The sequence below is a fragment of the Tauraco erythrolophus genome, chromosome 4 (genome assembly GCF_009769465.1).
Source record: "Tauraco erythrolophus isolate bTauEry1 chromosome 4, bTauEry1.pri, whole genome shotgun sequence".
Taxonomy (NCBI): domain Eukaryota; kingdom Metazoa; phylum Chordata; class Aves; order Musophagiformes; family Musophagidae; genus Tauraco; species Tauraco erythrolophus.
Window position 1 is genome coordinate 44,074,168 of NC_141468.1, and position 121,309 is coordinate 44,195,476.

The 121,309-nt window shown below is 40.1% G+C and overlaps 1 protein-coding gene across 8 annotated transcripts; it reads right to left on the minus strand.

Annotated features, from left to right (window-relative positions):
* Nucleotides 1-1,478: 1,478 nt before the first annotated feature.
* Nucleotides 1,479-112,605, minus strand: KCNC2 (potassium voltage-gated channel subfamily C member 2). Of its 8 annotated transcripts, XM_086609937.1 has the most exons (6): nt 112,445-112,605; nt 111,976-112,360; nt 10,056-11,009; nt 10,000-10,009; nt 7,509-7,676; nt 3,441-3,577 (listed from the first exon to the last, which is right to left on the minus strand). In XM_086609937.1, the coding sequence occupies exons 1-6, from the start codon at nt 112,603-112,605 to the stop codon at nt 3,441-3,443; spliced, it is 1,815 nt and encodes a 604-aa protein (XP_086466063.1). The 8 variants fall into 8 exon arrangements, with proteins under 8 accessions (XP_086466061.1, XP_086466066.1, XP_086466068.1 ...); XM_086609935.1 differs by lacking the exons at nt 3,441-3,577; nt 10,000-10,009 and adding an exon at nt 1,479-1,588 and having other exon boundaries at nt 10,079-11,009; nt 111,976-112,605; XM_086609940.1 differs by lacking the exons at nt 3,441-3,577; nt 10,000-10,009 and adding an exon at nt 2,671-2,732 and having other exon boundaries at nt 10,079-11,009; nt 111,976-112,605.
* Between the last annotated feature and the right edge of the window lie 8,704 nt (nt 112,606-121,309).

A 121,309-nucleotide genomic window follows, 5' to 3' on the forward strand; every position in this document is an offset into this window, starting at 1 on the left:
CTTTTGTAGTATGCCACTATAATACATTTTCCAAAACTTGAACACCTCTCGATCATGTTTTCTGGAATCTTTCTTACATTCCAGCACTTTTTCCAAAGTACTGCGGTAACAGCCTCTCAGATCATGCGTACGGCTGTACTAGCTCACTCATCCCTCTTAAACACTCCACTCATCTATTTGGAGATTTCACTGGTTGCCCAAAATACGGTATTGGATTAGGAGTTTTAAGCAACCATTTATCACCTCCTTTTTAGGTTGACTTCACACCAGGATGCAATAAAACTAACAAGAACAAAGATTTTAAATTGTTTTAGAAGCCAGCTCATGCTAGTCTTTGAATTAGCTCCTTGTGTATTAGCTCCAGGAAACCAGTCTGAGAATTGGGATGACCAGTGGCAGGCAGGGGACCGGTACAGCTAAAGAAAGCGCATGAGCCACTTCAGAAGATATGTTCCAAGCTCCTCCCCGGGTCTTTCACCTTTTATTCTCCAATTCAGGTATTACATTTCCACTGGTTTCCACCAGGATTGTGCATGCACCTTGACATGTTCACAGAAGTTCCACAATACAGAGTTTCACAAGTGGGACAGGTCCCTGCAATCGGGACATCAGGGTGACAAAACAGATTCTGGAGAATTTCGCACTGAATAGGATGGAGAGAACATAATTACCACATCTTAGCACTACAATGCCTCATAAACATAGAATAGACTAGATCCATTTACCACAAAAATCACAGAAAGTAACCGATCAAAGAATATCTCTTTTATGTAAAATATACATTTGTAGCATATAACTTTAATACAACTTTTATTCTTATTGATGTTGGATTTACAACACTGAATTAAAGTAAAATAAAATAAAATAAAAAAAACCAAAATAGTCTTGCTGCCAGAATTTTATTTCTTACAATACTTAATAGTTTGAGGTAACAATGAAAGAAGACTGTGTGCTGTGAACAAAGTCAGTGATGTTTGTCTGCAGTCACATTTCTGTTATCAAAGTAAAAAGTAAACTTAAGACTTGCAATGTCCACTACAACTCATACAAATATAGGTCATGGCAAACTGAGAAAGCAAGGACTTATGCAAACCTACTCTGTTCATATTTGTGACCTTTGCAAAATATATCATTATTATGACAGAAGTCAAGACAGATGTAGTTACATCACTATCATTATTAAGTGTGTGTCTTTGTATGATCCACAGCACAACTTACTGCAGGAACCAGGAAGAATACACACAGGGGTGTGGGTCTTTGCATGGAGCCTTAGCAATGATGACTTGAATTCAGCTTTCCTTGATATAGATAAAAACTGATATTCCATGCATACGCGTTTTATTTACAGTTGACTCATCAACAGTGACTAGGCACCCCTTCTTCTGGCAGCAGTACTTATGAGCAGTCTTTAATCTTCTTTAACGAGCTCTACTTCCCATGTAAAGCCTCAGTGACCTCCTCAAGGCGTGAGTTGTTTATCAGGGCCCATTCAGCAGCAGCAGTCTCTTTCCAGTACAGTCCTTGGTATGGCTAAATTCCATTGTCCCTTTTTCAGCAGTCAAAAATCCATGATAAATTCTGTACAACACTGTAGTTAATATAACAGCAGCACCAGATATTATATTAATTCCTTTGCTAAAAGCTGTTTGCTATTATCTCTCTATTGACAATATTTTACCAAAACTAAATCAATGTACATCTCTAAATATAAGAAATGTATACTTTGATAAATACATTATTGTAAAAGAATTCTGACATGCAGGTCATGCTATTGAGCTAGGCTATATACAGAAGAACATGTTACATGGTCAACAGTAAGTTATATTTCTTTTCCTAACAAAAAAGAAAACCATGACAATCAGGGATTATTCAACAATCTCAAGGACCTCTTAAGATTTGGGTTGTTATAATCTTCCCCACGTAGCTCTAAAACTCTGTGGTTTAGGGTAATTTTTCCTCACTAGCCCAGAACATAAAATCCACCATTGCATTTGTCCTGTTGCATAAACAGAGGTTAATATTGAAAGAAAAAGCCACTAGAGGAATACAGTTTCAAAACCGTAATGAATGCTGGTTGCTAGGAGGAAGATTGATGCAATAGGCAACCGGTCAGTACTGCAAAGCTGCTACTAAATCCCACTCGAAAAATCTTCAGAGTGCTCACATGAGTTAGTCTAGACGATACTAACTTGCACTTGAAAAATATATATATTTGTATCTATACGCGTAAGTATAGTCCATATGAAAAAAAAAAAAAGAGAAAAGGAGAAAAATGTCCTTAGTTAACCTTAAAAGAGGGGGGCATTTTAACAGTATCTCTGTGCTTTATGGAGACAGATGGAGAATACAATAGACAAGTTGCAAAACAGACAGACAAACAACATATAGGACAAAGCACCTCAAAAAACATTGACTGAAGAAATTTTTGAAGCTCATGAGCCAGAGGTATAAGGCTGGTCAAAACCCGACTTGAGAACTACTGCCCTCTTACAGTGGTACAAAAAAGCCCCCAATAATCTTCTCAATTTTACTTGGTACTCAGCCTCTGAAAATGTTGAAGAACCCTGGAGTAGAGAAATGACTAGAGTACCAAGCAGCACTTGCTAGCTTAAAATTGCAAGTCTGGATGGTGTTTACCTTTCTTGCATGTTTTGTGCCTTCCCCAAGCCATTAAGAAAGAGATCTGGCTTCTGCTTGCGTGTAACCAGTAATGACAACCTCTTTGCAGTTATCTGTGTGTAAACAACCGGAGACATTCAGAACTCTGATACAGCAATCCAGTACCAAATTAATCACAAAATAAAGCCATTTATAAACAAGTAGATCATTAAAAAATAAAGGAAAAGGTTAAACAAAGAAAAAACAATCCCACATGCAGACCAGTTTATCAGTGCTTTCATTTCAGCAGGATGGTACAATGCAGTAACACATATCCAGAGCCCTCTGTGGTCTCCACGATCAGCAACACTGTTTGTCAGGTGATGGGGACAGGATGGTCCATGCAAATGAGCAGACTCAAGTCACATTGTGTGCGATCAAGACACGATTCCAGACATCTTCAGAATGGATTAGAGTCACAAGTAATGGAGGTTCAATGGAGTGACTGATAATAGTTGGAAGCACATTATTTTAAGTAAATCTCCCTGAAAATAGGCTTATTTATTGAATATACTGGCCAACGGCATCCACTACCTGTCCTTTTATTGCCACAGGAAAGTAGGACAATGTAGTAGATAAAAGGAGAAGCGCTACCTTAGGTAATCTTTAGAAGCCAAGATAAAAATCTTCAGCTAACTACGTGGCATTTCTTACTACTGACAGCTATATCATGCAGGAGTTATACCATATTTGTGGAGCCTATGGTTAAAGCTACATTTGTTTCCCATATGTGGTAAACAGTATTTGAATTAATACTACGTAGCCGATTGATGCCATCTGGTTTACAAGATGGAAGGGATGGGAGACCGAGAGCGCCTTAGAGGACAAGGTGAGCTGTAGGGTGATGTTACTGGAGACAGTCGCAGAGCATTGCCTGTCAAGCCAGCTATGTTGTTTAAGCTTCGAGATTTTTCGTAGCCTTGTATGAGAAAATGCACAGACATCAGTTGAATTCAGCCAAAAAAATAGACAAAGACAAACAATACAATGTAATGTAATCCAAGGAGCTATCTGGGACTCAGAGGGAATCTGCCTGCAAAAGAACTCAATGCTCAGACACACTACTACCAAAATATACTGACAAATAAAATTATTTACAAATTAACACAGCTGTTCTTTCCCAGAAAATTAAGCAGATCATCACACAAGAGGTCTAACCTGCTCTTCCACATCCCACCTTGCACTCAGTGCCGCTCTGTTGGCTTCAGCAGGGTTGCACAGAGTGCAAGATATAGGATCCCAACAGGGTTACTGGGTGAGTTATCTGGCTAAGCATAATCAAAAACCCATTAAGGCAGAGTATAAAAACTGTTAGATTATATAATCTCTGCTAAACCAAATTCCTAATAAAGGATGATTTTCTTTAAACATAAATAAAACAAAAAACAGATAAAATTGCATACAGTATCTACAAATCACTTCTGCAAAGGATTGAATGATACTACAGGAAAGAAACTCCATCTTCAGATATATTAACTCTAAGATTTTGTGTCTAGTATTAAAGTATAATAAGACAGCAGAGTCTGACATATTTGCAAATGCCTTCTGATTGGCAAATTTAAAGCATCATATTTGGGCTCATTCTCCAGCTGACTCAAATGAAATAAATGGTATTAATCCACATAAGCAAATAGTAAATAATTAATCATTAAACGAGGCAATCACATACTACTTCACAATTTGGAGGGAACATTGCACTTGCAGACATTTCTGTCCACATACAGTGTGAGCTCTAGCTACCTACTTTTTTGCTATATATAGATTGTTTTCACCGTGTTGAGGCTATGCTATAAAGCGTTGGAAAAGCATTGCTATTCACTGCCTCACTATCTTCACACTCAAGTTTTTTCAATAGCATCTGAATAATTCTGCTTATGAAGGAAAGGCTCAGCCCGTCCATCTGGAGAGAGATATCAGAGAGGAAATACAATGAGGAGGAGGCCGGACAGGACCTCACTCCTGAAGCATGCAGATAGGTGCTTCACTGGAAGCGCGAGAAGCTCCATCGATTTCAACAGCGCTACCTATTTCCTTGAAGACAAGTATGCGCTTAAGCGTTTGTCAGGTTAAGACATTCAGGCATAAATTGCTTACAGCAAAATACTGAGACTTTTCCCACAGAAACTATAAAATGTCAATGACAATAAAGCTAAACATTACACAGAATGGCACCAGACATTTTTTTCTTACTGAAACAGTTACTGGCTCAAATTCCAAATCTCCAGATAACAGAGAGTTAACAGACAGTTGTTAGTGACTTCAGGAAAAATCGTACCTTAAGTCCTCCTCTAACAACAATTAACATATTTCTTAGCTACTGAGAATTGCATACTGTAAAACTGTACTTAAAGCAAATGTATAACCTCATGTCTGCTAAAACTTTGTACAATGTTATCTCCAGATTGCAAGGGCAGGTTAGACTGTGATGCTTCACAGACTTCTGACACATTTCAAAAACAGCCTCCAGTTTCTGAGTTTCTATTAGTATTTACACAGATTAGAAAGAATCATGTTTGAAAGGGGAATAGAAGCAAAGCACAATGCTAGCATATGTATTTCATCTCCCCTGTAAACATAAAGCTTACCAAAAAAAAATCAAAATCATCAGGTAGCTTTTTTTACACAGAAACTAGAAAGCTACTTTTTAATAATATTTTCCTACTACTTTTCTAATGATAAAAGCAAAGAACTGATAGAGGAAGATGGTAAAGATGATTAAGAAAACAGGAGCTCCTAAAAAATGAAAACCAGATACACAAGATGAATAGAGATAGAGGCATGATCCAAAATCATTGCTTTCCAGGTATATCAGTAGGGTTTGGATCAGCTCTGAATCAGCGTCATCTTGGAGACGGAGATAAGGTACTAATGCAAAAAAACTCAGAATAAATGATCATCAAACACAACCAAGAACCAGCCAAGGAACAAAGTAAACAAGAAGAATGTACCAAAAGAAAGAAAGGGAAAAAATAGAATGAAAAGTAATAGACTTGATGTATGAATTAAGTTCAAGTATTCAAAACCATTTGGATGCTACTTGAAGATGTTTTCTGCTTACGAGCTAACTTCCCTACTCTGTATAAAATAAACTTCAAAACTAGTCCCTAAAGCATTTCAGCCTAGACTAAGGTTAACATCAGAGCCAGTCAAAGAGCACATTTCTCATTGAGAAGTTGTCAGTTCTGAACTCAAGTCCCATTTTTATAGTAAAAGCTATGAAACAATTTTCTCTTGAATCTAGATTTTGAAATGAAATGCTCACGTGGCCTCAGTATAAAATATGTTTTATTGTTATACAAAAATATCTTTAGTAGCTAATGGGCAATATCTTTTATTGTTTTTGATCTGTTCTAACTATTGTTACTGTGAAGTGAACAGCACTCAAATGTTTATACTAACATTTCTAAAAGAAGTCAAGAACCTTATCTTGCAAGATGCCATGGCAACCTGCCTTTTTCAGGTGTTCCTGACCTCCTCAAGAAGACTGGACCCTTACCATTAGAGATATCGTAAATAATCCTAGTTGTTGAGAAGACAGTGATATACACTCAGTAGAAAGCATCCTAAATCTGTGCAAAAACGTGTTTGCAATGAAGCCCCCTTTAATCTAAACATTATATATAGGAGGAATATGTAAAATACAGGAGCATAACGACAATCATACCCTTTACAAATACTATGCACATTGAACTGTGGTTGTATATCTGTCTTCACACATTGAACCTACTGAGCTCATGCTTTTAAAATGTAAAAAGAACATTTGCAGAATAATGCAAGGGATGTCCTTTAGCATCTATGGCTGGCTGGGACAGCCATGTTTGCTGTACATAAAACAAGCTAAAGAAAAAAAAAAAGAGAAGCAGAAAAATCTCAGCCAAAAATGTTTGTCCAGTGCCACATGGCTACTGCAGATGAACACTGAGGTGAACAACTGCACATCAGCACCCAGGAATGTGAAACCTGTTGGAATGATAAAATTCGCCCAGACACCAAAGCAATTCTTATTTAGGGAACTGGCAAGACTGCCACTGGCATTGCTGATTTTGGGTCTACGCCCTGAGGTTAGGTTTCCAGCCACAGCCAGCAGTGGCCTGATGGGACAGACCCTCCCATCAGTCGCGTGGCTGATGACGCAACAACAGAAGGTTTTGCAAACTCTGCCTGGGGAACCCAATACTACTGAACAGTGAAGATTTGAAGAGGCTGAATAACTAGAAAGGCATTTTTAGCACCTTGCAAGATCAAACATCCTTTATTGTAGTTGAATTCTGGTTGGGGTAGACAGTCACCTTTTAGAATTAGTGGTGCACTACAAAGAGGAAGCATTTTGTGGCATTATAAACTCAAACTTTTATTTGAAAGAAATCTAAATAGCATCTCAGATGATATGCTTTGTTGTGTTCAGAACAAAAATGTTGCTTACTTCTGAAATTTCCACCTTTTAAGTGTAATTTGTTCAGCTGTAATTTTCACTAAGTTATTAAGTGCAGATCAAAGTTATTAAATAATTAATTTGTTTTTTTAGAATGACAGATGGTATTGAGGGATGAGTGGTTGGATGAGCAAGGTCTGAATTGCAGGCTTTTCCATTAAAGGTAACAGACAAATGAAGACACAAGTGAAATGAGGGTCCAACATCAAGCACATTTGGTGAAGACTACAGGAGATGAGTGTTTCTAAACGGAAAACAAGAAAAGAATGACTAGGAATAAAAAAAAAAAAAAAAAAAAGATACATTGTGAGTACAGTCTTTCCTCTAAGAGCATTGTGCACAACATTTTACTCTAAGCTTGTTTTTCACAAGCACATTGCTGAGTAATCTTTTATGATCTAATGAAAGAAGTCCATACCTTTCCTGATCCCTCCATCAGTAGCACACGTGTAATCACCTGTTGTCAGTAGGAAACATGTTCCCCCTCTTCTGTTTTTGTCTCTGGTACTAGAGCGTCTGATGGGAGGGAGCCTTTCACCAGGTGAGAGTGGCTGCTCACTTCCTGCACTGTCTTCACCTGATAACACTGGTTAAAGCACCATGCCCATTTACAGACAATAATGAATGAGGAAATGAGACATCACAGAGAGCTTATGCTGAATGTCGGATATTCCCATCACTCAAAAATAGTTATAAGGTAAATCATTAGAAGAAAACAAGATTGCAATTCACCGTTAATCAGCACAAAATGGCAAAACGTATATTTTTTATTCAAGAACAAATGATCTTTTGACTTTCCTGTTCTTTTAAATCTCATATAAAGTTCTACTAAACTAACATGAAATAAGAAATACTCAAATCGAGGCTCAGTTAGTTGCCTATTATGGACTGTAACTTTTAGAATACAGTCAGCCTTGGATATTTCAACAAGTTATCCTCTATTTTAGCTTTTCTTTTTGCTAAACAAGAGGTCATGTTAGTCATTTTTGCTTAGAATATGTTGCTCAGCATATTTTAAAAACAACTCTTCCCCAGGAGGGTTAAATTTTCAATATTTGGCACTAAAATCTGTTTAATAACACACTTAGCTTTCACTTCTATACTTAGCACGCTTGCACTGCTGGTCAACAACTAACCAACAGTAAACGCTGTCTTTGGTCTGTGTAGTTAATTTTATCAAACTGTGAAACTCTTACCTCTCCTGATTTGGCATTTCCAAAGGACTCTTTTTTAAAATGATATACTATTTCAGATTCAGGCCACACTTCAAGAAAAAAACCTCTGCTCAGCACAGCACATAACAGGTAACGGCATGTTATTGACTTCAGTTTTACCTTTGCATTGAAACCTGAGCATGTGTTCTTCTGAGCTAGTAATGCACAGGGCTATATTCGGCCCTGAAATTTTGCACAGATTCCTAGTGACTCTAATAGCATTCTCTACCAGAAATAAAGCTACAGGTCATGATGTGAGCCGTGGCATTACCGAAGAGAAAGTTAACACTTCAAAATGGGTCCTGTTTGCATATCTGCTTTCTCTCTATCTTCAAAGATTATAACGCCTTGTAAATAAAGCTGCAGACACAGGAAAGTGTCTCTTTGTTCTGATCACACTGAGCCTCCTCCATTCCCGAATACCTTTAGTAGGATCTGATGGCATGAAAAAGCTGTTATCACTAATACTTTCAGGATGTTTTCTGAAAGTATCAGTCAAAGCACTGTAAAACTAACTATATTCCTCCCTCACTGTGAGTCCTTTCAAGGTTTCCATCCTCTTAAATATATTTAGGATGTTCAAAAAGCTGTGTTAAACTTTGTCAGTGAACACTCACTCGGAGACTGAAACTGAGTTGCTTTGAACATAAATGCTATTCAGTAACAGAGCAACAGACCAAAGATGGATATTGTTCAGAGATCAATTTTCCAGATTCTTCTTTTTAAAAAATAAATCTCAATTACTAAATGACATCAGTCATGGGTGGTTTTGCTCTTATTATTCTTTAGCAGCTTTCCAACAGGAGTCTAATGACTGGTATGTGAGCTTTGTAATCAGATCGTACTTGGCTTAAGCGTAAACACATTCATGAAACAGAAAAAAATCCTTGCTGCTAAAAAGTTTGTTTTAATTACACTGAGAGATAAAATTTACTCTTTAATTTGAAGAGATATGAAATATGGGGCAGTGGCTTGGAGGAGCAGAGGCTGTCATTTGATATGCATTTTCACAGCAATTGGCACAAAATACTCCTTTTCCATCATTTAGAACTCTAACAAATAAGATAATATAAATCATAAAATTCAACACTAATAACAATGATTTGCTAGGGGCTGTCATTTTCATTTTTCTTGACAAACTTTACAACAGCTATGCTATTATCATTCAATTAATAGTAAATATCATGCAATGTCTCATCTAACACAGACGAAGGAGGTTCTTCTAGCCAGGGAAGCAGAATGTCAAATGGAAAGAAAGCTAGAAAGAGAATTTCTTCTTATTTCCTTTGAGTGCTGGGCTTTTGATGTAAAGCACCTGCTCCTTTTAAATGACTGCTTCTTTGTAGGATCTTGCTTAACAGGCCACGATGTGGCACAGGCAAAGCTGACACAAGAGACAGACACTGAGGCAAAACACCATGGAGTCCAACAGGGTGGGACACGGTGGCTGCTCAAATAGTTACAGTCATGCAGAAAAACAAGAAACATCCATACAACGCAACAAACAACAGGCAAAAGAAAAGGTTGATATCATCAGCAGGAAAGCATTCTCAACAGAGCAAGCCAAAACTGTATAGACCAGCTACATAGAGGTTTGGGAACATTGCTATATCTATTTTGTCCTCTATGAGACTGACACACGCAAACACTGGAGGGGAGAAGGGTGGGAGCTACGTCTTCTCCTGGCAGAAAGACTGGCCGCTTTCTGACCCCTACCAAACGTACTGGTCTATAAAGTGTTTTCAGAGGACATGCATTTCCAGTGGGATCCTACCTGATGATCTGTTGTGCTCCATCATCTGGTTGTCCTTGCCCAGGCAGATGTCCCCCTGTGTGCTATTGCAGGCCATATTCAAGTCCGTCTTGCAGAAAGTGGGCGAGCTGGCTTGAGGAGCAGGAGGGATGTGCTTCTTCCTCTTCCTCGGCAGTTTCTGCTTGGCCATGGCCAGGGAGTAGTACATCCCGAAATTGTTAACTATCACAGGCACAGGCATGGCTATGGTGAGCACCCCTGCCAGCGCGCACAGGGCTCCTACCAGCATGCCTGACCAAGTCCGTGGATACATATCCCCGTACCCTAGGGTGGTCATGGTGACTACAGCCCACCAGAAGCCTATAGGGATATTTTTGAACTGTGTGTGCTCACTGGCTGAGGGGTCATTAGGCTGGGCTCCCACCCGCTCTGCGTAGTAGATCATGGTGGCAAATATCAAAACGCCGAGTGCCAGGAATATTATCAGCAGCAAAAACTCGTTGGTGCTGGCTCGCAGGGTGTGTCCCAGCACCCTGAGCCCCACAAAGTGCCGGGTGAGCTTGAAGATTCGCAAGATCCTGACGAACCTCACCACCCTGAGGAAACCAAGCACATCCTTAGCAGCTTTGGAGGAGAGCCCACTTAGGCCCACTTCTAGGTAAAAGGGCAGGATGGCCACAAAGTCAATGATATTCAAAAGGTTTTTGATGAATTCAAGTTTGTTGGGGGAAAAAACAACGCGTACCAAAAATTCAAATGTAAACCACACCACGCAGACTCCTTCCACGTATGTCAGGGCAGGATCTGTCTCAATTTCATACTGTAGCACAGTTTCTGTCCCGTTGACGACCTGCTCAGTTTTGTTTATAATGGTGTTGAAAGCCTCATGTGTTTCCAGGCAAAAGGTTGTGATCGAGACTAGGATGAAGAATAAAGAGGCAAAGGCGATGAACTGAAACAAAAAGAGGGGAAAGAGACATCAGGACCACACAGGTCTTCACGTTAATATTAACGATGTCAGTGACCGTTATGAATCTCTTACTGATTCATCCCTAAATGTTTCACAAATTCGTATGCACAAAACTTGGCATCTAGGCCAGAGGCGAGTAGCAGATGGCTCCCACGTGTAGGACAGGAGAAAGAGCGGGGAAAGTCTGAGTGATAGGCACTGTGACAGCCTGCAACTCATTCAGAAAGCGGCAACAAATTCTTGCTAAATCATCTGAATTCTGCTCAGTTGTCAAGGTACCTTACCAACAGACCCCATACACACCAATTACAGCAAAACTAAGGCTGCCCACCTCTCACATAGTGGAGAACTGGGCTGACTCTAATGGTCTTAAGACTATTGTTCAGGAACTCACATCTGGTCTGAAGGGCACCTCAGAGGGTCCTAGGAACAGATCCAAACACTGGGTTTCACAGAATCACAGAATGTTAGGGATTGGAAGGGACTTCAAAGGATCATCTAGTCCAATCCCCCTGCCAGAGCAGGACCACCTAGATCACATCACACAAGAATGCATCCAGGCGGGTTTTGAACATCTCCAGAGAAGGAGACTCCACAACCTCTCTGGGCAGCCTGTTCCAGTGTTCTGCTACCCTTACCGTGAAGAAGTTCTTCCTCATGTTTAAGCGGAACCACCTATGTTCCAGCCTATATCCATTTCCCCTTGTTCTATCATTGGATGCCAGTGAGAAGAGCCTGGCTTCATCCTCATGACAGTCACCCTTTCCATATTTATAAACATTAATGAGGTCCCCCCTCAGTCTCCTCTTCTCCAAGCTAAAGAGACCCAGCTCCCTCAGCCTTTTCTCATAAGGGAGATGCTCCACTCCCTTAATCATCTTTGTGGCCCTGCGCTGGACTCTCTCAAGCAGTTCCTTGTCCTTCTTGAACTGAGGGGCCCAAAACTGGACACAATATTCCAGATGCGGCCTCACCACTGCAGAGTAGAGGAGGAGGAGAACCTCTCTTGACCTACTAACCACAGCCCTTCTAATACACCCCAGGATGTCATTGGCCTTCTTGGCCACAAGGGCACATTGCTGGCTCATGGGCATCCTGCTGTCCACCAGGACCCCAGGTCCCTTTCCTCTGTGCTGCTCCCCAAAAGTTCAGTCCCCAACTTGTACTGGTATATGGGGTTGTTCTTACCCAGATGTAAGACTCTACACTTGCCCTTGTTGTATTTCATTAAATTTCTCTCCACCCAACTCTCCAGCCTGTCCAGGTCTCTCTGAATGGCAGCACAGCCTTCAGGTGTGTCAGCCACTCCTCCCAGTTTACTGTCATCAGCAAACTTGCTGACCATGCACTCTATTCCCTCATCCAAGTCATTGATGAATATGTTGAACAATACAGGTCCCAGTACCAACACTTGAGGGACTCCACTGGATGCAGGCATCCAGCTGGACTCTGTCCCATTGACCACTACTCTCTGGCTTCTATCATTCAGCCAGTTCACAATCCACCTCACTACCCGATCATCCAGACCACACTTCCTCAGTTTAGCTGTGAGGATGCTGTGGGAAACTGTGTCAAATGCTTTACTGAAGTCAAGATAGACCACATCCACTGCTCTACCATCATCCACCCACTAGGTGATGTCCTCATAAAAGGCTATCAGGTTTGTCAAGCACGACTTCCCCTTAGTGAAGCCATGTTGACTGCCCCTAATGACTGTCTTATCCTTGATATGCCTAGAGACAGCACCAAGGATAAGTCGTTCCATTATCTTTCCGGGGACGGAGGTGAGGCTGGCCGGTCTATAGTTACCTGGGTCTTCCTTCTTGCCCTTTTTGAAGACCGGAGTGACATTTGCTTTCCTCCAGTCCCCAGGCACCTCTCCCGTTCCCCATGATTTAGCAAAGATGATGGTGGGCAATGACATCCGCCAGCTCCCTCAGCACCCGCGGGTGCATCCCATCAGGACCCAATTTCCTTTGGATTTTCAATGATTCACAAATACAGGATATTTGCTGATAGAAAATGCCTTCTGTGTTACAGGTAGAGCTGGTTGCACAGCCTGTTTATTTCGCAGTCATCTATTACTCATGTTCTTAGGCAGGACTAAAAGTAAACCTAGCAGAACCTCTCTCACTGAGGTGGCACAGCTTTGACAGTGTGCTAGGATCCACAATGCTGCTACCAAAGTTACAAATCCAGTACAATCTGAACAAAGAAGGAAATACAAATTCAGTTCTAGTAGAGGCACGTGAACAGATAAAATGCAGTTGAATAACCTGGAGACAGCCCTCACAGAGGATTGTTAAGTACTTAAAAAAATATTCACAGTCTGATCTTCAACTCAGTCGTCACAATCAAGCATTTAAGAAAATAGAAAATCCAGGACAGGATCTCATAAAAATTAAAACTGAGCCAAACAGCTGGAAGTGGAGATAAACTTTCTCACACCCAGTAAATGAACATCAGCAAATGAAAAGGTCTTTTGAGGGCAGTTGTTCCTTTGCTACAATGGTAAACTTCTTTTAAGTGACTACTTTACCACCACGTTAGCACTCCAATAGCAATGGTGTGGTAGATGAACAAACAATGTGCTTAAATGCATCCCTGAGCCAGGGTTTATAACATGTTATCAATGTGTTTATTATTCTGGATTTTCAACTTAATAGACATTTTGGAGACAGTATTATCCTGGAAAAAACTTGCTGAAGACTTGAAGATTTTTGAAGGTGTTAGGGACCCACAGAGATAAAAAGATGACTAAAGAGGTTTTTGAAAATATATATGCCTATGTGCTTCCTTACATATCTAACAGCTTGAAATCATACCATTGCATGATCTCAAGAAAGAAATACATTTCTTTAAAAATGGCAGCAAATTATTAACGCTTTTGGCTTTGGATTTTTATAATTTTAAGCTGTCACTTGCTAGTAAAAAAAAAAAATATGACAGCGATCCCAGAGCTCGAGGAAGGCTCTTCATCCTTTTTCATATTATTTATTTTAGTAAATAAACTTTATGTATTGCATGTTTCCCTCAATATCACTTACAAATCATTCAGGGAATCACTCTTTCAGTGTTAATCCCCAGCATGAAACTGAGTACCTTAAAGAAGCTCAGCAAGAAGAAAGAAACTTCATACCCTTTACAACCAGCCTACTGGAAAAGGCAGCTTACAGTCCAAGTCCCAGTGGTACAGGCAAGAGAAAACATGGCAACAAGATGCTGGTATGTTACCACACCAAAATCTTGAATCTCACTGAAAAAAAACTAGTTGCAAGGGAGACAGAACAGCAGACATAAGCAAGAATGTCCCCGTTCTGTCACTTTAATCCAGGCTGCAACATTGCAGCAAAACTGTTTTTGTGTACCTCAGGTATCAATCACCAAATTTAATATTAGCACACAGATTTAGTAGTGTGTGCCACAGGAGTTCATTTGGGCTGGTACAATACTGAATGGTTGCATTTTTCTAACACAGAACATCAGTTAGACAACAAAATGTTGTCTCTACAACCAGTAGAGAGAATTGCTTTTCTTCTGAGAAACAAGTTTAAATTTGTAATGCAGGCCTGGCAAATTTATTATATTCAGACTTCAAGATACATCTATCAAAAAAACCCATATATCTACCTGTATCAGAGATCTGCAGCTTGTTTATGGCTTCCTTTCCTCAATCAATGAAGCAAAGTTATTACACCAAGCCCCTCAATTACAAACATTCTAAATCAGTTATCTTTCAGAAAGGACTGACTCAGGGACTGAACTGAACACTTATCATCCAGTCTGAACTTCTAGTCACGAGCTAAGCAAACAGTCTTACACTGTCTGGCTGATTTTTCTGCCTGGACAGGTTTTTCTGCCTTTGCCTTAACTACAAAATTGCTACACGTTCATAGTTCATTTATACCTGGCACCTGACCCCAACGTACACAAAAAAAAAGCCTCAATCTTGTGTGAGACAACTAGAGTCAGCAAATACTACCAGATTTATATAATCTAAGTGAATTAATCTCAGCAGATCTTTGCAATACCTCTCCATAACATGGATAGAGAATTTATGAGACTCTAAGCCACCGGTGGGCTAAGAATGACCCTTGGAATGCTCTTAGAGCATCCTCCAGCATCTTTCTACACAGTGAAGGAGGGAAAAAGCAGACATCTGTGGAGGTTGAGGATCACTGAAGCTAAGTCAGCACTGTAGTTTTCAATCTGGGTGGGAACTTTCAACAGATAAAATATTGGGCAACCTCTAACTTCAACACTTCGGTGATTTCAGGCAACTGTGAATATTTTTTGTCTGAAAAGAACAGAAAATTACTTTCAATCTAACCAAACTGAAATTTATCAACAACTGAGATATAATAAGGATTAAATATGCATTCAACAGTGCACTGAATCTGATATTATGTGAATAACTAGCACCTGTTTCTGGGCTGTATTTCAGAAAGACAGTCCATTCTGGTTCAGACCCTTTCTAAAAAAGTGCCAAATACCAAGGGATTAACTATAGGTAGAACTGCCTGACAGGCTATTTATTACTATTTTTCTCAACATTAACACTGTGAAAGGCCACAAGTGCACTTGGCATTTGCAAAGCAGATGGAAATTTTTAACTGCGCACCTACATTCAATGGCGCTTTATTATCCCTAAAGGAAAACGACATTCGGTTCTTTCCAAAATCCGCTGAGTATCCTACTCCATTATCCTAAAGGCAATCATCTTTCAGAGGTTAAACAAACAAAAGCAAGAAAAAACTATCGATCTGGTGAACAGATTTCTTGATAATTCCGCAATTTCTATTCATAGCAATGTAAGACAATGAGATGCACACTTTTTGCCATGCACACAATAGCACATACATCACCGATTTTGAGCAAAGACACTCATTCCTTTTAGCTCTTAGTGTGTTTTGTTTTAAGGTGGAGACTCAGTGGAATGGCCAAGGCAAGAAGGAACATTTTATCAAAGAAAAATGCTTAGGGATTTACTTTACATTAATAAAGATATTTCCTTAATATTATATTACATAATACTAGGTGACGTGTTGAAAAGACTCTAGCATGTTTTTCAGAAACAGTTGTAATGATAGAAATGAAGTTAAGTCATGTGCTCTCCTCACTTTATGCTATCCTTCTGCTTCATCTCAATTCCATCTTCTCTCATTTCAAAGGTAATGAGCCTCTAAAAACACATAAATTTTTGTTCATGTGCAAATTTCAGACAAAGTCGGTACAGATGCATACTCCTAGATTCTCTGGTGGATGGGACCAACCAAATTCTCTTCCTCTGTCCTGGTAATGTCCACAATAACTGAAGTATCACACATAACTTTTCGGTTTTAAATGAAGCACACAAATCTAAAAGGAGTTAGCCTGATCATTGTTTCAGAAAGGTCACAGGAAGAGACAATTTTTGTTTGAATCATTAGCAATCGTTCACTGTGAGAACTTCTGTAAATTTAGGTTTTGACTAGTTGCAAGACAAATTCAGCCTCGGTATTCAAAAAAGTAGCTCCATTCACCCCGTTTTTAAAATCAAAGATTGTGGGTCAAGCATATGGCTTGAAACACTTCGGAAAAAAAAAAGTTGAAGAAAAATTTTCAAATAAGATCCACATGATCAGGATCCTTTTCTCATTTCTTAAAAGTTTTCTAAAAATTGTTGTTTCTTTTTTGTTTCAATGGATGAGATAAAATTGTCTTTCTTCATTTAGGATTTTGCTTTTTCCCTGAGGAACAACACTTTTGTAAGTGGGAGAATAGCTGTGCAGACACTCCACAGCCACCAAACAAGCATTTTTCAAAACTGAAATTAATACAAATGGAATTAATAGAAAGTTTAGTTCATTTTTGCCAGAAGAGAGCAGTTAAAAGTTATGAAAATGTTCAGTATGGAATACACAGCATGCAGAACATTTCTCATTAAGTAGTTAAAGCTCTCAGTAGGCTACTGGTTCCCTCTTCTCCCATTCTGAAGGTAGTGTACACCCATTTTTGTTCATGTACGTCGGCATCACATTTCAGACAACCTTGGTACAGATGCCAGCTCTCATCTTCTCTAGTCAATGGGCGCACCAGCCAGGCTCTGTTGCTGAGTCCTACTAATGTTCACGGTGAGTGGATTAATCATCTACAACTTGATTTTTAATGAAGCACGTAAATCTAAAGCGAGTGTCAGATGCCCAGAGATAATATGTTGGAAGTAGAAAACTTTATGATTCCTATTTTGCATTCAGTGCCTCACGGGGAACTGAGTTGCTCAGAGTTTAACGCAATTTCAAAAATGACAATAAATTCTAGAACTGCAAATTGAGCACTGTGGATTATCAGAACTTCTGTGCATGCAATGTCACATTTTACTTTGCACATAGCTCCTAAAGTGCCGTAAAGAAATTAACGTCACTTTAGAAATCATGGCTGCAAATGACCTGACAACAGTCTCGTAGGAAAAGACACCTGGTCAGAGACACTGCGATTCACACCCAACTTGGTCGGTCAAGTTTCCTGTCCAACGCAAAACCAGACATGGGGCTGGTTGCACAAATTGATGTCCTGTGACGGAGCCAAGGCCTGACTTCCACCATCCTAAGGTTTATCAGCTTAGACACAGTCCAAATAAAACAGCAACAGAGGTAGAAATTGATCCTCACGCTCAGGTGTGTTATTCGTATTTATGAAATCAAGACATTCTTTGTCTGTTCATCCCGCACCCTTAAAACAGGTTATTTCCACACATTATTTAGCATTCCAAGGTAGACAGCTCACAGTCAGTAAAGAGGTTAATGCACAGTTAATTGTTGGTAGTCACAATCACCCTCACTTCTTGTTTCATATTTAAGTTTTGAATGAAATCTCTCACAACATTTCAGTAATTTCTCAGAAAGAGTCTGTATCCTGTCTGGATACAACTTGTTCTGGGGTTGGATCTCAATACCTCCTCCTTCAACTCCCCTCACTGTGTAATGTATATTTTCTAACCTGAGTATTCAATAGCAGCTTTTAAGTTTCGGTTAGTTCATTTGAGTTTCATTCCAGGGCTTGCCCTTGACACACTTGACTACAGAAAAAGAAAACTATTGAATATTTAATAAGCCCTTGGAAATACAATATTTAATATTCTTCAATGCAAGTACAGAATTGCCTTTAGAGAAAAAAGATTACAATATTGCTTTAAATAAATATCTTCACAGGTACATTATAAGACTTGATACATGCATGTTGCTGGAATTTAAAACAATTTTAAAAAAACAATAATCCTCCCCACCACACTGAGTAGACTAAAAATACAACTATAGGGAGACCGACACAAAAAAAGAGATTGCTTTATTTCTTAAAGAAACCAGCTTTGATGGCTTGCTTGCTATTGAAACCAAAATCCTGCTTTTATCACAAAAGATAAAGAGTTTACTGAACGACTTAACTTTTCCTGATCAAAACAAGAGTGGAGAAGTTTCCATGGTCATGACTGCTTTGCTTTCCCACCAGATCATTTGTGCTAAACAGAACCCTCAAAACAGAGTAACTTTTCTGTTGGATAAAAGAATACTTAGAAGGAAAGCAGTAATTTTTCTTTTAACATACTCATTTTGAAAAATCAATTTCCATACTTTGGAGATTTAAAAATTGCTTCCAGTGACCTCTATTCACATCTGCTAGTTTAAGACTCTTCATAGCTCAGGATAGGGTACGAATTGCTTGAAAAAATACCTGATTCAGTTTCTTCCTCCTACTAACCCTCTGACAACATAAGTAAGCTAATCTATGTATTAAACGCATCCAGTCTCACTGACTGCAAAAATTTAGTCAGATATATTAATTACACAACTGTATTTTAAAATTTCTCTTCATGTGTACTCTAAGACTCATTGATCAACACTATTTCTTAGGCAGTTATAAGCAGTTATACCAAAATGAACTATAACTACCATCATAAACATTATTATCTGATATTGACTGTTTTTCTCTCCCGATTCTGGAAAGAAAAATCTTTGATCCCGTAAATCTTCCATATATTTGTCTCATAATGTTCCTCACAAGCTTTTTCCATTCTTCCAGGAATTCAAATCCCCAGTTACTTTGTGAATCTTCCTAGTTCTGTAGGAGTGAGACTCTGTCAAACAGGGAACAAAGCCAATGTCATGTACTGTTTCCAGTCAATCACAACTAACTTGCAATGCTGATTTTTTAATCTAGTTTTATAGATTTATAGCTTAGTCATATAAAACCAAAGTCTTAAAAAGTGCCATAAAAATTCCAATAAATTTGAGGGATTTGAGTGTTCAGAGAAACTATCACTTGACTATGGATGTTACTTAAGCAGAAGAAACTGTATTTGTAAAGTAGATGTCATGCTTCACTCTAATAGTAGCAACTAACACTGGAATGAAAATCACAGAATTAGATATCACTTCCAGCTTTAAAGAGAGTTGTCTCTGGATTCAGATTTGACAGATTGTCCTCATTTCTGGTTTTAACACAATAGATCTTTCCCTCTATTTAATTTCATCTGGCTATCAAGAGACTGCTAAAATCATAATGTGATCTCAGAATGAGCTCTTGTTATGACCTTAACTCTCTGTATGGTTTAATGTTCTGTGGGGGTGAAATTTAAATATTAATGTTCATTTTACACAAACCCAAATATCTCACCAAACAGATCATCAGTCTCTTCATGACCCTGTTCTTCAAAGTTGATATTCTTCCTCAGCTATAAGCTCCCCTTGGAAAAATTTTCATTTCACAGGAAAAAAAAAAAAAAAAGGAAAAGTCACATATGTTTTTATGGTGTGATGCATTTTCAGTGCATTGTATCTGGGTATACTGAGTAAGCAACTAAATAACATCAGTAGCTACTAACCAAACTGCTGGTATTTGAAATATAAACTCAAGGCAAATATACTACCAGTTTGTTTCAACACTCATAAATCATAATCTCTCACATTATCACTCTCCAAAGATTAAGGAATGGATACAGACACAGCATTTTAAATAAATCTTCAAAGTAAAACCGAAAATATGATACATGCAGTATCAGACACTAAAAAAAGGCCAATATAATGTCTCTGAAAATCTGTAACTCATCCTCCTTTTGGGGGATAAGGCGGAATCTCAGCATTAAACTGTTTTTTAAATGTCTACATAAAGATTTATCAGTCCAGCCTTAGTGTCCTAATTAGGAAACTCTATCCGTTATAATTTCTCAAACATTAAGCCACAGTTGGTAGAGTTCTGGCCAATATTTTAGCTTTCACCCTATGAAAGATGTCTCCTGTTTTCAAATCCCCAGTACAGTTCCTCCTCATTAGTACTCTCTCCTGCTAACATTATTTTGCATTCAGTTCAACGTTTAACATGCTGTTGCTGCTACAGTTCTATGCACAGTAGTATTTTAATGAAAAAAAATCTATATATCAATATACTGTTATTGATACACTGTTTAAGAACAGCCTATAAGTAATATGCTATACATAGATTTATAGCGTGGGAGTATTTACAGCTCAGACTGGCTACCATCTGTACGTAGTAGTGGGAACACAAATGTTCTTTTGCTTGCTCATTCTTTTCCCATTTGTCATAGTTTTAGAAAGCAGTTGTCTTTCATTACCAGCTGGTGCACAAATAAAAAGGTTATGAACGCTGCTTTTCATATTCAGAAATCCAGGTCCACAATTAGGTTGCTCTAACTCAGCTGCCAGGTAAATCAGCAGTCTGACACCAGTTTAACCCAGATACATATCCGACTAAACAAATCTTAGGCACATCTACATATTAATGCAGATCATAAAGAAAACCAGAGTTACAAATTATGCTGTGTTTTAATTGCATTTAAGTGACATATATCTTCCCAAAGGATTCAAAACTGATTTACAAACCCAGTCTGATATAGTCACATGATCTGCTGCACAGCAGGGAAAACCTTGCCTCTGCTGAGCAACTGGAAATATCATAGAATCATAGAATCATTTAGGTTGGAAAGACCTTTAAGATCATCGAGTCCAACTGTAAACCTAACACTGCCCAGTCCACCACTAAACTGTGTCCCTAAGTGCCACATCTCTACATGTCTTTTAAATACCTCCAGAGATGGTGACTCAACCACTTCCCTGGGCAGCCAGTTCCAACGCTTGACAACCCTTTTAGTGAAGAAATTTTTCCTAATATCCCATCTAAACCTCTCCTGGTGCAACTTGAGGCCATTTCCTCTTGTCCTATCTCTTGTTACTTGGGAGAAGAGACCAACACCCACCTTACTACAACCTCCTTTCAGGCAGTTGTAGAGAGCAATAAGGTCTCCCCTGAGCCTCCTTTTCTCCAGGCTAAACAACCCCACTTCCCTCGGCTGCTCCTCATAAGACTTGCACTCCAGACCCTTCACCAGCTTCATTATCCTTCTTTGGACACACTCCAGAATCTCAATGTCTTGTAGTGAGGGGTCCAAAACTGAACACAGTATTTGAGGTGTGGCCTCACCAGTGCCAAGTACAGAGGAACGATCACTTCCCTAGTCCTGCTGGTCACACTACTTCTGATACAAGCCAGATGTGACAGTGGCAGGGCCGCACTTCATGCAGTGGCAGTCCTCAGGACAGGACTGATCTGCTGCCCAGGACATTCCCTTGTAGTCCAACCCTGGCTTCCTTTTGTGCAAGAAAATTACTAATTTCTGAAATGAACAGCAATTTCCCACCAGGGAAATCAAAATCATCTGGCTTTGTTGTCCCATTGAGTGGCTGAGTCAAATATGTCACACCAACACACAACATACATCCCACCGCCTGTTTTTCACTCCTGAAGACTCAGCAGAACTCCCTGAAAAGCAATTATGCTGCCTCAGAAGCTTCCTTTTCCCATCATCTATAATTTAGCAAGCTTGTTTTCCTTGTGATCTTTCTGAGCTGTGACTAGCCCAGCAATGTTTTAGGTTTTACAGCCAGCTGTGCTGATTTTTTTAACTGGACTTGGCATTTATACTCCAGCAATCATTTTTTAAGAAGGCATCAGCAAGGCTTACTTTGACCTTGCTTTATTGAAAAAGTCTGCATGGTTACACGGCCTGATAAGCAAACCACTGCCACTCATTCATTAAACATTGCTATAAATCTATGCACTGAAACAGATAAAGCACTTCCAGTGGTGCAAAAATGCAATGGATGTTCTTCCTGGAGTCAAGCCAAAGGTGAGAAAAAGATGAATTCTCAGTCCATGTTCTGGGTCTGGTACCAGACATTTAGAGACTTCTTGTTACTAAGACAGCATCTTTCAAAAAGAAGCTAAAATTCTCTGGAGGGCTAAAGAAGGCAGATTTTGAAAGACTCATTTCAGCCAATCCAAAGTTTACATGCCGAGTTGAATTAGCCTCTCTGTATGCTTTGTTTCCCTTCCCTAGACTAGCCACTGTTCACACCATCACAGCAGAGATTAGGCTCTGGGACCTGGCAACATGAAATACTACACAAGCAGTATCTTTCCTTCTGCAATTGATTTATCATGAAAAGGCTTCATTTGTCTCAATAGGTCAAAACTGGAAAAAAAAATCTTCAGTATAATACTATTTATTATTAATGGACTTTCACACTCATGCAGACAAATGGAGAAAAGAGAGAAATTTTTAAGAAGATAAATTCATGAAAATTCTATTATACTGTAGTTTGCCTAGTACATAAATCTCATGTCCATTAAAATTACAGAAACATTTTCAGCCCTATCATCTCTGTCTCACTTAAGCACTTAGGCTCATTTATGCCTACTTTTTCTCTCACTCAAAACAAGTCTGATGGCCTAATTTAAAATTAAACTTGGGCAGATTTAGAAAACTTCAAGATTTTGAGGCTTGCCATCCATTAAGATTTGTAATAGAGCCCATCTTAGCTTTCACCAGAGAAGCTTTATAACCAAACCATATAAGCTTTTTTTTTGCCATCCCAAATCTAATCAAAACAAATTGGAATTATTTACAAGTTTTCCGGGCCTGTGTCTTTCCTGTACAACATCAGAAGACTTCTACTGCAAGTGCTGGAATAGAGATTGCTAAACTACTTCTTAAAAATTGAAGGGATGGAGCCATCTCCAAGTCATTCAAACAGAGCCTTCAAACATGATTATCAAGTCTCTTTCAACTGGCAGCTCTTTCTTCTACTAATTAAGCAGCATTGGTTTAATTCTTCATACCTACACCACAGTAATACAATGCAGTTGATATGAACTGGTACCCTTGTTTCATGATTGCAAATGTGTTACAGAAAAGCATAAACACAACGAATAGACTACCTAGACTATAGCATTGCCCAAATCTTAGTTGCTTGGTATGGTAGTTTTAATAATGAGGTTCCAATGCAGCAGGTTTTGTGGTATAATCTAGATTTAATAAAAGCAAATGATGGACCCAGAAACTTCATCCTATAGCTTCTTACGGGAATTGTCACAGTTGCAATCCAGTAGACCAAATCCCTCTGCCATTTGCACTTGCAAAGTAGCCAGTAACAGGAGTATTTTAACTGATTTGTTGTAGAGCACACAGTGCTGAGACTCAGCAGCCTCAAGCTCCCTGGTTCTGACATGAAAAGTCTCTAGGGAATACAGATTTTTTCCCCATGTGTCCATAGCTTGCTCCTTTCTGCATTTCAGACTCCAGTGTGCCACTTGCCCTGGTATTGTCTCTTCTCTGTTCTTCACTCCTTTTCTCAAACCCAGCTCTACTCCTCAGCTTTATGACTAGATGCCAGACTTTCCTCCTCTCTGCTTCTGAGCAACGTGCTCTTACGTGATTTGTATATCCATGTCCTGTATCTCCAATCACTCCTTACTTTCATACGCAGCTTTCTCTCCAGAGCTGATGCACCTCCCCTCTTCCAAGATCCAGCCTCTGTCTTCACTTCACAGGCTGCCCCTGGCTCATTGTCTCAGGCTGTTTGCTCAGCCGGCCCTGCTTTCTTCCTAGTATCAATCTCTGTGTCTTTCCACCTCCCTCCACATTTCTGGAGGATCTTCAAGTCCTTTGTCTCTGACATAAACCACAACCACTTCCCTGTTTCCCATCTCCAAAAGCAACTTTGTCTTCTGCTCCAAAGCTGATACTACCCTATGGTCCCCTGGTCCAGCCACTCTGAGGTATCTTTTCTGCTTCCGCTCACAACTGGATTTTTATGCCAGTATACTCTCCCTGTGTGGTTTCTGTCACTTTTATATTTGAATATCTCAAGGGTACAGATGCCTGCAAACTCACCTGTTTTTTCCAAACAAATTTCTGGTCTAATGAAGGATATTATTTCTTCCTCTAAATTTCTCTTTTTGAGGCTGAAGGTGTCCTCCCCTGCCTCAGCTAGATGCTGGGATAGTGGAAGGGAGAATAGGATAAATGCTGATCTTAATTAAACAAATCTATCATCTAATAAAACAGTTCCTCTTCAGAGGAAGATTTATGCCTTTCTGTAGTCAAATCACTGGATAGTCTATAAAGTAAAAACAGTATCTGAGCTTTAACTTTTTGCAAAGCCAGAAAAGATATGTCCTTGGAATTCTTCCATGATCTTACTGGAGCCTCTGAAAAGTTTTTCAAGGTGTTAAAAATTTTTTTGAGATACCTAAATTGATGAACCATACACCCTAACACTCTGGTACGGCTGAAAGTGATGCACTTGGAGAACAGTTCGAGGTCAGAAGGGCGTTTTTATGAGAGGGGGAAGGGTAAGGCTGTTAAAGCTTCTGTGCATGATGTATGTGAGTATGTTTCAAGCTCACAACACAATCACATAGATCAAAGCTAAATTTAGAGACAGTGAATTATTCATTGCAACAGTAGTCAGCTAGGCTTATCCGGACTCTCAGGAGCTGAGCACATCACTCCAGGCAACGTTAGTTCATACACACACATTGTTTTTTCAGATCTACCTTTTGACTCCATGGTACAAAAAAATTGCATTGCTCAACCAGTTACCCAAAATCTTGATGAAGGTTTTCCTAAATATAGGTAAAAAACCATATGTAGCTTACTTGCAGTTTTTAACACATTAAAATTCCACTTACCCCTATCTCCAGGGATGCAGAAATGACAGTTCAATTGAATTAAGAAAGGAAGTGTAAGAAAGAGAAAAGCCACCAATGCGACAGTTATTAGGATACTCAGAAAACTGTGACGTTCAGATTTCATTCCTGCCCTGTTCAAAGCAGACACTTGAACTGAGATGAAAGATAGTTCAAGTCCCTCTTCCAGATGCTGAGAGAAGTACGTTTAAGCATATGAAAAAGATTACACAAGTTTATGAGAGGGATTATATGACATTGGGCTTGTGATAACAGAGAATTGGACTGAAAGACCCAAGAGGCTCCTCCAGCCCTCTGTCCCCATGAATATTTTCAAATCCAATTTACACATCTATTTAATACACAGATTATGTTCTAAGCTATCGCCATTGCAAGCATTAGCATTGAAGCCGCATACAGCATCATTTCAAATGTATTCCTATTATTTAAAAGCATCCGCATTGCCAATGTTATTTAGCTTAAACATTTTCTTAGAGCTTTATCACCCGTTTGCCCTAGGGACTGACACTAATCCTTATACTCAGGGTTGGGCTAATTAGAACAATGACAAATACCAGTGATGTTGTGCACAGACCATCATCCTGCTGAAGACTTCTTTATCCAAGAGTTTGTTACTGATGAGACAGAGCTTGTGAGCAGCAGAGGGGAACCATATAAGACTTGCCTTGTGATCTCAGGAGAACTTGAGGAATGAATTCCTGCGTCAAACCTATCAGTCCACCATGGCACATGTATCTTCAGAACCAGGCACTGAGATGGACAAAAGCATTCACCCCAATCCATTAGGCTTCAGAAGCAGCCTTCCTAATTTGACAGGGAAAACTACCGTCTCTCCGCTGCACTCTTCCTTTCTATAACAACTACATCTCTTTCAGAGGTGTAACAGTTATTCAGAAAATAATTACCTTTATCCTTTTCCTTATGATTCTAAACCCTGTTTTGTTGGGGTTTTTTAACTTACATTAATAGCTTACTTACGAAAACTCAATAGTAGAATATACACAGTGGACCCATTCCAGGATCTTTTTGATTAAATTCTCCACACAGAGGAGCATGGGAAGAAAAATAAACTTAGTATAAGCATTTGGATGTCTCAGATGGCTAAAATTCACCTGCAGTAAAGCAGCCCATGATATAAATACCGTAATTATCATTTATGTGTCAGAATCAATATGCCATTGAGTTGGTTGGGGCAGTTCTCGCTCCATGCAACTAGGACTTAAAGGGGCATATAAGAAAGCTGGAGAGGGACTTTTGACAAGGGCATATAGCGACAGGACAAGGGGTAATGGCTTTAAACTGAAAGAAGGTAGATCTCAACTAGATCTGAGGAAGAAATTCTTCACTTTGAGGGTGCGAGGCACCAGAACAGGTTGCCCAGAGAAGATGTGGATGCCGAATCCCTGGAAGTGTTCAAGGCCAGGCTGGATGAGGTTTTGAGCAACCTGACGTAGAGGAAGGTGTCCCTAGCCACAGCAGGGGAGTTGGAACTACATGATCTTTGAGGTCCCTTCCAACTCAAATCATTCTGATTCTATGATTTTGAGCTATCTGAAGGAAAATGACTCTTCACTTCTTATAGTTGGGGCTAGTATCTTCACAGCAATCCTCACAGCAATGAAAGGCAAAGTTTGTAGCATGCAGTGGAAACTTTGCATTAAAGGAATGCAATTCTCTAGAGACAGTTCTGTGGTGAAGACCAGAATCAGGAAATCAGGCAGTAAAGGGGTTCTTTGACATGACTTGAGATCGTGCTGCTGCTTACACATACAGTGGGAACTCTGGGGGAATGAATTGCCACCGCTGCCACTACCAGGCAAATTATGTTCATCAGAGACTCTTTATGAATGTAATCTGCAAAAGGAGTGGCACACAATGCTGCACAGGGGCACTTATCACAGTTTCCATTTCCAGTTTAAGGTCTACATGGGATATTTACTACTGGCGCATTCATTTCAAGACTGGTTACATCACTCTGCATACTTCTCTTAAATAAGGAGCCAGTTATTTGTACATGGAATTACAAGCGTTGCTGCTGCTGAAATACACACGTGACATACCTGTGGAGGTCGGTTACTGGTGGTGTTTATGAAGTAGCAAACTGGGCTTTGTGGAACTCTGTGGTTTTTATTTAGGGCTTTGCAGTTTTGATTTGAAGGGTAATAAATTCTCTTTGTTTACATATCACTGACAGTCATACAACATCTTGACAAAATGATGTATGCCAAGAAAAACAACTTTATTTAACAGCATACAAGCAGAGAAGTCTAGTGGCAGGCTCAGCCTTCATTTTCACCTTGTTTCTTCAGCTTTTTCATGAGTTCAGCTACTCACTCTTCCCTTACCATTCTGAAGTTTGAGATGAGGAATACGAAGATAAGCCATTTCATCACAAATTTTCCAGATGGTTTGCTTCTTCAGGGTTTGAATGAAAGCCCGTTGCCCTGGTTTCTAATGAAATTTGTCCTGGTAACTCTTGGGGAAACTGAAAACAAAACCAAAAAGTTAGCAGGATGCTAGTGGTGACTGTGTTCTTTACAGCCTCCTAATTCCTAACAAAAACACTGTTACTCACAAATGCTTCTTAACTCTCTGTCCCTTAAAATGTTCAGAATTATAATAACTGCATTAAAACATCAACCTTTATTCAAACAGCGATTGGTGGTTTGTTTTTTTTGGGGGGAGGCAGCAGGGTTGTTAGACTGAAGCTACTCGGAGAAATGATGCTCACTAAAATAGTCTAATATAAAGTTATCGCTTGCAGCGTGCAGGATGACTCTACCAAGCAAGAGCAAAGACACATTAAAAGACTGCATGTGACAAACCTGGAAGACTGGGGGAAACAGAAACAAACTTGAATGCACCAGAGAGTCCTTTCTGGTTTGTAGCACATGGCAGATAGAGGTCTTTCTGCCCTATTTTAGGAATAAAAGGCTGTTTCTTCCTTCATTAAAGGATATGCTATAATGTAAATGCTATCGTAGCCAGTCAGGTATTTCCCCTGTCCTCAACACATGAACAGCTCAAAAAAATATCATTCATGAGCAGGTTTAGCATGTATGTTATGTTTACCATGTGTGCTATGGTTACAATATATGCTATTTCCTGTTCAAATACAGATTGCTTCATTGTGTTTGACCTGCGGTTTTATAACAGGCACTTTTAGTGCATGTATCTCAGTGCAATTACGAGTTTGGTCCCTATGGAGAGATGGGCAGTGTCAGGTGAGTGTGCTGCAGGATTTGCACAAAGTACCAACGTTGGAAGCTGTTACATCCACTCAACAAGTGGAAGAATGTTGTTACAAAGGGGATTTTTACTCTTGCAAGAAACTATAGTCATCTTATTTCACAATTGTGGTAGTGACTACTGTCTGCAAATCCAGTCCCCCTCTTCATAGAATCATAGAATGGTTAGGGTTAGAAGGGACCTTAAAGATCATCTAGTTACAACGTCCCTGCCATGGGCAGGGACACCTTCCACTACACCAGGTTGCTCAAAGCCTCATCCAGCCTGGCCTTGAACACTTCCAGGGATGGGGCATCCACAACAAATCTGGGCAACCTGTTCCAGTGCCTCACCGCCCTCAATGTAAAATATTTCTTCCTTATATATATAGATCTATATCTTCTCTAGAGGAAAACAATTAAGAGACATTACTTGCTAAACTAAAATTAATAATAAAGAAACTCACCTGTACAGAATATTTTTCATCTACCCAGCTCTAGTACTCCAGAATGATCCATGATGCCATCTGTACTGTGCGGGCTGGCATTTTGGATCCCAGGTGCCTCTAGTGCTTGCTGATCTTGAGCTCAATTCCATCTTACCATGGCAAGGGCAGGCAGCTTCCAGGCCACAACACTGCTCCATACGTCCCAGTGCCAAAAAAAAACGGCTATTTCTAGCTTCCTTGTATACAACAGAGACAAAAATCATTGAACTTCAGATAGAAATAACCTGTCTCGCATATATCAGAGGTTGGTTGCTTCCCAGACCTTCAGACCTCTAATTTCATTGTCATTGCTAGAAAGAAATGAAAAAATCCTATACAGTGAATGACATCCAGTTATAAGTTAGGGTGTTTGAGTAAGTCCATTGTGCTTTGGTTTGTTTTGTTCTCTTGGTCCAAATACGCCCACTTGCACCTGCATCCTTCATGTGAAGTTGAACCCTCAATGCCAGGGCACACTTTCTGCACTGGTACCACATACAGAGATACACAAAGCAGTGTCCGATCACAACCATTAGCAACTCCAGAACATTTGCACATTACTGAGAGCTTTTGGAAGGACCATACAGTGCATAGCACTTTCACCGGCAAATTCTTGTGTGGAGACAAAGCTTCTGCTCAGGACATATGACAGATGCCCTCCCAACCTGCACACTTGCATAAGAATAACACATTTCTAATAATCATAGAATCATAGAATCATAGAATGGTTAGGGTTGGAAGGGACCTCAAAGATCATCTAGTTCCAACCCCCCCTGCCATGGGCAGGGGCACCCTCCACTACACCAGGTTGCGCAAAGCCTCATCTAACCTGGCCTTGAACACTTTCAGGGATGGGGCATCTACAACTTCTTTGGGAAACCTGTTCCACTGCCTCACCACCCTCTGAGGGAAAAGTTTCTTCCTTATATCCAATCTAAATCTGCCCTCTTTCAATTTAAATCCATTGCCCCTTGTCCTATCACTACACACACTTGCAAAAAGTCCCTCTCCAGCTTTCCTGTAGGCCCCCTTTAAGTACTGGAAGGCTGCTAGAAGATCACCCTGGAGCCTTCTCTTCTCCAGGCTCAACAGCCTCAACTCTCTCAGCCTGTCTTCATAGCAGAGGTGTTCCAGCCCCTGGATCATCTTCGTGGCCCTCCTCTGGACCCGCTCCAGCAGCTCCATGTCCTTCTTGTGTTGGGGACTCCAGACCTGAATGCAGTATTCCAGATGGGGTCTCATGACAGCAGAGTAGAGGGGCAGAATCACCTCCCTCGACCTGCTGGCCACGCTTCTTTTGATGCAGCCCAGGATACAGTTGGCTTTCTGGGCTGTCAGCGCACATTGCCGGCTCATGTTGAGCTTTATGCTCAATATCTTCCTTTATGCTGAATGCAGACATTCATATGTTACCCTGTTTATGCAAGATAGTCTTAATACATGAATATGGCAGTTACATCTTTTGAAACTTTCTGTGACAGTGGATCTTCAAAGAACACTGAAAACTGTCAAACTTCTTCATCCCATAAGTCTCAATATATTTTTGGGTGGGAGGACAGAAAGAGGTGTTATATAACCTCTGGAAATATTCCAATTTGAAAAATTGTAAGGTCTGGTCAGCTCCCTTAGTTCTAGCACATTATTTGCATGTTGCTACTTCAATTTCTAAAATAATGCAATCCAAGAGGTGAAAAGCTGCAGTTATTCACAGAAAAACTGTTCATAAAATTTTCATTAGGAATTCTAGACTCTCCAGTAGATAATTTAATTTCTGCTCTCCCCTGTCTCACAAAAGAGGCTACCCATGAAAACAGTCAGTAGCTGGGGGTTAGGATGCTCACAGGAGAGGCGAAAGACCATGTTAAAGTCTCTAAGGAGTCAATGCGTGCCCCAGACTACAGCCTTGGACTGATGTGGAGTCCACTTTTCCTTGCCTTCCAAAGGGTTATGCAACAGACTTCAAATCCCTAAAATCTCATGAAACAAAATCTCTGTTTTCCAGTCAGCCATAACCATGATTTTATCCCAGTTGCTAGTGGATAAGATTTTCTAACTGTAACACCCCAACACACTTTCTCTTTTCCTCTCCATCTCTTCTTTCTGCATCAAGCGCTATCATCTAAAATGACGGACAGGCAGACAATGCACCAGCCTTTTCAAACCCTGCTGGGAAACGCACTTTGAAAGAAAAGTATCGAAACCATCCAAAACCACACACAAAATATAATGGCATGCAATTAATTAACCTGTCAAGAGAAAAGCAGACATTATTGTTCTGATGAGCTTTTTAGATTGTGGGTTGCTTCCTCTTGCCAGGTGCAGCTGCAGTGATAGCAGGGGGGAAAGCTTACAAAAATACTTCACTGCCAACCCAGAATAAAAACTGGCCTTCAGACAAACGGCCTGGCCCCGTGCTCACTGAATACAAGAGCTTCTCTCCAGAAGAAATCAGACAAAGAACGAGACAAAGCAAGAGTAGGTTTTATGTTTCCATTTTACATAGCTGGCACCAACACTCTTGTTTGGTTTTGGGTTGTTTGTTTTGTTTTTGTTTTTTTTTTAAAAAAAAAAAAAGTAAAGAAAAAAGTGGCTGGAGCTCAACCAGAGCCAAATATATGGAGCTTTTCAGGCTCAACCCTGTGAAATACTGAGCACCTCTTGCAGTGGGAACTGGGGATACTTGATAGAGGGAGAGATAAGCAGAATATAGGACTAGGCTGGTTAAGGGCTGTTTGCCCAGGGTCCGTATAGGAAACATATGACTGTGGGAATCTGACAAAGCTCTTTATGGAGCTTTATGGAAAATAAACCCAGCAGAAATCTCAGTTTGTACACACTGTTTCATCTGACACTCTTGGGCATATATCTCCATTTTTGTATGGGATTTATAGCAAACCTTATGTTAGTACTTCCAGAGCTCATGCCTTGCTGTCATAGCTTTCTGTAAATTTTTTCACTTGATTAATGTTTCATCTACTGTTTCTTTGATTATATAACGTCCTAGTGCAGTTCTTACAATTACCCACACTGCCAATTACAGTTTTCTTTTGGACCCAATCTTTAAAAATCATCCGGGATTCCAAATTTTCTCTATGTTACATGGTGTTAAATTGCTACCAAGATTAAGAGGGGTTGTTGAACAGCTGCTGTTACGCAAGTCTCCTTATCCTGAAGCCTTTCTCGTTCATAAGTTCAGTGTATGTTATTCATAAGGTAAATGAGTAGGAAACAGGTAACCCTTCAGGTACATGTAACTGCAGTATCGGGATGGGAGGTTCTTTGAAATAAAAAAAAATATATATGTATTATTCACTTTTTTTGGATATCAGCCATAAAATTTCAGTTGAATCTCAATAGGCATCCTGGACTACAGATACACATTGTAGTCTGGGAACATATTCTAAAAGCTAGGTTCTGAAATTACAGATAGCAAGAAGTTGGGAAGCAGGAAATACAGTTTCTCTTGGAAGACTACCAATATTGAACAGGTTTTGAGAGCACTTTTGTAAAAAACAGGGTTATGGACACTTATGTCCCCAACTGAAACATGTATCAGGCCAGCTGAGATGGAGTTCTGCTCACTGGGTAGAGGCCTATGTTTAAAGGATAAAGAAAGTTTATTCCCCATGTTGCTTGTAGAGAATTCATGAAACACAATGACTACTAGCAGGCTATCAAGTGATATAATGCTTCAGATATTTAGTGATGAGTAACAGTGTGAAAATTAAAGTTTCACAGCTCCATATTCATTAACGGTTTATTTCAAATGTATGAAAAATTATGCTAGATATGATCAGAAAACATACTCAAATGTCTATTACTAAATCCCTTTTCATCTACCACTGGCTAATGATCTCAATACTCAGATGCTGAGCACTTTTAGACAGACCTGTGCACACCACAGAAGGACAGATTGCTGGTATATGAGCAACATTGCTCATTGTCACAAATCCCTGACTGAATTGGATAACCAGAACAGAAAAATAGAAAGTCACTACCTGTACTGGTTAGTTAAAATATTTTTCTTATTTTATTTTACTTATCTGATAATACTACCATGTGAAAACATGACTATATTTGGTTTTTGCAGTTCTCTGTTATTGAAATATGCACATTGCAAGAGGCTAAAAAGGCCACAATGTGACATTGCCATAAATGCATTTGCACATGAGGTTCTTGCACTTTCCAAGGAAAGAACACTGGCTAGGTGGAAAACTTACCTTATGAAAGCAAAATGAGCTAAAATTCTGTGTAAATACAGCCAGATATTAAAAAATCTGGGGTTTTTATTTGGCTGCACAAATGATAATGTATAAAATTAGCTCATACAAGATACGGTCATATGAGATTTACATGTATCAACGAGTATGTTGATGGAGATGATGGAGATCAAAGCCAGTTCATTTGAAAATTTAGGCCCATGAAAGATAATAGAAGGCAATAAAGTAAGCAGCATACAGAGCAAAAGAAGAACGTTTATCACTCAAATGTGCATTTACAAGGCACAATAGGGATGCAGTAGGCTATTAGATATAAGACTTCATGTGGTACGCATGTACTCATCTATGTGACAGAGCAACAACAGCTTGCACAGGCGAAGACCTCTTTCCCTCTCTTCATTCAGTTCCAGACTGCCTGCAATGCTAGCTGATATCAATGACGCTCTTCCAAAAATACAAGCTGGTTGTACTTCTTTGGTGGCTGATCACCGTCATACAAGACCTGATGATGAATGCAACTACACTGGTATAATAACAGAATAACTTAGTATGACTCCGTGGAGTTTCATGCTGTTAAAATTGAGACCAGAAACAAACTCAATGTCATAGGACTGGGGAAATGGCAGAGTGAGCCAAAAAAAGTAACCTAGCCTGGCAACGTCAGACCATCTAACATGGTGACTGTGCAATTCTTCTGAAGTCAATGTGACGACACAGAGGTTTCAATGGGACACGTGCTTAAGAATCTTGCTGACTCAGGAATAAACACATTGATTTTGGTAATGTGATACTGACTCTGTGTCTCCTGTGTGTGTGTAAGCTCATTCAATGTGCACAGACTGCTGCTGCATTGTTCTGCAGCTACTAGGTGTAGTAAATTTATAGAGAAGCAATAAAACAAACTTTGAAACCCATTGTCACATGATCCAAGATTCCGCTCATGACAGGGACCTTAAGATCTTTCTTTTATTCAAAGTAAATCTGGAAAGGGTCATGTAATTTAGAAGTGCCCAACAAATGTATTTATTGCAGGTGTGCAAGATATCCAGACATCCAGAGGTGTTGGTCTTGAATCATTAATTAATATTCTCGTACACGCTTACCTAAGAAGTAAGCTTGAAAGGAAGTTCAAAATGGTGACACCAAGTAAGAAAGCTCCATTTCTCCTGTGTCTTTCCTAAATTTCTCCACAAAGCTCCTGGCACAATAAAAGTGTTTACTAAACTAAATCTGGATGGTATATATGCATCAAGTCATCGGAAACTCTTCCTATACCAAACCAGCCAATCTTAAAGTACTCAGCTGTCACCGTAAACCAGGCACAGATAGACAGATTGGTGTAACGGAGAAGGTCAGTAAAATAATAAAATAAGACCTACTCGGCTCTCCCCAGGGCACTTCTAAGACTACGACACTGCCATTTTTAAGATTACCAGCTGGAACGACTTATGGGAGATGGCAAACATTGTTGCTATTTCCAAACTTTAGTTTCGTAAAGGCAGTCCTAATTTCTAAGAATATTACTAATAATTATACCAAATAACATAGCTGAATACAAAAGAAAAAGTAAACACAGCCTTATTCAACCTCTAGCAATATTCTTATCTTAGATGCAACCCAAGCCGACGAAATGCCAGGAAAAATGCTTTAAATTAATGGCATTCATCTGATTAGAAGCTTCATTTTGATTTTCAGCATGAATTTACTCTAAACCTCAGGCTAGATTTGAGAGCTGCTCATCATATATGTGCTAACTAGCTCACAGAAGAGACAGGAGGAATTGCCAGGTTAGAAGGGAGGGAAAGGAAGACTCATATACTTGATACAGAAAAACAACATTTTTTCACTTGTGTCCTTTTTTTTTTTTTTAAATAATTTACCTGCAAATAGGGTAGTTTGATTTAGTTGAGGCTTGCTGCCAACATGCAGTACTGCAACACTGAAGGAGTACTTCTGCAGAATTTCATCTTTCTTCAGTACATGTAATTCAGACAGTTGGTCTAAGTCATGGATAAAAACACTATATGGCACAGGTTTAAACTTTCTAAATTGTTAATAAGGAGAAAACTCAGAGAAAATGTAATAACCCTTTCCATGTTTTGACTGCTGCAACAGAGATTTACCCACGATCACTGAAAGACAAAATAAATCCCAGGCTTCAAAGGATTTATTTTCTCAACTTGGTAAACTGAGAAAGAAGTAAAGAAGAAGGAAGAATCCATCAGGACCTTCAAAAGCAATGCTAGATATTGGAATGAAACAGAACAATAGGATTCTGTCTACCTGCGGGAACATGTCTAGAAGTAGGAGCTGCAGTGCACCTTCGCATGGGTTAGCCTGGATGTCACCAGCAGTCCATGAGCTCCAGCCCTCAAGTCAAACGGAGCTGTTCTTAGCACTGCAGTGTAGAAACGCACCACAAATAACTGTAATTCATTTTCTTAGAGCTGCCCTTCAGCCAGATGGTTATTTATGATGTTTCACCTGGGAGAAGCATCCTGATTCCTCAAGTAGACAGCCTGGTTGGGGAAAAACAGAGTATGGGCAGAACATTTGCTCTGCTCTGATCATCAGTACCAATTTAACATAATAGCCGTTTACACAGTTTTGTGAGTCAGTCGTGCCTCAGTCAAAACCAAACTTTCCATAAACATCTACCACATCTCACAGAAAGACTAGGATGGGACGTGTAGTTTAGTCTCAGATCACTAACTGTACATACATCAGATCAGAGGCATGTTCCATAGTGCAGGCATGTCCACAGATGGTGAGTTAATACCGAAAATCTGCAAGGAAGGAGCTTATCACAATTACCATAGCTGGAAAACATGAAATGAAACAAGTGTTTCCGTCTGTCAGTGCAACAGCTTTGGGAATTGTTCTTGTGCACTCAGCAACAAAGGACAGAGAGAAAGAGCTGTTGTTCAGAAAATAGGATCCCTCCCTGGCAAATACACACAGTTGAAAATATGCCATTGCTACTGGCTGCTCTGCAACTTCCAAAGCATGCTAGTTCCTCTATTTAGGATGTTTTAAGAGTACATCTAAAGAGAGACCATATTTTCACTAGGAACACTAAAAAAATACATCATCTTATCTTTTAACCTGACCATGCCAGAGGCAATTAATTTGCTTGCTTTCCTAATGAAAAGGTAAACAAACATGATATAAATATTTAATCTGCAATCTTTCCCTCTTGCCAATATGTGGTTGGTTTCTCATAGCAACAACAGCCGTTTCATTGTCAACAACAGGCCACTTGGGCTACTGCGAGCCTGGACTAATTCCACTGAACATAACAGTCCTACATCTGTCCTTCATTGTAGCTGTTCCCCTGGTGCCAGCTGGAAGGCTTTCTCATGGTGGTTCTGCAAGCCAAGGGTCAGCAAACAGTCCTAGTCACAATCCCTCCCACCTCCCCTGGCTCATTGCCCTCGGATGCTTCTCCTACAGGGATGCAGGAATGAGTGGGGACAAACACACAGATAGCTATGTGCCCTCCAGAAAGCATTGAGCAGAAATAGCTCTGTGACAGTGGAAAACTGGGGAACAGAAACCCAAGCTGGTTCAGCAATTCCAGAAGTCAGTCCACATTCAAAGTGGTGTGCCAGGAGCAGCATCTGACCCACCATCATCTCATTGTGATGATATTAAGTCTTTTCTCTTGTAGCTCCTACTGCATTCTCCCTTCAGGCAATCAGTCATGCAAAGTCCCTGATTTCATTCTGCTGATGAATCACGCCATTTATCAGTGCACCGATTTTCTGCACATGACCTTCTCCTTAATATCTAGTTGGCCTTTGTCAAACTCCCAATTAAAGATTCCTCCTTCATCAGTAAACTGTTTATATACCTCTTTTTTAGCATAATAGCACATCAGTCAAGATACCAGCAGCCACTAAAAGCAGGTATCACGCTCCATATTAGGTAGCTGTTTGTTTCTCAAGCTGCCTATAAATTTCACAGCTCAACTAACAATGCAGGAGAGCAGCTAAATGTGAGGATAATTATAACAAACTGAACTATAATAGCTTTTCGTTGCAGTTTATGTTCCAGTGTCTAGAATCCTGGAAATATTACTGATCAAATCACTATTATTGCAAATAATTGCACGTAACACAATGAATTATTCTCTCTTACTATTTGACTGCAAAATAAACTGTCTATATAAATTATCTGGAGCATTCCAGAAGACAAGGATTTAATCAGAAATCAATCAGCATATATGCACTTTGAATTTAATAAGAAGAAACTGTCACTGCAGGTAGAAAATTTCCCAAGTTAGATTTCACCATAGTTACTAGCCCGTTAGAAGAATATGAAATATGATCTTAAAAATCCCTGTGACCAATTGACTACATGTGTCAACTTGCCTTGAAAGATTAACTTAATTATGCAGAAAGGAGGAAACAGAGCTGGTAGGATTTAAAACTCTTTGATGTATATTTCTTAAGTGCTGAGATAGGGTGGTTGAAACCACATATAATGCCATGAAAATGTGCTATTTAATGTAAATGTCATGCACACATCATCTTTGAATGGAAAGTGTTACAAAATCCTTGACCAAGCTGCAAGTTATCTCAAAGAGGTCTTATTAAAAAATGTTTTCTTACATCTTGTTATTGTAGGACTAAAAAAATCTCATCAAAGTTAGTGGGAAATAAGCTTGTGGTGAAAATCTAGCACTTGCTCATTTTTCTGAATCGGCATCTATGCATTTTCTATTTCTTCTTAGCTAATAAACTCCACTTTTCCTGGGTTCCCATGTTCATGAGGCCAAATTCAGATGTCTTAGACACCACATGTGACTTACAGTCCCCAAACCCACCAAAACTATAGTCTAAAAAAGCCTCCTCACTTGTCACCAGAGCTCAGAGGTGCCCAAAACTACCAGCTGACTCCCTAGTGTGTCTTTATAATTTTCTGGGCATCAGAAGAAGTGCATATCCTCCTTACCTGAAACAACCTCATCTGGGGAATTTTAAGGGCTTTGTCTTGTTTAAGCTGAGTAGGGCTCCAGAAAATAGACATTCTCTCACATTTACAGAATTCCTACCTTCTAGCCCTTTTAGCCTCTTTTTATAGTCAACAGAGACAGTGAGGGCAATTTTAAGGGCAATTTATCACTCATCTGAGCTCTAAAGATGTCTCCTTTAGAACCAAACCACAGGACATGAAAGTGAGTATTTGCCTCCGCTGATTATGAAAGGAGACCAGCATGACTGAACTTCTGTGTGGACACCAACATTTAGGCAGACGCCTCCCATCTTCATATCTAAAGCACTCAGGACACTACTACCATTGAAAGAACTTGTAGACACTTCATATACAGAGAGAAGGTTTCATAAGGCAGTAGATTTGACAGTGACAGCAATTCTGGTTAGATCTGTTAGGCTTAATTTACCCTAATTTTGAGGAGAGGGGGAGGAGAGGTACAGATAAAAAATTCACATCATGTGAGGAAAATCTGAAACGTTGAATATGATATTTTACATTGGAGAAAAAATTCAGAGTTTTTGAACGTTTATAGCATTCTAAAATTTCACTCACAAAAAAAAAAAACCTAGACTGCATCACATTCTTTAGATGTCTTTGAATGTCCATTACATTTTTTTACTTTTAAATCAAAATGTTTCTCAAACTCCAAAGCACAACAGAATAGTTTGTGCTTGTTGCATCTCAGGCCTTATGTAGCTGTAAAATGATGTCAAAAGAAAGAATTTTGCTAAGTCAAGCATTAAAGGGAATTGTAATATACAGGGAGATTTTAGAATAATTTTTTTCTGATGTATTGTTTAAGATGGATCAGAAGAAATTTTTATCAAAAGAATAACATTGGAATTTTATCAGGTCATGAAACAAATGTGCCATCTTAATTTGACCTTCAGATGCATTCTATTTGCTTGAATGACTGGCTGCTTACTCTTTCCTATTTAAAAAGCAGATATACAACCTCGGGTAGAAAAACAATCAATCAATAGAAAAACTACACATGAACTTCTATACTAGACTGACAAAGTATTGTAATGAAAAAAAAAATCTTATTTTAAATACAAATTAAGAACTATTTTGCTCTAGGGAAACAATGCAAAGAAAAGTTTAAGAGAAAAACATCTTTATATAGTATGATTTAAAGAGTGTTTATAACCCCAGGGACAACTGACATTTCCTGTTACACCAGCACAACTTTATTTAACGGATGCAAACCTGGATTTGCTTGCTACCATTCAAACTAGACATCATGATTCAGAGAACACGAATTTTGAAGGTCTCCCCAGAGACTTACCAACAAGACTGGCTTTCAGGGAATGATTCCTTCATTGGAAATTCAGAAGGTGTCTTAATGCGCACACTCATGCGTGAAGCCTTTCAGAAGACCTCAGGGCTGATAATGGGATCTTCAGAAGGACAACACACTGCTGAGAGCAAGGGTGACTGCAACACAACAAACTTTCCTCATGGGTCGCAGTGAATTTTTTACAAACATTAGTAAATCATCACGGCACACCTCTTCATCTTTGCATGTTTTAAAAGTTAAGAAATTGACACTGGATGTGGTCAAATTAGTTTACTTACAGGAGGTCAGCATGGTAGTTTCCCTCCTTTCCCACACTGTGGCTCCACAGCTAGGTGTAGTATCCTCACTAGGTGTAGTATCCTCGCTAGTCACCTACGGCACTTTTCAGAAGGACATCTCTAACTTACTAATACTGTCATCACGTTTTCTGGTTCACCCAAACTAAGTTTGATTCAGTTACTCCCACTTGGGCTACTGACTATTGAACTACTAACAAAGCTTAATCCCTCCCTTGTGTTCCCCAGATAAAATGCCACTGAATTCAAAGATAAGAAAATTACTATAGATACAAAGATAAGAAAATTACCATACAATTAACTTGTATGAGAAAAAAAAAAAGCTAAAAGCACTCTTTTTCAAAGAGCCTCTTTATGTTTTCTGCATCATATCAATGCTTAAAAAATACAGTGCTGCTATTAAAATTACTGTGTCTACAACCAGGCTATTCAGGTTGTCATAGAAAAACTCATTCAGAAAAAACATAAAGCACAATACTCTAGTCCTATAAACAACACACTCTTCAATGTTTTTATGAACTGGTTTCACAAAATACATACACATAACTTTGATACACAGAGGCCAACTATGGTAGCACACTGATAATCCCCTTCATAATATTTGATAAATGAATCAATAATAATATTCACAATCAATCTTCTATTTCCTAGGTGTGCTACCATTGTTACATTTTTCTAAGCTAGGTATATTTTACTGTGACAGATTCTGCACTTCTTGTTTCATTTAAGTTGGACTCTATATGGATCTAACAACAGCAAAAATGAACAGATGAATGGAAAAATGTCACCTCTTTAACATACTCACAACGGATGATTATTGTGTTGCTCGGTCAACTCTTCCTATGTAAGAAATAGCAGACTAGTATAAACTAACATGAGCAGATTTATAACAACTGGGTGTAGGCATTAGGTGAAATATTGTCCCTATGGAGTGAAAAATTAATTTTTCAAATTGCTGACCTTCAGAATTGCTGATAACTACATCTATTTATACCTCTAGGTTTACAGCATACAAAAGAGAACTTTAACTTATTGCCTGGCACATGCACCTTTAGACTCTGTATTCTCTTTTTTGTTCTGGAACAAATGAAAGAAAATAATAATAATAATGAAAGTTCAAAATATACCAACGTTGCATTGTAGATAGGTCTTTCAATCTTCAAAACTAAGAAATTATCTGCAATTATGCAGATAATTTCTTAAGCATTTAAATAACAAAATTAAAGTAAAAATCATATATTTTTGACAGCTTTTAAAGGCATTAGTTAATGTTATTCTCTAACATTTAAATATGTTTTTCATGTAATTAAAAACGATCTGTGATATTTTCCTTTTTATTTTTACATCTTCAGTCTACACATACACAGACTGCATCTTCCTATGGAGTTATCAATGCAAGACAAAGAAAAGCAAAACAAAACACAATAAATACTACTTACCCTGAAAGAGGAAAATCAAAGCAAAATTCAGTACCTGATGAACTCTTTTTCCTATTGTTTCAAAAGCAAGAGTACACCATGGAAGAAAGCACTCTGTTTTTTCATTTCATTCAGTCGGTAAGCCTCCCAAGGGGAAAGGATATCTGACTTAAAAACGAATGCCTCGGGAGTTCTCAGAATACTTAAAGTATTTAATTGCTTTACTCTCCTTGTCCTTCATCCCGGATCTTCACGTAGTAAGGTTAAAAAACAGCCCGAGTCTTGACAGGCAGGTTTACGTGTGAGTTAAACTCCTATGTCTTTTATTTCTTGCTTCTCACAGGACAAATGGGGATTAATTATCTGTATCTTTAATGGTGCTAAAATATGCTTAGAAACAATATCTGAAAAAAAATCAGGCAGAAGATAACAGCAAGAATGCTTTTGTTCAGTACTTTTTCTTTTGCAATGTAAAGATGCTTGCTGTAGAGACCTAGAAGTAACTTCATTTTGGGGTCGTATTTTTGTAGTGCAGTGGTCTAACGTCGTTTGGTTTGACTTTGACGCAAGACCCCACCTGTAGTACTGCATTCGGCTCTGGGGACCCCAGCACAAGCAGCATGTGGATCTGCTAGAACGAGTCCAGAGGAGGGCCACAAAGATGATGAGAGGGCTGGAGCACCTCTCCTATGAAGACAGGCTGAGAGAGCTGGGGTTGTTCAGCCTGGAGAAGAGAAGGCTCTGGGGTCATCTTATTGCAGCCTTCCAGTACCTAAAGGGGGCCTACAAGAAAGCTGTACTTTTTACAAGGGCATGTGGTGATAGGACAAGGGGCAATGGCTTTAAACTGAAAGAGGACAGATTTCCATCAGATATAAGGAAGGCATTTTTTACATTGAGGGTGGTGAGGCACTGGAACAGGCTGACCAGAGAACTTGTGGATTGCCCATCCCTGGAAGTGTCCAAGGCCAGGTTGGATGAGGCTTTGAGCAACCTGATCTAGTGGAAGGTGTCCCTGCCCTTGGCAGGGAGTTTGGAACTAGATGATCTTTAAGGTCCCTTCCAACCCAACCCATTCTATCACTTTTAAATTCACTTTCAGATATTGAAAAGTTCTTAAGTTCAGTAGCATTAATTTTCATTTTAACTGTAAAGTAAAATTCCCATACTTTTATTGTAATTCCATTAAATTTCTTTCACTTTCTAGGGAGGCTTTTCTTCACCTCCCTTGTATAGATTGTCTCCACCTGCCTACAAATATTTAACAGTAATCAATACACATTAGAAGGCTAGGTGCCTTCCTTTCTGCAGAACAGAAAATACGCAAACCATATTTCTTGCCCTTTGAGATACTATACACCAAGAAGGCCTTCTGAGCACACTGAATGAACTAAGAAGATCAGAAATGTTCAAGCCTAAAATTTCCCATGAAAAGCTACTACATTTGCAACATCCTTTATTATCCTATTCTTATCTTTCTCAGGGTTTTTGAGGTTGAAGGTGGCATTTCTGACTGACCACCAAAACCAGCAGGGAACCAATGGAAAGGAAGGAATCCATTACACCTCCTATACTACTCATGCAATGCTAAACTAGCATTCCTTCCCTTGTTTTTTCTGCCACCACTCAATAAGAGGGCTGAGGCGTCTCTGTACTTCACTGTCCAAAGCTAAGAAGATGATCAAGAGAAAGCCCTACCTAACCTTCTCAGTCCTTTTCACCTCTGCAGAGAAAAAGGGCAAATTTACTTGCTGTCAGACAACCACCTTCTCCTCACCTTTAGGCACTTCCTTCTTAAAATAAGGGGTTAAAAAAAGGGGGGATAAGTAACTATTTCTCTGACATTCAGGAAATCCTGGGGTTTTATACAGTCCTCTCCAGAACCATGTTCTCCTTGCAGGTCTTCTCAATGAAACAGGGATGGTTGCCAGGTCGGGGAGCTGCAAAGAGTAAAAGGAGGGCAGAGAAGCCAGGAGTAAGGAAAATTGCAGCAAAAGGGACACTCTTGTGGAGCAGCAGGGTCTAACCAACAGTACAAGTCATCCATAAGTGACTGCCATTTACAAAGTTCAAGCAATGAGCAGTCTGGTGGCATGGGGAGTGAAAAGCATATCCTGTCGCGGACCACTGGTATCTCATCTTCAGGAATCACAACCCAAAAGGTCGTTGTGATTCCCCTCGTATATCAGAAGGCTTTATCTCAACTCTTAAGGGTCTCAATCCCAATGGACCCAATCGAAGGCTATCCAACAGAGAGCCTCAACTCACTGCTCTCTCAATCAGAAGGCTATTCAACTGAGAGCTCCAATACACCGCTCTCCGGGAGGTACCGCTCCAGTACCCAGGAGGGAAATGCCCCCACTCCTCTCCGGGGACTCCTACCTCTCCAATCTCCAGGAGGGAACTGCTCCCCTCCACGAGCGGAGTGCCCCGCCTTTAAGCCTCCCATAGGTCACGTGGTCTCCAGCTGACCAACGTGACTCGCAGCACCTGTCTCGACAAGGCACAGGTGCTTCCCATGTAGCAGCCAGGAAACTTCCCCGACAATATCCCATGAAACAAGTACACAGGACATGGGGCACAACTCAGTCCACAAAACACCTACACAAATGCTCGTGCCATGCTATCGTCTGGTCCTCAGAGTATATTACTACAGTTGATTAAGATAATTCAGCAGCAAGGTTTATACACCACAGTGGATGCATAGACATGACATGGGCATGATATCATGACACCAACCGGAATCTCCTACACAGGAGACCATGAAGGTAGGGAGGTCACCATTTTGGGAGCATACATGTCAATATGGCACTGAAACTGAAGAAGTTAGATGGACAACGTAAACGAAAGAAAAATTTAAAAGGAGGCAGGGAAATGTTTCTGCCATTGACTATGAAGGTTACATACAAGATACTGTTTACAGAGAGCTCCAAATGACAACAGATGGTGTTTACACGATTTCAATCCTACTTGACTCTTTTATGGATATATCACTTATCTATTGCTCCATTTGCCACACAAACAAAGAATAAAGGAAGATGTTTAAATACTTGCTTTGATTGTGCATTTTTGGTACTAAAATGATTGCTTTTCATAATTTCATACTTCAGTTGACTCACTATGATACTCATTATGAAATAATAAAACTATGAAATAATGAGTTATACAAAACATACATTTCTGCAACGGTCCCTTAAGACACATGCTTGGGGCTAGACATAAAATCACCTTTCTGTTTAGAAGGCTTTGGCAGAATTATATTTAAAGTTGAATAATTTCTTCTAAATTGTTTGTTAATGCATCAATACTCACAAAACCACAAGGGTTAAAATGGAAATACAGCATACCATTGTGAATATTTAGAAGTACTGGCATGTCTCTATTCTTTCCCCATATCCTCTCTGCAGAAAATTCTATAACGTATATTTGAAGTGACAGTATGTATACCATCATATACTAAATAATTTCAATTTACTATCTGTATATAGATATGCATATATGCTTATTTCATACTTCCAAGAAAACTTGTTATATATGTCCTTGTATAATAATATTTGGAATCCCAGAACAGTTTCCTTTTCTATATGAAACAGTTTTCTCTCTGCCTCTACTGTATTAGGACAGAGCCAACAGTTAAAAGAAGAGAAAACAAAGACAGAAGAAGAAATGCTGCTGGCTAATTTGAAGTTACTGAAGAATATTGACTAGGTTGGACCCATACTTTCAACTACTAATTTCCTATATACCTTCTGCAACACATACAGTCAAAAGCAGTCTTCCTTCCTAGCAACTGATATCGTAACATGTCAAAAAGTCTGAGAATTGATTATGGGTAAGAAAAGAGATAGGAAACTGCACAGTTTTCTTCACCTCCTCCTGACAACATGGGAAGAGCTGAATTCATGGGCCTTCCACTGTGCCTCCAGCAGGGAAGGGCGTATTCGCCATCCCCTCACCTTGGACAAAGGCTCAAAGCCACGGTTTATTTTTAAACACTTTAATAACAGAAGGCTGAAACAACCTTCTGAGGTTTGAACGGGTTGGACCCAGCGTGCACATCTGACAGCACGATAACTAACACTGCCCGCACAGCTAGTAACAGTCAGAGATGCTTTGAAGTAAAGTTGATTGAAGTACGCCAGCCAAGTGCTAGGTGAGTGTTGAAGGCAACCCCTCGAGCTGCAGCTTCTCACTCCTCCTCTGACCAAAGCACCAATGCAGTGAACGGGCTCTGAAGCAGCCATAGCCGAAGCACAGTGACTACTAATTGTGGATAGAAAAAGCCATTACAAGTGCCAGGGGAAGAGGAAAATCTCTGAAGTCTCAGGCATGGGGAGCTGCTAAAGGAGAAACACAAAATAGCTTTAGCCGCAGTATTTCCTCTCATAAAGCACAAAGACAGCAGAAGCTGGTAAACGTAAAATGCGTAACTGCAAGAAAAAAAATGCAGTTTGCACTCGTGCCACTGATAACAACTTGGTTTGCACAAAATACATGACCCTACATATTCTGTAAGCATAGGAAGGCTTGTTAAAACAAAATCTGTACTTAAATCTGTCGGGGGAGCTCCTGGCTACTACAATAGAAAGCACCTGTGCCTTGTTAGGACAGGTGCTGTGAGTCACGTTGGTCAGCCGGAAACCACGTGACTCATGGATGAATAAAGGTGGGGCACTCCCAAGAAGGAGTGGGGCAGTTCCCTCCTGGAGACTGGAGTGATAGGAGCCCCTGGAGAGCAGCATCTTGAAGCTCTCTGTTGGAAGCCTTTAGTTGTGACAAGGACCTTTGGAGTGAGTGTGATAAAGCCTTCTGATATACGAGGAAGATCACAACAACCTTCTGGGTTGTGATCCCCGAAGATTGAGACACCAGTAGTCTGCAACAAAATCTACAAAGAACAGCAATTCAGAGCTAAGGTTCCTCCAAAAATGTCATTCTATAAGGCATTTTCACACCGGTCAACTTCCAGCCAGTTCCCTCTGTAGTGAAAGGAGTGCTATCAAGGAATCACTCTCTCCACTTACTACAGAAGATTCCTCAGAAGACTGTCCTCTGAATTTGGCTGTGTTTTCATGAGAGCCACTGTCGTTCTGACTTAAATTTTCCTAGCTCACGTGCTTTTTAAGTAATTAATTTCCAAAAATATTGGAAATTCACAGCACAGCTGTACGAGGCTTTGTGGCAAAACAGCAAAGGGAGCAACGCAGGAGGGGAAATGATGGGTTGGTGACAAAGCAGGACTACCAACATCACACATATGACTTTGTCTGATGAAACCTTGGCAGTGGTTGGTTAATGAAATGCCTGAATTTAAGCGATGAAGTCTCCTCTCTTCTCCCATCCCACACCTTAGTGTGAGGGCAGCAAATAACACAGCAAGCGTCGGGGCAAAGAGGAGTCGCTGACCCTTTCTCACTGCAGCCAACGTGTACAATTTCTATGGCTTTCCACAGCAACATACATCCTGAAACACCCAGTGAACAACAAAAAACTGAACAGTCATATTTCAGTAATGTTTATTGGAATAACTAACCTGGCACAGAATGATTAGTGCTCCCTGTGCAAAATATTGAGCATGTTACATTCCCTATACTGACAGGGATGCTTAAACACTGTGTTTGCCCCTACAGCAAGGACCTACAGCCAGTGAGAACTAGCAATTGTCAAAAGGTGTAGGATGGAGGAGGGTGCATGAACAAACAAGCATAACCAGACCCTTCTTCCCTCCAGGATGAATGAGATCAGGAGTCATAGAGGTCTTAGTCCTGATTTAGTACAGTGAAAGCATCATTGTCATGCTGCCAGGCTCTAAGCAGAAGAGATAGAAGGACAGAAAGCCACAGACCAAAGCTCTCTGAAAATCACACAGGGTATCACATGGTAATTTACAAAAGACGATTATCTTTCCCACTGCTTCATGCAAGGCACCTTTCCTTAGGTATAGATGTGGGCAGATAATGAACAGCTCCTTTTGGTTTCAGTGCTAGCTGCCAACACTCAACACACTCAAATTGGAGGCCTTCAAATTGGAAACGGACAGCCAAAGCTGGACCTTTTTCACTTTACTTCACACCACTTCCAGCAGCTACAGTATCACCTTAGAGGTTGTTGACTCCCCTTAGCTGCACAAATGGAGATGGAACAGAAGAAAGACTATATTTTTCCTTGCTAATCAAATTCAGTGAGGCCTTAATTTGCATCAAAACAACTTTTCATTGATGAATACAGAGGGAAGATATAACACAGAAACAATCCAGCTCAAACAGCTTATTCCAGCAATGGAAAGTGACAGCATATGCATACATATACATACACATGAGAAATAATAATAGTACATCCCAGCGCACTGCATAGCATAAGAAAGCCAACTGCCCAAGGGATATGTCAAGAATGATTTATTTGTCTAGAAGGCTCCCTTTCCATGTGTCACCGTCTGATTTCTTCAATGGAATACCAAAACTTCAGTGGAAAATCAGCTGTAGCTTCTTTCCCTTATCTTATCTCTTGTCATTTCAAAATAAATAGTCCTTTAAAAGAAATACAGGATCTTTCTCATTAGTTGAAAACGTGGAGGAAGCTGTTTATAATACTTTGCTTATAACTTACATTCATACACACATAAGCAGATAAAATGCTTAGATTCTACTGAAAATATCATATTTTGATCTGAAAAACACATTGCTAATTCAGAAACTAATTGATAACTTTTCTTGTCTCTTCCTGTAGATGTTATCTCATATAACCTTCTGTCTCAGTATTGTCCAGCTTTTGCAATGTGATTGTTTTGCTTCTGTATATCCATTATATTATTTCAAACTAGTCAGTTTTATAGATAATGCACCCATAGACAGTCGTCACAAAGCTACTATCTTCTTATGCTCACAAGCCTACTCTCTTCTTATTGTCTTCTTTTACCTCTTTGTTTCCCACATCCTCCACCTCAACTTCGCTGGAAAGTTTAAAGGAATTGGTATCTACAAGGTAAGAAACTGAAAAAGAGACAATATAAATGACTAGTGGTATCATCGGCCTTCCCCAGTAAGAATTGTCTCTGGAAGAGGATTGTTAGTCAGAACTTTGCCAAAGATTTAGCAACACTGTCTGCCATATGAGCTTATTCAGCGCACAGGAGCAAGCCCAGTGTGAAACAATGCTGCCTCATGCAGTGGCATAACAGCTGAATGGATATAGTGTTTTCAAATCTCCAGTAGTATTAACACTTTAGAAAACAGAATCCCTCTAAAGGCAAAGGTAGTGCTCCTGAAAAGGATTCTAACTGTTCCCACCACTGTGGGACTTCAAGAGTTAGTCTGTCCTTCCCTTTATCTTCCTGTGTTCTGCCTGCCACCAAAACCCTTAATGACACAATCTTGTTTCTCATGCTATTTCTAGACTTACCGAAAATTTGAAAAATTGCAAGTTCTTAAAAGATTTCCAGGTGACTTTTGAAGAACAGTGAGCTTCAACTATGGCCTGGTGAGGTTTTGGAAAAACTAACTAAAACATTATCATGGAAGACTACCTATTACACAAAAATGATGAGATGGGACACCATTATGGTGAAACAGAACAGTTTGCAAGAAGATGAAGTCGATCTCAGCGCAGCCAGTTAAAGTGCTTCTGTTTGAAACACATCGATCAGTAGCATTGAATGGCATAGATGACAAACGTATTAAACAGCTTTGTTTCCATGGATTTTCTTGTTACTGCCAAGGGAAGTGAGGACAGAAATTATACAGACTCATAAAATAACATTGACCACATTTTGACCTAGTCATTAATCTAGATAGATAGAAATGTTCGATACTCGACACAACACAGCATTTTTAAACAGGATGCATTTGGTATTCCTGTTGATCATCTGCCTACGTTGTGCCAGATCCACGAGCAAACTGTTGCTATTCTTCGCTTGACAGCACCAAAATTGCCACCAGAGGAGTCCTTGATCAACAGGCACCAGCAAATCTGGTGAAAGAAGCTGCCGGTGTTGAGCATGTGTCCAAGCCAAAGGAAGGAGCGATAGTGCCGCCCTATGAAGTAAAACAGGTAGACACACATGAGGAGCTACAGCCCAAGTGCCACGCGGTGCGCGCCGGAGGTGTACGCAGTGGCACACGGCACAGCGCAGCCATGTGAGAGTTGGAGAGCTGCCTGATTCCCAGTACATATTTCAAGGCTTTTTCAGCAAGGGAGGAGGTGGGATGTACCAGAAAATATAAAGGCAGAAGAAACCCAGCAAACAGAGGAAGACGCTGTCATGGCAGTATTCAGAGAGGCAGCACAGAGACAGAACTCCTTGAATGTGAAGTGTACTGAAAAGTAGAGGTGGGGATTTCTACATAAGCACCCACACCCCAAGTACTTCTAACCATGCTTTAACAGTATATCTGACACAGTATGATTAGGTAGTGACAGATTTATTTCAGCAGTAACAGTTACTGCCATTCTCCATGCTAAACTGCCGAAAAGAAACTAAAGATATAAACATTCAGTCAGGTTTACTGATAAGCTAGAGTTACGAAGGCTAGAGGATTTCATGTCTAATATGTTTTCAGTTTGCCTACAGAAAATATACTGCATTCATTTATCATCAACCAATTTGCATAAAGGAGAACAAAAGCATAAACAATCATCAAGCATTTTTATTTTCAAAATGCTGCGGCCACAAGCCTCTCTTGCAAATTTCATAACCTGAGTTATTTTCCACTCACATTAGATAAGTGAGACAGGGATGATTATGCATTATACAAATTGCATTAGACAAACCTCTAGAACAAGCTATATGTTCTGAGCTAATGCCTTTTAATCACAGGTCTGCATCAGCAACTAGGAAGTCACCCAGCCAGAGAGGATGACTGGGGTATGTGTCAGGAGACTCAGTCCCCAAAAGTCACCTTGCCTTCCAGACTGCAGTGGCTGAGCTGAAGAGAGTGGGAAAACCTTCCCTGAGTCCCTTAAAAACCTGTGAGTTGCTGAGGCCAGCAGCAATTCATTTCTGCAAGGTTCCTGATGCTCTGCAGCCCCACAACAATCAGCCTGGACTGAGTTTTGCCTCCTCACTCCAAATAACATCTCCAAATAACCTGAAAAGGTTACCTGGAAGTCTGAAAATAAAACAGATGCATTCAGCTCTCTGAAACATGCCTACACCACAGAGAGCACGCCAAGGGCTAGCACTATAAAGGTCCCACAGTTAGGATGTAGTCAGGAACACGTTTGCTTTATTCATAACAAGAACCACAACACCTCACCACGCAAATGTGAAAATCTATGCTGGAGAGAGAAGTAGTTTATGCAGCATTAGTGATGCTTAATAAGCAATTTCTCCCTCTTCTTGAGCTCTTTTTAAGAAGCTTGGGAGAGACATCTGTTCATTTAGTTATTTGACTGCTGCTAAGAAGGCAATAAGGACTTGTAAATACTGCATAATATAAATACTGCAGTCGTCAGTTCCTCTAAATACAGTTATGAATTGCCACCAATTTGGTACAGAAAACTTCAGAACCTACTACTCAACTACCTAAACATCAAGTTCTTTCTCTCCCTAACTACCAGGATTCATTCAAATACAAAGACATATAAACCTAGATTGTTCCCTAAACAATTTCTAGGCTATGATTCATTTTTGTTTGAGGTTTTTTTTAATATATGCTGTCCTTGCATTTAAAAGGGATTTTTATTGCCCTGATAAATATGAAATATTTCACATAAGGAAGAAAAATAAGCCTGTCTGAAAGTGATAATTCTTCAGAAACAAGCAAATATATGAATCTTACAGTTTTACAACCCCTTCTATTACACAGGAAGATGCAAATTAACACGTCATGCTAGCGAAGTATATGTGGAAGTAAAAAGGGGAAACGTTCAATTTTTAAGAGAGCGCTGATAACATTTGTCATATTCAGAAGAAACAAAGTAGAACCCTCCATAAATTATTGAATGGTCATCCTAAATATATGAAATTGAAAGATTCCTATCTTCTGCTATTAACTCAATTGTGGTAGTAGCAAAACTTTCAACTGCAATGAGAGCGGAATTTCGCAAACACTGAAGCGACAGGTCCCTGCCCCAGAGAGTTTCTAACATAATTTGAATCCATGAAATCAGCAATGGCTTAATTGCTTCAAAATTTTAAATGAAGGATATAACTATGTATTTGATGAAAGCATGGAAGAAATTTCTGAATACGCTCAGTGAAAATGCTATTTAATTAATTCATTATAAAAATATAGCTTTGTGTATAGTTATTTCTACTTGCATCAACTTGGATAGCCAACAAGCCTTAATTAGTTGCAATTTTGACAGAGCATGATCTTCAGGGACAGTGGAGTCATTTTACATTACAGCAATTAATCTGTTAGGCCCTGTAGCTGTATGCTTAAAAGGTACATAATATTTATTACTCATGCAGAATGAAAGTACATTGCATAGATTATATGAAAATAAACCAGTTACACAGTAGCTAATTCTTTATATATAAAATAGATCTATACATTAAAATTACATATGTAAATATACATGCATTATAATTTATGTGTTCTAAATATATGTATTATATAGAATTTATATATACATTCACTCATCAATAAGGACAATGATCCTTGCAGGTTCAATCAGCTAACACACACAAAAACGGGAATTTGGGGTCTTCAGGCCCACTCTGCAAACAGATTCCATCAGTTGCCTAGAACTTGTTTACATGACAGCTGGCACTATGGACATTCACATTTCTCCCAGCTACATAAAAGTCAGCTTTCCCTGTAGTCAGGTAAAGCAAGACTCTGCACAGTGCTCTAACAGAGCATTTAACCAACAGGTCCTGCCAACCAGTCACTTCCTTTTCATCCTAAGACCTCACCAATCAAATGATATTAGAACAGTAACTCTGGAAAAATTACTCTTTCCTTTGTTCTTATGGCTGATTCTCCAATTTCTCTAGATGACTGGGCTATTTTATATGGAATCCAAAAAGAAGACAACTAGTGTATGAAGCATTATGCAGGCATAGTAGATGATCAAACAGGCATAGTAAGCATAGACCAAACGTAGACACCTGTGCTGTAGACATCTAAGTCTAGGTTCCCTTCATAGACACTAGAGAGAAATAAGCATTCTTAAGAGGCACAACATCTCAGCCGAAAGTAAAGATTTTCTTCTGGCATTGCAGCCCAGGTGGGTGGGCACGCAATAATGGTCCTGGAACATGTAAACTGTTTGACACACAGAGTTCTACAGAGGAAAGCTGGGAGAAGTGGGAATCTTTGCAGGAGATGTCCTCTTCAGTGTGCGAAAGCTACATAAAGACAAGTACAAAAAGAAGCAGACAAGAGGGAATAAACTGGTGGCTCCAGGGGAAAAACTCAACAGATAAACTTACACCCACAGAAACACTGGAAAGGGCACAATCCAGGTCAAAGCTTGTCTAACTTCATCAGCTGCAGAGGTTCTTCTCTGTCTCCTCAAAGGAAAATGCCATACAAATACCAGTAATCATCAGATGACATACCTACTAGAAGGAACTGAGGATTATATGGATGATAAAGAGAACCAGACGCATTAGTATTTCCTTTCATTTTCTAGTAGATGGACCTTCTGGGGTTTGCTGTGTGTCAGACAGGACCAGATGAGGGCAACAAGAGGGTAATTCCACAACTCTCTGGCCACTAAGTAATAAAGACAGGAACTATTTTGTCTTTTAATTCACTCTCGGGACTACTCTATATTGCCATGACATTTGAGTGATAGGCACTTTGAGTGCTGATATTCACATTAGCTTCTTTACTTTTATGGACTGTGTTGCTAAGAGACACTCATGTGCAAGTTTTACTCCAAGGTTACAACTTTTTTTTTTTACTATTTTGTGAATTTTCTGAGAGTCCTTACTTGCCATGGGTCTTGTGCCACAAACTTCAGTGCTGATCCTGAACTTCTCCAAAGCCCATGAAGTAACTAGCTTTTGTCTGAAAGCTTCTCTGCTTCATATGACTTTAAGGAAAAAAAATTCAATAGACATTTTAATAAAGCATCAGTTTTAAGAATTAATTTACTGAAACTTTTAACTTTATTCCTTTAGTTTGGCCAGTGCAGACAGGAACGTACGCAGACATCGTACATTACAATTCAGGGTAAAATGCTCAAAATCAATAGGTAAGCTTGGAATGGTTTCCACATTCATTTATTAGTCTGCAAATAAATAACTGAATGTCAGTTTTTCTTTTCTTATGCCATACTGAAGAGGGGAAGTACACATGGGAGCTCAGAGAACCAATTTAGTTTCTTGTTGGATACACTGCATGGATGTTTCAAAAAGAAAGAAAATACTTGTTGTTAATACATGGAAGCACTCATGGTCTTGTCTTTTTCCACAGCACATGTTTTATATTGGGGCGAGGGGAAGAAATCAGTTGCTAATTCCTGCAGGATTTTGCCTAGGGAGTAGAAACACTGCCACTAAACTCTGCTAAGATTACTCAGACCCTGTGTATTTTCTTAGTGATTTTTCTCCCTGGCCAATGAATAGTTAGACCCATGGAAACCTCATGTTGCTAATGCCTGCTATCAGGAACATCAATACAACCAAAGCAGACATTTGCATGGGCTATGAGTAAAACTATCAATGTAGTATTTTCCCAAATTGATAGTACATGTTTCTGCTGCATCAATTCCTACGTCTTTTCAGGCTGTCTGACTGGTACTTGGTTTTGCACTAGCACTCCACTCTGAAACATCAATTATTTTTCAAAAGGCCTGAGATTGGATGAGCCTGTAGAGAGAAGGACATAGATGCTAATAAATCCTGAACAAAATAATTCCTAGAAATTTGTCTCTGAAGTGTTTTCTTAGGAACAAAAGTAGCTAAAATGCAAATTATAAAGCCTGCATTCATACATTTTTAACAGGTCTTCTCAATTCAGTATCAACGTTTAGATATTTAGACGCTATAAATCTGTCATGGAATTTACACAGTCTATAGGCTTATGCGAGGGTGAACTAAGTATTCGGCATGGCAGACAGCCTCAGAAACATTAAAATGGTTATTCACACATAACACTTACAGCTCAATAAAATAAAATCTGCAGAAGAGAGTGAGAGTCACAGGTTCTATGTATAGCCCAAGCCTGAGCCTTGGAGCAGAATTCCTGCTAAAAGTAGCACTATCCTGCCAGTCCTTGTTTTCTTATTAGAAAGATTTTCTAGCTAGCAGAAATCCCCAATCATCGTGTGTTTTTGCTTTAAGCTCAGATTTTCTCAGGCAACATCTCACTTTGAGTCTAACTTTAGCCAAGGGTTACCTTTCTTGTGTTCTAGTCAGTCTTAGGTTTGTTACCACAAAGGTTGCAGGCAGCATCTCCCTCCAGCACTTTTTGTCCTTATCAAGCGTACACAATTAACATTTGCTTAAGGGACTTCAAGAGAGCACTCAGTTATCCCCTTTCTCAGCAGACTGCAGTTCAGGTAAATATCAGCCCTCAGAAAAGTTTCATAAAAGTAAATCCTAATTACAAATCTTTTCAGAACGAAAAAAAAATAATCTAGTTTGGTTTATAGGCTTAATAGTGTATTAAAGAAGAATTATTGCCTATCTGATTAAAAGGCTCCTGCATATTAAAGCTGTGGCTGAACTCGGAGCTGGGAGTTTTTCTGAGCTCAGGGGTCCAGGAATTTGTTTTGACTTGTGCTGAAACTGCTGTGGTCAAGATCCATAGAATCATAGAATGGTTAGGGCTGGAAGGGACCTTCAAAGGTCATCTAGTCCAACCCCCCTGCAAGGAACAGGGATATCTCCAACTAGATCAGGTTGCTCAGGGCCTCGTCCAACCTGGCCTTGAATGTCTCCAGGGATGGAGCATCCACCACCTCTCTGGGCAACCTGTTCCAGTGTTCTACCACTCTCATGGTAAAAAATTTTTTCCTAATATCCAACCTGAATCTACCTCCCTCTATTTTAAAACCATTACCCCTTGTCCTATCACAACAGGCCCTCCTGAACAGCCTCTCCCCATCTTTCTTGTAGGCCCCCTTGAGGTACTGGAAGACCGCTATAAGGTCACCCCGGAGCCTCCTCTTCTCCAGGCTGAACAGCCCCAACTCTTTCAGCCTGTCCTCATAGGAAAGGTGCTCCAGTCCTCTTATCATCTTTGTGGCCCTCCCCTGGACCCTCTCCAGCTGGTCCATGTCCTTCTTGTGTTGGGGGCTCCAGAACTGGACGCAATACTCCAAGTGACGGAATGGTTCCCTCTCTCACCCCCAGAACATTTCCCCAAGAGGGAAAGCCAGGCATGCACAGCTGGGAGTCCTGGGAGGATGTGGCAGATCCAGGATTTCTTTAGGGAGAAATTATTCATCCTCAACATAGCCTGAGGCACCCGCCTAGCCAGGAAGAATTATCTAAATCTTGCCCACAGCTGTAATTACCATACTCCCAGGATGCAAAACCTCCCTTTCCTCTGCAGCAGTAGTTTCAGCTTGTCCAGAATCCTAATGTTCATATATTTTAAGAGAGTTTCTTTTTCTCATCAAGGAAAAAAAACTAAAACTGCTGAAAGGTTCTTGCTACAAGAAAAGGCACTAAAAACAAATGAAAAGAAAATTAAGGCTTTTGGTAGTTTTTTTGCAGTTCCCAGATGTACAGTACCACTACAGTTACCTGAGAAGCACCTATGATCCGTAAAACGTTTGTAACATCATACATTATGTGAACAATGCGGTTATACGAGAGCAGAAGAGACAGCTGTCGTGGGTTAGGCCGATTTGGCAACTAAACCCCACGCAGCTCTCCCACCCCAGTAAAATGGAGAGGAGAAAAATATAATAAAAGAGCTGAGGGTCGAGACAGGAACAGAGGAGCACCCACCAACCACGGTCCCGGGCAAAAGAGGCTGTTTTCTTAAAGCAAAACTATTTATTAACAGCTACCTACAAAGAGAAAAGCAAACAAAAATGGTTATTTGAGAGGATAACAAGAAAACAAGGCCAGATCTTAAAAAAAACACCACCACTCCCCCCCTTTGCCTTTTCTTCCCGGCTCTACCTTCTCCCCCCAGCGGCGCAGGGGGGCAGGGAATGGGGGAGTGCAGGTCAGTTCATTCCAAGTTGTTACTGCTGCTTCTCTTAAAGGAAAAGGAGTCCTTACACCATTGTCCCTTGCTCCAGTGGATGCCCTACTCACGGGAAAGCGTGAGGTCCTACCCACTGGGAGGCAATCCTTCCCCAACAGATTGCCCCAAGTGCGGGCTTTACCACAGTCTCGGGTTCTTAGGGAGTCGTAGCCACTCGCTCCGGTGTGGGTCGTCATATCGACCTTAAATGTGTCTCCATACAGACTTCAAACGCGTAAATGCACCTCGGCCTGTGCCCATGGTTCACAATAGCCTCAGGCTCAGGCATCTCCTTTAACAAAGCACCTCCCCATCGGCGGGGGTCATCCCACGGACTCTAGATGCGTACCGTACTCAGGCTCTGGCATCTCTTCTCGACGTGGGTCCTCCACGGGCTGCGAGTGGGTCTCTGCTTGCTCCACCAAGGACCGGTTGCAAGGGGGCTGCTGGCAAGGGGGACTCAGCCGCGGCACACGTTGTCCCGTTCCATCTTCACTGACCTAGTGTCGGTGTGGCCTTTTCTCTCAGATCTCAGTCTTTTCTGGGTGAACTCGGCCTGGTGGGCACCCGGGGAGCACAGCTCTCCCCAAGTTCCCCAAGCAGCTCCGTCGGGGCCATTCCCAGAGGATGGCCCCGGCCTGACACAGGCCGCCGCCTGGCCGGGTGCCACGGAGCGGGGGCCATGCCCCCCTCCCTTCTCCTTGCCCGTGGGCAAAGGCACACCTTTCCAGTTCCTTTGCCCCAACGTAAATAGGGCAATTCGCAGAGGCGCCAATTGGCTCAAGCCCCAAGGGGGATGGGAGTCCGGTCTGATGGGCAGCTTCTGCCCCCCGGACCTCCCCCCCCCCCCATCAAACCATGACAACAGCAAATAAATAGTGTTAAACAAAGACAGAGGGAAGTGCCTGAAGAGCAGGTTAGCAGAGGCTGGAATGACTAGCAGATAATGAAGGATCTAGAAGATAACTAGTGTGTAGAACAGGCAGCTGAGAAGCAACTGGAAAAAGCCCACTTGCTGCAGATAGGCTTCATTTTGAAAGAACAGAGTCTGGACCTCAAGTGGAAAACACGTTGAGTTCTTCCAGCTGAGGAGTCACACAGACAACAGAGTGACTGACCTAGCCTGGAGAGGTCTGCAGATAGGGGTATGCTAGTGGACATGATGGATTTGGGTCAAAGAGCCTGAAGTACCACAACAAGCTCAAATCAAGAGCAAAAGTAGGAAATGAGATACACTAGGTTTATACTTTTTAGAATATAAATCCAGGTAGGGCTAATATATTGCCTTGGCTGTTTGAAAATAGATCTGGTTGCGCATAATACAGGAAAAAAATTCAAGAAGTTGTGACAAACACAAATACTTTTGCCAAACATCATTGTTAATCAGGGATGCCTTCAGGAAAGCAACATGCTGGATGAAGAACCAAGAGTAGAATTATTCTTCTATAGTCTATGGAGAGAGATGGGTATCTCATGAGAGTGATACATCTTATCCTATGGTAACTCTTTTCACTGATTATAGTGCGAGTGCAGAACCCAGCTAAATGTAGACAAATAATGTTTAGATGGAATTCGCCAGGCAAAAAGAATGGTATACTCATCAACCATTTCCACCACCAGTTATCCTAAATCTGTACTACCCTGTCACTCACATATTGCTGCCTGGGATCAGCATTTCAACAGGCTAAGTATAAAGAGTAACACGTTATCAGTGACCTGCATGCAGAACATTAGACAATTTATCCCACTCTAAGAAACCATGTAAAATGAGAAATTAGGAGTTAAAAACCTACAAGAGAAATTTCAGCTTTTCTTAATTATGTTTCTAACCTATGTGTATGTGCATCATCATCATCAGAACACAATACCATTATCATGAAGAGATTTACAAGAGGTTTATGCGTATGATATTTCAATGAACATACCTACCTCTGCCAAATAAACAAATGTAGAGCTTCAGGGATAGCTCCTGAAAGTTGTAATCAGGTCTTAAGGACAGAAGTTGGCTTACTTTGTTTTCTGGGAAGCATGATTAAAATCAGTAAGGTTCTTCAGACTTTTATCTACCTGAGTACACGTTTTCCACTCAAGTACAGACTCTAATACTAAGCTTTTTCATGTCTGGCTTACTGGTTAAGCACAACTAAATCAGGTGCTGTATGGGACTCCATTGGGACCCTACTCAATGTAAGCAAAGGACTTTCTTTGGGAAGTTCTTTCTGGAAGGTTTCATGGGTTTCAGAGGTACCATAAATAATTCAGTGTGTATTCAGTTTATTTCCTAAGATGAATCTTCACCTTGGAGAATCCAGGAGAGCTGGTAACTCTTGCTCAGAGCCAAGTCGCTGGACCTTTAAAAAGCTGGACAAATCCCATTTTCCCAATAAATTAATAGAAACATGGTGAAATCACTGGTCCTCCAGCACAGGCAATTACCCTGTTTATTAAGCTAGGGTCATGGTGTTGTTCAATCCATTAGGAACAAAAAGGAAGAAAGATAATTGAAGTCCAGTTGTCTTTCAAGCTCAGTGTGAATCTTTTATTATAGTTCCAGATGAGTAGGCAAAAGATGTTTTACAAGCCTGACATAAATTGCTAAGAATAATCCCAGTCCCATTCATAAAAAAATGCTTGCATTCTATTTCCAACAGCTGTCACCCAGATATCTGTCTCTCTTAATTTTTGTGTTTAAACAGTGGGGAAAAAAATTACATTTTATGAGAAGGCTGAAGATATTTCCCTGATGGATTTATTCTGAATTTCTCTAGAGAGACATCAAAAAATGTGGTTATAGGCAACCATCTATGAGTTTAGATTATCATTCAGCTAACTTTCTGTGCATGTTCATACTAGATGGTGCATATGGTATTTCAAATATTTCTGCCTGGATAGTCTTCTACAGTTTCATGCAGCACACTATAAAAGCAGTGTGGTTTCACCAACACTTCAGAACGACCATTTTTAAGGACAGGGTATCTACAAAGCATTTTAATTTGCATGATTTTGCCCTTAAGTCATTGTTTTCAAAAGAAATTCAGTGTAAGAAACCATTTGTTACTAGCTAATAGAAACTGTTTCAGTTGGACAAAGACCTTTATGTGCAGACAAAGACCTTTAAGTGCAAAAAATACTTGCTTTTCTTTCAGGAACTACAGCTTTTCAAATTCTGATTTTGAAAAGCCAACTTGAAGTTTCACTTGTTTTGATTCCTCTCCAAACCAAATATCTATGATTTTCAAGTCACTACGAAACAGGACAGAAATAAACATTTTAAAGCTAGGGTTTATGTAATATAATTTATAACAGAAGAATTTTAAAGACATTTGCCTCTTTTGCCCAGTTAGGTTTAAAGATATAAGAAGAAAGTGAATCATTTAGTCCAATTATTTTTTACACAAATGAAACAAACGACCACAGCTCTGAGAGTTGAAGGAATAGAAACAATGAAATATTACACATTTATTAAGCCAGAGAGCTGCATAAACCACTGTCTTTAGCCCATTACTTTCACTGTGAATCTATTCGATTCTGTCTTAGTTGCAGTGAGAAACTTAGCTCTGATAAGACAGCTTTTTGCATCTATTAAGCAATTGCTTTATCTGGCCTGTACACTGAAACAGCTTTTGAAGTTGCAATGTTGATTCTTACAGTTTTCGCAAGCAAAGCTTGTAAGACGTTCATAAAACAAATGGCTAGGGAAAAGCCTCAGATACACTTGATCATTTTTGCCTTTAAAAGCTGACAACGTTGAGACATAGTGAACTATACACACGTAGGAAGGCCTTGTGAAGGACTGAGATAACTGGCTCAAAACCCTAGATCTGACATTCAAAAATCACATCTTCTTTTCTCGTACAAAAATAAAATGATTGGCACAATTCACCCTGATTATCACCATGAGGCTGGGCCAATTCACTGTACTGACTCATTCCTATTCAATACATTGTAAGATGTATGGATCATATAACCCAAAATTCATTCAAAGTTGCTGTCAGGGATGAGGGAGGCTTCCTTTTTCATATAAAGGCAGATTATCAAAAGGTGGAACCAATTTGGTTACTACTTCTTCTTCAAATCTACACAGGGATTTTGTATTCAGAAGGCCTGCACTTTGAAAGGTTGATCATTCCTCTCTCTTATATATTATCTTGCAATCAAGGGCCTCAGGTTCTTGCAGACTTGAAAAGAAATGTTAAAAAAGTTCCCTTCTAGATCTCATATAACTTCCTCCTTTCATCTGCTTTACATATCTGTATTTCTTAGCACAGCAAAACTAGGAACTATAATAAACCATATGTTAGGGATAAAATTTTCAAATATACAGTATTTGCCTAACTCAATAAAAGCTTATAATTTAATTAGAAGATGATTAATCCTGATACTTTCGGTATTTTTCCCTAGATGAAGATCGTATTTGGCTTCAGATTTTTCTCCTTTGTATTTGCTCCCTGAGAGGTTACTCATGGCAAAGACAGTATCTTCCTACTGGCTGATTTTCCACCAGGAAAATATACATAGCATTTCATTTTCTTTTCACTAAGGCAATAAACCCTTAGAGACACTTTAGTAGGTAACATGCATCTCATTAATTCATTATTCACATATTTCAAGCTGTTTGTTTCATTTGCACAGACTGGCTCTTAAATATTTCACCATGGGAGAATAAACATTCTAATCCAGAGTAAATAAAAAACCAACAGTATGCTCAATCTTAATGGGATGGATATTTTAAAACATAAAGTTGTTTTTCAATAGAAAAACTACTTAATTGAAGACAGTTCTATTGAAGAATAATTTCATCCTACCTCACACTCTAATGTGAAATTAAACTACATTTGAATTTCAAAGCCAAACACTTTGTTACAACCACCACAACCAAAATATCTCCAAAGAATTTCAGTTCTCTATTTCCCAAAAAACCAGAACCTCTGGAGAACTCTAAAAGCATTTCCAAGATCAAATAGGTAGGTTTCCCAATAAGCTTTTTGAATTCAAGTAACCAGGATTTCCAGATTTTGCTTAATTTGAAAATCTATGATAATTTCTTTTCTTTAGATAATGCCTGAGAATTATTGTTATTACATATTCCTGGTAGATACTCAAAATTATTTCAGAGTTGGAATAAACTAAGTAGAGACTATCAAAGTGGTCTCTGTTGTATGACCTGAAAATGAGATTCATTTCTAGCTCTTCCACCATTTTTTTAATAAGTTCCTGCTCTGGTACACATAAGCTACTCAATAGTGTGCTTTATGCTCTAGATAAAAAATTAATTAGCATGATAATCAAGTTAATTTAAGTAAGGTAAATTCTCATATTGAAATAAGTTGCAGTTGTTTCCAGCTGGCACATCTACAGGTCTCTAAACCCTTTGCAGCCTTGAATTAGCTTGGCTTTACGTCTTTATCATGCCATTTTACAGACATGGAAACAAAGATATGCAAAAAGGTTAAATGACTTTCTAAAACTTCTGCCAGAGCTGGAAATAAAGATCATGCCTGACTCTGATTTCTTTGCTTTAATTATGAGCCATTTCCTTTTTCCTCTAAAATAGTCTTCATAAATATAAATTTCAGTATTTTCAAAGTATTCTGCCTTATCTCTCATCCACTGTTAACATTCCAGTTCACCACTAGCTTTAGCATTTCTCTGTTTTGGGAGACAGGAAAGAAACAACACAACTATTTCATGAAAAAAAATGAGCCTGTATGTGCAGTAGTCTCATCAAAACCTGACAATTCAGTGATAAAGTCATTGGAAGTAAGTTGGCTCTGTGCAGGGAAAAAGAATAGTTCCTGAGCATAAATTCAAGTATTTTAATATAGCTTGCATTGATAGATTTAACATCACTGTACGTCTTTACTAACTGGTTAGTCAGCAATAGCTAGTGCTAGAAGCAATTAGCACATGTCAAATCTATCAAATTTCACCTGCCACTTATGCCTAAAATCTATTCAGTCACTACAAATTTGTTTAGACTGTTTCACCTTATCATAAAAATCCTTTACAGTAACATTTTTAAGCAATTTATTGCCTTTCACTTTACAGAAAACACTCTAGAAGAAACGTAAATGTCCAAGAGCGCCTATTTGAAGCCATTACATTGAAACTACCTGACTCTATATGGATCAAGACAGTGCAGTACATTCCCTCTTTCTGAGGTAACATTTAATAATGGATTAATTTTATTTTGTTAGAGAAAAGAGATCTCAGTCTTCAGAACACTTCAACACGTGGATTGACAGCATTGAAACCAAAGGCAACGGTTGGTCTGTGTATGAAATGAGGCTGGGTGTTCTCACTGAAAACATAGAAACCAGATTATTATTATTTATTAACAGCAACAATAACAGTAATACAAAGGCTTAATTGCAGCCTCACTAGAGCCTAACTCAGGCAAGGTAAAGGGCGCATTATGTCAGCCATCACAGGACATAGCTGCTTTAACTGCTATGTGTACCTCAGCCTCCATAACACAAAGAAAAAGCTGATACTCATGAACTTCACAGTCCTGATTACTATATTGTCCCCTCACTTCCCACACTCCAGAGAGGGTTTAAACTGTGCTGGGTTTAAACCCATTTGTGTCTGCACTGCACTAGAGTAATTTTGTTGAACTGGAGGACCATGATACATAGAATTAAGACTCCATCCCCACCACTCAGCCTTATGTTTTTGAAGAAATATCTTTATTCCTGTATGAAATCAAATATTTTTAATAAATTTTATTTAAATATTGGCAGACAGGGTACAGTTTAAGTTTATTTTTTCTTTTAGCTATGGCAGCATGTAAAAATGCTACCCACAGACTAAAATACTGGTAAATTATGTACCATATAGGCATTTGAGGCTTGCTTTGACAGACAAGAGAGATCTTTAATAGACAAAGTCATGGTAAAAAAGATACGGATTGTAAAGGCAAAGCAGCAGCAATAAATAAAAAAAAAAAGCCTGCATTTCTATTTGGCTAAAAAGCTCAACACCAATAAACATTATTTAAGAACTTCATTCATACGTACATCATCAAATTTCTTAACTCCTAAAGAAACATCCTGAAGAAATGAAACTGATTGTGCAATTATATGCACTATAATGAACAAGCAGAATGAGCTGAATTTGCATGGGCTGCTTGAACTTTTGCATGCCCTGACTTTTGAAGTGTGCAAGCCTGACTACTTTCTTCTGCAATCACACACAGCAGTAAGTCTGAGCGTCCCTCTAGGCTTTGTGCACCCCTTTGAAGCATTATAGACCTTCTTTGCGCATGGTGCTATTTATAGTTATCTCAGAATGATCTTAGAAATCTCAGTGCATCTCCAACACTGAGAACTGAAAATAAGTAATCTGCAGCTATGCAAAGGTTTTTTTAGAAAAACCTGTTGAGCTCCAACAAATTTCGTCATACAGATCAAGATGACGACAAGAGCTCACCCTTTCACTATTCAGAGCTTATTAGAGTTGCCTGTCAGGTATGAAGTCAGCCTTCCTCTCCAGCTCAGTGTCCATACTGGGTCAACTCTCCTTGAAAAGCATCTGTGAAAATATTCTTGCAAGAGGAGTGTAAAGCTGAAGCAGAGAGCAGATTTCTTAGTAAAGTGTTCCTCATTGTTGATATCTTTAGCTATGTAGAATTTTGCAGTATTTCTTTTGCCTTTTTTCCTTCTGCTAACAAAAACACATTTAAAAAAAAAATGTTTACCACAGGGAGAAAAGGTCATTTCCCTATTTTACCTACACTACTTGAAAAGGTACCAAAAATTTTCACAGTCTAAAGCTCATAATTAAACTCTCTGTATGGTTTCAGAAGACAGGGCAGAAAGTCACCCTTCTCACCTGAAAGGATTTTAGTTCAGCCTACGTGGCTTGTATTAAAGGTTTTCAAACTTTATATAAGATATCACTTATCTGCTCAGGCAGTTTTTACATGCCACTTTAAAGAGGGCTTCATACCACTAGTAATGTGCTTTCCATAGTTGGGAACCCTGACCCTACACTAACAAAGAACGCTGAAAATACTGTTACTTTTCCTGTCTAAAAATAATCCCCTCTTACTTACCATCACAAAATTTATGTTTCTTAAAAATAAAAAAGCTTGATTCTTCAAAGATTTATGTTTGTATATTTGCAAATATTGCATATTCTTCATGTGTATACATAAAATTTGTTATATTTCATGCATATAACTTTCTTCTCGTTTAAGCATAAACCTTTTAAAAATACAGTTCACCTTTGCTAGGGAAAGATATCTGCTTGATAAACATCCCTTTCTGTCCACTGTAAACTAGATCACTATATACTAATATGAAGTGATTTTGACAAAAATATAACCAACTGGAAAAAAGGATTTGTAATGAAAAATAACAGGTGATATAACTGCAGGTTACAGTTATGGGTTTCTTTGATTCTCACTGTGTTCAGAGAAACTATCGTCTTTGCTAAATGAAAAGAAGGCATTACAAAAGGCTGCAACAAAAAAAAACCTGAAATAATTTGAGGCGTTGTTGACCAGAACAAGTAGAAGAGCTAATTATGGAACATGTCTGAGTGAATATATTCTATATTTTGTCTGTCTATTCTATCTTTTTATTTTCTAATTGAAAAATACATATTGTTATTTCTAAGAGGGGGATGAAAAAGCTGTGAGAATGAGAATTGATATGTAACTGACTTACTAGAACTGACTTCCAAAGGAAAGAAAGAAGACAGAAACTCGTCTTTCCAAGTATTCCCATGCTGGCAAACTAAACAAAAATGTCTGATCTACTGACTTTGTCAGCTCAATAGTACATATCATGGCTGAGATGGGCGGAAATGAGAGCAAGCATGCTCATATTTACTCATATTCTTTTTTTTTCTTTCCTTTTTTTCCCCTCCAAATTCCCAAATCTAGAAGGTCTCCAGATGGCAGAGTCACCATCTCTGGTGCAAAGCAAGAACATGAAACCTAGTCAAGTGCATCAATAATTTTTTTCTTTCTGTTGTTCCTTTTCCACATCTACTCTTGCAAAAAGAAATTCTTAATCATACAGAACATCATATGCATTAATGTCAAAATCCAAACTCCAATTTTCTGGATTTTGAGAGGAAAAGACAGAATTCCACCATAGGAATGTTCCATATAGGAACATCCATGGAAACGTACACATGGAGTTTGACACAAAATAGAAGTTTAAATCCAGTTTCCAAGCTACTTGGTGCAAAAGTTCACATAAGTCTGAATATATGAAGCAGAAATACTGCATTTTCTCTCTTAGAATTAAGTAAAAATTCTCTTGTCAAACTGTCCATTAAAGAGTTTAAATATGATAAATTATCGCAACATTATTTTCAAAATGCTATGCACAGCTGAAGAGCAGGGATTTGAATAAAATGTCTGTCTCAGCTTTAATTACAGTGTCATTTCCTCAAAGCTGTAATAAGGTTCATTTCCGCAAAGCAGTTTTCCATTTTTCCCCTTGCTTATTTTTATCTCAGCAGCAAATGCAAGATTAAAAAATTCTTAGAATCAGACCAAATGTGACATGTTACAGAAAGATTTAACAAATCCTATGAGTCAGTTCACAGGTGAAAATTAAGAGGGAAAAGAACAAGAGCCAAACACATAAAATGAACACAAAAGAAGAAGCTGCCCCACTGTGTTGTAACAGTATAAACACGACTGGTTCATTTTAAATACTGGAGAAGTACTGGAAATATAATTTCTTTCCAACTATAAATGTGACAAAATCACTTGGAGTGAAGGTACTTGCATATTTGGCACACAAGGACAGCTAACTACATTAGCAGATGACAAATGGTTCACACATCTATTTCAGCTGTTTCTCCCACCTTTTTATCCTAAATCCCTTGCAAACAGCAAGAGAAAAAGGCTTTGAACAGGCTAGAAATACCTTGGACACTTTATGAAGATCTTACAAAGTCTGAATCATTGTGCTCATGTTTTGGTTGAAGGTTCTCCATGAAGCAGACGAATACAGTGCCAACAAGGAAAAACTGATTGGAGTTTGGCTCTTTTCTCATGTCAAGATAAGAGGACTACATCCCTTGAAATAAACCGAATAATCAAAGACAATACAGAATTTGAGGCAAAGCACGAACTTAAGCCCCAAGCTAGCATGGCTAAAGAGACTGCAAAGCATTGAATCATAGAATGATTTTGCGTTGAAAGGGACCTTAAAGATCATCAAGTTCCCAGTCCCTGCCACAGGCAGGGATATCTTCCATTAGACCAGGTTGCTTAAAGCCTCGTCCAACCTGGCCTTGAACACTGTCAGGGATGGGGCATCCACAACTTCTCGGGGCAACCTGTTGCAGTGTTTCACCACCCTCATTGTAAAAAATAGGCATTACAGTATAAACACAATAGCCATAAATTACTTCAAAATGCATCACACCCAATATGATGGTGTAGATCAGTTAGTGTCAGAGTCAAATCACCAACAGACAAAAATACACATGGCCTTTATGCCTGAAGCTGATTTCTTGAATGTAGAAATGAGTAAAAGAGGATCGCAGAAAGTACAGTGAAAGAAAACACAGCTGACTTCTAGCCTTCTGCTTCCCAGTGAAGGCAGAAGACGGAAAAACTTGATTTTCTAGATGGATTAAGAAGAATCAGAGGAAAGGCTTGGCAGCAAAACATAAATAATGCAGGAGTGAACAGGGAAGACTTCGTGTCACTGTTAAAAACAGAGAGAAGTTTAAGGAGGAATCCAGACTTGAGGAAAAACCTGTAACTGTTTGCTGGTGTGTGGTACGGAACCGACCACAGTGAACAGACTGGAAGTGCAGTGTGTTGATACTGGGAATTACCCAATTGCATGCACCATAAAAAAAATATTCGTTCAGTTCTGTTCCAGAGGGCCAACTCTACCGACCCCGCACTGCTGTCCCTCATACTTCCAAACTCCTTAACACAAAATCTGCAACCTCAGGTAACCGAGACAGCGTAAACTGTAATGGAAAACATTTTTCATTCTGATATGTTGAGTATTTGATGCAGTAAGGCTAAAAACACATTAAAAAATAAAATTACTTTTTCCTGCACCTGTCATCTGGGACATCTGGCCACAAACTGTTCAAATAAAGGTTCTTCCACTGCTTCATAAAATTAAAAAGTGTTAATTTTTTTCTAAAGTACCGTGTGGCACAGTAGCTAATAAACATTATAAAATTGCATGAAACCTCCTACTGGCTAATTTATTACTCCGGGGGGGGCAGAAGAAAAAAGAAAAATCACACAAACCAAATATTTTTATATGGATGGTTATTTTCTACTTATATTTCAGTTTTGACGAAATGCACTATTCATATTTTAAATGGCCTGTGATCAAGAGCAGGATCACAGATACTGCATCACTGTCAACCCAGAGAGGTAAACCTCTAGAGTACATAAAATTTAGCCCTTGCTTGTCTTCTGCCCTGTTCATGCACTGTGCTGCAGCACCGTTGAGGCAGGCATCATCATTCTGCGATAACTCTCTGATTTACAGGACATGAGGAACTTTGGAAAAAAACATGGAAGTTTCAATAATTTTTTTTAATCAGGACTCACAGACTATCAATAATTCTGAATGAAAATTTTGAACTTTACAGCAACATAAAGCATGTGGACAAATCAAATCTCTTTTGCTGTAGGAGCTGTCTCAGCTGGAGATCACTACAGTATTAGTGTATACTGGCCAATGTGGAATATTACCCTGCTAGGTTTAGACTAGTGCTAACTTAGCTGTAACATAAAAATAAGGAAGTAAACTTGCGAAAAAACACCTGAACAGCAAAGAGGTTGTACAGAAATTTGTAACTATCATTAGTTTTTTTTAATATATTTAACTGGAATTTTCTCAAACATAATCTCTTAATAACCGGACAAAAATACTGTATCGTCAATGTTTCCAAACGATGCTACATTACAAGGCAGAAAACAGTTTTGTCGTCCTATTTCACATTAGTCATTACTTTTTTCCTGAAATTCTGGTCACAGTAGTCTTTCATTACTTATTTCCAAGCCTGTTGGCTGCAGAATTTTAGAGCTGTATTATTGGAAGAGCAATAACCAGGTAGTTCAACTTTTCCCGCAAACGTAGCACTGCCATTCACAGGGAACATGATACAAAAGCCACATCAATTGGATGATTAATCATGTGGATCAGCCACATGATACAAAATGCCCCTGACTGCCAGTGCCATGGACTTTTTTCAGCTCTTTGTCCCTGACAATGTACTAAAGAATGTGGTGGTCCAAACCAACATGTATGCCAAGAAATATCAGGAGAGGTTCGGTAGTGACGATGCCTGGATTGACGTCACCTTGACGGAAATGAAGGCCTTCTTAGGCTTGTCATGGTTTGATGTGGAGGGGGTGAGGGTTCTGGTGGCAGGAGAGGGGTTTTGCTCCCTGCGACCTCCCCGGTTTTGGAACCGGGTTAGGCTTAGTTCCGGCCACCAGATCAGACTGCCATCCCCCTCGGGGTTGAGCCAATAGGGCGCCTCTGCAAACTGCCCTATTTAAGTCGGGACAAAGGAACCGGAAAAGGTGCTTTGCCCAGGAGTGAGGAGAGAAGGGAGGAGAACACTGCCCCCGCTCCCTGGCTCCTGGCCGGGCAGCTGCCTGCGTCGGGCTGGCGCTGCCCACGGAGAATGGCGGCGGCGGAGCCGGCTGGGGAACTCGGGGACACCCCACTTCTGGGGTGCCCACTGGGCTGAATTCACCTGGAGAGGACTGAGATCTGAGAGAAACAGCTGCATCGACAGCAGGTCAGTGAGGATGGAGCGGGAGGAGGTGTGCCGGAGCCGAGTTTCCCCTGCGGCTGGTGGTGAGATGGCAGGCAGCCCCCCTGCAACCAGGACGGCCTCGGTGGAGTAGAGACCCACTCGCAGTCCATGGAGGGAAGATGCCTGAGCCTGAGGATGGTCATGTTGGGATGCACGACAAGGTAGAGAGGCATCTGGAGTCTGCGTGACGACCCACGCCGGAGTGAGTGGCTACAACTCCCTAAGTATCCGAGACTGTGGTAAAGCCCACACCGGAGCAATCTGTGGGGAAGGATTGTTTCCAGTGGGCTGGACTCACGCTGGAGAAGTTTGTGGATTTTTCCTCGTGGGTAGGGGATCCACTGGAGCAGGGGAAAAGGGTGTAAGGACTCCTCCTCCTTTAAGAAAGAAGCAGCAGTAACAGCACGGAATGAACTGACTTGCACTCCCCCAGTCCCTGCCCCCTGTGCTGCTGGGGGGAGGAGGTAGAGCCGGGAGGAAAAGGAAAGGGGGGGGGGGGAAGGTGTCGGTTTTAAGATCTGGTTTTGTTAAGTAACCATTAATAAACTGTTTTGCTTTAAGAAAGCCCAGTCTGTTTTGCCCGGGACCATGGTTGGTGGGTGCTCCCTCTGTTCTTGTCTCAACCCTCAGTTCCTTTATTTTTTTTTTTCTCCTCTCTACTTTACTGGAGAAGGAGAGACTGTGTGAGTTTTAGTTGCTGGATCAGCCTAAAACCACGACAAGGCTACATGATATCAACCAGCATCCCCCACTGTGAGTCTGTTCTCGGCATCTGGAGCAGCGGCTTCTACAGCAACAAAAGCATTGCACTTATCATGACACAATCACGGTTTGAGAAGATCCTGAAGTGCTTCCACATTGTGGCCTTCCACTCGAGTCAGACAACGCATGGCCTCTACAAAATCCAGCCTACACGCACAGATTAATTCTTTGCTGCTGAATGTTTATTTGGGAGCACAGCACCAGAAGCAAGGAACGCATGTCGCCCAGCCAAGGCAAACCAATATCATTTGAAAGCAGATCGCTGCCACAAAGGCAAAATTAATAAGTTGAGTCTTTGACAAGACAATCTTTCCGTAGCTCAGCCCAGCCCAGCCCAGAAGTCGATACTCAGCAAAGCTTTTTATTCGGACGGTGCCCATTTCTGACAGACGGCGGTTTACATAATGATGACAAATGTAAGTGAGCAGCTGTCATCAGTGCTCATCATTTATGCATCATGCAGTATTGGCAAACACTCCCATTTTGAAGGGGGAAAAAATATGTTTTTCAAACCACCAAAATCAACACCTAAAATCACACTCCCTGGCATAAAAATAGCAAGAGGAAACAGTAATCACCACAAAGTAGAGACTGGAGAGTTAGAGATATCCTTGGCTATTTCAGAAGCTACCAGAGTGGCTCAGTGCTACCGTTCTTCTCCAAGCTACTTGTTACCTGTCCTCTCCTACAGCTTACCAGTCCCACAGGAAAAAAAAAAAAGTGTTAACTTCCTTATTTCATTTCAAAGAAAGCTTTTCATCTTAGCTCTAAATACCTTCCTAAAACATTTTGGAAGACCTGAATGACAAATAGATAAATAGTTCTTCCTTGCGGCTAGTATCCTTTGGTCATAATAACCTCCATCCTAGTGATAAAACACAGGTAGCTGAACATCATCTTTGATGTCTGCAGAAAAAGGGATCTGTCTTTGCCCTTAGCAGAGGAGGAAACTGTTTGTCATTCAGGCTCCCTCTTAACAGACACATTTCAGCATTTGCTACAGCTCTGCAATCACATTGAGGTCAATGCACTGGCACTAGTGTATGTAAAGGCATACTTTGACTCATCTTTTTAGTTTTTGACTCTCCCAAACCAAAGAAAAGAGAAGCGATAAAATTAATTAACCACTAAACATTAATTTGCTAATACATACTATTCCTCTTTCTCTTTACATATTTGTTTCTTTACATATTGGTTTCTTTACATATTTACTAAGCCACCCACATGGCTGCAAACTCTTCGTGCTTATAAAAAACTCAAAGTAATTTAAAAGATTAAAACTCCCACCTTAATTATTGCATTTTTCTACACTACTAGATACCCTGCAATATGGTTTCTTGTGCTTTTTGGCTGGTATTATGTAACTGGGCTAACACAGTGTCTTTCAAAACCAAAATTAAAGTTGATTTTTAAAGAATCTTCCATCAAACTTTGTCCAATTGTAAAAAAAAAGATGAGGAGCCCACCTCCTGTCTGTGAATAATGTAAATGAAGTTAGGCAATGGCCAAATAACACACCTGTCATCTGCTGCTTCCTATCTTTTCCATTTCATTCCCTTTAAATCAAAAAAGAGTTATTGGAGCTTTATATTCTATCTCTCAGAACATAAAAAATGGAATTTCAACCAACAGTCATTTCAAGCCAAATCAGGTTCTGATTAAATGCAAACTGCAAAATTTAAGTGATGCCAATACACTTAACGTATTTCCCTCATTTTCAGCTTTCATTATCCATTAGCATGCAATATGAAACTCTTTACTTTCTAATTATCTTTACACTTCTCAACAAATAGTTGTTTCATGAAAAAGTACATTCTTTTAGCTGAGAAAAAGAGTGGTTTGACCGAAATTTATAGCCATTCATGTTTTTTTGTTCAAAACCTGATCTGATTCCAGATGGCAGATTTTCCAGCCAAAAACCACAATGGAGAACAGGTGTACTTGAAAGCATAGTTAGTGAATTGAAGCATTTGTCGTCCATCTATGCAGCTATACACTGTGTAGCACCCAGCCCACCCACATAGCCGTTATCTCATTTGCCCATTAAAGTGCAGGGATTTAATAAACTATAATTTTGCATCATTCATAAGCAAACAAATTCCATCTGTTTTACCTTCAGAGTCAGTGTTGATTAGAGAGTATGAATGTAATACAGTAGCAAATACTCGGTGGTACTCTACTGGTATAAACATATGCTGAGAGAAAAGGCTTTGAAAATTTGCAATAGTTTCAAGTTTACATGCGAAAAGAAAAGCAATCAAGACTTGAAAAACTGAAGGACTCAGGGAGTTCCAGCATATCTTGTGATGCTATGCCACAGCATTTAATCCTCACAACCACCCTTGCAAGAAAGATATGCACACAAAAAAAAAAAAAAAAAGAAAAGGAGAATATGTAGTAACTTTACATCCTTGTAAGCGCAATGCTCATCTTTACTGATGGATCTGTGAGGCAGAAGTCCCTTCAAGGGAGGCAAGCCCATACCCATTCGTACAGCCTTCTTTTTGGACCATGTGAATGGTAACAAAAGCAGCAGGCTCAATGTGCTTCCTGATCCCAGTACAGTTCAACAACATATTATCTCTTCAACAGACCAGGACAAAACCTTCTCTTCTCTCCTCCAACTGCTGTATGTGTAAACACATACATTTTATAACACTCAAGTCACAAACTATCCTGAACTTTTCTTAAGCATATAGTGTTTCAAATCCTCAGTTTCAAATGAGGAGCTATAGTTACCGTATCTGTTTTCTACGTGATTATTCCCTCTTCTAATTTATGGGGATAACACACTTAGAATACTAATGTACATTTTAGGATTTACAGAAATAAAACACAGACTTATGAGAAATCTTCAGCTGGTGTAAACTGTCTCTTTTCCATTGGTTTCTGTCCCCTCCCACCAGCCGTGAATTTCTCAGGTGCTCTTGGCTGTCCTACTGCATCTGTGTTCTGCTCCAAGGGTCCATTTTGGAATTTGATTACCAGTTAGTAGCATTTCCTTTTTTTAAAAAAGACAGTTATTCAGTTGCTGGCCCTTTACAGAAGATCTCCTGGCCACTTCAGAACTACAGCTGCAGAATGATTGCCTGTTTACAGCATCTGCACCAAATAAACGTTGGCAGCTGCCGAAGGCTTTCCTTTCCGCTGCCTCAAACTACAATACATATAGATCATTTCTTTACTTCTGTTCTAGACACCATGCATGTGATATGACATCTGGGAAACTTGTACCAGCATGTTCAGTTAACCTTCCTGACATCTTACCACAGGAAAGAGAACTCTCTGATTAGCATAGAAAAATGAGAGTGAGATGTAAACTAAGCAGATTTACAAGAAGGGAGGAAGGGAGAGAAGAAGGAAGGGAGGGAAAGAGGGAGGGAAACTTACAAAAACAAGAAAAAATGAGGGCAGAGGGCAACAGAAGCTCTCAAGAGTCCTTGAGGAGGGGAAAAAGAAAGCCATAAAACAATATTTAAAAACTGCATTATAATAATTTGAACAGATGCCTGTCAACAAGCAGTAAAAGAAATTCCGCACGGTGACAAAATAATTGCCCAGACAAAAATGATCACACATTCCCCCTAACATACCTGTAGACTTGGAGGAATATCTGTGTGTGGGCAAGTTTTAGCAGCCTAAAGCTTGCCTCCCCCAGATCAAACAAGGTGATCCATCACAACAGCACACTCTGCACCACAGGTAAGAAGAATCCTTTTCTCTGAGTTGTCTAGATGACCTACATAATTAAATTCACAGGGACTGTCTTCAACCCCTACTATCTCTGTGTTTTCTGTTTCTCATCTGAACAAGGGCTTCCACAGCCAAAGGCTTGCCTATTTTTTCTATCTTTGCCTTCTGATCTAAGAAAAGGCATTATTTCTATCTATAAAACATATTTCTCTTCCATCTTTACTCTAGCAGAACTACAGCAGCCTGACTACCAGATCTAGGAAAAACATCTCTACAGAATGGCTGGAAATTCTCTTCAGCTAGTTGCTCTGTCAAAAAGCCCATTTGTCAACATCCCAGGTTTCTGCTTCTGTCCTCAGTTCAGAAGGTTACAGAACATTACACTTCCCAGCATCAGAAAGGGTTCAAACTATATTTTAATTTTGACATTCAGCATTATCTTGTCAGAACTCTTTTTTTTCCTCTTTCTTTTAGTTTTTTCTTCATAATCTGCCTTAAGACTAAAGAAACAGTCACGATCTGCTGCTTAGCTCGTTTCTTCACTAAGGGAACCTCCAGCTGCTGAGGTCTGCCCTCAGCAATGAGTACTACCAAGCTGATGGGAATAATTTTAGAAGGCTGGTGGGAGATGAAAGGCTGATTCACCTATATGAAAACAAAAACCAAAAAAAGGAATAAACAAAATAAAAAATGTAGGTCTTGTATGTTTGCAACATGGTTACTTTTCATCTCGCAGAATAAAATATTCATGAATTTTCCAACATGAGCTGCCTACTGCTCAGGAAAAACTGTTAAATATGTAGTAGGATGACATGCTGTGTGAGCTTTATACATTTAGACATTCAATTTTTTATATGATGCTTTTAGGATTTTCATGTATTTCACAGTTTTATGCACCCAAATTCCTTGCCAATGCCTCTCACAAAAGGCATTATATCACATGGAAAACAGGCAAAGAAGGTTGGAGAATTTTCTCTTTTTTTCCAATTCAGGCAGAAATACTGCTAAAAAGGCCAAATTCATGTCAGATAGCAGAGCAAAATGAAACTAAAGAAAACATCTCTTTAAAAGAGAATAAATACTGTAAAGTAAAAAAAAAATCATGGAGGAAATTTAAGCTGAGAAGAAAAGTTTAGCAACTCTTTAAAATGCAAAACTTACAGAATTAAATATTTTCATCTTATTTCTGATGAGAATTCAATTGTATAAGAAACACAGGAGAAAATTGTACTTCTTACTTTACCAACTATATCAATATATAATATATCTTCATATGGCAAGTACTTTCAATAAACTGGTCATCCCATCAATGTCCAGATTGATCTCTACCCTAGGGAAAGATGAGTCTTGAGACTCTTCCCAAGGCATTTCATGTACAATCCCTGCGAATTCACAGCACATTCTTTTTTCAGCCAAAGAGCCACCGTGATGCTGCTTCCTATACCTCTGACAGTGTGAAAGATGTCAGTTTCCAGGAGATTTACAGCTGGAAGTTAGACAGTATGGAAGCTAATTAGATAATAGTCCAAACTTTCTGAAGGCAGCAGCTTTATTTCCAAACACACCCTGTACCAGTGCTCCATTCAGAAGATTTTGAAGTTTTTTATGTCTTTTGAAAAGAGAAAATGTGTTTATATGATATACACTCCTATAGCTAACAGACAGTTGATAAATACTATTTGCATAAATCATTCCTTCACTGATGTACATGAAAGAGCAATCATTAATCAAATCTTCGTAACAGCTGCAGCCTGGGTAGTGGCAACAGAAGTTTGAAATTTCTCATTAAACACATAGATCTGTTAATATGTTTGAATGAAAGACTTATTGAGCGAGAAGGTGCAATATTTGTGCACTACCTCGGCGCAAAGTAAATTTGCAAATGTTTAAAAAGGACTGAATATTAAATCCATTTCATTTACAGAGATTTACCTTTTTTGAGAGAGATCGCCTCAGAACTTAAAACATTTTTTGAGGAATACGTTTCATGAGTGACTGGAATGGAACAACTGTTGAAACAGATGCCTGCCTGCTGCCTGTTGTTCCTGAAACAACACTTTGTTTTCTTTACATGTAAGACCTAAGGTAAATTCTTCATATTTCAAAATTATTACTGCATTTTAAATACATTGATATAAAAAGGCAAAACTGCAAGAGGGAAAATACAAGTATTCCACACTGATGGAAAAAGTACCTTTTTGTGTAATCTTTGTAGATATTTCCTACATGAGAAAGTTGGTGATTTTTATAATTGAAAAAAATGAGATATTTTTCTATTCAGTATTTTTCAAAAAACAATTTGCAAAAAGCAATGTTCTGTATTACGTACTCCACTCACAAGGAAGTACATTAAAAACATTAATTAGGTCATAAAAATCAAACACTCAGAAGCTGGAAATGCCAGGCTCACTTGCTCAGCTCCCTTTCACAGGAACAGAGCACATCACCAACATTATCAAGCCTAAACCCTCACAGGGCAAGTAGGCAATAGATTTTTATTTTAATTTAATTTTTAAAGACATGACCCCACATTGCTGCTAACAAGCACTTTACAACAACCTATTTAAAATAAAACAACAACAACCCCAAACACCAAAACTTACATTTCTGTCATAGAAGAGACCTAAAGCTCCAAGGAAGTTGCCCATTCCACAATGGAATTAAAATGATAACCAACCAACCCACCCACCTCCAACTTCCAAATCCAGGTGAGAATCCTCCCCTAGATGTGAATCTGATGACAGATGTGAGTATGTGAACATGACAAACCACTCAGGGATCAATGACATACTGATACTTCTCAAAGCATGAGCAGATCTCACCACCTTCTCCTACATATCTGCTTGCAGCCACTCTTGTATGCTTCAAACAGGAAAAAAAAAAACAAAAAAAAAACTCCCGAGAAGACAGGATATAGAAAAGAAAGTCAGGGGACAATCCCAGTAAGCTGTGTGCTGCAATTCATACAAAAATGGTATGAATGGACATTGACAATGCCAATCACATCTCCTTCAGGGATACCATAAAGATAGGCATCCATGGACTCATACTAATTAGTTCAATTTCTAACAACCTCATCATCCAGTTCCATCCATAAATTTACCAAGCTCTACCTTAAATGAGTTTTCCTAGTTCCAGCAAAGCCTAAGCTAGTCTACATCAACATTGATTTGCCACTAGAGCCCATAAAAAAGCTGAAAGGCATAGAAACTGTGGTCAAACAAAGGAAGACTGGGATATATGTTTTCTCCTTGCACCCACGCTTCCTGAGCATTGCTCCCTTGAGCACTCTGACCCATGGCTGTCCTCTTCATGAAAGATCCCGGACTGCTCTCAGATGAGCAGATACTCAAGGAGTGTCTAGTTTTGTTTACATTTCTTTGTAACCAGAAAATTTTCACTCTCCCCTCAGCACATGCATATACAGTCCTGATTGGCCACAGAGGAGCATATCTTGAAGTCTAAGGGCCGCTTTCAACCTGCTTCTGGCACCTCTGCCCTTAGGAGCCTTTTGCTGTTATCCAAAGTCCTGACAGAGAGACATCATCAAGCAGCAGGTAGTTTAAAGAACCAGATTTTCAGGCTCAGCAATCAGACTGGTTATAAACCAAAGCAATGCTCCATGATCTCTAATCATATATATTCTGTGGCTGCTGAAGAGAGCAGATTTTTACTTCCCAAAAGAATACTAACTATTCTCCACCAGCAAAGTCTGCAGACTTGTTGCAGGACAACAACTGCAGAAGCTAATGTCTTATTGCTTTAATTCTTGTACAGTGCAAATCTACATGTTCTTCTCAAGGAGTAATCAGCTTAAAGTACATGTGTCCTACTAGAGCAGCAAAAAATTGTTTATACAAAGCATCAAGCCCCTGCACAAATCTGCAGGCTTAAAATAAGCAGACCATGATACTGGAAACCAATCTTCTACAATTTTCCTTTTTCCTCTTTACGTGATAATCAAACCATGATTTGTTCTTATTTGAAAAAGTGGCACAGGAATTTTATTCATAATGCTGTTAGAGCTATAGAAGAGCCATTTCGTCAATAAACATTTTTCCTTTAACAGAGAACATGAAGTGGCCAAATCGACAAACATTTATGCTTAAATGTCTCAATGAGAGAACTGTTTATTTTCCACAAAACTGGATTCAAATTTGACATTTAGTACAGATGAAACTGCTGCTCTTAACCTAAGCACCCAGAGGAGAAAAGCCCTCATAGCAGCCTTTTATCCTTTCACCATAAGGCAAAGCCTTCCAGAGGAGAGGCGATGCCAGGAAGGCTGGGGTGAGGTAACACAGCAATCCATGGGAAGTGCATAGGCTTTGTACCCGAGACAAAGTCAATCTCTCTCACTCTCAAGAGCTTTCTGTTAAAATAAATTAATTAAAATCAAATATTGTTGCTAACATACCTTGTCAATCATATTTCAGAGCAGAAAGAATGTATTTAGCATAGTTACATCCTGAAAATCATTACTTACAATGGAAGTGCTGACACATCCCAAATTGTTTGAGGCTACAAGTAGCACTGTGATAGCTAAGTGTGCTTTCAAGCACTGTTTTAGTATTTTAGGAACAATCGTGAAGAGTGGTGGTTAAAAGTTAATAATGCCATACCGAAAAAGCTCTCCAGACTATATGATTTTCCCAAGGTGACAGAGAACACCAAACACAAGACATCAAGAGACGTGAGCTTCGGCAACTACCACTTACAGTCTCTGAGCCCAGTCCACTCCAAATCATTGTTAAAATTTTCTACATAATGGAGAAATGCCTCAGCACTGAACAAACTATAAAGACAAACGCTTCTTATTAATCCAAGACGGGTTTCTATTGCTGGTGTGCTGTGCTCATAGATCACAGAGATTTACTGAAATGTTCGCCGCTGTGAAACAGGAGGTTTCACAGGCATTCCTCAGAGAGTAGGCAATTAAGAACTCATGAAGGCTACACAAGTTTTAATGGAGAAAAATGTTCTCACCCTTTGGTCGGCAGGTGAGGTTAGTAAGATTCTTCCCCACATGAAGTAAACGTGGACATTTCTGTGCTGTATTTCTTCCTTCCTGAAAAGTAAAATATCCCACTCTCCCACTGGCTGAAAACTAAACTCAGTTGCTTGTCTTGTACATGTTAAACAGCAAATTCACTTGAAAGTGACAATGCAATCGTTTAGGCCCTAGCTACAAGACAGACATTGAGGTGCTGGAGTGCATCCCAAGAAGGGCTAAGAAGCTGGTGAAGGGTCTGGAGCACAAGTCTTATGAGGAGCAGCTGAAGTAACTGGGGTTGTTTAGCCTGGAGTAAAGAAGGCTCAGGGGAGCCTGTACGACTTTATGGCTCTGTACAACTACCTGAAAGGAGGTTGTATCGAGGTCAGTGTTGGTCTCTTCTCCCAAGTAACAAGTGATAGGACAAGAGGAAATGGCCTGAAGTTACACCAGAAGAGGTTTAGATTGGATATTAGGAAAAGCTTATTCATGAAAAGGTTGTCAAGCTTTGGAACAGGATGCCCAGGGAAGTGGTTGAGTCGCCATCCCTGGAGGTATTTAAAAGATACGTAGACATGGCGCTTAGGGACACAGTTTAGGGGTGGACTGGGCAGTGTTAGGTTAACAGTTGGTCTCGATCTTAAAGGTCTTTTCCAACCTAAATGATTTTATGATTAAAGGCCCATTCTGCAGTATTATTTTTTTCTGCCAATAAAAGTGACACTGTAAAAGTACGTTGTTTTAAAAATGCATATTAATTTTATCCACTGAGCTTAAGACTTCTTCTAATAGACAGCAGAAGATAATATGTACAATAAGAAGTTGCTGTTTCCTCTGAAACAGAAATTTATCTTTCTTCCAGTATAGTCCATGTTTGGTTGTTTTTTTTAATGAAATGAGCAATAATTTATTTTAAATACAGAAAACTCATGAAAATGCAAAACTAGTATTCCATTTAGTGTGGTTTATTAAGAATACTGTTTTTCCATATGGTCTTAGAAAAATCTAGAAGATCTGTATGTTAATGCTTTAAGCCTCTCCATACAATTTGATGCAGGTACATCATGATGATTCAAGGCAAGTTTAGGGCTGACCTAGCTCACCCATGCACCAGTGAAAATGAAAGAACCTCCCAACATGACTATTCTTGGAGCAGATAGAGCCATTCTTCTCAGATGTGCCCAGAGATGGGACAAGAGGAACCGGCACAAATTGGAATACATGAAATGACATTAAAATGCAAGAAAAATGTGGTTTACCACAAGGATGGTCAAGCATTGGCACAGGTTTCCCACACAGGTTGTGGAGTCTCCATCCTTGGATGGAGATATTCAAAACCCAACTGGACACAGTTCTGAGCAACTGGCTCTAGGTGGCCCTGCTTGAGCAGAGTATTGGACTTAGACAATCCCCAGAGGCCCCTTCCTACCTCAACCATTCTGTGATTCTAATGGAATTTCTGGGGAACACTCATGATCTAATACATCATTTTATTATCTTCTGCATGCATGCCATCACCTCAGCTCTTAAAAATAAATATATAGTATGGCAAAAGACTTACTGTATCATCAAATCATACAAGGAACTATCAAGCTAACAAGAAAAAGCATGAAATCAAATTCTTAATCAGGTCTAGGAAATACTTCCATCAAGTTGTGACAGTGACATTTAACAGGAGGTTAATACTAAACCTAGAATTGTTCACAGTCCCATAAACAGGATTACATTTTGGCTTCCTTCCCACATTAAATTAATTTCCAAAGCTTTCCAGATAAGCCCAACAGAACCTCACACCAAACTCTTAAGGAACTGCCTCTCATGAACTTTATTTTGGTGTAATATAAAATAGTAATTCCCTTTTCACTCACAAAATTAAAAATATTCTCCCAAGCCAATTTTCCACTGAAAAGTCAAAAGAAGCAAATACTCTACAATGTTTGGTCCATAGGCAGAGAACTAAAGATGCAAATATTAAAAGCAAAGCCACAAAATTGTCACATACAAAAGAACTGAAGGATTTTTTCCTACTTAATAAACAATAGTGAAACTGAGGGGAAAAAAATCCTGAAATAAATCAAGAAATAGTAATAATAGTTTTCTGATGCATCCAGTAAAGAAAAAAGTGTGCTTCTATTGTAGTATAAACAAGAGTTGCTACACTGAACTACGCTAGTATTCATTAAACCCAGTTTACAGCAATTAAGAAGATGGGAGATATGTTTGACTATTGACGTTTGTCAGCCAGGATTCACAAAACAGTTTAACAAGTTGAAACATTATTGGCATGCAACACACTTTGTCACATAGTTTCTCTCCTTTGAAAGCCGCAGCTCTGAGCCATGGAGAACTTCAGCAACAAGAAGCCAAAGTATCACTTAATAATTCTTTTGGAATAAAGGAAGTCTCACATGATAGCAGTTTTATTCATTGCATGTAGGATGAAGACAATCAGTCAATACTTAACTTCAGAGCTGTGATGCACCTAGATCCACAATTTCACTCCTCAATGTCTCCTTCTCAAACATTTCAATGTCAAAAAAAGCAAATTTGTTCTCAGTATATACATCTGACCCAGAGCTAAAAAATACAGCTACCACAAATCAGAAACTCATGCTGCATTCAGAACACGAGCAAATAAAACATGTGAATCATGATGTGACCCTTCCTGCAATTTCCCTGGGGGTGGTATTCTTTTGGCGCATTTGACAGGCCTAAGACTAATTTTAAAACGTGTATCAGGAAGGCCAGACCATTCACCTCTACATCAACAAGGAGGCATTCAGTACTCCTGTGCTCGGACCTAATTGTACTATGTGCCTGCTAATGGAAACTTAACAGGCTCTGGGCTTGAAGACAGTGATTAATAACATAAATTTACAAAAAGGCTTTCTCCTGCTCCTTTATCCATTTCAATACTCCCATCAGCTTCAACACATCAGATGTTCTTACTTTGCCTCATCAACCTCTGTGGCATCCCATCTGACCAGCAACACATTCAAATGTTGCAGTTTTAATTTTCAGTTGTGTCTCGAGACACTTGGCACTCTGCATTTAACACTTGCGTAAGGAAAAAAGGCTCGTGTGATTGATCAAATACCTCATGTCACAGCAACTTGCACGTCTGTCTCTCTCTGTTCCAGTGACACTTCATCTGCTATTTAAAAAAAAATAAAAAAATAAAACCACAATTTGGAATTCCCAAAACGTCTGATCTGTTATGGTGGAAGTTTAATTAGACCTAAAACTAATTTGAAAGTGTCAGCAGTATCTTTTCTGAAGAAAATTTAGGTATACTCCACTTAATAATAACATGACATGAAGTAAGTAATGAAATTATTACCGTAGGAGTGAAAATTGTTTTAAAAAAAAGACTATTATTCATACTGAATACCACATGTTTAAGTGACTGGCATTGCATTAATAATTATAGTAGTTATCACTCTCCATTGAAGAGAAAATACATTCAGATTACTAGCTCTATTATATTATAGCAAAAAGAAGATTTAACAAATGTTATTGCTGAGTTGGGGTAGTCATTTGCCAAATTCTATTCCCGTTATTAGTAGCCAATTTGTTTTGAAGTCACTGAAAATCTGGATAAGAAAACTGTTATTCATACAAACATATTTTATTGATAGAAAGCCAAATAGATATAAACACAGAATGAATTTTTAAAATGCATTTTTGCTTCTCTTTTTGTTTTCTTCACCTTATTCTATCTGTCCCAAATATAATAGACATTAAGAAAAATTAAGAGCTTATTCTAGTTTTCAGTAGTTTATGACAAGTAGACTTTCTATGTAGGAGAGATGGACATTAAAAAATGCTGTTTCAAGTTCTGCCTTCTATCGGAAATAGTTAGATAAGCTAGAAGTGCCTTTACCTTGGCAGACTTCTACAAATAACCATTTCCCATGATGACCACTCTGGTTTCCCTGGGATTGGAAGACCTCACTAGCACTTCTTCCACTTGTCCATTAGACTGTTTGGTATTCTTTAAATAGTTGTAATGCCAGTAGATCACAATCAAAAGAATGGCCATCTTGGATACATGCTGAAATTGCATAGACAGCAAAACTCCATCACAAATACAAAAAAAATAAATCTATTGTCAAAAGCTAATGGTCACACCTATAGCAGTTATTCACTGATGTAAAAATCAGACGCTTCTAAAAAGAGTGCCAGTTCATCATCATACTAGAATTCCTGTGAAGGAGATTCAGTCCTAACAAACCTGTCTGGAACTGCTTGTTACTCCTGGGACAGACAGAAGGGAGAGCCTGTTTTGCCCTTTCAACCACATATATGCATTTTCTAACTACCCTTTCTGTCTCTCCTCATCCCAGGTACTATAGCCCTTCCATCGCTGAAGAAGTCTCCTTAACGTAGAACACAACCGTGAGGTTCATTTTGCCTTAAAAAGCCCCTCACGACACATATTCTGAAAAGTCAGTTAAAAAGGTCCTTGTGTGGGTCACTCCTCACTTCCCTCACTACTGTACATTCAAATGGATTCGGTGTCCAGATTTATCTGGCCAATTATTGATTTCCAAGGCAGAGGAATCGGTGAAGAAAAAAAGGACATAAGGACCATGTTTCAAAATCCCAGGCAGAAGACCAGGAGTTGAATGATCACACTGAAACCAAGGTGCCCATTTCTTCACAGCTGCCAAAATAATTCCAGCACTGCTCAAACTCTGGGCTGATTTCAGAAATCAGCATATCCAGTCGCATAGTAACTAAGGTGGGTTTGATATTTTCAGGGTTTTATTCTCCCCTCCTTTTTTGATTGAATTGTTTACTGCTTTGATCATTTAAAGAACTTTTTAACCTCAAATATTCAGGATACATGCTTCCATTATTTCAGCATTTCTTTCTCCCTTTAGCAGCATTGCTTTGAAAGGAAATTGTTCTACAACATTGTGAGTGCCAGAGAAATACACTGCTGCATCTCTCAGATGAAAACCTTCCAGCAGCATCAGGAACTTAGCACTCCTGGTAAAACATCTGCTGTAGACAGTTAACCTTGACAGTCCTGTGAGCAAAATTAATAATAACGAAACCAGCCTACGCTGTGGGCACATGTGTCTGCTGACGTTCTTGTACAAAAGGCCTCCACCTCAGACTCTGTCCATCTTCATTACTACATCAAACAGATCGCTGAACTGAGTAAACTCATATTTCAACTCGTGCTACAGTGACTGGGAAACAGCACTGAGCATAATGCACACAAGGACTGCAAAAACATTTCTGTTAATGCTAGAAAAAAATAACATGATTAAGCAATTTTTTGGTGGCTATTCCTTTGCACAACACACCTTTTGTGTTATAATTATGCAAAAGGGCTTCTCATACATCTGCAAGGAATGCACGCAGCAGCAGTATGCTCCTCTAGTATAATGCTGCCAGCAAGTTGTACAAACTCTTTTTCTCCTCAAATCTTAATTTCCTGCAACCAGTAACTACTCTTGCAAAGAACAGTTCTGGTCTAAATTTCTGATTAGTTTATAACTTTTTCATCTCATTGAGCAATTACCAATTAATTGAAATTGAAAACTCAAAGCAGGAGAAATGCTAAGTGAAACAGTCATTTAAACCTTGCAAATGGGATTGGGACTGATTAGCTTCATCAACAGAGCCAAGTCAAAACTGAGTGCTATGCAAAAGACTTCGTATTACATGCAGAGAGTGAGCACATAGGACATGGTTCTCAATTCTCCAATGTATTGGAAAGTTTCTCTCTACACACGAGTAGGTCCATAATGTTCTCTAGAAGAGGAGAAATACTCATACAGGTCTGCAAGTTGAGATCGCACCAGCCAGGTGCAGAGTCTCGCACCACTGGCACTGGGTAACTCGGCACCCGCAGGACAGCTGACATTCACAGGGCCAGGGACAACCCTACGCACCTGTACAACAGCTCAGTGTCACCTGAACAACAACATTTACACGCACGTCTCACAGTGCAAAGACGATGCATCATGGCACAAATTACAGCAGCATCAAAGAAGAAATTTTGAGTAGGCATTCCAAATAGCAGAGCAAAAGCAATGGATTTCCCTTGCAGAGACACCTTTTAAAGCGCTGTTGGGGCTTTTTTCCAGTCATGCATCTAAGGATGATACTTCTTTCTTCCCTTAAGAGAAAAGTCCTTCCCTAGCCTGTATTCATACTGCATTAGTTCAGAACAGCTGCTGTTACGGAAAAGGCAACTGTCGTGATTTCTCACGTTGAAACATCTATCATTCTTCTCCACTTGTTTTTTTCATTTTAATAAAATTTAAAAGTAATCTGAATTGATAATATTTATTTATACCTTGCTAACAAAGAAATTGTGTTCCATTTCTGCTGGTAATTGGGTCATTTCTGTTACAATTCACTTATTAATTCAGCAGAACAAAGCTCACCTTAGTAAGTTATGCACATTAATAACAGCCTATTACCCATGTCGCCTTCTTATGAATCAATTAAGTCTAATGTCCAAACTTTAAAATGAGCAGAAGAGACATATTTCTGCATAATGAACTTTGTTAAAAAGCCAAGAAACATTAATGAAGAATCACTATCCCTATCTACACAGGCTTTTAATAGAAGATATTAATGTTTATATATGAAATCTCATTTACTACATTTTTCTAACATTTGCTTCTACATGAGCCTGAGATTAATGAACTTATGAAGACAACCAAGTACACCAGGTTTTGGATTTTGTTGTTGTCTTTTTTTTTTTAAACTCCTTGCACATCTCTTACTTCTGCTGAAATGCTGAATCGTAACTTCCATTTTACCTGTCACAGGACAACTACTACTCTGAAATTAATGAACCTTCTCCAGACAACTGCTGTCAGAGCACACATGGCTCAGGTGTACCGGTACACGACTCAGGCAGCCTTAGCACACGACACCGACTTCTACAACCTGAGCAGCCTGTCAGTTCTGCTTTGGGTGTTTGACATGGAGGGTGTTTCGCCCTTTAACGCAGCTACTGTAAGACTCCTCAAGAGAGCTCTAAATTCTGCCTGTTTTCCTCTCGTTTCCCCAGAAAGCCTTAAATGCCTAACCAGGGACAGTCACTTGAGCAATAAAAACAGTGGACTTATCAGTTTGAGGAGTACACTGAAATACTGAATGTTAATATAGATTGGTCCATAAGGGACGTTTTTCTAGATTTTCAGGAGAATTTTTTTTTCCTCAACTTTGAAATATTTAAAACTATCTTATCCTTTTTTTCTGATTTTTAATGAGATTTCTACTGAAAATTATGTTTCAGAATTAACAGCTGATTAGAAAAAATATCAGCACGTTTAAAACGTTGCCCTTTTCCATTATTTCTCCTTCCCCATATCCAAATTATTCAACAATAAAATTTATGAATAGTTTCTAGCTCCTCTAAGCTGCAGTTGGGAAAAATTTATTACTGGTCACGTAACAAACACTGCCCAGCATTTCATCTGCTTTTCATAGTATCATAGAATGGTTTGGGTTGGAAGGGACCTTAAAGATCATCTAGTTCCAACCCCCTGCCATGGGCAGAGAAACCCTCCACTACACCAGGTTGCCCAAAGCCTCATCTAACCTGGCCTTGAACACTTCCAGGGATGGAGCATCTACAACTTCTCTGGGCAACCTGTTCCACTGCCTCACCACCCTCAATGTAAAAAATTTCTTCCTTATATCAAATTGAAATCTCCCCTCTTTCAGTTTAAATCCATTGCCCCTTGTCCTATCACTACACACCCTTGTAAAAAGTCCCTCTCCAGCTTTCCTGTAGGCCCCCTTTAGGTACTGGAAAGCTGCTATAAGATCACCCCAGAGCCTTCTCTTCTCCAGGCTGAATAGCCCCAACTCTCTCAGCCTGTCTTCATAGGAGAGGTGCTCCAGCCCTCGAATCATCTTTGTGGCCCTCCTCTAGACCTGCTCCAGTAGCTCCATGTCCTTCTTGTGTTGGGGACTCCAGAGCTGAACACAGTATTCCAGGTGGGGTCTCATGAGAGAAGAGTAGAGGGGCAGAATCACTTCCCTCGGCCTGCTGGCCACGCTTCTTTTGACGCAGCCCAGGATACGGTTTGCTTTCTGGGCTGCCAGTGCACATTGCTGGCTCATGTTGAGCTTCTCATCCACCAGCACTCCCAAGTCCTTTTCCTCAGGGCTGCTCTCAATCCATTCTCCGCCCAGCCTGTAATTGTGCTTTTCATGCGTTTGAATGGACTTCCATGTACAAAACACACACACTACAGGAAAAAATTACAGCCCTGACTCAGAAAAGCATGAAAGTGCATTAAACAGGCACTTATCTGCAAAAGCACAAACATGAAAAGGCACAACATCAGAAGGCATGACGAATTTGGAAGGAGAAGCAGTTGAATGAACATATATGTAAGATAATGAAATATATGTAAGATAAAACCTGGTTGAGTTCAAAGTTTTGGAGGGTATCACAGAAGTTTTCTATTATTTTCAAGTTTTTCAAAACCTATTTTCAGATCTTGTTTCAGGTAAAAATCTTGCTACCGTTTTCTATGAGACAAAGATTGGTCTCTCAATAAAGATGATATATTTTAGGCACAAGGACACACTACAAATGTTTCTATGCACTTATTCAGATAACCCACTGGATTATTTATGAACTAGTATAAGTCTTTCATACAGAGTGTAGATACAGAGGTACAAATTAGCTGGCACCTTCTCTTATGTAGAAGAGGCTTTTAAATCTTGATTTGTGTGACAGAAATCATAAATGATGACTATGGATTTGATGTGGCCAAAACAATAGGATCTGGCACCTCCTTAATCACCTTTCAGAGTCTACTTGTCAAAAAAAAACCAAACAAACAAACAAACAAAAAAAAAACCCAAACAAACCACACACCACAGCTTGCTTCACAACTAGAAGCTGTGGAGTAGAAATTCATGACTGCAAATAGAGGCTGTAGAGTAAAAACATCCCAACTTCCCAGCCAACTCTTCCTGGTGGACTACTGCTCTCTTTATCATCACTATTGTTACACAGTGATTTAAATATGAACATAAAATAGCTTCAGTCTACACTGCCTGACTTCACAATTCTCTTAGCTCCCAACACTCCTGTCATAGAGAACTACCTTCATCACTCCGTGCTTTTCACAGCTACACGCAGCAACAACAACATGGAGTAAGAATATCCACCAAAAAAAATTAATCAGGACTACACAAAACCATAACCTATAATCTGAGGCCACTCTCTTGTTCTACAAGTCTATGTTCACAATCCACTGGCAAATGCACATTTTCCATATTTCTGTGACTAGAAGTAAATAATCTCCTAAATATTAACCATTTCTACCACTTTTAAAAATTCTTACAAAGCAGTATTGCAATTAAGAACAAAACATAATACTATCATGGATGATCTCATCCAAGGCAACTGTTTGTTAATCTATAACTCTCCAACTACAGAAGTATAATTTGAACTTTAAATCCTAAAGACTGTTTGCAACTCCATAGAATCTGGAAAGATGCAAGGAGACAGGAACAAAGTAAGGCTTGATGTTTCATGCTTATGGCTTCAGTTCAGTCTCATCAGAATCTGCTCTGGCCAAACTAAAGAACTGAACCAAACTCCATTTAAACTAAATCTATACTAAATCATCCCACTTCCAATTTAATCCTATTGTGTTTTGGTCTCTTTGGTATGGACACTGAAAAAGCTTACTCTTTCCTTTGTCACAGCCTATTTGAAGTCCTCTGTGTCTTTCTACATGGTCCTGTTCCCTAACACAACCAACCTTAGGTTCTTTATTCTTTCCCAGAAGCCATCATTTCTAAATTTCTGACTGCTTTGGCAAATTGGACTATCTCCATTAGTCCACATCTTTCTATCTTTGTTCTATAGTAAAAACAAACTTATGCTTACAAGAACAAAGGTTATGAAGAAAAAGCTGCACCCAGAAGACTTGATCACACTAAGTCATTACCATCTTTCTTCCCTGTTTTCCCTTCTTTCCCCAAATGTGTTGTTATCAGTCATCAGCACTTTAGGGATACTTGAGAATTTCACCAAGACAACCAATGAAAAGATAATAGTGAACAAGAATTTATGCAGCAAATGGAAGATGCAATGAACCTGGCCCAGTCATTCATGCAAACGCTCTGGGGGGATAAAAAGAAAAAAAAAAAAAAGAAAAAAAAAAAGCAACATCACCTATCCCTGCTCCTTTGGTGACTGCCACTAACTCACCCTGAGGTTGGACTTTGCTGCTGGTAGAGCCTCTCAGAAGGGGTGAACCAGGAGGAGGAGGGCAGAAGCGCACTGTTAAAGCTCAAAGAGCAGAAGTTCAGGTAAGCTCAGGAGGGAGCAATACTGTGGTGAGTTTAGGGCCCAGGCTAATATGAGCAGGTATTTTCTATTTTCCATTTTTTTCCTGTGTTTGTGTCAGGTACTGTTGAAGGGGAGTCATCTGGAAATATTTATACAACTGTTCAACTGCAGTTGAACATAATAGCTTTTGTGCCTAAGAATAAGTTCATGTTTTACAGAAAAACAATAAAACCTTACAAACCACAACACAAAAGTCATATAAGCTCTATAGTATTGTCTTCATAATGTTAGAATTTCACAATTCTAATTAATGAAAACATTTTCTTTTATGATATCAGTCTAACTGAATACTTAGTTTTAGTCTTAGTCCTTAAGCTACAATCTTTTCAAGTTAATGGACTTGACTTTTTTTTTTTTTTACAAGATTACATAAATAACCAGAAAAATAAGATTTTTTTAAAACGAAAATGTTTTCATCAGTTAAAGGGTTAATGATTTTGGCACTTATATAGTCAGAACCTGGCTTCAGCATTCACTGAAGTAAATGAGAAAGTTTATGCCTCTTCACATTATTGTTTCCTTTGCCTGGCTCCAAACTAAATGAAACATTACTTTGGATCCAGAATCAAACCTAAGCTCTGCAAGAGCCAAACCATGGAAGTCTGTACGTCCTCAGAGGTCAAAATCATGAAACATTAATTTCCCTGCCTAGTCAGATCCTACAGCAGTTACGAACATTTGAAAATGTAATACTACATTTAGGAACAAACTTAATTAAAGAAATCCATCAGTATGAGGTAACGCACCACATAAGCATGGACTAGCCAGTAAAGCAGCAAACCTTGTTCTCACAACCTGTCTCATTTGCTGGCAACTATAATACAAGTATGAAACAAAACACACTGAAGTGATACCCAGCAACCACACATTGCATGACCAGGTGAGAGTCTCACTGGCAAGACTTACTGCTTTGAAATTTAAAGTAAGAGTTTTTTTTCATATTTATGACATTTTCAGTGACATTTAGTCAAACAATCAATCTCCTTCTAGCGCACTACAAGACAGTTTCCTCTGGAATGGGTGAAGCCATTAACTTCAGTTGAGCAAATGGAATTAGCTTCCAGCTTCGGCAAAAAACAAAACAGCAATGGACAGCTGTCCATCAGAAGCAGTTTTTCCATATTGCTTTGTTTATTCTGGCAATATTTGGAGGGGAACTCTTGGCCTTTGGCAGAAAGTCGGTATTCATTCTCTAGCTTCTTTGCTGCTACCGAACACTACATTGTGGTAAACTGTCCATTCAGACCAGTGAACGCATTAGTCATCCTGAATAGAAAGTCAGCTTGGATGGATACAAACCACAGTGATGCCCACAGTGGTGTTGAGAAGGTAGCTTAGCATGCAACAAGGAAGCCAAGGTGGTCTTTACAGCATCACCATGTTATCGTTTGTTTACTCTCTGAATCTGTTTCTTTCAGAAACACCCTATAAAAATAACACCCTTCTCAATGACTTTCAAAGTTACAAGATTATTTTTACTTTCCACAGAGGTATAATAGATATAATTCAGAAAAAGGGAAACCCTCTTAGCACAAAAGAAAACACAATGGTCCTGCATGAAAGCAACTCACAGTTCACTCTGTGATCCTTGCTTTTGATTACACCATATTGCCTGATCTATAGATAATGAATTCATTACAAAGTTTTCAAGGAAATACAAGGACATGACAAACTAATAGCTACCTACGAGCATGTCTATACCACATGATGGAGCTTGGTGAATAAACTGTGGAGGTAGCAACAGCCCTCATTGACTAGGTGAGCAGTGTCACCCAACATGACAATCTTGCATCTTAAATATACGCATAAGGATGATGTTACTGCTAAATGCTGAACTTTAGTATTCCCTAATTCAGGGCGCTAACTGTACAATTTTAATAGATGCCTTTTACTGTAATTTCTGCATTTAAAGGCTATATATCATGTATGAAAGTATTTCCCACACAAGAAAGCATAGGTCTATTATCTAGAATGACAAAAAGATCTTGAGAGGGTTTGGGGTTTCTGTTGCCCAGGCAGACACAGATTGAGTAAATTATATAAAAGCTGCAACTGTATAACCTCCTACCCCACTCAACACATTTCCTCAAAATGAATAGGGGTGCATAGCAGTGGGAAGGAGACATTTAATGAAGAGGACAATAGGCAAAACTCAGTCCCAATAGTTTCTTCTCCTATCAAAAATTAAAACAGCAAAACCAGAATTTAAAGTTTAGGAATTTGTCCAGCTTCATAAAGTAAAACGAAACTCAACAGAGCTACCATGATGCTACATAGGCACATAGCGCTCTCCACATGAACATCACTTCAGCGCTGCTGAGCAGGTGCGTGCCCACTGCAGCCTCCTCTGAGGCTTCCCGCTGAGCCCCTGCTTCGCTTTCCCTTTGAACAGAGACTATTTACATACCTCTTAAAAGGAAAACGTGCTGGCCTCCGTTTTGATTGTGATTGCTGTCTATTGTTTCATGCAGAAAAACAGCTTTTAAGGTTGCTGATGCTCTGGTGTGTCGCGTATTCTATCATCAAAAAAGGCCTGAAAGATAAAAAAAAAGGCTGCACCTGCATGGACCTCCACAGGTCCACCCAGGCAGCTGTCCGTGCCAACTCCTTCAGTGCTGTTCTCATCGCCTCGCGTGGCAGAGGACAAACACATCTCAACCTTTGATCCTTCTGCACAAAACCCACCACAAAAAAAAAAAAATGCAAGCCCGCTATTTACAACAAGAATTTCTCTGCTGATTCTGAACACATTCCAGGCTCACGTCAGTCCTGCCATGCAGCGCAGCCACCCCAGCCTCTGCTCCTGGGCTCAGTAGGGCAGAAGCTGGAGTGTGCTGGGGGGAATGGAAATCAGTAATGTTGAAGTAACAGATTTAGAGGTCCACCTCAGCAGGGTTCATGCAGCCACAGCACGTAACAGTTCTGTCATGTGTTTGAGGGGCACAGCAAACCAGGAGGGAATTCAGCACAAACATAAAGAATGAAAAAACATCACTTGGTGGTTACGTGATGTTATAAATTGCAATAAGGTACTCTGGCAGCTGTCACAGTTCTTCCCCATTAACATTAATACGACACGCTAGAATGGAATTAAGATAATTTTACTGACTTCCTAAAAAAAAAACACGTTCAAGCTCTCTAAAACTACGCTTGGCTTTGATGAGGCCACAAACTTGACAGTGAATTGCATTGGGAACTCATTACTGTCTCTATTGCAGTAACAAGTAGGGAAGCCCCTAACTGATGCCAGGGCTCCCGCCGCGCAATCGAAAACGTGCACAAATCAAATACATGTGTACATATGGAAACAATGGTCTGTGCTTACAGAGAATTTACCACTGGAAGAGACCACAGCACGGAGAAGAACCAGAAGAGTAATAAATACAGGCAGCGAGTGGCCCTGAAACAAATATCTGAGTAGCTGAGTCTCGGTTCAATCTGATTTCACTCAAATACTTTAATTTCAAGAAAAGCATAGCATACTGAAAGCAAGGGTACTTCAGACATGTCAAGCGTTGAGGAGCAAAACTGATAGCTCTAGGCACACAGCAGTGATTTCCTAGAATATCTCATGAGAGTGTGAACACCTTAATACCATAAGTGATCTACACAGAAATCACACAGAAATTGCACCAATTTAGCCAAACTGGTTTGCAAATTGACTTATTTACATCAGAGCTAGCCTCTGGTGCATTCTGTTAAGCGCAGCAAAATTGGTTTGGAAGCCAAACTGAGCTAAATGAGTACTGGGCACTCTTAACCTGATGGAACCGTGGTCACACAAGCTTACCACGCTGATTTAGGTAAATCAGCTTTAGCAAACAATTTAGTTAAATCAGTGCCAATTCCATATTTAGGCTACAAATAAAATTCACTCCTTTTCCAGTTTTCACATTGCTTATTTCTCAGTAGTACAGATTAAGTGAAAACAAATGTATCACAATGAAATAGAGAGCACAAATGCCTAATTCAGTCACACTTCCAGCAGAATTATATTTAAAACACTCAAAAGGGGATTTACTCCTTTCAAATGTATGCATCTCTCAGCTATTTTTAATCATCTAGGTCTATATCTCTGACTATTAAGATGAGGAACTTAAATTCCTAATTTTAGGTGCTCTGAATTGCACCTGCTGGCCACCTAGCTGAAAAATTATATACCTTAGCATTTAAGAACTTTTCAAGCAGATATTACGTAGAGGATTCTGTAATAGGGATATAATGGATCTGCAGATAGGATAAAAAATTAGAGGCAGTTCTCTCTGCAGTTTTAAGTTTGTAAGTCTAACCATGTTTGAAAAGAGAAGAATATTGTTCATTATATTTAACAGTGCTGAGCTGTGAGTATATAGAGATTTTATTTTTTTACATTACCCACTAAAAGGGAAAAAAAAAAGGTTATGGACTCTGCCCACGTATTCTGTTCTGCAGGATCAGACTTCTAAGCTCATGGAATGTATCACTAGCTCTACAGATGTAAAGACCCACACTTATAGAATGGAGCCTTGCTGATGAATCTTTCTACAGAGGAGTAATGGGTTACTTAAATTCAGAAAATCCTCAAGTGACTGATAAGAAAAAAAAGAATAGGAAAAATATACAGAGGAAATACAAATGAATTTGAAAAACAGGAAATAGCCAAAAGAAAATTAGTTTGCTCCAAAAATTAACAAATTTATGAAACAGAAGGATGATGATTCATATACTTGAATAAAAAAAGTTAAGAAAAATCTAAATTTAGGACAGAACTAGAACTGTGTCTAACTGTGCATCTAGGCACAGTTTTCCTTTCTACACATTTACCAATAACACATTCCAAAGCAAACCTCTGATGAAAGGTGTCAAAATCATCATTCACACATACTGATTTTCATGTGTTTGGCTGTTCCATTTCTTCTTGTTTGTTCCAAAATAATTCCAATTTTTGTAAAGTGGTCTGATTATGAACACAGACAAAGCAGTTTATCAAGACTGTCTGACACTTTAATTTCCATCATTTATAATTCAGGAAAAGGGGTACTGCAGACCTCCAAGCTTCATTTTCAGTTTTTACTGCTTCTCTGCCTTTCTGAATCTTCATCTTAATTGAATGGATACAAAATAAATCTCCTAAACCCAGTAATAAAAATGTGTCCTAGAGGTCAAGTAACATAGCATTTTATGTCATGTCAAGTCACTTGTTCTTTCGCTCATTTTTGTCTTTTATTTTTCATATCAAACTAACACTCACTAATAACATTACAGTGCTATCTTTAAAGACAGAAAATTGATGACACAGTCAAGGACAATGATTCCACTTTTTTATGGTATTAATCCACAGCAGAAACAGTTCACTGTGAAATTCCCCTTGAAAATAATGTAAGACTTCTATAGCCAAGCAAAGCATTTCCAGTTCTAGGTTACTTATAAGTATGACTTCTTTAACCAGTTTCAGAATTAGAGAGGCACCTTAAGTGGATGATGAAGCAAACCACCTATTCTTCATTGATGTGAGCTTAAAAATAAACACTACATAGCAAAAACATTTTTATTGCCATAACATAAATTTACCACCAAAATAAATCTAATAAAAAGGACTCTACTACAAAGCTTTGGATAGCTTTTGAGACACTCAAAATCAGGAATTAGCTCAAGCCCGGGACTCCAAAGGTCATCACATTCCTGTATTCTAGACAACAGCTGAAAGAAAAATTAGTCCTTCCCATTCTAGAGAGAAAAAATTTTTAAAAGGAGGGGTCTGTTGAACAGTTTCTTCTAGCCTTTACCTTTTGACCAAAGAAAAGCATGCGATAAGATCAAAGGAGGAATAAGGGCTAAGGAAACATGTTTATTAAGCTTCTAATTCATTCATATTTTCTTTTTTTTAAAGAAGGGGGAAACACTGCACCAGGAAACGTATAAAAAATTGACATTGTCTTTTAAAAGTTCTGTCCCGTCGTTTATAGTTGTCATCAACTTTTCTCTGCCAAGCAAGATGTTAGCCATTCTTGACACTATATTCTGTGGTTCTCTCCCAAAAGAACAGAAACCACTACTACCTGATACCACATAAACATAACTTTTGCAGAAGAGTACCTCACAACGGACTACAGATGACCTATTTTTCTCAGCCTCCAATAACTTTAAAATGTTCTTTTTGCTTAAAAAAGTAGAAGAATAACCTGGTATTTGAGGTTTCTCAAAGCCTTATTAGGGTTCTTTCTTACGGTTGCAGTACCAGTGTTCTTCCAACAGCTCTAAAAAAGTGTTTTGAGATGGACAAAAAGCCTCGATTTGAGTATTTCATTTCAAAATGTATAGTCTCCCTTAGGATAATTTTATTCAAGGCTGTTTTGTAAAAATGAATAAGCAAGAAATAATGATAATAAAAAAAATCTCCATGCTACTTAGTGGTTTTCCTGAATTTCAAATATTAAATATTTATCTTATTAGCCTCTTCTCTTTAATGTGACCTAATTTTCACTTTCTTATGAACTGGAAAAAAAAAAAAAAAAAGCAGTGTTCAGTTTTCTTGAAAATCACCATATTATAATATTGGCACATATGTGTACATACTTAACTCCAAGTGTTTTCTCTAACACAGTTACACCTCAATGCCATATATGTTACCTATTTCCAGGCATTTAACTTCAAAATCTCCTATCTAAAAAAGCTACAAATACTGCAGAACAAGCACCACTTTTGATAGGTTACGCACGAACACAGCGTCAAGATGTGAGCCACTGACTGTCTAGAAGAACAAAAAGCAAATGCATGTACAGGATCACATTCTGAAGCTTACAAAAGTACATTGAATTTTTGCCATTCAGATACAGCTTCCAAGAGATTCTTGGTAAACTGAAAGATTTTATATATTGCTTTCCAAAATTAAAGAACCAAGTGCATAATTACACCAAGACAACTGTGTAGCTCTATACGAATGGACATTGAGGTTTCTCCTGTCCTCCTTTCCCCTGCCAATACTTTATTCTAATCAGCTGAAGAGTTCCCAAGGACTGTCACAAATGCAAACATTTTCACCCTACACAACTGTTAACATATACTTTTTTCTTCCCTAGGCAGCAGAATAAGACTAATCCAGAAGAAACTATAACCTACACAACCTACGTTTCAGGGCAACACCAGTCACTAATTTCCCAAGCCTTACTTACTTTGTGGTCTTCAAACGAAAAAAAACTCCCCAACAGGCCTTTTCTTTTCTCTCCCTTGGCCTTTCTTTTTATTTAATAGCCATTTCAAATGAATCATTTTTCTTCAGCATCTCCTGATTAATTTTTTCCTTTAAGATCCTCTCTCCTCAAGGTCTTACTGTAGTGTTTTTTTCAGATTGGTTTCCTATTTATAGTAGCACTCAAATCGTCTAGCACACTTAGCTTATCAATTTGACAATGCTCAGTTGGTCCAGGATTCCCTGCATATTCTAGGAAATCCTTTCCAGATTCAGAGATTGCCAGACTAATGCAGGAAGAGTAGTGTCCTTGTTTTAAACACAAATATCCTTAATGAGAAAGAACAGCACTACGAATTCCAATCTTGACAAAAAGCAAGATATTTAGCTTAGTAAGTTTTGAAAATATTTTAGAAGATTTGGGTTTTCACTCTAAAAATAAACAATCATAGCAGTGAAGGAGGACCTTCTTAATATCTAGTGCCAAATTCAGTTTAAAAAGTACTGCAGACCGTTACCATGTTTTCCAGCCCGTAGCTTTTTCAGGGCCCAACCAGTCACCCGTGCCAACGATTTGCCATTGCTACTACGAATACATGAAACTACTTTTCATGTTAGACTCTTGTAATGGAAGGTTTGTTTTTTAAAGTCATACGGTGAAACAAGATCTGTCCTACACTCCTGGTTCAGAACCAGCTTTGGTAAATTCAGAACATTGCACATCAGCACGGTGCACGCACAGAGAATGTATATGCAGCAGACTTATAAAGCTATAATTCTATAAATTTTCTGTTGCTAAATACTTTACAGCTGGTTTATTGCTTGGAAATGTGTATTCAACCCTGAATAAAAGATTTTACAGTGTTTCAAGATCAGATACTACTCTGTGTAAGGAATCATGCTGAAATCCAGTCCTGCTTAGTGCAGTTATTAACAACACACCAGAGAAGAATTTTTCAAACCTCAGAGCCTTAGAAGAAATTCCAAAAAGGCAGCTTTCTCCAGTCAAGGCTACAGACAATGATCATTTCAGGTAGAAAAAGAAACTGAGCTCACTTGTTTATCCTGCATCTTGTTCCAAAGCAATTAACTGAATGAAGAAATTGCACGATCAGGGCAGACTTGTCAACTGCTGTCTTTTGGAATTACATCAGCCAACACTGTCACGCACTTCAAGCACATCCCCTAATCTTGGCCAGATATAGCTAGATGTTGGGATTTTTTCCAGCACAGAAACACAGCAGTTAAACAATTAATAAATTTACTCTAATAATTCAGTATGGTTTCCCTGATAACGTAAAAGTAATGCAACAGCCGGTGCCAAATCAGAAAGGGGTGTTTGCAGGGGAAGAGGGCAAAATCAAACTAACATTGTTGGTACCTCCAGGCATCTGTAAAAGAAGATCTCGAAAACACTTCAATAATTTTGGAGGCAATGCTCTTGCTCTCCATGGCTTCCATCACTCTCAGACCAATTCAACATTCAAAATGTTTGGCTTTGATTCACAATAAACTATTAAACAACATCTTACTCATGAAAATGCATTCACTTATACAGGAAGGCTTCATTCATCTCTGTAGGGAGAATTCACAACTGGAGTTCTTGTATAAGTCAGCCTCATATACAAAGCCATTTCTACCACCATGACTGGAGTCTTTTCCCATGTAGACCTTGCCTCAGTCAGTTCACAAAATGAACAACACTTTCTTATTGAATTCAAAGTTTTCTTTCTTCCATATTGTTCAAGTATGGGATATATGCCTCCTTCTCTGAACACACTCTCCCAACTCTGCTCTGCAAACAAAGTTATCAATAAATTATGAGGATTTCCTCTTATATTCATTACTGCATATATCCAAGTGACTGCACAGTCCCAGTTTATTGTCATATAGATGCACGCTATAAAGTGAATGAGACAAAGGTCTTGAAGGAAAAAAAAAATAAAAACAAAAGAGGAAAAAAAAAAAGAGAACCACGAGATGATTATGTTTGCTTAAATGTTTGGGCACAGAAAACAGTGAACTATCTGAAACCTTCTTTAAAAAGTACCTAAGCTCTCCTTTGCACTATATTTGACAGTCACCAACTAGAGTACAATTCCCCTTTATTTTACTGCAGTATTTGAGCAGTGTATAATTTTAAGTTATTTTTTTATTTTTATAAGGTAAGAGAACATTTGTACCTTCCTAGTTTGCAGACAGGGTGAATTCCCTGCTAGCGCTTTAGTCATTGAGCCCTCTTCACTCTCCATGTCCATCCTAGTCTGACCAAGTGAGTTCACCATAACACAATCGCTACACCACTAACAGCATTCACTGTACTATGACTTTTTGCATCTTTCACATAAATATTGGTTTCAACTTTTCGTGTGTCTCTTTAATCAGAGATGTATGAACTTGACTTGAGCTGACCCTCTCTTCCTTCTGATTACTGAATAAATTAATAATAATAAATTACTGAATTTAAATTAATAATTAATAAATTACTGAATAAATTAATAATAAATAAATAAAAAAAGATTACTGAATAAATAGTGTCTACATTTAGCCCGTATCTAGGGTTAGAAAATAGCCAGCTGTTCTGTTACCCAATGATCCTTCCCTAGTCAACAAGGGGAATTGGGGAAAGGAAGGAAGACCAGCGGATTGATATAAGAACTATTTAATAATTGAAATAAAATAAAATAGGAAATAAAAATAATAACAATAACAATATTTTATCCAGACAAGTAATTTATGGTGCAGTTGCTCACCACTCCTAGACCAATGTGCAGCCCGTTCCTGCCTAGCAATCCTGGAGCAGGAAAATCCCAAAACCACGATCCCAGAAGAGAAAGAGTAGGCCTTGGAAGCAGAACAACAGGCGACAGCCTCCAGGGACAGCGACCATTGAGAAAGAGAACCCATCCCCAATAAACTTTCCAATTTATAGTGAGCATGACATCACATAGTATGGAATACCCATTCACTGATTTAGGTGTCAGTTGCCCTGGCCATGCTCCCCCCAGGTTCTTCGACATCTGGGTCATTGGCAAAAACAAGCTGAAAAGTCCTTGATTACTACTGATACCCGCAGACAACAGCTGACTATAAACTAAAACAAAGTGTCTTATCAACTTTGTTCTCACCAAATCAGGTGCTGCAGTCTTCTTAAAAATGCAGCTTACTTTAGAAATGCAGCTTTTCTGAACAGAAAATAGATTCTATGATTCTATCCCAGCAAAACCAAGACATATAGATAAATAAACAATAAAACAGGTTGCAACGTTTCAGAGATGAAAAATCATGGTATGTGTTATCAAAATGACCTGATGAAAAAGACTGTCAAATTTGATTGTATTTAATATATCCCCTGCAACCCTGGGAGATACGATTTTCTTGAAATATCTTATAAAAATAATATGAATATATAGGTTCTAGTGCAACACTATATAATTTACCATAAGTTGACCTTTTTATAGGTTTTTGAGCCATTCTGTGTAACTCTATTAAAACAATATAATTAGTTGTTGTAGGATGTTTGAAATAAAGTCATAGAAAGAATAGTCTCCTCATTTACATTTCATACGTGCTTTCCTAAAAACAAACAAACAAACAAACAAACAAAATTAAGCAACCACACGTACACTACAAAATATTGGTTTGCTTTGGAATAATTAAGTATTTTCTAAATGACATAACACATGTCATAATGCAGTAGTGACTGCACAAAACACTGTAAAACAATTTCCATCTTGATTTATTATTTGCTGTACAAAAGGCAGAGCTCTCAATTGTGGAAGAGTTTCCTTACATCAGTCAAACACTGCCAGGCAAAACAGTCCTTCAGCTTCTGCTTGCTCTTTTAACCTGTTCCTGAGCTCCAATTACTTCGGCAGAGTTATGCTTCCTGATGTAACAAGTGTAAAGGTAAGTGTTTTATTAAGAAAAGATGGCCTAAGTGGTCAGGACTTCTTCCAAGTGAAAAGCAACTTAATCATGTTTTGTTTTGGTTTGTTGTTTTGTGTCTGGTGGGGTTTTTTTTAAAAAAAAAAAAAAAGACAATGATCCCTCACCTAAGAGCTCTGAACCAGCTGGCCATTTATAACAAAATTTAGACCAAAGGACAGAGATTTTGAAAACAATTAAATCTCTACAGGATTGTGAAAATAAGAGGCCCATTTAGACAGAGAGATTCAAAACCTTCAGTGAGAAAAAGCAGTGAAGTGAGTTCAGAACCTGCTGACAGCAACAAATCTGCACATAAAGTAGACTTTATAATATGTAAAGTGCAAAAAAAAGCTTATATAATGCTGAGAGTCATCCATAAGATATATACTCACAGAAAGCAAGATTTCTTTAGTTACATAATTGCTTCAAGTTTTTCCCATTTTAGTGAGATAAAATTTGTAGAGAATGGAGCACTACTTCTATCATCAAACATGATTAAGAAAATAATAGAATCATAGAAAGGTTTGGGTTGGAAAGGACATTAAAGATCCTCTAGTTCCAACCCCCCTGCCATAGGCAGGGACACCTTGCACTAGAACAGGTTGCTCAGACCCTCATCCAATCTGGCCTTAAGCCAATATAGTTTTATTTATATATATATATATATATATATATATATATATATCCCATTCTATCATAGCCTAATAAAGCAAGATATTCAGACAATCCAAAAAACTTTACTTGAACTTAAAGCTGGGAGCTGAATTAAACAAGTAAAAACACTGAATTAAGTCATGAGATCTGGGATTCAGCCTTCTTCATTAAAATCTTCAAGTACAAACAGGAAAAAAAAATGAAAGGAAAAAAATCTTTGTGACTATCATAATTACAGGTTAGGAACACCAACATACGCCTTTGTTTAGAAATGTGTGTGTGTGCATATACATACATACATGTACACACACACAAAAAAATATTTCTATCCATATTAAATATGAATGGATGAAAACTCCACCTGAAGTTTGAAAGCACTAGGACCACAAATGTTCTCCTCCCTTGTCTCAGACTCACATTTCACTCCTGTTTCTGCAGTGGACACCGTTGTCACACTGTACTTGTCTGAACAGTAGAACTGCAACGAAAACTTTAGGTCACGCATTTTCCTTTAGCCTCCACTATTGCCAAGACTTTCCCACCAGAAACAAGGCTTGGGTTTCTGGAGGCAGCATTTTACTCACAGTCCGATTAGGAAACAGTAAAATTACCTTGTTACTTTAAAATTGCACTGCCAGTAAACAAACAAAATAAGATTTGCAAAGTTTGTTCGTTACAATTACGAATACACACTTCCTGATCTGTATTTTCAAGGAGCACGCAAACAGTAGCAGCACCAGACAGGAGTTTAATAACTTTCCTCACCCTATTTTAGAAAGTTAGCTATTGATATTTGAACAAAAGCATGCACTATTTCAAAGAGGACTGCCTTCATCTCAGGAATCTGTCAAGATTGCAGTGCAAGGTAGGTTGCTTTAATGAAATACAAACCCAAAGTGAACTACATCTGCACTTCTCTAGAGACTAAAGGGTACATTTCTGCTACCAAATACTAAATTTAAATGTCTTTAAATTGTTGAGAATAAAAAAATCATTGAAATTTTGCTGTTTTCTTTTCAATAAGTGATACATGCCATCACACTTCCAAAGAAAAGCTGCTAACACAGCTACTAAAGGTAGTATTAACAGTAGGGAGGGATCTATAGCTATCATTGTGCTTCAAAGCACAGCAGAATGGTTAATTTTATTACAAAAACATTGGAAAAGGCATTGATTCAGAAGTATTAGAACAGCCAGTCATCGGCTCGGTGACAGTGCAAGATACCAAAGGCAACGCAGTGGGTCTGTAGGGTGAGGAAACAGGTAACTAAGAACCAACTTTGAGAGGCTCCGCAGATAGTTTTTGGGATACGCTTGCAGCTGTCACAGCTACTGGACTGAGGTGGAGACCGGCTGCAAGACTGTACCTACCTACAGTAGCTGTTTCCAAAATATGACAAACCTAGTCATTAGGGAAGTCATTTTGAAAAGATGAGAGCTCTCTTCTCACTTTAAGATTCAGGAAGCGGCAACTGCAACAAGAAGTATAAGTAGATAAACCTGTGGTTTAAAGAAAACCAACATCTTCCATCCTTAAAGCAATGAACGTCACTCAATAAAACCACAACAAAATGCCTTTGCCAGTTTTCAGGTTTGGCTGGCTATACTGTAATAAACTAAAATAATGGAACTACATTCTTTGTTTCGGTCCATAATGGCTCATTTTTCACCAAGACGTAATTTTCCCTTTTATGAAATATTTTTTCCTTTTTAGTTCCTTCAGCTCATTTGTTCTGCTTTTGAGGCACCAAGCTAAAACATACAATGACTAACGAAGGAGACCCTGTAGCTGCAATGCATCAATCCGATTTTGTTGACTGTTCACGGGTCACTGCAACATCAGCTTCACATGCCTGCTTTGGAGACCGAATGACAAACAGGACCTTTTCTTTCTCCAAGCTGCACAGGTATATCATCTAGGCAAGCAGGAAAATAACTCTGGCCTGCTGTCAAAAGTTTTAGTCCTCAAATTTAAAACTATATTCAAATAGCCTCGATTATATCCAGTAATAAAATTTACTGGCCAAAGGATTTAAATGCCTAAGGTGTTTAAATCAATTTGTTTAACATAAAGTATTACCAGATAACAAACAGGTAGTGAGTTATACTGCAGAGCTAATGTTCAATACCCACATCAAAATCCTATCCCGCTTGACTTCTACTCAAAAAAAAGCTGTTGATGTCATTTATCATACGCCATTTATGATATACACTTTATTTTTTAAACCATGAAAATATGAAATGTCATAATGATTAAGTAAAAGGATTTCATTTTCCATTGCAAGGGAAAGAATGTTGGAAGACCAGAACTTACTTATTTAGAATAGAATAGGCTAGACTATTTCAGTTGGAAGGGGTCTACAACAATCATCTAGTCCGACTGCCAGACCACTTCAGGGCTGACCAACAGTTAAAACATGTTATTAAGGGCATTGTCCAAATGCCTCTCAAACATTGACAGGCTTGGGGCATCGACCACCTCTCTAGGAAGCCTGTTCCAGTGTTTGACCACCCTCTGGGTAAAGAAATGCTTCCTAATGTCCAGTCTAAATGTCCTCTGGTACAGCTTTGAACCATTCCCACTTCTCCTACCACTGGATGCCAGGGAGAAGAGATCAGCACCTGCCTCTCCGCCTCCCCTCCTCAGGGAGCTGTAGAGAGTCAAAACTCAGTTCCTACTGAGTTTTTTGTAATTTGTTTAAATAATTTCCCAGACTAATGCAAGAACATTCAAGATGAAATCCCGATGTGCTTGCACATCAATTATATCCTAAAACTCAAATGGAAAACCAAAGGTAGATATCAGACCTAGAACAGAAAATGCAAGAAAATTCCTTTCCCAAATGTGATCAGACCCCAGGAAGGTTCTTCTCCAAACCATATCTGGATTAAACTTGGAATACTGCAAAATTCCTGTCAGAGAAAACCACTCCATAACACTTGAGATGATATAAAAAAAACAAAAAAATAAGTTAACTTTTTCAGCTCCTAACAATCATTATCCTGTGAAAATCAAGACATTCCTGAAACTAATTATTAAAAATAATTGCCATTCATATGGGTAAAGGATTACCAAGTGCCAATGAAGAAGATAAAATAGACAGCTCACTTGAAAACTACAGAAAATTTTTTGACATCTCTGTAAAAATAAGGACTAATGAGGACACCTCCTTTGGTATTGTCTAAGACCTAAAGAAAATTTATACCCACGTGTTTGTAAACTTTAAAAACATCCTTTACGTCGTTCTGTGATAGTTTTTACCACTACTTTAAAAAAAAAAAATTCTTATTGCACAGCCTTTATATAAAATACTAATTACTACATCCCTGATTACCCTCAATCTTACAGTAGACAGAATATAAAAGCCTAACACACTTTGTGAACATTTATGATCTGAGAAATTAAGTAGGCCAACAGAAGTACAATTAGAAGACATTATTCTACCCTCTCCTTAAGAGCACCCACCAGCAGGATGCCACTGGGGATGGTTAAGTACTCTCTCTCAGTGCTGCGGCAGGCACCAACACAGTCCCCTTGCAAAATCGTCAGGAACTCAGTCTGCACTCCTTGTCATTGCAACAACGGGCACGCAGCATTTCGCAGCACTGTTCTGCAGCCCTCTTTTTCACTCTACTGAACTTCATCTTCTCCAATGCAATTCACTGAAAAAGAATTTTCTCAGCAATTAATTGAGTTTCAGCATTTGACTTCTGTTGCTCTAAAATCCCACGTATTATCGGACTCCTGGTATTGGAGTAGCCTTATGCTTTTATCAAAGCAAGCATTTTAGCGTGGTGGAAGTCATTGCTAAAGAAGAATTATTTCTCTTAGGATAAGGAATAAACAGAAGAAAGGAGATTACTGCTATACAGCTAGTACTCTACAAATTATCAAAACCAAATCCACAAACTTCAAGGAATACTTCCCCTTTGTCAAAGAGTAAGCACAATAAAAAAAATAGAATTTTGTGTGCTAGGCATTGATGGAAATGTAAACGCTTAAGAAACTGTACTTATTTCAGAAATAAGACTAGGTGATATTGAGTGGTATATTTAATGCATATCAATGAACTTTACAGCATTATTCAGCACCAGGGTAAGAGACGGTTCCCTGTTTACAGCCTTTTGCAGGAGCCTATCAAAGACTCGATATCTAAGGTCCACTAGAAGCACTAACAAACTACAAAAGGCTGTCTGTAATAAGAAAGGACTGAATTATTACACCACAATAATAACTGACCTACTGGTAAAAAGACCAAAACCACAGCAACATCTCAGAATTTCCACCTTAAAGGCAGGGGAAAAAAACAACACATGGTTATAATATATAATTGGATAATTGAGTTTTCAAGCTTCAAGTCACTGTTTCAGTCAAAAATTCTGTAAAGCAAATTGCAAATCACAAGAAATTGTATTTCATGTGATTAGATGGCATTCTATTTTTAACACTACTGATTAACTGATGGAAGTGGAGTTTTTCCTTCAAAAGTGCTTTAGTCATCATAAAGTGCCAACAAATATGTTAATTAAACACATTTGTAGAACTTAAAAAAAAGTGTGATTTCATGTTTGGTCTCTACAGCTATTTCTACAGCGCTCTCTGACAAAATTACCATTTAGTTATATCAACATATACATGCGTATGTCAGGAGAGGGAAGAAAACGTACCAGGCCACCACTACAACTTGAATCCCTTTTATCATGTTGATGAATATTGCCAATGTCAAATTTACACTAGTATGTCTGTAAACATGTCCACAATTGTATATTGTGTTCACCACTTTATATTATTTCTGATGTGTGAAATAGCCTCGCGTTTCAGCCCTTGCACCAGGAGAAAGGCTCTTTGGAAACAACAGCACATTGCAACAGCATGTAAGAGCAGACGTAGCTCTCCTATTCGCTCTCCACATAAAATTATTGAATAGCCTTGCTTAGCATTGCTTTAAAAACAAATTTTTATTTCTAAGCAATAATTTATACTGAGAAGGGTGTGTGCTTGTGAAAGAACAAGCGTGTGTATAGGAACTGTATCACTATAAGAAACGTACTAAGTAGAATGATAACCAATAGTTTGATATTCCAAGTATTACTGTATCTGTATTTTATTCATCTAACTACTTTACTCACAGCGAAAAAAAAAAAAAAACAACATGCAGAAATCCCCCCCACGTTTCTACACTGAGTCAATACGCTTACGTAAATCACGTTGCCAGAAGTGGGGTCTAAAGAAGAGTTTAGAAAAGAGAATTAGAAAGGAACATACTATCCTCATTGGGTGCTAAATATAGAGAGCAAAACCTCTTTCTTTCCGGTTGTGGCTGAAGGAAACCATCCTCCCCAAGATGAGCCGACAGTCTGAAGCACAGGACAAGCAGGAGGAGTCTCTGGAGAAACGAACAGCACTGGAACAGCACTTGATAATGAAAAGAACTTGTCTCTTCCATCTTAAAACTACTGGACAGTATTTCATAAGAGATTATAAAAATATTAAAAATTTATACAGGATGCCTTTCCTCTTCTCTAATCTTTCTACTCCAATTGCAAGGTAACTTCATAGGATGAGAACAGTCACTTTCTGCCAGGGAGAAAAGGACAAGCAAGTTTCACACAAACTTCCCTTGAAATATCTCAAAGTTCCCACAGCAAAGGAAACTAATAAAGGATTTGGAATTATTCTGAGTTCTGCTCTTCTCTGATTACAACTCAACACAAATTCACTAAACAAGCAAAAATGCTGACTTCTTCTTAGGGTATTGATTAATACATTTACCTTTGACTAGGTACCGGGCACTTTGAGAATATAGGGACCTCGAAGATATCAGTTTTCTTACATCACTCTTTTCGTATCCTGACTGCGTTATGTGACAATGGCATGATAATATGAAACCTCATCCAAGGGCAGCATTGAAACCTGTGCAATATTCTCCAGAAGTTGTGAGCTATTCCTCTCACCACCATCTTAATGAGTTTGAGGTAAGTTCTCATCCCCAAAGTAAACCATGTAAGAATTTTACCACTGTAAAGAAATGTGACAGCGCATTGCGTATTAACTCCATAAAGGATGGGAACGTGGTCTGCCAGATTTCTCAAGCAAAAATACGTCTCACGTCGTTACCATCTTGGGCTGTGTATGTTAAGCTAATTTCCACTTCCAGTTACACAAAAACAAATTCAGCCTAAGTCTATTAACGCAATTATTTTGGACTCATATGAAGACGAATCTGGCTGTATGCATGTGCACATACGTGACAGCATCTATTTCTGAAATTATCATCTCTGTGGTATTTATGTCAGAGCCATGACACAATGCTTTTCCCAGAGGAATAAGTGACAGCGAGAAGGCTGTTTTCAATGGGAAGAGGAAGCCAAGAGCTGGCTTGTTTCCATGGAAACACTAGCAGCATCAGGCAGAACAGCTGTAGAGGAAAACGCAGAAGTTGGGGAGGCAGAAATCTTCCTGATTTTACCTCACTGATATGTCAGTACCATCAGAGACCAACTACGTTTAAGGTAGATCAAGCCAGCTGATGTTGAATACATCATGTATTAAGCTACAATTTCCAATTAAGACTTTTAAAAGCCAACACACCAGAAGCAGATTAATAAAAATTATTTACAATGCGATTTAGTTAGCCCATGTATACATGAAGCTACAGAGAGTATGAGTATCTGTAACAGTGATGCATAATGATTTTTGTCATTAGGAACAAATCTTGCTGATTCGTTAAAAACGACAGCTCCTGTAGGCTAAATGCTTCAAGCACAACGACTGGTTTACACTAATTTAATCTAATGGACTCTTTTCCCACTTTAAAAATAAATTCAGACTTTGGTTACCAACATGGCAAAAGGAATACCTTCTTCATGGTTCCTTTATCAACCTTCACTATTTTCCTTGCATCATTTTCAGATAGATGTTTCCTGCATAACTCAAAAATTATTAAATGGTAAAATCTGAAGTATATTTGCTTTCTTTGTTGAATAAAAGACAGAGAGTAAAGATTTCCACTTATAAATTAAAGGCCCTTTCCATTTGTTAAGAAAACAAATAAACTTTGCTATTCACTATTAATCTACAAACATGTAATCTGAGATTAATGTATCTTCACCACTCCGTTCACAGGATCTCAGACTATCCCAGCAGCATTGCTTCCACCAAAAATAAAAACCGTCATGCATCACGGACAGCCAAAGCCCTAAAAATATAACTCACTCCAGTCATTCACCATAGTATACGACAGGTATCTAGGTATCCGGAAAAAGCAAAGACGTAAGTTATCTTTGATAAGAATGCTCTCCAATATTATTTCTGTGGCTTTAGCCTTTCGAGAGCATCTATAACACCTTATTTTCTCCCTCTCCCATCTCACTCATTTCAGTTGATTCTTCCTACAACCAATCCCACCAAACGTTCAAAGCTGGTGTAGATGTTACAGCACATCAAAAGGAGTCTCTGACAATGCAACTTCATGTAAAGCAGTAGATGGGAACTTTGTATTTCCATCCAAAAATATCGCTCACCGCTCAAGTCCAGCTCTTCATGTCACGATGAAGCAACTTAAGATCAGTATTTAAAAAAAAAAAAAAACAACACTTACAAAGTGTAAGTATCTTGATGCTTAGACTGCGAGGCTTTTGTGGTTTTATCTGCATTTCAGTGAATTCTTACTTTCAACAAACTTTACAAATACTCACTAACTAGTTTTTATTCTTCCCTTGTAAACCAAGTAATTATGGTCTTTCCTATAGATAAAGACCATACAGCAAATGGGTTGTGTAACTTGCCTTCAGCTGCCGCAAACAGCAAGGATGTTGCAGGAAGCACCTGCTCGAGTGCCCTGGGCCACGCTGACTCCCGTGCTGCTGAGCTATCCAACTTCGCAGGCACTGTCCCCTTACCCATGAACAGATTTACAGTCTTCTCAAAAAGTGACGGATACATAGCTATGAACTTTGCAAATCCCAGGGCTGTTTCTGAGTCCCTGCGCTAAGTATGTGAGTAATCCATAATCCTTAGGAAAAATCAATGACAAATACTAATTACTTCTTTAAACAGTCTCGTGTTTCAACTATTATTCAAAAGTTAAAGGCCTTAAAAGCTTAATTAATTTGAAATATGATATCTGAGACTAGCACTGACATTCTAGGTCCTGCTGGGCATCAGCAGACACTCTTTTAAACTCAGTGCTCAATTACGCCTCTCGTACTATCTTACAAACTATTTAGATATATCTTCGCAATTCCCTAAAGTGTAACAAGTACTTTGCACTTAAAAGCCAACAAAGGATACCAGAATCATTTACAGGTATTAACTAGCAAAACTCGTGATACACATCTTTGATTCCGATAAGAACCAGGTGTCTGTTTCAGAGATGCTTAAACCAACATACAGAAAGAGCCTTAGTTGCCCAACACTTCTCCTCCTATGACAGTATCTTATGCCAGCAGCTTTCCATATCTACATAATAGCATTCTGTCAAATAGCAGTTTGTGAATGATTGCTCTATTAAGCCTAGAGTGAAAGGAGTACGCTGTACTCTTTAATTTCATTTCACAGTCTATGAAACCCAAAGCGATAAAATGAAAACAGAAATAATATTCAGGCGTAATTCCTGCACTTGAGAAAGAAAAGTGTTGCAGGTTTCAAAGCAATTGTATGTACATGGATTACATTTTATATTTACAAAAAACACGTCTAGTAGATATCGCTATCTGAATATCAAACTGCATATGCTAAAAGTTGAAAATTTTTTTTTAGAATCTCAAATAAAGTAAACCTTCTTGTCAAGAAACTAGTTCCACTATTTATATAACATCACTGGATGGTCTTGCTAGAATAATCTTGTGCATGCACTATCCCCCAATAGGTTACCATGGCAACTTATATTTTATTTTCTATAAATTTCTATTTTTAGAGATCACAGTTTAGGATAAAGAAAATCACAAATATTAAGTACCATTTCATTAACAGAAAATCTCCCATTTTTATCACCATCATACTTCCCAGAATAGACATTGCTGAAGTTAAATCGGGCTAAAAAAAAATAATTACCACAGTTATTAAGAAAGTTTACCACTAAGCAGCCTCACGATAATCTAAACGGTGTATGAGTCAGTAGCTAACACTACAAGGCAAGGACTGATGTTCTCAGAGTTTTGTCTTGATTTCAGTAAGGCCAGGATTTCACTCAGATGTTTTTAGAGTTAGTCATCATTTCAGCTGACACAAAACAAAAGCGTATTTGCCAGAATACTCAGAAAATAATATCTTTGTTTCAAGTGTGGGAAGACGTTGAATTGACAGTAACATCTCAATTCCAAACTAAGGTTACCATCACTTTAAATGACTGTGTTCAAGAGTGCTTACTAAGTGCATGCTAGTCCTTAAATACAAATCTACTTAATGTTTTAAAACTTGTCGGCAGTTCTCAAAGTTGTCTCCCTACCTGAAAGATCAAGGTAGAGAGTTGCAGCCTTGAAGAAAATGAAAACACTGATTTAGACACTGTTGTTAAGCTCTGACACTGCCTTACTCTGGCTGCCTGAGGTTGAAATCAGAATATACTGTTTAAAACCAGTTTTTAAGCTATAAAAAGGTAAACACCTTAACTTCTAAGAGATTAATATTGCCATGTCGCAATTTTCTATTACAGTGTTAGTTGCAGCATTCATTTTGCAAACTCGAAATATCTTTACCCGAGCCACTGGCGGTTCAGGATGGTCTGGTACAGGTAGAAAATTTGGAAAGCAAGTGTCTCGAGGTTCTGTCAAAGAGTAGACCAAAATGGACTGAAAACCCAAGTGACACCTACAACTCCAGGGCACAACTGCAATCAGTGTGCCTACCTTCCTATTTCTCCTGGTATCTTCCATTAAACATTTGCTCCGTACTCCTCAGTTCTCCAGCAAAGTTGAGTGGAAAGTTTCCCTATCGTAAAAGCTGCAGATTCGACGCCGTCAGCAACTTTCCAGAAAACAGTAGTTGATAAGACAACCTGCAGGGCAATCACCGTGTGTGCGCTACTGTTTCGTCAGGCAACTGACAGCCAAATTTTTCTTTAGGATTCAGACAGCTAAGATGCGAGCAACATGGGTATGCCATCGATGAGCAAAGGTAGACACTTCTGGTAGTTTTTCTATGGAATCGATCCTTTATTAACAACGTACTTCAAGTATCAGCTGGAGCCAGCTGTCAAGGGAAAACGTATTGGTGGGCAACCTACTAAAACGTAAACAATGCTGGCACTTGGCAAGTGACAGCAGTAATGACGAGGACTATTCACTTTCTGTTTAACTTACCTCACTAAGCTCACAGGAGTTGCTAACTTTCACAGAAACCGCATCAGGCCATAGGGAACAATTCAGGAAGTCACTCAACCACACGCTTCTGGTCACATCTATGAGATTGCCAGTGAAATCGGTGGCACTGATCAGGAGACAACACCCACCGTAACTGCACTTTCTGCAGGGTGAGGCTTAGCTCTGAATACTTCATGGGAATCCTGGTAAATATGCTGCAAAACACTTATTACCATTTTATAATCGAACACTTCCAGTTACAAGTTCTTTTTCGTGTATTGCAGGGAGGATTTGCTGGTGGTTGCTTTTCTCGTTGTTAAATCTGAGGCACCACTGTATACTTCTCTCAAAGGAATTGCAGTCATTTGTTTGCTCCAGGGCCCTGGGTTGGAAAGCGAGCCTGCATCACCACTGACAAGAGCAACTAAAAGATGGAACTCAAACCCAAATCGTCAAAGTAGAAAGCAGTCAGCATCAAAACCTAAAACCCCTATCTAAATAATGGAAACTTAATACGATCATTTACTGCCTTGTACCCACACCCTCAGTCACAGAGCCAGTGAGGGTCACCCTGATAAATCAATGGAGGAAGAGCCAGGGTGACCCTCTGTCACATTACTTTGTTGCACTCAAATTGCCTCCCAGAGCAGACAGAGAGAAGCTGGGAAAGGGCTGAGGTTACTCTCCTGCATCGCTGTCACCACCTCACCCCAAACCCGAGACCTCTGACAGCTAGGGGAAGGATGGTGGCCTCCCGGTGGGACCAGCTGCCCTGGCCCCAAACACATCTCCACGCAGGAGCTCAGAAAGTACAAGGGCACCTTGGGGCTGCTCCTGCCTGCACCCACCCAAACAGGTCCCCCAGCGAGCAGCACTTCAATACTCCCACCCAGGCAGGGGTGAGCATGGCTTCCTTGCAGGCTCCTCGGGGCACAGCTCCCACCTCACCCCACGTACACTCCCCAGGGAGATGCCAGCACATCAGGACCCCTCGCTGCCTGATGCTGCCTTCGGATGCAGAGGGGACAAACACCACCGTCTCACGGGGGCCGACGTCACTCCCATGCAACAGCCCACCAAAGCATCTCCTTCTCATGCCCACCTGCAGCGGGGCAGGCTTCTCCTGGACGCCCCACACACCTGCCTCCCACATGGGGGGGGGACCACGGTGCACGCCCCCCAGGAGCCCCTCGGCCGCCCCGGGCGGGAGCGCCGTCCGGCGGCGCTTACCCTGGCGGCCCGCGAGGAGTAGGGGTCCTCGAAGAGCGCCCAGACGCGGGGCTGCAGCCGCCTCCAGCGCCCGCCCTTGCCCTCGGCGGCCGCCGCCACGTCCTCGATGCCCAGCCTCTTGGCGGCCAGGTCGTCGTCGTCAGGGGGCGGCTCGCCCGTCAGCAGGTCGGGTGCCTCGAAGATGTCGAGGGCCTCCTCGGCGTCGCGGTGCTGGCGGTAGGTCATCCAGCAGCAGGGCTCCACGTCGGTCTCGTCGATGCCCCAGAAGGCCAGCTCCTCCTCGAAGAGCGGCCCGCAGACGTCGGCGGGGCAGTGCAGCTTGCCGGTGCGGTAGTAGTTGAGCACATAGGCGAAGACCCCCGGGTGCCGGTCGAAGAAGAACTCGCTGGCGCCGCCGCTGCCCCGGGGGCTGCAGCCGCTGCCGGGCTCCGGGCAGCCGCCCGCCGGTGGCGGCGGCGGGTTGGGGGGCGGCGGCGGCGGCTCCTCGCCGCCCGGAGACTCGCTCTGGGACTCGGAGGCGAGCAGGGCCAGGCGGGTCCCCGGCAGGGTCTTCAGGGTGCTGCGGTAGGTCTCGTGCCGCGTGCCCCCCACGTTGAGGATCACCCTCTCGTTGTCCTCGAGCTTCCCCATCGCTCCGGGTCGGACATGACTGGGGAGCGTGCGGGAGGCGGCAGAGGGGACCGGTCGCTAGGCAGGGTCGGGGGGAGGGCAGCCGGTCGCGCGTAGGTCCGCGGGGACGAGCTTCTGCATTAAACGCAAACGGAAAGAAGCAATTGAGGAGAAGTCCCCCTCCAAGCGTCGCCGGGGTGGGGGGGGAGGCGGCTATTCCCGGCCGTCACCGCCTGCCCCAGCCCCCTCGATCCTCCCCATCTCCCGCCGCCTCGCACCGCCGGGAGAGCCCCCCCAGCCCCCGTCTTCCCCGCCGCCGACCCCCGGTGCCGCGCAACCCACCGCCGGGCTGCTCCGCCGCACTCTTTCCGCGGAGGGCTCTTCCACCTGCCCGCCCCAGGCAAAGCTCCGGGCTCCCTCCCCGCTTCGCCCGAAAGCAGGCTACCGAAACGGCACTCCTGCTTCTCCCACGAACGGATCCGCCACCGTCCCCACCCCCTTCTCCCTCGCGGGGCTGCGTGAACCGAGCTGATGGAATAGAAAGTGTGCGGTTAATTATTTAATGGGCATCTATCTTTTATTATCCTAACAGCTTAACGAGGGCGGGGGGGAAACGATCAGAGCTTTGTCTCTCTCCTCCTCTCCCTCCGCCTCTATTTGGGAGGGAGGGATTGCTTTCTGGGAAGAAATACCAAGCCCCCCCCAGCAGCTCAGGCAGCAGGCACACCCTTGGAAAAGCTGGCTGCCTGGAGCTCAGCTCCCTACTTTCCCAGATAAATCACGAAGACAAGCGTGCATCTCTCGGGGAAGAGCCGGTGGAACCGGCGCCGGGCTGCCGTGGGCTTCTCCGCGCTCCCTCCCGCCAGCCCCTCTTCCTCTCCGCCGCCCCTCCGCTACCTTGGCCAGAGGAGGGAAAGCGGCTCCGCTTCTCAGGCGAGCTCCGGTGGTGCGCGGCGGTGGATGCCGGTTCCCCGCCGCTCTCCCTGCCCCTTTGCCAGGCGAGAACTACTTGTTGTTGGGGCTGGTTTTGGCTTGTTGGGTTTTTTTTCCGCGGTCAGGTAGCTGTTTTACCTCCCTCCATGCTCAACTCCGAAAGACGTAAAAGCGGCTCCCGCCGCCCGCTCGGAGATCCCGCTCCCTTCATTTTACAAGGGAGACGCCGCCTTTCCACGTTGGGACTGTGAGCCAGCATCGCAGGCGGGAAGCGAGAGCCATGGGCGGCGCGTCGAGGCTCCTCGGGCACCGCTGCTGCCGTAATCCCAGCGCCTCTTCGGCCAAAGGAACCCAAAGGTGAAAACGCACCTCGTTTGGGGCTGAAGCTCCTCCCCGGGGCGGGGGCAGGGGAGCTCCGTACGGCCCTCCGTACCCCTCCGGCCCCCGCTCCCAGCCCTGCGGGGCGGAGGGAGGCGGCAGCGAAAACAAATATCGCGTCTATCCGAAAGAGGCCGGACCACATCCGCTCCTGCTACGCGTAAATGTGTTTCACCTAAGGGAGAACACGCGGGAAGGGATCGGGGCTGAGAATAGCTGTTTTTCGGAGGAACGCAGGAAAAGCAGCGCCGAGCTACAGGTGACTGTGGAGGGGAGCTGCTCAGCCCCCAGGAGAGAGTCTTTCCCCCGGCAGGTCGGCGCCTGCAGCGCCTGGGTCCGCAGGGTCCGCAGCCTCGGTGTGCGGGGCAGGGGATGCGGAGGATGCCGGCTGAGCGCGGCGGCGGGGAGAGCCCCGGCTCCCGGGGAGCCCCCGGAGCCAGCTCCGGCACAGGCCGGCAGCTCGAAGATCCCTGGCTTCCGGGGGTCGGGGAGAGCGGGCTCAAGGAGAGGGGATCCAACTTTCATGTCAGCTGGGAAAAAGAGATAGGATGCAGCGAGTGCACGTCGTATGTTGGAGGTTGAGGGCGGAATGGAAGTTGGGAGTCCCCAGTAGTGTATAAGGAGCACAATGCCTGTGCAAAGTCTCTGCCTCCAAGCCAGCTGAGTTATTTTCTACATCCTATTTTACTGATGCCTGGTTTCAGCTGGGTTGGACAAAGGGAAAGAAGCTTCCAACCTCAGAAAGAAGACAGACAAAAAGAGAGGTGATCCTTCTTGCTGACTCCTCAAGAGAAAAATCTTCCTCCACATCGAGGGTATTCCCTGGCATGAAGTAAGGTAATGAGTGGAATAATGGTATCTGAAACATCCTCCTTTTGCGTCAGAGCCTTTGGCCGGGCATGGCTTTGGGAGGGCAAAGCTCTGCTGGAAGCGATGCTCAGAGGACGCTGTGCTTAGACCAGATTGCTTTAACCCAGATCTGTCTGTATGTGGCTTCCATGATGTAAACACAGACTCCCAAAGAGCAGCAACTTTAGGAAGTGAGTTTCAAAAGCCTTCTCCAGATGTATGTTTTGAAGTTCCTAAAAAAAAAAAAAAAAAAGGCAAAACATATCCTGCCAAAGCAGATATAATCAGTTAGTGAAAACTCCTGGAAGCCAAAATTCATATTCAATTACATATTTGTAAATCCAATGGAAAGGACTCACCTATCCTAAAGCAAAGCAACACTGTTTATGCCATACTCACTTTCCTTTGCAGAGCGGATTTTTCTGAAAAGGGGACATAGGGAAGGAAGGAACAAGACCAAAATGAATATTCATTGTCTTCTCTCTGACCTAGAAGAGCTTTCTGGAGAAATGCAACGTATTAAATCTCTGCAGCATTCATCCATTATGGGGTGGCAGTACCTGCCAAAACACTATAGACAAACTTTATGATCATGGAATACCAGGACTTCCCTCTGAACTGTCACCGCCCAAATCCCACCTCTCTGTTCAAGTTAAGAGACAACCACTTGTCTCCAAAAAAAAAAAAAAAAAAAACAAAAAACACAAAAAAACCCAAACCAACCCACAAAACACCAAACCACCACAAACAAGAAAAAAACCCAAACCAACAACAAAACCAAACACAAAACCCACCACCCCCAAAAAAAACTCCACAAGCCACCCAAAAATCTAAGAAACCTAAGACGAAAAAAGATAGCATTTCGTAAACAAAAACTTTAGTCATACCCCATAATGCCAATGCCATGAAAAAGGCGTGTGCTATGAGAAGTCTGTTTACACTTCAGATTTCTTAAGCACACAAGTTTTTTTATTGCACAGGGAAGAATAAGCCACAGAAATAATTTTTCCAGTTGGTAAGAAAAGGAATAGTCTCCTCCAGAATATAATAGTCCTTCAGTCACGTCAAAATGTCCATACTCTACAACATGTCTGTTACTAAATATAATGCTATTAATTTCTCTGTGTGTCAGTCTTCCTTTTATTTTCAGCATGTGGCAGACTTCTCAATGAAGGATGAAATTCCTTTAGACATTGACTTTCCAGAGCCGACATTTCCTTGAATGACAGTATTCTACATAGGAAACTGTAGTAACTTTTATGAATTCATTTCCTCCCTACAAGAGACTGACCTGAATTTTTGCACTCCTCAGTTTCCAATAAAAATGGAAACATGAGACATATGTAAGAGAGAAATGTGCCTTCTGAATGAGTCTTACCATAAAATATGCCTGCAAATGGGAAAAAAACCCCAACTATTTAAACATACTCTCAAACAAATTCACGTAAAAGTTAAGTTGAAACATTTCTGTAGCTCAGGATTTGGAATGTTCTTTGAAGAACTGAGTGACACTGAGCAATACACAACCAATTTTCCCTGATGGATAGGTATTATGAAAGGAAAGGTCCCGTGTTACTGTTTTATCCGACAAAGCAACAAAATTAGATGTGAAGACCTCTATCAGAAACCCAAGCCAAATGAGCATTTTACTTACTAGCAGCAATCATTCTTGCAAGCTTGAGTACTGCAATGCAAAGTCATTGGGTTAGCAGCTGTCTAACAATAAAAGAGTAAATGGAAGAAAGGGCTTGTGGAAATGAAAAACAAATCCGAGGACAAATGCAGCGTGTCCCAGCTGCAGTCATGCTCTGAATCACCTTCTGAAGTAGCTCTGTTCCTATCGACTCGGGTGTCCCTGGGAAGGTTAACCTGCCCAGCTTCCTGAGGAGGACATGAGAGGTAGAAGCCACCAAGTTTTTCTAGTGCAGGTCACCATTTCATATTTTTCATATGATGTTGTAATTGGGAAACAAAAAAAATAAATCAGTTTTATAATGGAAAATTATAATTAAAGACAGTGCAACACAGCCAAAATATGATCAATTTATATCAGTTTAGTTGATGATTAAGTAAATGAACTAATTATTTTAAATATCCGTTGTCATTAACATTTTATTAAGCTTCTACTTGTTCCTTTCACGTATTTTTCTGTCTCCCTTATTGTTTATAATTGTCTCTACTACTTACAATTACATGTACTAATTCATTACAGATCTTGCAGAACATGACAGCCACATTATACTGAAGAATGTTGATGAGAAGTCAGAATCCTACTCTGAAACTGCAAAAAAAGAATTAATAGGCTACATCTGTGAAATACAACTGTAAGGAGCCATGGTGTGGTTAAATTGGACAAGGCTGGAAACAAAGCCAGCAGAAAGTTGTCGCTATTTTTAAATTCCAAAGCACGATTGCATTTTCAGTTAATGCAGTTGAAATACAAGCTTGGGTTGATCAATAACACAGAATTGGTGAAAAAAGGTCTCACTGTAGAAAAAGATAAAGAAAACTAAGATTGGACAAGACAGATGGACAAAATGTGAAAGCTGTCATGAAATCAGTCTACTGTTAGTCCCCTATATGTGGTGTTGCATGCACACAGGTGTGCTTCATCTGCCTTCCCCCACCCCAGGTCCTCAATTCTTTGTGAAATTCCAGGGAATGTGGTAACTCTGATCAAAAACTGAAAAACTGGAAGAAAGTTCTTTTGTACGTTATATTTATCAAGGAAAGAAAAACCAAGGAACCCAAGATTGGGGTCTCCTGAGAAGACACATGGCACAGTAGGAAGACAGGTGAGCACCAGTTGCATTGCCTAATTAGTAATCCACAGCACAACCCATGCTACATGGTTAAGTCATGGTCTTCCCTGGGGGTGAAGAGGGGATGGTAAAGTGTGTGGTTTTATGTACATTAAAATAGGCTTCAAGTTTCTCTTTTCAAAAGGGGTGTTGGGAAGGGTGAAGCTGTCACACACAGCTCCTGTCTCAGCTCTGAGCCACACAGTTGTGTTTCGCTTTAGAAAGCCTCATGTCTCCTTCTGCTGTAGGTTGAGATTCTGGAGCACACCAGCCTGTATGTTCTCATCCTCTTCTTGGTTCTCCAGTCCCTCCCACAGGTGCTCGAATGATTTCAAAGCAACGTCCCTCTTCACCAGTATCCGATATCACAAGCTACAGCATTTCTTTGACCTTTCCAAGTTCAGGCAGTTCCAGTGCAGAATCTACCAATTCTCTTTTGGGGGCTGAGGTGGAGCTGGGCTCCTTCCATGGGATGTCCCTTCAGATTCTCTCTTACAGAGAAACTCATGCCTGCCCTGTTCTACATCCCAGGGTGCTTTGCAGGGAGGCAGCCATGAGCTGCCTGGTGCCAGTTCCATCCATTTCCAGCCAGCTCTGACACACTATGAGCAGCCTGCTGCCCTCCAGAGCCTCAGCCAGCCAGGAGCCCTGGTGCCTGCCCCCAGCATGGTTAAGGAAGGGATGGCAGCTGCTAGGGACAGGACATCTGGGAAGAGAAACAGAGGAATGAGAAGATGCATAGAGAAGACATGTTAAAAGCCACATTTAGAGAAATGGAGGAGACACATGAGAAGAAACAGAGGAGATACGGGTGGAGACACATTTCTGGGAGGGGTGCTCCATGCCGGAGGAGGTGCCTCTGAAGAACTATGGCTGTGGGCAACCTATGTCAGGCAGGGATACCCCTGAGGAACAATGGCTATGGGTGACCCATGCAAGGGCAGGGACACTCCTCAGGGTGTTCTTGCCCCAGGTGACCCATGCTAAGGCAGGGAGACCCTTGAGGGACCATGGTAATAGGTGACCCACACTGGCTCAGGGACACCCCTGAGGGACTGTGGCCTTCAGAGGAACAATGCTGCAGCGGTAACATAGAGCAGCTCAAAGGAGAAGAGCCCACTCAGAAGCAAAGATCAGCAGAGAAATCCTTACAAACTGACCTAAATTTCCTCCATTGCCTCAGGAGAGAAGCTTGGAGGATCTGAGTATAAGGGGTGATGGAAACGTGGGAAGCCAAGCCTAGAGAGTGGGAGGAAAGGTGTTCCTGTAAGCATTTTTTTAAATTGTTTATTCTTTCTTTTCCCTAATACCCAAATCCATGTTTAGAAGTTTGTGTTAATTGACAATAAATTAAGTGAAAATTCCCTCAAGACTGTTTTGCCCACAATGCTACAAGAACACGTGTATGGGCCGTTCTATTCAATCAGCAACTCCAGCCTTATAAACCCGGCGTACCTGCTCTAAGGGGGCAATTCCTTAGAAACTGTCACCCTCCACTTTTGATTCCAGAGCAGGCACTGTTCCTCTAAACCTGGAGTGGATCCCACATGCCCTTTGCCCAAATGTCCATCACCCCAGAATCTCACAGCCACTGCCTTTTTCATTCATGACGGGGTGTCCTTTGGCTCCCCCGATTACTAACACCAGAGGTATTAGCAATGCAAGATGGTGGAAAGATTACTCACCTCTTTCTGCTGTAATTCAAGTGGCTTTGTCAGTGCTGATTCACAATTGTGGGACACACTGTTTCTCAAGAGATATACGATATTGCTTTCTGCTTGTAAAAGGAGGCATTGCCTCAGGCTCTGCCCATTCTCACATTTTTTTAGTGCCCAATGCTGAAATAATGGGAGTGAATTTTTGATCTATCCTGAAAATTTGCTTCAAGTCCAGTTAAAGGTCAATGATGTGTCCTTCTGCTCCGTAACTTACATCATCATCGTGTGATGACACGATGCCACTTCTGAGGGACTGTCACCTGCCAGCAAGATAGTGGCTTTGTAAAGACAACTAATTAAACAGTGAGAAACTACCGATCTCCTCAACAGGCGTTTACTTTTAATTCAAGTAGAAAGTAAATACATGGGCTGAGCTTTTCCAGGTGCTTTATATATTTACAGAGACTAGGAAAAAAAAAAAAAAGTCTTGCCATGACCGAGTCAAACACACAAAGTCCTAAGGGACAGAGAAATAAATGCAGTACCTTCAAGCTAGTTACAGCTGTTGAGTACAGGCTTCCATCAATCATAGAATCATAGAATGGTTAGGGCTGGAAGGGACCTTCAAAGGTCATCTAGTCCAACCCCCCTGCAAGGAACAGGGATATCTCCTACTAGATCAGGTTGCTCAGGGCCTTGTCCAACCTGGCCTTGAACGTCTCCAGGGATGGAGCATCCACCACCTCTCTGGGCAACCTGTTCCAGTGTTCTACCACTCTCATAGTAAAAAATTTTTTCCTAATATCCAACCTGAACCTACCTCCCTCTATTTTAAAACCATTACCCCTTGTCCTATCATAACTGGCCCTCCTGAACAGCCTCTCCCCATCTTTCCTGTAGGCCCCCTTGAGGTACTGGAAGACCGCTATAAGGTCACCCCGGAGCCTCCTCTTCTCCAGGCTGAACAGCCCCAACTCTTTCAGCCTGTCCTCATAGGAAAGGTGCTCCAGCCCTCTTATCATCTTCGTGGCCCTCCTCTGGACCCTCTCCAACTGGTCCATGTCCTTCTTATGTTGGGGACTCCAGAACTGGACGCAGTACTCCAAGTGAGGTCTCACGAGGGCAGAGTAGAGGGGGAGAATCACCTCCCTCGACCTGCTGGCCACGCTCCTCTTGATGCAGCCCAGGACGCGGTTGGCCTTCTGGGCCGCAAGAGCACATTGCCGGCTCATATTGAGCTTCTCGTCCACCAGTACTCCCAAGTCCTTCTCCTCAGGGCTGCTCTCGATCCAATCACCACCCAGTCTGTATTTATGCCTGGGATTGCCACGACCCAGATGTAGGACCTTGCATTTGGCCTGGTTAAACTTCATGAGGTTGGTACGGGCCCACCTCTCCAGCCTGTCAAGGTCCCTCTGGATGGCATCCCTCCCTTCCAGCGTGTCGACGGCACCACACAGCTTGGTGTCATCGGCGAACTTGCTGAGGGTGCACTCCATGCCACTGTCCACATCGCCGACAAAGATGTTGAAGAGGGCCGGGCCCAACACGGACCCCTGAGGGACGCCACTTGTGACCGGTCTCCACTTGGACATTGAGCCGTTGACCACTACTCTCTGAGTGCGGCCATTGAGCCAATTCCTTATCCACCGAGTGGTCCATCCATCAAACCCATGCCTCTCTAATTTAGAGAGAAGAATGTCGTGCGGGACAGTGTCAAAAGCTTTGCACAAGTCCAGGTAGATGACATCCATTGGTCGACCCTTGTCCACCGATGCTGTCACCCCATCGTAAAAGGCCACCAAGTTGGTCAGGCACGATCTGCCTTTGGTGAAGCCATGTTGGCTGTCACCCACCACCTCCTTGCTCTCCAGGTGCCTTAGCATGGTTCCCAGGAGAATCTGCTCCATGACCTTGCCAGGCACAGAGGTGAGGCTGACCGGTCTGTAGTTGCCCGGGTCCTCCTTGTTCCCCTTTTTAAAAATGGGGGTTATGTTCCCTCTCTTCCAGTCATCGGGGACCTCGCCAGACCGCCACGACTTCTCGAATACAATAGCCAGTGGCTTGGCAACTTCATCCGCCAGTTCCTTCAGGACCCGCGGATGG

Coding starts and splice junctions, on each gene's coding strand:
- KCNC2 (XM_086609934.1), bottom strand. CDS start 112,605: ATGGGGAAGCTCGAGGACAACGAGAGGGTGATCCTCAACGTGGGGGGC. Junction 7,677..10,078: donor GGAGCACAACAGATCATCAG/GTAGGATCCCAC, acceptor TGCTTTAACCAG/TGTTATCAGGTGAAGACAGT. Junction 3,578..7,508: donor TGATGGAGGGATCAGGAAAG/GTATGGACTTCT, acceptor TTCTCATACAAG/GCTACGAAAAATCTCGAAGC.